At 44.3% G+C, this 144,179-nt stretch overlaps 1 protein-coding gene and 1 pseudogene across 1 annotated transcript; one reads left to right on the forward strand and one right to left on the reverse strand.

Annotated features, from left to right (window-relative positions):
• Positions 1–10,568: 10,568 nt before the first annotated feature.
• LOC126273430 (glutamate receptor ionotropic, delta-1-like) lies at positions 10,569–115,133 on the reverse strand. The gene is made up of 8 exons (XM_049976983.1): positions 114,807–115,133; positions 86,293–86,417; positions 86,044–86,214; positions 62,397–62,623; positions 57,518–57,729; positions 50,318–50,592; positions 31,691–31,885; positions 10,569–10,746 (listed from the first exon to the last, which is right to left on the reverse strand). The coding sequence occupies exons 1-8, from the start codon at positions 115,131–115,133 to the stop codon at positions 10,569–10,571; spliced, it is 1,710 nt and encodes a 569-aa protein (XP_049832940.1).
• Positions 115,134–131,813: 16,680 nt separating this feature from the next.
• LOC126274432 (5S ribosomal RNA) lies at positions 131,814–131,931 on the forward strand (annotated as a pseudogene).
• The last annotated feature ends 12,248 nt before the right edge of the window (positions 131,932–144,179 follow it).

Consider the following 144,179-nt stretch of genomic DNA (forward strand, 5'->3'; position numbering starts at 1 on the left):
TGTTCAAAGTTTTGAAGCACATTAATAGAACACTAAGTATATCAAGAAACCATCGCATACAGTAAACATACAGACTAGGCATACTACACTGATATGTAGATGTTGATAAGTCTGATCACTCTGAAGTCCCTAACCCAACCACCCTGCTACTTTTCATCCCTTTAAAAACAGCTACTCCCCATTTTAAGGGGAGACTCTACCCCAAACTTCAATTTTTTCGAAAAATATTTCATAGCTATTTCAAATCTTTGGAGTGTGTACACTTAGATGCCAAAATGGTTTGACTGTATTTGAATTACAAGTATGTCTAGGAAATATTTTAAATACTGGCCGAGTAAGGGGCTGTGGCACAAGATAATTTTTGATTTCCATCATCATTAAACAGAATGATCTTTACTCCGATCTTGGTATACCTCAAACAGAGAAAACCAAGTTGCAGGATTACCAGGAAAATTGAAGCTGTTTTCTTGTTTGAAAAACTTTACTGTTGACTGTTCCTGTTGACTGTATAAATATAAATTTAGGGAAGACACTGAAGTCCTTTTCAGTACAGTCAACAAGCACCAAGGAAACAGACATTGGCTTATAATCATTTATCCCTGCCATTGAACATCCGCAAGAAGACTATGAGTAGATTTTTTATTGAGAAAATTCAAGAAAAGGCTACATTTATCTTGAAATTACAAGAAGCCTCATATAAGCAGGAAGAGAAAACGCTATGGTGCTGATGAATTTTAGTGGATATGTGCCTTGTACCAATATTCATTTTTTGAAAAAATGCTAAAATCCATTTTACCATAAGGTTATTTATCTAAGCTGAGTGCCAACTCTTTATCATAAATATTAAACAACCTGAATGACATTTTTGCAGGAAGGTGTCTTGATGTGATTACGCACTTCTATGCATTAATAATATCACAAATGTAATTTATTTATAATATAATCACATTTATGTATCGAGAATTAAAGAAAATTTAAGGCTGAAATTTGACATAAACACTGAAAACAAATTATTAAAATTTTTCATAAAATGAATGCACTGAACCGTTGGATTATGTCTTGGGAACATGCCTAAAAAATTTGGGATGTGACAATTGTGGTGTGAGTACCAAAAGAATACCATGAAAAAAAGATTAAAAATCCAAAACCTGATAACCAGTGAAGATACTGGCTTCCAAACTTGGGAATTGCTACATCTTTACTTAACACGCGCAATTGTAAAATTTGATTGCTACCGGCAAAGTAGAAGGAAAGTTAAATTTCTGGCTGGAGTCTGCTCTTCAGCACCGAGACGCATAAACTGTATGTTCGTTTCTAACGCTACGCCAAATGACGTCATTCCTCTGGAGGCAGCACATTGTTTGCACTTCTCCTGCGCCACCAGTCGCCATGAGTTGCTAGAAATTAGTTTTAACGTATGTTGAAAGGCTGCAAAACTGCGACCAGTCACTTTTATATGATAATTCGTCTTTACCAATTTTATGCTGGTCTGTGCGTCGTCTAAAGAAGGGTGGAAATATGGATTTAATTGCTTGTCATTTGTCTGCGTTTCCGCTTCAAAGATTTTGTATTCGGTGCCCACCCACACAAATTTTGATTCTAAGAACCTCTCAAGGCGAATGCTGCGATTAATCCCTAGAAAAGGCTTGGCGTTTGAGATAGTCTTGTCAGTCTTTATCAGAAAATATTTTACAAATTTCCAAAGGCATATGGCCCACTTCGCGTCGTTTCCATGGAGCACCATGAGAAGGTAATCGCTTTTTGACTCGCATTAAATTAATTTACGATGATTAAATTGAACTAATTTTCAATATTTACAATATTTTCGGTGATTCTGACGTTTTAGTAGTCATTGTTTCTTCTGTGCGTAGGCAAAACAAGTCAGAAATGATTTTAAGATCCCATCGGTTCGAAGTTTCCTTAAAGCCTTTTCAGTCATTCATCAGTCCTAATCGCTGACTTTTTTTCTTCTTTTCCTATCAAAGTTTAAAATTAGTCGGTCAAACTTGTATCCATGGTACTCTGCATCTTCTTGAAGATTTTTCACTAATGAGCAATTCGGATGATCTTCCGATATTAATGTATTTATTATTCGGTTCCATCCTTCTGAGAGATTATTAGCGCGATGGCGACTTCCACTGCAGTTGCACATCTCTCTGGCCACATTTTCGGTATCAAGCCACTAAACAGTCATAAACGTCCTGAAGCTTTTGCTTTTCATGCATTCTCTCCTGAACGCACAGCCAACCATCATCTAACACTCCAGGGGAAGATGTACTAGAGCAGAACACATTCTAATGTGACAGCATATTTCCTCGTTTTTTTTCCATGGACTGGAGTGAGGCCGTAACATTGCACTTGTTTCCACAAGTAGCGATTAAAATGATTTCTGCAACCCGTAGCTTCTGTTCCAGGAAACAAACTGTTAGATGCTTGGATGATGATAATTTCGAAGTCCATCATCAGAGTTTAAGGGTTCCTCCCAGGCACATTAGTTTTAATAGCTTAAAAGAAAAAGTTCGTGTTTCTCACTTTTTATTTGGCAGCAAAGCGTAAACAAGAGCAATACTTTTTGTTTCATCCTAAGAACTATTAAGGTCGGCGTGGAATACAAATAACTGTCCAAACTGCTTGCCCAAATTCTTGAACGACCCATCCACAAAGAAGGATTCGCAGTTTGGTAAACACCAGTATTCTGTGATTAGGTCCCCTGTTATCATCTATAAATAAAAATTCGTCAGTAAATTATTTTCTCGGAAGAAAAAATGTGCTACCCCAGAATAGGTAGGATCTTGTATAGTTCCCATACATTTCTGCCTAATACGATGTAACGATAGTTTCGCACCACTGTGTGATGGTAATGATGTTACTATGTCGTAGCCTCGGTTGAAGAGCTACCCTACTGATTCAACTTAAACAGGTGAAACTGAAGATCTGTTTCATTAGCCCGCTTCTTTGCGCTGACAAAATGTTTTCACACTTCATTTGTTGCTTCATCTGGAATAAAAACATGTCTAACTTTCCCTAGAACAGTTTTATTTTTTGTGGTTAGTCTCCGTTTGCTTTTATTCTTTTTAAGGTTTACTCAATGCCAGTAAGTCACTTCTTGTTTGTATGTACAGCCCACTGTGTACAGACGCCCCTTGTAAATCAGTAAAGGTTTCCCTTTGGTGGTCTCGTTGACCTCCATTATCTGAGCACTAAAATACGGAACACTACTTGCCAGTCAGAGATGAGCTGCAGTATTGAACTGTGGGAGAAAGCCGCACACGCTACGAACTGTACAGGGGCGGGCAGGGAACTTTGTGCATGAAGTGGGCTTTGGGCTTCTCCAGAATACGTCGCAGGTAGTGACGGACAGGCCGGTGTATCCTACTTCTGGAACACCCTGTCTACCTACAGTGTCCTCGGCTCCGTGCAAACGTCAACACATTCCATTTCCACACAAGTGCCACTCCGTGCAAGAGTCACAAACTCAGCAAAGTGTACTTCATGTTCCAATGTCTCTTTCTACTTTCCAGTTGCAATTACACAGGCCAACGACGTAAAAACTTTTTTGCTGAAAATACCTTATTCTTATGTTTTTTAGGGTGGGAAATCCAAATACGATACTTAAAAAACTGTATCACACACTATTTCTTCACATTTTACAATTAAATTTATTAAATTAAGCAATTTTTAAAAGAATTTAACAGCTTTTATATAGTTAAAATAATTTAAAAAGGAGGTGTAATGAATGTAGATGACGTTGGTAGCACTGCTGAAAAACATTTGCTGGCAAAAAAGATCAATTACATTTTTGTGTTAACAGTTGGTGTTTTGTCAACTTAACCTCACTCTCCCATTTCCTGTTCATGTGCTCAGTACAATGTCTAATCGTGGTTGTAAGAACTCTGCTGACAGTTTTTGTTATATTTGTGGTGAATCTGTGATTAAAAAACACCAAAGAAACATTCTAGACTTTGTGAAAAAAGTTTATCTATCATACTTTGGATCTAAACTTGGCGATCAAGATAAATCTTGGGCGCCGCATAAGGTATGTTATGTGTGTGTTGAAGATCTGAGAAAATGGTCCAAAAAGGAGAAAAAAGCCTTTAGATTTGCAGTTTCGATCATATGGAGGGAGCCAAGAAATCATTCTGATGATTGCTACTTTTTCAGTGTTGATATAGAGGCCTACAGTAAAGAAACGAAATTGTGTTGACTCTCTCCTGTCGGTGCCCCAACGAAGCGGATTATTGTTTTACAGTATGTTGTTTCCTACAACAGTCATAAGATTTCTATCTGCTTTATATACACACATCAAAAAAAGCTTTGCATCACCCCGGTTCCCAGAACTCCTAAAGATATACGATGACTGTGGATACTGTATCACAGACACAGTCCCTTTGACTGTTCAGAGGTGTCACTAAACCCGCCCAAAGATGTAAACAACCGTGCTTGAGCAGCGCCTATTTGACGGAGTTCCAGTCATTCCTCCAGGAAGGAGGTACACGGCTCGTGTTGTCTGTAGTTCAACCATGCCTAGACGGTCAATACCGCTGTTCGATCGCGTCCGCATTGTTACTTTGTGCCAGGAAGGCCTCTCAACAAGGGCAGTGTCCAGGCGTCACGGAGTGAACCAAAGCGATGTTGTTCGGACATGCAGTTGATACAGACAGGAACTGTCTATGACACGCCTCGCTCAGGCCGCCCAAGGGCTACTACTGTAGTGGATGACCGCTACCTACGCGTTATGGCCCGGAGGAACCCTGGCATCAACGCCACCGTGTTGAATAATGCTTTCGTGCAGCCACACGATGTCGTGTTACGACTCAAACTGTGCGCAATAGGCTGCATGATGCGCAGCTTCACTCCCGACGTCCATGGCGAGGTCCACCTTTGCAACCACGACACCATGCAGCGCGGTACAGGTGAGCCCAACAACATGCCGAATGGACCTCTCAGGATTGGCATCACGTTCTCTTCACTGACGAGTGCCGCATGTGCCTTCAACCAGTCAATTGTCGGAGAAGTGTTTGGAGGCAACCCGGTCAGGCTGAACGCCTTGCTCATGCAGCAAGGTGGAGGTTCCCTGCTGTTTTGGCGTGCATTATGTGGGTCCGAAGTACGCAGCTGGTGGTCATGGAAGGCGCCGTAAGGGCTGTACGATACGTGAATGCCATCCTCCGACCGATGTGCAACCATAACGGCAGCATATTGGCGAGGCATTCGTCTTCATGGACGACAATTCGCGCCCCCATGGAGCACATCTTGTAAATGACTTCCTTCAGGGTAACTACATCGCTCGACTAGAGTGGCTAGCATGTTCTCCAGACATGAATTCTATCGAACATGCCTGGAGCAGATTGAAAATGGCTGTTTTTGGACGACGTGACCCACCAACCACTATGAGGGATCTACGCCGGATCGCCGTTGAGGAATGGCACAATGTGGACCAACAGTGTCTCGGTGAACTTGTGGATAGTATGCCACGACGAATACATGCATGCATCAAGGCAAGAGGACGTGCTACTGGATATTACAGGTACCGGTGTGTACAGCAATCTGGACCACCAAGGTCTCGCTGTATGGTGGTACAACATGCAATGTGCGGTTCTCATGAGCAATGAAAATTGCTGAAATGATGTTTATGTTGATATCTATTCCAGTTTCCTGTACAGGTTCCGGAACTCTCGGGACGGAGGTGATGCAAAACTTTTTTTGATGTGTGTACACGAGGGGCAGCTACAGGTAGTTTTGGGACGAGAAAGTTGCAGTCTCACAGTTCAAGGATGCTCTCACCGCGCCTGCCGTCTTGTACCGAGAACATAGAGGCATAAATATCGTAGCTTTCACTGGTATATTGCTCTCCTATCGGCAGACTGGGGCCGTCTTCTCTGCATCCCCCGGGCAAGTGTGTCATTGTTGCCTGCCTTCCGAGACATTCACTGTACTTCTCAACAAAGTCATCGGAGAAAAGCGCTTTAAGAACGCGGGAGCGGCGGCCATCTCGTGCAGAATTCCAACAACTGCTCTGCGCCCGTCCGGATGGCCACGGTATTACACGCCGATGGCTCACGATGGTGTTCCCCTTGTGCTGTCCAGTACGCACAACGGTCTTCAGCGAACGCTGTCGTGCCTGGCGTCGGCGTCATCTTTTACAACATGCGTTAAGTTAAAAGTGCCCTTTGGACTGCTTTGATCTGCTGTCTGTGAAACTGCCAGCCCAGCCAAACATAATTCTCAAGAAATTAAAGGCCTACAAGTACTTCATGTATTGGTAGTCACTACTGGATAATCTTTTAAGAAAATAAAGGAATACGCTATTTTCAAATCAAATTTAATTCGATCTACATATCACTCTATGTAATTTAATATATCTCAGATATCGATAACGTGAAAGTAGACGAAATCGCCTGTTCCACCGTCTTTCAAGGGAAGTGTGTTGGGACGCTTGTCATTTATAATCTGTATTAATTACCCGGTGGACAACATTAATGGTACTGTCCAACTTACTACAGATGATGCTACTATCTATAATGAAATACTTTCGAGAAAAGAGCTGCACAAATATCCAGTCAGCTCTTGATATGATTTCAGAGTGGTACAAAGATTTGCCAACTTGGTTTAAATGTTTTGAAACGTAAAACTGCACAGTTCACGAGTCGCAAAAACGTAGGAACTACTGTTGTTTAACAGCAGTACCAGTGAGTCACACTTCGCATCAATAAATTCATAGAAATATCTGGTGTAACAATTTGTAGGGATATGAAATAGAATGATCACATAGGTACAGATGCAGGCAAAGCAGCTGACAGACAATGTTTCATTGATAGGATACTTGGGAAATACAATTAGTGTACAAAGGAAACTATCTACAAAACACACGTTCGTCCCATCTTAGAATATTGCTCAGTTGTGTGAATCTATAACAAACGTAACTACCAGGGAACATTAAACGTATTCAAAGAAAGGTAGCAAGAACGGCACAGGTTTTATTGGTTTTTCTCGCTCTCACGGGAGAGCGTCACGTAATGTTCAACAATCTCAACTGTTAGATACTTGAACATAGACGCCAATTATCGCGCGAAAAGCTTGCATGCGAATTTTCAAGAACAAGAGTCAAGCGAAGAATGTGGGAACAATCTGCAGCAGCCTACATATCATACTGCCGAAACAAGATTAAACAATTACAGCAATCATTCTCTCTGCTCTCAGTGCCCTAGTAGAATGAGAAGAAACGCTAGCGTTTGGACCAATGATAAATATCCTCCATTGTAGTCTTGACAATCTTTTGCCGAGTATACACAAAGATTGGACAAAAACATGGCAACACGTGCATAATACGGTGTAGGAAACCCGATGGCATTCAAAACAGCTGCTAGTCATCTCGGAATGCATAAATACGGTTCCTGTCTCGTTTTCAAGGAAATCTTGGACCATTCTTCCTACTAAATAATCGCAAGTACAGGCAATAGTGATGATGTGAATAGAGGTCTCCAAAGCAGACCAAAAATGGTCAATAACATTGAGATCTGGCTGCTGTGCAGGCTAGGGGAGATACGTCAATTCATCTTCATGTCACAAAATCAGTCCTGCACGGTGCGAGCTGTCTGAACAGGGCCCTTGTAGTCTTTGAACACAGTATCAGCATTGGGATGAACCTGATCAGCCATAATGGTCACATAATCATTGGCAGCAATGAGTAACCATGGCGCCCACAAAATATCAATATATGTCCGCAAAAATCGTCACCTAACTTACTTCATGTTGCACTGTTACGATATGATCTCGGCCAGAAGATGGAAACAGTGTGAAACAAGACCCATCCGACCAAATGATCCTCTATTGTTCCACAGGCCAGGTTTTATGGCTTCGGTAGAACGTTTTCACGGTCCGGGCATTTGTACCACTGATGAGTGGTAACGGAATTACAAATCGCCCTGCAATTTCCACCGTATGGAGGTCCCTTCACATTATTTTACATCTGACAGGATTCGCGAATGCGGAATTGAGTTCTGCAATGACTTTTGCAGCTGTCGTTCTTTTATTTTTCTTCGCAATCCTCTTCAATGACCGTCTGTCACGATCAATCAACACAACCACGTTGTGACTTAGAGCATGATGTTTTTCCTTTTTCGCCGTATGCTGTATAAATCTTCGATGCGGTACGTCTTGAAACATCTAACAATTCGGTTTCCATATGAGAAGAATGTTCTCATGTTCAAACTCACATAGCTCCGACATAACGCACTCACAACTACACACTGACCACGACTCACAATAGCAACGTATTGATGACGTTGCTCAGGCGCCGTTCGTGGTCAAATACAACAGGTTAACGTGCAGCCGTGGCCGGTAGCTGCAGTTATGTTTAAGCATGTACACTACTGGCCATTAAAATTACTAAGCCACGAAGATGACGTGCTACACACGCGAAATTTAACCGACAGGAAGAAGATGCTCTGATATGCAAATGATTAGCTTTTCAGAGCATTCACACAACGTTGGCGCCGGTGGCGACACCTACAACGTGCTGACATGACCAAAGTTTCCAACCGATTTCCCATACACAAAGAGCTGTTGACCGGCGTTGCCTGGTGAAACGTTGTTGTGATGCCTCCTGTAAGGAAGAGAAATTCGTACCGTCACGTTTCCGACTTTGATAAAGGTCGGATTCTAGCCGATCGCGATTGCGGTTTATCGTATCGCGACATTGCTGCTCGCGTTGGTGGAGATCCAATGACCGTTAGAAGAATATGGAATCGGTAGGTTCAGGAGGGTAATACGGACCGCCATGCTGGGTCCCAACGGCGTCATATCACTAGCAGTCGAGATGACAGGCATCTTATCCGCATGGCTGTAACGGATCGTGCGGCCACGTCTCGGTCCATGAGTCAACAGATGGGGACGTTTGCAAGACAACAACCATCTGCACGAACAGTTCGACGACTTTTGCAGCAGCATGGACTATCAGCTCGTAGACCATAGCTGCGGTTTCCCTTGACGCTGCATCACAGACAGGAGCGCCTGCGATGGTGTACTCGACGACGAACCTGGGTGCACGAATGGCAAAATGTCAATTTTTCGGATGAATCCAGGTTCTGTTTACGGCATCATGATGGTCGCATCCGTGTTTGGCGACATCGCGGTGAACGCACATTGAAAGTGTGTATTCGTCATCGCCATACTTGCGTATCACCCAGCGTGATGGTATGGGGTGCCATTGGTTACACGTCTCGGTCACCTCTTGTTCGCACTGACGGCATTTTGAACAGTGGATGTTACATTTCAGACGTGTTACGACCCGTGGCTCTAACCTTCATTCGATCCCTGCGAAACCCTGCATTTCAGCAGGATAATGCACGACCGCATGTTCCAGGTCCTTTACAGGCCTTTCGGATACAGAAAACGTTCGACTGCTGCCCTGGCCAGCACATTCTCCAGATCTCTCACCAATTGAAAATGTCTGGTCAATGGTGGCCGAGCAACTGGCTCGTCACAATACGCCAGTCACTACTCTTGATGAACTGTGGTATCGTGTTGAAGGTGCAAGGGCAGCTCTACCTGTACATGCCATCCAAGCTCTGTTTGACTTAATGCCCAGGCGTATCAAGGCCGTTATTACGGCCAATGGTGGTTGTTCTGGGTACTGATTTCTCAGTATCTATGCACCCAAACTGCGTGAAAATATAATCACATGTCAGTTCTAGTATAATATATTTGTCCAATGAATACCCGTTTATCATCCGCATTTCTTCTTGGTGTAGCAATGTTAATGGCCAGGAGTGAATTTCTCGTGGTGTTTCCATATTTTTGTCCATCCCCTGTATGTACAAGTAAAAGTTGATTTCGTAAAACAGTTCTTGAATTATGAAATACAGCATTCGTAAATTGAAAGTCTAATTATTGGAATTTTCTGCTACCATATTTAAACTGTGTATTTATTTAATTCTTTATTGTAATGCGAATTTTTTATCACAATGAGTACTCTCTCTCTATTTCTGACCGTTAATTTTTCCTATATCCATTGTGCTACTAAAAGATGTAGTGGACCAAAGTGTATCAATAACTGCTGTTGGAGATTCATTTTCATTAAAATTGTTGTACTGGTATTTAACTAACAGAAATTCAATAATGTGATGCAATAATCTTTATTATTGTTGCGAATATTCATTTTTAAGACTCAATAACACGGAGTATGGTTGTTTACACACACAAAGCCTAATGAGTTACCGAAGATACTGTATTACATAAAAATGCAAATAAAAAGTAAAATACAGCACTGATTACTACTTTGCACAATAAAACTATTACGTTTATGAAATACTCTCTTTTATTCCTACCTTTTATTCCTACCTTTTATTCCTACCTTTCTTTCATGGTGATGTAATAACGTGACGAAAGCAAAATTCGTATCAAATGGTTCCCTATGTGGAGATATGGTTCACCTACTCACTTGTGCAGAGATTCTAGAACTATATTCATTGCAGAGCTGTGATAGAAGAGACGTTTTCCTACAGCGGCGAGAGGATGTAGCGAAGTTGGCCAGCGTGCAGATTTTGAGATTCTCAGCTGTCATGAATTTATTGTGAAGGCTCGACCTGGTCCCAATATATGTTCTTGTCGAGAGATGGCAGCAATTTGACGAGTGTCGCTGAACTGAAACGTACTTTCTGCCGCCCTGTTTGTGAGTTTCCAAGTTTCTTCTTCAGATTCTGACCGGAGTGGTTTGGCGCCACAGGGATGACTTCTGTCTGCGACCTGAAAGAGAAAAGAACAAATGAAAAGCAACATTGGGCCATTAACGCCTCAGAAGTGTGCAGGGCCGGTTCGAGAATGATTTTCCACGCAAGAGACACATCATTTGGTACCTCCCCCTCCGCCCCCTCTACCCCCCTCCCCTGCCCCACCACACAGACATTAATTACCTTTCCACAACACATAGATTACTCTATAACAGGACAAAATTTTTGAATTGTATTGTAGTACTGCGTACAAAAAGAACAAATCATTCATTTGCATTTCAGATAATACATAAGATCGTTAAAACATTCATGAAAGCTGGAAGAACTAGACCTTGTAAGCTCCTCTTCTCTCTGCGCATTATCTTGGCATTCGTCTGGATGTCCAGGCTGCTAGGGAGCCAGCTCACAAACTTTGTTGTTAGGAACCTGTACTACCAGGTTCAGCAAATGTCTGTGATGGTCACAGGTTAACACATAAGTCATCAGATACGAATGAAAGCCTGCGTTTATTTTATTGATTCCAAAAATCTTAAATCGAAACAGTTATTAATTTCCTTAATGACCATGCGCCACTAGCAGACCGTCCTACACGTAATACAAGGTGTCCCACTCGAACCACTCTGATTTCAAAGACCCAGGAAAGGAAACCACAGTAGATACGACAATGAAGAATGCACCACACCGTAGAGCATCTCAAAGAATTCATTTATTGATCATCAATACACCTCTACATGTGAACCATTTGTAACACGAATAATATCCAGTCTATGTTCAATTTCTTGCAAAGTTCTTTGTAACATTTTCCCTGTTATTGTTGCAAACGCATTAGTGATACGATGTCGCAACGTAGGAATGTCGTCCACTTTGGTCGCATACACGCGGTCCTTTACGAATCCCCACATGAAGAAATCAAGCGGCGTAATGTCGGGAGAACTTGGTGCCCAGGCAATGGGTGCTCCGCGTCCGATCCAACGATTGGGAAATTTCCTATCCAGGAACTTGCGAACAGCGGTTGACCAATGCGGTGGAGCTCAATCTTGCTGAAAAATGATGTCGGGTTGCAAGTCTTGTATGTGAGGCTACACAAACTGTTCCAACATGTTCAGATACACTGACCCATCCACTGTTTGTTCCGCAAATAAGAACGGTCCAACAATCCTGTCGTGCATTAGCCCGTACCACACGTTTAGTTTAGGGGTGTCACGAACATGACCAATGACAATGTGCGAATTTTGCGAACCCCAAATCCGAACATTATGCCTATTAACCCTTCCTGATAGGTGAAAGATTGCCTCATCTGACAATAAACATCTTTCCAGGAAGCTGGAATCAATATCAGTACGCTGCAGCATATCCACAGCAAATTGCTGTCGGCGTGGTTTGTCGTTTGGCGTCAGAGGTTGCAAAATTTGCACTTTGTAAGCACACATACGAAGTCGCTGGTGAACTGTATCATGCATTGTTGACCGAGGTACATCACGTAGCCGAGATGCTTGACGAATTGACTTATGTGGGCGTCTGAGAAACGTTTGTCTGCTGTCCTACACTGTCTCTTCTGAAACTTCGTAACATGCACCGCCAGAATGTTGCACAACACTTCTTGTTGCCAGAAACTTCCTATACCATTCATTAATTGTTTTCACGTCAGGTAGATCAAATTCATACACACGACGATAATTTCTTTTCACAGTAAACGGCGATTTTGTTTCTGCAAACCATACAACTGCTTGCGCGCGCTGCTGTGGAGTCGCCATTTTCACTTCATGTGACCAAGTTGCGCTCTGGCGACGATTCTTGGCACTTCTGATGTGGGAATATAAATTATTTGAGATGCTCCACAACTTGGTGCATTTTTCATTGTCATATCTACTATGGTCTTTCTTTCCTGGGTCCTTGAAATCAGGGAGGTTTGAGTGGGACACCATGTACAAATCACGCTACTCAATATAGGTGCCAGGCCGATGCAGTCCGCTAGACAAGCGTTCACTTTCATGCACCCTATGCATTGCATTGAGCCCACCTGATCTGCACTTCTTTTTGTCTCTGTTAGGTATTGCGAAAATTTTATGCCGTCTTTTTGTTCTGCTGGCTGACTACTACAAATTAAAAATGAACTTAAAAACCATCTTGAAGTCCCATTCTGTCTCATTCTTCTCCTTGGCTGGTGATCAAAACAAGGTATATCGACTCCTCAAAATAGTTTTTCACCTTGTGAGGAAGAATATTTGGCACTAATAAAATGCTAGCGTGATGCCTCTAAGTTCCTTGTCTGGTAGTTCTGGTAACTGAGATTGTATGCGCTCATATTTTTAAGGCACAAGTTCGAACTTGCATGTCTGGGTAATATTCATCATCATCATCATCATCATTTAAGACTGATTATGCCTTTCAGCGTTCAGTCTGGAGCATAGCCCCCTTATAAAATTCCTCCATGATCCCCTATTCAGTGCTTACATTGGTGCCTCTTCTGATGTTAAACCTATTACTTCAAAATCATTCTTAACCGAATCCAGGTACCTTCTCCTTGGACTGCCCCGACTCCTCCTACACTCTACTGCTGAACCCATGAGTTTCTTGGGTAACCTTGCTTCTCCCATGCGTGTAACATGACCCCACCATCTAAGCCTGTTCATCCTGACTGCTACATCTACAGAGTTCATTCCCAGTTTTTCTTTGATTTCCTCATTGTGGACACCCTCCTACCATTGTTCCCATCTACTAGTAACTGCAATCATCCTAGCTACTTTCATATCCGTAACCTCAACCTTGTTGATAAGGTAACCTGAATCCACCCAGCTTTCGCTCCCATACAACAAAGTTGGTCGAAAGATTGAACGGTGCACAGATAACTTTGTCTCTGTGCTGACTTCCTTCTTGCAGAAGAGATTAGATCGTAGCTGAGCGCTCAATGCATTAGCTTTGCTACACCTCGCTTCCAGTTCTTTCACTATGTTTCCATCCTGTGAGAATTTGCATCCTAAGTACTTGAAACTCTCCACCTGTTCTAACTTTGTTCCTCCTATTTGGCACTCAATCCGTTTATATTACTTTCCCACTGACATTACTTTCGTTTTGGAGATGCTAATCTTCATACCATAGTCCTTACATTTCTGATCTATCTCTGAAATATTACTTTGCAAACTTTCAATCGAATCTGCCATCACAACTAAGTCATCTGCATATGCAAGACTGCTTATTTTGTGTTCACATATCTTAATCTCACCCAGCCAGTCTATTGTTTTCAACATATGATCCATAAATAATATGAACAACAGTGGAGACAGGTTGCAGCCTTGTCTTACCCCTGAAACTACTCTGAACCATGATCTCAATTTACCGTCAACTCTAACTGCTGCCTGACTATCCATGTAAAGACCTTTAATTTCTTGCAAGAGTTTGCCTCCTATTCCATAATAATAACAGACAATAACTTCCTTCTAGGAACCCGGTCATATGCCTCTTCTAGATATATAAAGCATAGATACAATTCCCTGTTCCATTCATAACACTTCTCCATTATTTGCCATAAGATAAAGATCTGGTCCTGACAACCTCTAACAAGCCTAAACCCACACTGATTTTCATCCAATTGGTCCTCAACTAATACTCGCACTTTCCTTTCAACAATACCTGAGAGGATTTTACCCACAACGCTGATTAAAGAAATACCTCTGTAGTTGTTGCAATCTTTTCTGTTTCCATGTTTAAAGATTGGTATGATTACTTGTTTTTTCCCAGTCTGATGGAACCTGTCCCGACTCCCAGGCCATTTCAATTATCCTGTGTAGCCATTTAAGACCTGACGTTCCACTGTATTTGATGAGTTCCGACTGAATTTCATCCACCCCAGCTGCTTTATTGCCTTTATTGCACTGCAATTTATTGACCATTTTCTCCACTTCCTCAAATGTGATCCTATTTCCGTCATCATTCCTATCCTATTCTACCTCGAAATCTGAAACATTGCTGATCGTATTTTCAGCTACATTGAGCAACTCTTCAAAATATTCCCTCCATCTGCCCAAGGCATCCACAGGATTCACCAGCAGTTTTCCTGACCTGTCCAAAATACTTGTCATTTCCTTCTTACATCCCTTTCGAAGACTGCTAATTACACTCCAGAATGGTTTTCCAGCAGCTTGACCCATAGTCTCCAACCTCTTTCCTTAGTCTTCCCAAGATGTCTTCTTGGATGCTGCAATTATCTGTTTGGCTTTGTTTCTTTCTTCAACATAACTTTCTCTGTCTACCTGAGTTCCAGCATGTAGCCATTTTTGATACGCCTTCTTTTTCCTTTTACATGCTGCCTTGACTCTGTCATTCCACTAAGCTGTTTGCTTCATCCTACTTTTACACACTACTGTTCCAAGACATTCTTTAGCCACTTCTAGTACTGTGTCCCTGTACCTTGTCCATTCCTTTACCAATGACTGTAATTGACTACATTCAACTAACTGGTACCTTTCTGAGATTGCTGTTATGTACTTGTGCCTGATTTCCTTATCCTGAAGTTTCTCCACTCTTGTCCTCCTACATATGGACCCGACCTCCTGCACTTTCGGCCTCACAATCCCAATTTCACTGCAGATTAAATAATGATCAGTGTCATCAAAGAATCCCCTGAATACACGTGTGTCCCTCACATCCTTCCTGAATTCCTGATCTGTTATTATATAGTCAATGACAGATCTGGTTCCCCTGCCTTCCCAAGTACACCATGAATGTTCTTATGTTTAAAAAAGTAGTTTCTTATTACTAAGCTCATACTGGCACAGAAATCCAAGAGTTGTTTCCGTTCCTGTTGGCCTCCATATCCTCTCCAAATTTACCCATAACCTTTTCATACCCTTCTATTCGATTTCCAATCCTGGCATTAAAATCACCCATGAGCAGAACACTGTCCTTGTCCTTTACTCCAACAACTACATCACTGAGTGCCTCATAAAAACTATCCATCTTATCTTCATCTGTCCCTTCACAATGCGAATATACTGACACAAGCCTAATTTTCTTGCTAGACACTGTCAAATCTATCCACATCAGTCGTTCGTTTACATACCTTACTGCAACAACACTGGGTTCCATTTCTTTCCTGATGTAAAGCCCTACACCCCATTGTGCTATTCCTGCTTGGACTCCTGACAGGTAGACCTTGTATTCTCCCACTTCCTCTTCTTTCTCACCCCTTACCCGAATGTCACTAACAGCTGAAACGTCCAGCCCTATCTTACTTGCAGTATCTGCCAGCTCTACCTTCTTCCCAGAGTAGCCCTCATTGATATTAATAGCTCCCCATCTCATTACCATTTGTTTGCCAAGTCGTATCTTAGGAGTCCCTGGTTTGTCAGTTAGAGGTGGGACTCCGTCACCTCCAAAGGTCCGAGGCATTTTGCTCTGATTGTTGCCAGCATCATATTTAAAGTATCGGGGAAGCAGGTTGCTAGCCTTACTTGCCCCGAGTCCGATTGAGTTTTACCCTAACGGTTGAGGGACTAACCGGTGGATTTGGTAGTCTTTGCCGTATGAGCACAAAGGTGGCCACGACTCAGAATATGTCCGAGATGCTCAGCCTTCTTCCAAAGTAACTGGTATCCCGACTGTCGGGACCACTTACTTGGCCACTCATACGTTGCCCGTGGTTCATGAACTAGGACATGACTGCAGGAACCCACACCATGCGTAATATTTCAACACTAAATTCATTATCGGTGCTGTGATGCGAGTCGGCAGCCGCTGTATTCCGAGGAGCCAAATGTTATGTCCTCGTTGCTAATGATAAATGGGTGGAAAGTGGCCAAAGGGATCTGTCGGCGTAGGAATCTACACAGGCAACCATAAGATTAGCTCACACAAGTGGACTTTAAATAAATGTATTGTTCTCAAACTGTGGGTGAAGAAATGCTACACTGTTGACAACCTGTGGCAGCCGTAGCTAACTATAGGCAGACACCCGAGATGCACGCGTCTATGTTTGCCGGGAGAGCTAGCTGTCATCAAGTCTGAGTAGCGTTCAGCACCAACTAGCGACATGGGAATAACATTGAATTAGAAGACTAGTGTCCAGCTGCCTGCCGCTTTTAACACCGTCCTGGTGGTCTTCATTGGTTGTCGGCCTGGAAGTTCTTCATTGGTGGCGAAGTTCAAAGCGCTGCTAAAGGCGCCCGCAGGAAACTTCGAGGCATCGGCTTCGGCAGTATCGATAAAATACGACTCTACATGTGGCATACAGTAAAATGAATTTGCTTTACGCCTTGAGCCACCAGACAGAGCAAGCAAATATGACGTCATTTATTTTGATTTCAAATGCGTTACACATTATACCTATTGCGTCAAATATACTTACCATTCTTCCAGGAAGCTTAAGCCGGGCACGTTCCTTCTCCAAGGCTAGATATATGTGATCCGCTCGTGCGAGAAACTCCTAGCTACCACAAGATTGTAGCAGATCCCAACGACTGACGGCCAATCGTTTGGTGATGTGGCATCGGATATTTTTTTCTAATTTCGCTCATAACATAACATTTTTTATGTTCACACTCAAATGCCAATCTTTGCATCATCAGCAAGTCTCTTAGCATTTAGCGTAAAGATGTCACTTGCTTGTAAATAACTATATCTTTTGAGAACAACCTTCTAGATCTACGGATGTTATGTGCCGGAATATTTGTACTGTAGCGACCTACCGCGGTTTTGGACGGATAGGCTTCAGATAGGTACTACCGATTCGGCTTACATTTAGCAGGTCGGCTGTGTATAACCTATATTGAAAGGCTCTAAGATATTTTGCTTCAACGCCACTCCATTTTTGAGAAAACCATCCCCAAAATTCCTGATATGCAATCGATTCAAAACTGACGGGATACATATATAAATTATGGAAAATTTCACATTTTCGTCGTCATACATGGTATCCGCAAACGCACATTTTAGTGGACATGGAGGAAACAAACTGTTACGAGTGTCCCTTACGTACCCACAAGGTAGACTCTGGTGAACGGAAGCGACACTGGCGTACCGATCAACGCATTTCGCTGCGAAATTCAGAACCTGTGTTCCGTTCGCACCAGAATTCTGCAGTTTTTTTTATTTGTACTTTCTGTGCAAAAAAAGGAGAAATTGGTAAGAACACCAGCATTGATAAGGCAAGTATATCAATAAGGAATAACAACAAGGTAGTGAAGAGTTACTTGAAGAATGTTATTTCTTTCTATGTACAAATTATTTCAAAGTAATTTTCTTGAGCGAATGTGCGATTTTTTACTAAGAGAATATTGTAAATTGCCTAAGAAAAATGTAATAAATCGTGTATGAACCGTAAATTACAAGTATGCGCTGCAACTGTTCGTTGAAAATTTTTGACGTGGTTTTCATATCTTCGGAAATACCAGTTTTGACTGTGTTACGATGATTTGAAAATGAGTGTCGGCCTGAAACTTGTCGTCGGGTGAATAGAACAAGGTAAAATTTGCAGCCCTGGACAGGTTTTTCGTTGTATTAACTAGAACTAGGACATTTCTGATGATACCCTAGTCTCTGATGAACACTCGCTGACGAGGGCAACATATTCGGTTCTCAGTCATCAACATATCTGTTAACCTACTCCATATGCTCGTACCTCCGTTAACAGTCTGCAGAGGGGCACCATGTCAAATGATTTTCGGGAACCTAGAAATATGGAATCTGCCTGTTGCCCTTCATCCATAGTTCGCAGTACAACATGTGAGAAAAGGGGAAGCTGAGTTTCGCACGAGAGATGCTTCCTAAAACAATGCTGATTCGATCTCTAGGAAATCTGTTACATTCGAACTGAGAATATGTTCAAGGATTTAGCAGCAAACCGATGTTAGGGATATTTGGCTGTAATTGTGAGGCTCCTTTCTATCAACTTTCTTACGTACAGGACTTACCTGCGGATTTTTCCCAGTCACTTGGGACTTTGCAGTGGGCGAGAGATTCGCGATAAATGAAAGGTAAGTAAGTGGCCAGTGCCGTAGAGTACTCCTTGTAACCTAATTGGGGTTCCATCCGGACCTGGCAGCTTATTTGTTTTTAACTCTTTCAGTTGTTTCTCTACGCCAAGGTTGCCTGTTTCTATTTCCTCCATAAGCGAGTCTGCGCGATGGTCAAACGACAGTATGTTTGTACGATTCTCCTGCGTGAACGATTTATTAAACGCGAAATTTAAAACTTCGGCTTTCCTTTTGCTATCTTCAACTGCCACACCAGGCTGGTCAACGACCTAAATTTACTGGCAGCAGCAATTCCTCTAGGGCAGGTCTGTACAGACTTCAGACTTCCTGGTACCACGGTCCGCGAACCCCTCACGGCGAGTGAATAAGGGCCTGTAACGCCGGAAATGCATATCCTCCTATTTCCATCTATTGGCCTGCAATTTTTTCCTTATTTTGTTACCAGAAGATATGCCGTTTCTGTGTCTTTGTATATTGTAATTGTTTTACTATTTGTGTATACATATGCATTTATGTCGATGTATAATTGGTTTGTTTTGTGAATATTATTTGTGTTTATACGCAGGGTGTGGCCTAGGAAAAACTATGCTATCGAGCGAATACATCGATAGGTCGTGTGGAGAACCAAAGTGTTTAGGATCTTTGGTAGTGTTTACTCTGCCGCGTGGAGCGCGGGCAGAGGGGAGTCTGGCTGGAGGAGGGCAGTGGAGCAAGTGTGTTGTGTGACGCTCCAGCGAGTTGCCGCGCTTTCGGAGTTTGGCAGCATGTTATTGCGCTCGACTTGCTATGTTAGTTTCTGACACGGTGTCGCGGACGGGAAGCATTAGCTGGCGCAAATCAAGAGCCCGTTTCGCCTGATGACCGTGTCGAGAAGAAGGCGCGCCAACCTCCAGCTTCTGCAACAGCGACGGCCGACAATGAGTGACTGTCGCCAACTGAGCAATCGACAGCTTCAAACCTTCAATCAACCAACAAGGAAGACTGGAAGCAGGTAAAGTTTTAGAACTGTATGGCAGACCTCAGCTTTTCAAACTGTTCCATTTTCGCAACTATAATTACAGCAACTTAGCATGAACATTTGTTGCTCATTGTCCCAATTGCATTACCAAGCAGGGTCCCTTCCTTTTCCGGAATGAACCCGAGTGTTGTTGAAATTCAAACGCCAGCATTAAAGTAATATCATTCCATTTCTCTGTGTTAATTTCAAAGTTCAGTTAAAGTATTCATAGCTGGCTACAATATTTAGATTCCACAAGCACAAATTAAGAGTGCGAGTTTTGTTACCATATTCTAACTTACCTGCGACTGCAGCTCAGCTTAGTACGTACTATATTTTACTATTGTTAACGGTCCAGAATCATTTAATTCAAGTTCAAAGTTAAATCTCTTATTTCTAAATTGCGTAGATTCAAGTAGATTTTGAAATGATTGTTGAGGTATCCCAAGACTAACCTTATTTTACTGAATTTCGTAGTGCTTCAGAAACAAATCTCACTATTAATTTCAGTCACTAAATTAACTTTCAGTTTTCCGGTTTTATTAATTCTTTTGCTAAATTAAGTCAGAGTGTAGCGAAATTTATTACTTCTGAGAAACATTCAGTTTTCACACAACACGTGTCAACCTTCAGATTCCACGCTTCTAGTGCTAATTATATGTGTAATAACGTTTCTTTTTCAGTTACTATAGTAATTGTCCATAGGACTGGCGACCGTAATTTCCCCTAGATCTCAAATATCTAATTACCGCTAGTTAATTGTTAACGTAACGGCCGCACATTTACTTTCTTTATTAACTTTACCCCTTTTCAAAATTAATTTCAACCAGTTTCATTTGCATTTTTCCTTTCAGTTAGATGTAACCCTTTCCTCCCTCTTTACCGACAAATTAACTTCGGTGACGATTGCTCTTCCCAAATTTCCATTAGGTACACTCGGTTTAATTTTTCACTGTCATTAAGGTCGATAAGTGAGGGGGAGGTTACAGGCCGCATAATTATTTCACATCATTTGGTTCAGAAATATTTACAAAACATGAAAAGTATTCGCAGTTGCAAATTTGGACAACCGTCAACTTTAAATGGAATGTAGCAGATGTAGTTAGAACAATGTATTCTCAAAACAACTAAGTTGTGCAAGGGTCCACCCTCCCCTTTTCGGCAGGGAATGAAAGATGAGTGGAACGAAAATCTTAGAAGAACGAATGGACAGGGACAGGTCGTCATCAGATCGACAGTCCGGTGCGGCAGTTGAAGATTGGAAAACGAAAGCCGAAGTTGAAGTTTTGAATTGTCATGGTGCCCACGGTCCGCGCTCTGTGCATCCCTGCAAATCGACTGCCTTTGCAAGGCGTGATACTCGCCCCCGTCGGTCAGGATGTTTACGCCGTGTTTCGTGGCCGCGAGTGGGACAGCATTCCTTGCAGACAGGATGGAGACTTCGCGTTGATTCATCTACAAACAGGACTCTTTCATTCAGATGATAACTCCTTTTCGACACTGTGTCACGTCTCCACGTCGGCCATCTTACCGCACTGACTACATACAACCTATTGTGACGTACACACCCCTTCACCGCGATAACTTGCGTCAGTGGTCGAGGCTCGGTCACGTGACTGTCTGGTACCAGTTCTACATCCAGCAGCAACAGAGCTCCAATGCAGTTCTTTCATTGGAGGAGGAGACTAATATTTTCTCCTATGAGCTTTTTACACTGGGTGATTTTTCTGAATGGTGACAAACAGCAGGAGACTATCCCTGACAGGATAGGCAGCAATGGAAGTCTTATGGGGTTACGGCTGGAATATATGGTGCCCATGCCGTAGAGTATTTATTAATTCATCATGCCTTTACAGTAGAATGCAGTGCACGATATGATGTGGTGAGACCAGAAACAGAGAAAACATAAAACGCATTCGCAATTGCGAATATAGAAAGCCATCATCTCTATAATGAAATGATGACAGTGAACATTTGTGCGGTACCGGGACTTGGAGCCGGATTTCCCACGTATCGCGAGCCGTCGCCTTACCAAGAGGCTATCCGAGCACGCTTCATGGCCAGATCCAAACTTCCATGTGCTGACAACCACGTGTTTACAACTTGCACTCCATCCATTATGTGTATTGCCGTACAGGGGAGACATAGTAATTGAAAGTCGCTTGCCCGGTGTCGGCGGATAAATACGATTTTGCAGTGCCTGTGTTGTTAAGTAGGCGCGCGGTTTGAGGCACTATGTAACGGATTGCGCGGCCCCTCCCGCGAAGTTCCAGTTCTCCCTCGGGCGGGGGTGTGTGTGCTGTTCTTCGTATAAGTTAGTTTAATTTAGTTTAAGTAGTGCGTAAGTCTAGGGACCGATGACTTCAGCAGTTTGGTCTCTTAGGAATTCACACATACATACAAATATTGTTCAGAAGTACTTTGCAATGTTCCTTCAGTTGACAACGTATGGAAGTTTGTGTCTGGTCGTGAAGGGTGCTAAGATAGCGTAATGGAAAAGCGACCGCTCGTGATGAGCGAGAAACCCAGGTTCGAATGCAAGTCTGGCACAAGTTGTCATTATTGTCATTTCATTATCTAGCTAATTGTTATCCATATTCGCAACTGAGAATACATTTCATAACGGCCACTGTAATATCGTACAGTAGACAAGGTGTTGCAAGCAGCTACAATAGGCCTCTAGGCCTGTGCGACCACGTTGCAGCAGCAACTGATGCAGATGTTCAAATGTGCTATCCTGCAACCAAATGGGGTCACTTGCAGCGTGAATACGTTGTTCCAGTCTTTGCACCTCCGTGATAGGAACCAGTTACACGACTTCTCTCGGGCACGTCCTCAGTGTGGTTCAATGCAACTGGACTACATCATCCAATCCATTGGCCACAGAAGATAGCGTCGAGATGTCTCTGCACGAAAATGCGAGTGAGCTGGAGCACCATCATGTGGCAATCACATTACCCTTCGTACCACCAAAGGGACGTCTTTCCAGCAGGGGAAGCAGGGTCGCTCCCAGGAAGTGCAGATGTGCCTCATCTGTGAAGCATTGTGGAAGGGTGAATAGTCTGACGAGGCGGACGCGAATAATCCCCGCCCACACTTGGTGGCTGAACTGGTGCTGGTGCTTAGCTGCCACGATATTATGGTAATTCTCGCTAGTCCACAGGTAGGCGTTGTGGAGGTTGACGATAACGCCCCTCGTAAAGGTAGTCTCGTCTGTGAATAGGGAGTATGACAGAAATCCCAGCAGCTTCGTGGTCTGTACGATAAACCAGCGTAAAATCGTGGCTGCAGAGGCAAGTCCATAGATAATAAAATGTAAATTAAAGCTGGACAGGGGAGAAAGGGAAGGAAAGTGGATGGACTATTGATGTCAGCTACATCGCGACTTCACGCGCGACCAGTAGCGACGAGTGAAAATGTGTGCTGGACTGGGATTCGAACACAGGATCACCTGCCTCCTAGGCAGATACGTTAACCACTGCGCCAACCGGACACAGCGTGTATCGCAACTGATCAGACTATCTCTACATGCCTCTCATCCGACCCACATTCCCCCCTAGCACCACTTATATGTAGCCTCTGCCCATGTTCTCTGTGCTCGCTACTCTGAGATTCCAACAGATCAGATGTAACTGTGCATCTGCGCTGAAGAAGATGGATTCGTTACCCATCGAGGCAAATATATGAAAGCGTGGTGTCTGTCCTTTTGGACATGTCCGTAACAACAGACACCACGCTTTCATTAATTTGCCTCGATGGGTAACGAATCCATCTTCTTCAGCGCAGATGCACAGTTACGTCTGGTATGTGGGAATCTCAGAGTAGCGAGCATAGAGGACGTGGGCAGGGACGAAGGATATGTGATGCTAGGTGGAAGTGTGGGTTGGCTGAGAGGCATGTAGAGATAGTCTGATCAGTTGCGATACACGCTGTGTCCGGTTGGCGCAGTGGTTAACGTATCTGCCTAGGAGGCAGGTGATCCTGTGTTCGAATCCCAGTTCGGCACACATTTTCAATCGTCGCTGCTGGTCCTGCATAAAGTCGCAGTGCAGCTGACATCAGTAGTTCATTCCCTCTACTTTCCTTTCTCCCCCTCCACTTCCAATTTACATATAATGTATCACAGCTGCGAATTCCGTGTGGTGTCTTTTCTTTTGGACATGTCCAAATGAACAGACACCACACGTTCCCAAAGGTAGTGAGGCGTGAACACCTCGTGATACGGACAGTGGCAGTTGTTGTGGAGAATGTTACATATTTTCGACTGGCTTACCCCATCCTGGTTGTCGCCTGCCTGGTGCTGATTGTGGCGTCCTAGTCCTGTGTATGTGCCGGTTGCCCATGCCTTCCATATCACCCATTCTTATAAACGAGCGAGTCTCTCACAAACGGAGGTACATTGTTTGTTGCAAACAGTTCACAGGGCAGCCGCTGTCAGTGGGGCTACTTTTTCCCACACAGTTATACTGCTCCCCCCACCCCCCACCCCCACCCCCCCCTCCCCCGAATTATCACTCGCCTGTCCATAAGTAAAGACGACATCAGCTTGTTCTTGGTTGGCATAGTGGGATATATTCAAGTTCTAAGGCCTCCGATTTTTTTCTCCGGACTGGAAAGATATAGAAACATGCGGACTGTTTTAAAATGAGGCCGCGTTCATTGTCAATACGTCCCAGACATGGCAGCACCGTACGGCAGATGGAATTTTACCGCCAGCGGCGAGAATGAGAACTATTTTAAATACTTAAAATGGCTACGTTTTCCTTACTTGAACAGTGTGCAATCATTCGTTTTCTGAATTTGCGTGGTGTGAAACCAATTGAAATTCATCGACAGTTTAAGGAGACATGTGGTGATGGAGTTATAGATGTGTCGAAAGTGCGTTCGTGGGTGCCACAGTTTAATGAAGGCAGAACATCATGTGACAACAAACCGAAACAACCTCGGGCTCACACAAGCCGGTCTGACGACATGATCGAGAAAGTGGAGAGAATTGTTTTGGGGGACAGCTGAAAGACTGTTGAACAGATCGCCTCCAGAGTTGGCATTTCTGTGGGTTCTGTGCACACAATCCTGCATGACGACCTGAAAATGCGAAAAGTGCCATCCAGGTGGGTGCCACGAATGCTGACGGACGACCACATGGCTGCCCGTGTGGCATGTTGCCAAGCAATGTTGACGCGCAACGACAGCATGAATGGGACTTTCTTTTCGTCGGTTGTGACAATGGATGAGACGTGGGTGCCATTTTTCAATCCAGAAACAAAGCGCCAGTCAGCTCAATGGAAGCACACAGGTTCACCGCCACCAAAAAAATTTAGGGTAACCGCCAGTGCTGAAAAAATGATGGTGTCCATGTTCTGGGACAGCGAGGGCGTAATCCTTACCCATTGCGTTCCAAAGGGCACTACGGTAACAAATGCATGTGTGATATTGAATCTGGAGTGTGTACCTTTGTTGTTAACTTGTTAAGGAGTAAAGTGAAGGCGGTGTTCACAATGCATCAGCTTTGGAGACGACAGAGGACAGACAAACCGTGGTTTGATCGGACAAATGACCTGACTGAATGGGATGACAAAAAAGACAATGAGTATGAAGACCTACGTCCTGACAAAGACGAAATCGATGCTAAAGCCAAGGAATCGACTGAACTCAGGGAGGAGCAGAAAGATGAGTTGTTCCCTTTATTACTAAGTTACAAGAAAATCTTTTCAAAGAAACCAGGAGTAATAAAAGGGTTCGAGCACAAAATGGAAGTGCTTCCCCACTCAACGTTCTGCAAAGCAAGCTATTCAGTACCCTACGCCCGACGAGAAGCTGTAAAGCACGAGATTAGGAAAATGCTGTGTTGGGATGTTATCGAGTTATCGAATTCGCCGTACTCAAGTCCCTTGTTGCCCGTGCTTAAACAGGACGGTAGTGCCAGACTGGTACTGGACGCCAGATCAATAAACAAAATAATTGTACCGATAAGGACTCGGCCTGAAGCACTTGAGGAGCACTTGAAAAAATTTCATGGCATTAGATTTTTGAGCACACTTGATTTAAGAAGTAGCTATTGGCAGGTGAAATTGGCCAAGGAATCCAGAAAATATACTGCTTTTAAATTTGCCGGCCGCTTATATAAGTTTAAGGTCATGTCTTTTGGTTTAAATGTAAGCTCGGGAATATTTATTTCTGCTCTCGATTTTGTGTTAGGACCTGAACTTCTGGATGAGGTAACTGTTTATGTAGATGACGTGTTGATAGCCACTAAGAACTGGGAAGATCATTTAGCTATTCTACGAAAGGTGTTTCAGAGATTTCAAGAACATGGTGTTACAGCAAATCTGAAAAAGTCTAAATTTGGAAAAGGTGAGGTAAAGTTTTTAGGTTATGTGATTACACCTGAAGGGATTAAACCCGACCCGGAAAAGTTGTCTGCGATTAAGAATTTCCCTACATCGGTAACTAAGAGGCAACTAAGAGGATTTCTCGGTCTTTCGTCTTTCTTTCGACGATTTCTGTCTGGTCAAGTAATGAACAATCACGCTTTGCACAATCTTCTGAAGAAAAGTACGCATTAAATTTGGACACAAGAGTGTCAGAAAGCTTTTGAGGCAATTAAAGATGGTCTTTTAAACAGTAACATTCTCTGTCATCCATAAATGGTCAAAGAATTTTGTATCACCCAGACGCTTCGTTTGTTGGAATTGGATCTTGTTTGTTTCAGATTGAATTAGTAGACGAAACAGAGCAAATCAGAGTGATTAGTTTTGCGAGTAGGGTCTTAACAGAATGTGAAAAGTCCTATTCAGTTACTGAGCTGGAGGCACTTGCAGTTATTTGGGCCTTCAAGAGGTTTAATTATTACATTTTTGGCAGAAAGATAAAAGTATTTACGGACCATCAAGCACTTTCGTATTTTCTGAACTGTAAATTACAACATCCCCGCCTGACCAGGTGGTGTTCATTTTTGCAAGAATACGACTTTGATATTGTGTATATAAAGAGCAAGGATAACATTATTGCAGACGCACTTTCTCGTTCACCAGAAGGTCTGCCTGAAACAAGTGAGTTGGTAGAACAGATGTCGAATTACAAAGTTCTTCTTATGCAGGATCCCATTTATAGGAAATATTTCTTGGAACTGTGCAAGCAAATCCAGACACTACAGAGCACAGATCCTAAGTGGGGAAAAGTAATCAGACTTCTTCAAGAAAATCCAAACCATAAGTTGTCCAAATTCTTCAAGATTCATAATCAGGTATTATTTCATCGTACCTCTGTGTCATCAGACAACTGGCTTGTTTGTATACCTAGCAGTTTTGTTGAACATCTTTTGTGGTATACCCACATTTCTTGGGGCCACTATGGTCCAGAGAAGTGTAAAAAGAAGATTGCTACTTACTGTTATGTGCCCAACCTACATCGTCGGATACACAAGTTGCTAAAATTCTGAGTCATCTGCCAAAAGGCGAAAGCTCTGAATATTCCTATTTTAATTCCACTGTATCCCATCATCGCAGAAAGACCTAATCAGCTCATTAGCATTGACCTGGCTGGCCCTCTACCGATGGGTAGGGGAGGTGTCAAATACCTCGTTGCTGTTCTCGACAACTTCACAAAATATGTTCGAATGTATGTTATGAAGACATCTTGTGCTCCGCCTATTATACGCTGTCTTGAAAATGACTATTTCCCTAGATTCGGAGTCCCCGAATCTATACTTTCAGATAATGCATCCAACTTTACTTGCCGCAAATGGCGTGAGTTTTTGGCCCATCACAATGTCAAGCACATCTTAATACCACGTTTTAGGCCTCAGTCGAATTTGACTGAGCGGATCTTCAAGGAGTTTAACAGATTTGTTCGGACGTACATTCCAGACAAGCAAACTCGTTGGGTTGATTTTGTGACACCTTTTGAGGAGATAGTCAATAATTTGCCACACAATTCTACAGGTTTTACTCCACACGAGTTGATGTCTCCAAAGAAGGAACAGAATGAGTGGGTTGATCCTCTTCCCAAGATACCTAGCCCTGAAGTAGATCTAGATGTCAAAATTTGAGAAGCTTTAAGTTCCATTACCACCAATGCTCAATTAAGGAAGAAAGGCTATGATAAAAAAGTAAACAAAGTTGTAAATTACCATGTAGGTGAAAAGGTATTACTTAAGACTCATTTCAAGCCATCCTTAATATGTAAGAAAAATCGCAAGTGGCAACATATGTATCAAGGTCCTTACCTTATTTTAAGGAAACCGCACATAGGAAGTTATTTATTAACTGACCCGGCTACGGGGAGAGTGAAAGGCTTATTTCACCACCAAGACTTAAAGAAATTTTATAATGGTAGTGGTTAAGTACTGTCGTGGAAATGAATTCTTGTGTACTGGAAATTTCCTTGCGTGAACTGTTAATGATAAGTATTGTGTTGAACAGCGCCCGGACTACATGGTAACGGTTGCTACATGGAAACTTTAACTATTAAATGTTAAGTGTGGAAAAATTGTTTATAGTGATGGACATTGAACTGATATTTCTTCAACAAGCTGAAGCAGGAAATTGAGGTTGCAGCAAGAATTTCAATTTAATTTTAAGTTAGTATAAAAAAAAAGTGCTTGCGAGGCGATTGCCCGGAGCTATATAAATATGTAAAGGTGAGAAATGGAGGAGATTGCGTAAAAAAGCACTTCTCCCAAGGTACAAGAAGATTTATAGGTTTATTTTTAGTAATGTAAGTACTTGAAGTTCTGTTGTAAAAGCCCAAATTACCGGCTGAAAAAAATATATATTCAAAACGTCCAGACAGTGAACAGGAGTGGAGAAAATATCTTAGCTTAAAGTTCAGTTAAAGCGTACTGTTAAATGAGAAAACAAGTGGTAACCCACATGTGTTCACTCAAGGAGACAATAAGCTGTAATAAACTAAGTTAGGTGAAATACAGTCCAAATAGAGGCAAACCATGAAGCATCAATAATGTAGCGTAAGTACTCCACGAGGCCACTAATTGCTATGAAAGTAAACTATTTCCCTGCGATCTGAGCCCAATATAAAGAGTATATGAGGAATGTTAGCTGACGAAATGATTTCAGTAGAATCAAGGTACTAAAAAACCACACAGTAAGCCCCCTGTATCATAAATAAGTCCAAGTAAAGATCTTCAGAAGATTTGTAGTGTAATCTAGCGACCATTCAATACCCTAATTGTAGGCTAAACTAAAGAACAAGCAATGCAGTGATATTTAAACTTAATACTGACTATAACCAGGGTAAAACGTAGAAGTAGCAAAGCACGCTGTAATGAAAGAGGTTGAAGTATATATATGTGCCTTTGTTTATTATGATAATTTTATTTACATGCAGATTTTATTGCAAAAATATCTCCTAAGACACTCCTCTCATGAAATCCATTTTCCTTGTGCCCGTTCCTTTTGCCCCAGTGGAAAGGACAGATAAACTGATATACTGCATGATGAACGCCGTAGCCAGCTAACACAGAAAGTGAAAGCGTCACGAAGTGTAGTGCTACGCTATTAAACTGTCATTGAACCACAATGAGTCAACAGATGCTCGAACATTGTCCACTCTAGCACGCTAGCTGTGACTGCTTCAAGCCACGCGAAACTGCAAGTAAAAACTATTCACATTTCATAATGCAATATTTTATGACAATGGTCAAGCCATGATTCTTACGCCAATTGTGATTGAGAAAACAGTAAGCGAAATCTCAAATTCCAAATTTTCCATTGAATAACAACCTCACTTTTATTTTGTAACATCACACATGCTACGAAAATGTTTTGAAGAATAAAATTCCTTCCTGCACTGCAACAAAGACGTCCGGGAAGGGCTGCGCGTGTGCTGTTTCTCCAAGACAATGCACCCGCACATCGAGCTAACGTTACGCAACAGTTTCTTCGTGGTGATAACTTTGAAGTGATTCCTCATGCTCCCTACTCGCCTGACCTAGCTCCTAGTGACTTTTGGCTTTTTCCAACAATGAAACACTCTCTGTGGCCGCACTTTCACCAGCCGTGCTTCTATTGCCTCAGCGATTTTCCAGTGGTCAAAACAGACTCCTAAAGAAGCCTTCGCCGCTGCCATGGAATCATGGCGTCAGCGTTGTGAAAAATGTGTACGTCTGCAGGACGATTACGTCGAGAAGTAATGCCAGTTTCATCGATTTCGGGTGAGTAGTTAATTAGAATAAAAAATCGGAGGCCTTAGAACTTGAATGCACCTCGTATAAGCCCACTGGTGTCTCCGAGTTTCTCAGGAAATAATGCTTGTCTAAAAACTATCTGCCGAAGTGTTGGAGCTGGCCGTAGTGGCCGAGCGGTTCTAGGCGCTACAGTCTGGAACCGTGAGACTACTACGGTCGCAGGTTCGAATCCTGGCTCGGGAATGGATGTGTGTGATGTCCTTAGGTTAGTTAGGTTTAAGTAGTCCTGTTCTAGAGGACTGATGACCTCGGAAGTTAAGTCCCATAGTGCTCAGAGCCATTTGAACCATTGAAAGTGTTGGACCATGGAGTTTGTGAGGTGACAAAAGTCGTGGGATACCTTCTAATATCGTGTCGGACCTCTTTTAGGCCTGCCTGGCGTTTTGCAGCAGCTCAACGTGGCATGGACCCAACAAGTCGTTGGAAATCCCCTACAGGAATATTGAGCCGCGCTGTCTCTACAGCCGTCCATAACTGCGAAAGTGTTGGCAGTGCAGGATTTTGTGCGTGAACTGACCTTTCGGTTATGTCTTATAAATGTTCGATGGGGTGCATGTCGGTCATCTAGACGGCCAAATCATTCGCTCGAATCGTCCACTCCGTTCTTCAAACCAATTGCGAACATTATGTCTATTAATTGCTACAAATGATCTCTAAGTAGCTGAACATAACCATTTCCAGTCAATGATCGGTTCAGTCGGGCGAGAGGGCCAATTCCATTGCACGTAAACACAGCCCACACCATTGTGGCGCCGCCAGCAGCTTGCACAGTGTCTAGTTGACAACTTGGGTTCATGGCTTTGTGGGGTCTGCGCCACATTCAATCCCTACCATCAGCTCTTACCAAGTGAAATCAGGACTCATCTGACCACGCCACAATTTTCCAGTCTTCTAGGGTCCAACAGATAGCGTCACGAGACGAGAAGAGGCGCTGCAAGTGGTGTGTTGCTAACAAAGGCGCTCGCTTCGGTCTTCTGCTGCCATAGCCCTTTAACGCCAAATTTCGCTGCACTGTCCCAACAGAAAAGTTCATTGTACTTCCCACGTTGATGCCTGCGGTTATTTCAGTGTTGCTTGTCTCTGCCACTGACAGCTCTGCGCAGAAAGCCGCTGCTGCCGGTCGTTAAGCGAAGGCCGTCTGCCACTGCGTTATCCGTGTTGGGAGGTGATGCGTAAGTTTGGTGTTCTCGCCATACTCCTGACGCTGTGGATCTCTCAATATTTAGTTCCCTAACGGTTCCCGAAATGGAATGTCCCATACGTCTAGCTCCAACTAGGATTCCGCGTTCGAAGTCTGTTAATTTTAGTGGTTTCAATGATGATGTGTGGTTTGAGGAGCGCTCAACTACGCGGTCATGAGCGCCCCTACAAAGTCCCAATTTTTACATAATCCAATCTAGCTACTGTCACGAATGATGATCATGATGATGATGATATGATGAGGACAGCACAAAAACACAGGCCCCGACAGAGAAAATCCCCGGCCCGTCCGGGAATCGAACCCGCGACCCCGTAATCCAGAGGCAGCAACGCTAGCCACTCGACCACGAGCTCCGGACTATTCCGGGGTGCGGTCCTAGTGACGTCGGACACCTTTTCACATGAATCACCTGAGTATAGTTCCGTCAGTGCACTGCCCTTTTGTACCTTGTGCACGCAATATCACAGCCATTGGTATATGTGCACATCGCTATCCCACGTCTTTTGTGATAAATGAGTAGAAAATACACAGCTGCAACTGGCACATCGAAACTCCTCGCAATATGAGGCAGCGGTGCTGGCTTACCGGCGGTACTGGCGGGCCTCGAGCACCAGCAGCAGGCCGGACAGGAAGATGGCGCAGCCGAGCAGCATGAAGGCGGGCGACATGGGCACCAGGTCGACGCTGGCGTACTCCGTCTCAGAGAGGCAGCGCACGCGCGTGAAGTACCACGCCTTGCGCAGGTAGCTGACGTGGCCGCGCTCCCACATCATGCGCAGCCTGCGGGCACACCGGCTCTTCCTCACCAACCTCGTCTTATTACACTACTGGCCATTAAAATGGCTACACCGCGAAGACGACGTGCTACAGACGCGAAATTTAACCGACAGGGAGAAGGTGCTGTGATATCCAAATGATTAGCTTTTCAGAGCATTTGCGCAAGGTTGGCGCCGGTGGCGACACCTACAGCGTGCTGACATGAGGAAGGTATCCAACGGATTTCTCATACACAAACAGCAGTTGACCGGCGTTGCCTGGTGAAACGTTGTTGTGATGCCTCCTGTAAGGAGGAGAAATGCGTACCATCACGTTTCCGACTTTGATAAAGGTCGGATAGTAGCCGATCGCGATTGCGGTTTATCGTATCGCGACATTGCTGCTCGCGTTGGTCGAGATCCAATGACTGTTAGCAGAATATGGAATCGCTGGGTTCAGGAGGGTAATACGGAACGCCGTGCTGGATCCCAAAGGCCTCGTATCACTAGCAGTGGAGATGAAAGGCATCTTATTCGCATAGCTCTAACGGATCCTGCAGCCACGTCTCGATCCCTGAGTCAACAGATGGGGACGTTTGCAGGACAAGAACCATCTGCACGATCAGTTCGACGACGTTTGCAGCAGCATGGACTATCAGCTCGGAAACCGTGGCTGCGGTTACCCTTTACGCTGCATCGCAGACAGGAGCACCTGCGATGGTGTACTCGACGACGAACCTGGGTGCACGAATGGCAAAACTTCATTTTTTCGGATGAATCCAGATTCTGTTTACAGCATCACGATGGTGGCATCCGTGTTTGGCGATATCGCGGTGAACGCACATTGGAAGCGTGTATTCGTCATCGCCATACTGGCGTATCGCCCGGCGTGATACTATGGGGTGCCATTGGTTACACGTCTCGGTCACCTCTTGTTCGCACTGACGGCACTTTGAACAGTGGACGCTACATTTCAGATGTGTTACGACCCGTGGCTCTACTCCTCATTCGATCCCTGCGAAACCCTACATTTCAGCAGGATAATGCACGACCACATGTTGCAGGTCCTGTACAGGCCTTTCTGGATACAGAAAATTTTCGACTGCTGCCCTGGCCAGCACATTCTCCAGATCTCCCACCAATTGAAAACGTCTGGTCAATGGTGGCCGAGCAACTAGCTCGTCAAAATACGTCAGACACTACTCTTGATGAACTGTGGTATCGTGTAGAAGCTACATGGGCAACTGTACCTGTACACGCCACCCAAGCTCTGTTTGACTCAATGCCCAGGCGTATCAAGGCTGTTATTACGGCCATAAGTGGTTGTTCTGGGTACTGATTTCTCAGAATCTAAGCACCCAAATTGCGTGAAAATGTAATCACATGTCAGTTCTAGAATAATATATTGGTCCAATGAATACCCGTTTATCATCTGCATTTCTTCTTTGTGTAGCAATTTTAATGACCAGTAGTGTATACAAATTGAAGGTGGATGGGGTAGAAAGGAAAGGGAAAGAATAATTGATGTCCGCTGCATCGCGACTTTATGGTGACAAGTGAAAATGTGTGGTGCACTGGGATACGAATCCGGGATCTCCTGCTTACAAGGCAGTTGTGTTAGCAAGTGTAACATCTGGAACTATCTTGGCACACTTTCCAGTTGACACACATTACCATATGGTGCTAGCTATCCACGGTCCCCATCGACATCCTCCGTGCTCGCTAGTTTGAGATTCCCACAGGAGGTCGAACTTAACTGTGCACGTCCGAAAGAACAGACATCGCGCATTCATATAACTGACTCGCCTCGATGGGCAATGAATCCACCACCTTCAGCGCAGATGCCCAGCTACTATCGACCTTCTGTCGGTATCCCAAAGTAGCGAGCATGGAGGACATGGCCGGAGACTGAGCATAGCTGACGCCACGTGGGAATGTGTGGCGGCCGGGAGGCGTGCTGAGATAGTCTGGGCAGTTCTGACAAACACAGTGTCCGGATAGCGCAGTGGTTAACGCAACTGCCTCTTAAGCTGGAGACCCAGTCAGCACACGTTTTCAGTCGTAGCTGCTGATTCCACATAGAGTCCCGATGCAGCTGACATCAATAGCTCCTTTCCTTTTCTTTTTGCCCCCTCCACCTTCAATTTACATCATTGTATCACAGCTGTGGATTCTATGTGGTGCCTGTTCTTTCAGACATGTCTGACAGAACACGTGTCTGTCCTTTCGGACATGCCGGAAAGAACAAACTCCGCACACTCATATAAACTAGCATTAGATACCGCCAGTAAATCACACACCCCTCTCCGTAATAGTACACGAAGGAAAGATCTGTGAACGAAAATGATACTCGGGAGGCATCAGTCGTGTCGCTGAAGTCATCTCTCCATCTTCAAGCGAAAACGTTGACTCCTAGGGTGTCAAAAATAATCTATTACTGGGCTGAGGATTCCTTGGCAGGCGGTATGCAGCATATTATCGCTGACGGAGAGTGATCAACAGGTGAATGAGAAGGTGAAACATAGAAAAAGTAAGTAAAATGTTTACTATTTTAAAAGTAATTGCTATAACTGTTAATACATTTAATCACAAGTTTGTTTGTGTGGCCATCCTCCGCAGCAAGAATATAAATACTTGTTTTGTAAAGAAAACTGCCTTTTCCTGCTTCTAGTTACTTTATTTATCCCATACGCGTTTCGCCTTCTCCTGTTCTAAGGCGCCATCAGTGAGATCTGTAACGATATAGTTTTGTTAGCTTTAGATTATTAAACAGTTCACTTCGCGATTTTTTTGTAAAAAAAAAGTAATTGCTTACGATTTGCTGATGTGCGTTTCCTGACATCTGGTCTGGAGGTCGCACTTCCACTTTTATCACTGCCATATAATCACATTTTCGTGTTTCGCCTTTCACACACTGTTCACCATGTTTCTCACTCTTTTTTGTGGTGGAATATTGTTCTTTTGTCACTCGATACAACTATTACAATGACAAAAGAACAATAGTCCACCACAAAAAAGAGTGAAAAACATGGTGAACAGTGTGTGGAAAGCGAGAATACAAAGATGTGATTATATGGCAGTGATAAAAGTGGAAGTGCGACCTCCAGACCAGCTGTGAGGAAACGCACATCAGCAAATTGTAAGCAATTACTTTTTTACAAAAAAAAAAAATCGCGAACTGTTTGATAATCTAAACCTAACAAAACTGTAACGTTATAGATCCCACTGATGGTGCCTTACAACAGGAGAAGGCGGAACGTGTATGGGATAAATAAAGTAACTAGCAGCAGGAAAAGGCATTCTTATTTACAAAACAAGTATATACATTTAATCTACTGTGACATACGATCAGTGCCTCCAGGTAAATATGTTTGCGGTTGCCTACGTAACCATGATTGTATCCAGGCGTCGAACTCTTCCTCCGAAGCAAATCGACAGCCACGAATGGGAGATATAGGACAGTATGGAGGAAGTTTAAGGGCTTCCCTGCGAAACATGTGGGCGCGCATTATCCTGCAGCAGACTGATGCCGTCGATTAAGATTCCCGGGCGTTTTGAATTTATGGCGCGCTTCAGTTTTTGCAAAGTGTCCACGTAGCACTGTATGTTAATTGCGGCGCCGCGTTCCAGAAAGTCGACGAGCAGCGGGTCCTTCCAGATAAAGAAACAAGTCATCAAGACTTTCCCGGAGATGTCGCGTCTGTTATTTCGACTACGCTGCTGAAATTTCACTGGGAAGCTCTTTAAACATCCCCTAAGCAGTTCAGATCTCTCTCCCTGCGATTTCCATACTTTTGAAGGACGATACTGTTGATTTGCTTCGGACGAAGAGATCCACGCCTAGGTACGACCATGATTCTGTAGGTGAAGGCAAACATTTTCCCATGAAGGCATTTCCCCCACCATCTTGGATTATGTCACAGGATGGATGACGGCACCCTCTGGTGGCAGTATTGTGCACTAGGATATCCACGCCTAGGTACGACCATGATTCCGTAAATGACCGCAAACATTTTCCCATGAAGGCATTTCCCCCCCCCCCCCCCCATCTTGGATTATGTCACAGGATGGATGACGGCAGCCTCTAGTGGCAGTATTGTGCACTAGGTGAGTTGGAATCTAGATCTCGTGGTGAAGACACTGCCTGCAAAATAAAAAGTTGCGTCCAGAGTTGTTTTCCCGCCATTTCATCCCACCATCTTGGATTACTGCGTCATCACCTGACGTCAGGGTACCATCCTCTGGACCCAGAGCTGTACACACCTCCGTGAAATTGGTTAAATAATAAAGACAAGTCCTTTTTTCCAACGAATCCTTAGGAGGAGGTGGCATCGGGCGACTTAGGTTAGTGGAGGTAGCCCAAGTAAACTATCTTCCCGCGATTTTCTTTGCATAATATAAATAACCGCCATCTTGGATAACGGTACTTTTGGGTGTTACAGGCCCTCTATGGTTCCTGATCTACACTCCTGGAAATTGAAATAAGAACACCGTGAATTCATTGTCCCAGGAAGGGGAAACTTTATTGACACATTCCTGGGGTCAGATACATCACATGATCACACTGACAGAACCACAGGCACATAGACACAGGCAACAGGGCATGCACAATGTCGGCACTAGTACAGTGTATATCCACCTTTCGCAGCAATGCAGGCTGCTATTCATCCATGGAGACGATCGTAGAGATGCTGGATGTAGTCCTGTGGAACGGCTTGCCATGCCATTTCCACCTGACGCCTCAGTTGGACCAGCGTTCGTGCTGGACGTGCAGACCGCGTGAGACGACGCTTCATCCAGTCCCAAACATGCTCAATGGGGGACAGATCCGGAGATCTTGCTGGCCAGGGTAGTTGACTTACACCTTCTAGAGCACGTTGGGTGGCACGGGATACATGCGGACGTGCATTGTCCTGTTGGAACAGCAAGTTCCCTTGCCGGTCTAGGAATGGTTCGATGACGGTTTGGATGTACCGTGCACTATTCAGTGTCCCCTCGACGATCACCAGAGGTGTACGGCCAGTGTAGGAGATCGCTCCCCACACCATGATGCTGGGTGTTGGCGCTGTGTGCCTCGGTCGTATGCAGTCCTGATTGTGGCGCTCACCTGCACGGCGCCAAACTCGCATACGACCATCATTGGCACCAAGGCAGAAGCGACTCTCATCGCTGAAGACGACACGTCTCCATTCGTCCCTCCAGTCACGCCTGTCGCGACACCACTGGAGGCGGGCTGCACGATGTTGGGGCGTGAGCGGAAGACGGCCTAACGGTGTGCGGGACCGTAGCCCAGCTTCATGGAGACGGTTGCGAATGGTCCTCGCCGATACCCCAGGAGCAACAGTGTCCTTAATTTGCTGGGAAGTGGCGGTGCGGTCCCCTACGGAACTGCGTAGGATCCTACGGTCTTGGCGTACATCCGTGCGTCGCTGCGGTCCGGTCCCAGGTCGACGGGCACGTGCACCTTCCGCCGACCACTGGCGACAACATCGATGTACTGTGGAGACCTCACGCCCCACGTGTTGAGCAATTCGGCGGTACGTCCACCCGGCCTCCCGCATGCGCACTATACGCCCTCGCTCAAAGTCCGTCAACTGCACATACGGTTCACGTCCACGCTGTCGCGGCATGCTACCAGTGTTAAAGACTGCGATGGAGCTCCGTATGCCACGGCAAACTGGCTGACACTGACGGCGGCGGTGCACAAATGCTGCGCAGCTAGCACCATTCGACGGCCAACACCGCGGTTCCTGGTGTGTCCGCTGTGCCGTGCGTGTGATCATTGCTTGTACAGCCCTCTCGCAGTGTCCGGAGCAAGTATGGTGGGTCTGACACACCGGTGTCAATGTGTTCTTTTTTCCTTTTCCAGGAGTTCATATTGCCGACATAGGAGACTATCTGAGTACTCGTCTTAGATTATTTGCAGATGATGCTGTCATTTACCGTCCTGTAAAGTCATCAGATGACCTCAATGAATTGCAAAATGCTGTATATAAGGTATCTGTGTGGTGCGAAAAGTGGTAACTGACTCAACGCAGAAACGTGTGAAGTTATTCACATGAGTACTAAAAGGAATCCGCTAAATTTCAATTAGGCGATAAGTCACACAAACTAAATACTTAGGGATTACAATTACAAATAACCTAAGTTGGAACGATCACATAGATAATAATGTAGGTAGGGCAAACCAAAGACTGCGGTTCATTGGCAGCACACTTAGGAGGTGCAACAGATCTACCAGAGAGACTGCTTACACTACACTTGTCCGCCCTATTCTGGAGTATTGCTCTGCGGTGTGGGATCCGTATGAGGTGGGACTGACGGACGATATTAAAAAAGTTCAAAGAAGGGCAGCTCGTTTTGTATTATCGCGAAATAGTGGAGATAGTACCATAGACATTATACGTGAATTGGAGAGCATCAAACAAAGGCGTTTTTTGTCGAGACGGGATCTTCTCATGAAATTTCAATCACCAGTTTTCTCCTCCTATTGCGAAAATATTCTGATGGCACCCACCTACGTAGGGAGAAATGATCATGACGATAAAATAAGAGAAATCAGGGCTCGCACGAAAAAATTTAAGTGCTCGTTTTTCCCGCCTGCCGTTCGAGAGTGGAACAGTAGAGAGACAGCATGAAGGTGGTTCATTGAACCCTCTGCCAGGCACTTTATTGTGAATAGCAGAGTAATCACGTAGATGTAGATGTAGGGTGGTAGCGCTGTTGTCCCAATACTCTGAGGTTGTGGCTCTGTCAACAGAGTCAAACATTCTACAGTGACGGTATCAACCAACTGGGAAATGTGTGTCGTCGCCAGGGTGGCTTTGCTGGGAAGACATAAAGGATAAAGTTGTAGAATGTTAACAATGTTTGTTTTATTTTAAAAGCCTTTAAGAGTTTTCACATAAGAAATTCCGAGGCGTTTCCTTTGAGCAACCCCTCGTAAAGGAAAACTTCATTATAACATTTTGTAACGTAAAAAGGAAAGTTCCAGGTGCAGTCATTAAGGAAATCAGCTGTTAGTTCAGAGTCGACTATATTCTCCCTTGAGAGAGAGCCCAGTTCTATTTATATAGTATAAATATTGCAGAAAGTATTTCTGTTAAATTAGTAAGGATGTCCCACAAAATTTTAAAAAATGGAAAGGCGAATAAAAAATTGTGGATGCAGCGAGACGCAAGCCCGCTCTACATTCCTTCATAACTTTCCTATCCACTACGCTACACTGAACTCATGTGACATTCGGCCGTGTACCTCATATTACGGCCTTCTGAAGGCTTTAATCGCCAATACGTTATTAACTATTAGTTAATTATAACAAATCGAACCACGAACGAAGTGTTTTTGACGAATATTCATTGTGCCATAGCCTTTCCTAACACACAAGGTATAATATGAAAATTCTTTAAGCACCAATACCAGTAGGACGTTTCATGTCATTTTGCTATGCCCAGTCCTACCAGTAGGGACGCGTTTTCGAGAGATCCTAAATGGATGGTGCTTTGAAACAGCATCTGTTGGTAGAACGTAACTTACCCACCTAATTTGGGGTCAACAGTGGAGTAAATGTATTGTTACGGCGATAATTTTTGAAAAAATAAACAGTTTACTTACTTTTTCCCATCTCTCTCGTTTTTATTTGACTGTCCCTTATGGAAGTAACTTTAAGCCACCACGAAAGTGTATTGAGATTCCTGTCGTTGTTAACGAACTTGCGGACAATATGAACCTCAGGCTTTACACAGGTAATATACTTATCTACAAGGTGTTTCAAACGCTATGCAGCAAACGTCTACGCATGATAGATCACGTCATGGTGAAAGCTTTTATTGCAGACAAACGTTCATTGACGCTTCTCGGTGACAGTAGGCGTCTTTTTGTTCAGTTCGCCGGCCCTAGGACGACGAGGTTACACCGAACTAGCAGGGTTTACTAACCAGGTGTGCCGCGTCTGCCTACTTTCTACCCCAGCAAAGTGACAGAGTAATTTTTAAAAGAAAACCTTACGAATGAGTGTTTCTAAGTGGAGACAGAATCAGGAACTTGACCTTTTGCCTCTGATGTGAGGCGGATAACTGGTTTGTAGGCAACACACATTGCACCCGCACGCTGCAGAGTGTCTATGCTCTGCCGCCTCAAGGGGACGCTTAGCGTTGTCATGAAGTGTCTCCGGGAAGCGTCACCAAACATTTTGTCTGTAATAAAAGTTTTTGACGATAACATGATCTACCACCCCTATGTGTTTGATACGAAGACTTGCTGACTTAGATAGTGAAGTACTAGATGAAAAATCTGCAGAAATAAGCAGTTAGATCTTGATAACATATGTATGTGTTATGTTCTTTCTGACGGGAGGCGTGCTACGGTAGTCATTGCAGTGCGGTCAGTACTGTGTGGTGATGGCTTAGTGGTCAGTGTAGCTGCCTAGTGAGCTGGAGAACCGGTTCGAATCCCGGTCAGGCACAAATTTTCAACTTTCCGCATTGATGTACATCCAAAGTGCTGGAAAAACTGGCAACTTGTTTTAAACGTACAGAAATGTTAAATATTAATTTCACAAAACGAAAAAGGCATAGTACCCTATGCCTGCAACGTCAGTGATTCGCAGTTACGAGGGCTATTCGGAAAATAAGGTCCGATCGGTCGCTAAATGGAAACCAAAGTAAAAATCAGAAATGTTTTATTTGCAACAGTTAGCTATGCTTTCCAGCTATTTGTCGACATAGCTGCCGCTCGGCTTGATACATTTGTCCTAGCATCCTATCAACTTTCCGATACCCTCCTCATAGAAGGCAGCCGGCTCCGCTTTCTCACAAATCTCTACGCTGATCTGCAGCATGTTGTCAGTGACGAAATGTTGTCTCCATAGCTACGGTTCATGTGAGCAGTGATGAAAATCTGAGGAAGCCATGTCCAGGCTGTATGGTGGGTGTGCATATTTCAGCGCTCACTGTGCGCTCAGAACTTGAAAGAGTGACGTGGCGCGATCGATGGGCGTTTTAGAGACACTGTCCAACACATCTATGCAAAACTTCGTCGGATTTTCACTGTGGTTTCCGTTTCGCGAGCGATCGGACCTTACTCCCCGAATAGTCCTCGTAGCATCAGCCAACCCATACGAATACCTAGGTGTAACACTTTGTAGGCATATTAATTGGAATGATTACATATGGTCGGTTGTAGGTAACGCAGGTGGCAGACCTCCGTCTATTGTTAGAATGCTAGGGAAGTGCAACCGCTCTACCTAGGTGATTGCTTACAAGACACTTCTGCATCTCATCTTAGAATATTCCTCAAGTTTGTGGGAACCATAATAAATAGGATTGACAGGAAGTATCTGAGTACATAGAAAAGAGAAGAGACACGAATGGTGAAAGGTTGCTTGACACAAGAGAGAGTCACTGAAATGTTGAAAAGCTAGAGTTGGCAGTCTCTTGAAGATAGACGTAAAGTATCCAATAAAAGATTACTTACAATTTTAAGAACCAGTATTAAGTGAAGTATCTAGACATATTCCTTAGCCCCAAAGTATCGCTCCCGTAAGGATTGTGAAGACAAAATTTGACTAATTACAGCACACACGGAGAAATGCATTTAAACTGTCGTTCTTCATGCATTCGAAACGGGTCTGTACATTTAGTACAATGCTGAGTACTCTCCACCACGCAATTCACAGTAGTTTGTAGGGTAGGTTTGTAGGTGTAGAAGATCCACGCCCTACATTCGTTGCTTGACACTCTTAATTCGGTTGGTGCTGCACACACTGTGTTTCTGCACCACCCAAATGGGATTCACCACCGCCTGAGGAAGACGACCAAGTGCTGTTTCCAAAGGATGCAGAGTCTTACTGACACAATCAGACTGTGGGATCCTGCCCACTTGTCTAATATAGAGTGCTTAGGAAGCTGTTTTCTCGGATAGGTAGACAACAGTTCAAGCAAATCTTATAAATGGAGTTTTTGACAATAAGTTAAATTGACAATACTTAACTTTGCGCTCCTACAAAGATGGGTCTCAAGCAAATGACGACATACACATAATCAATGTCTTTACATGTATACAATTTCCATGCAAGCAAATTACACGTGTTCGTAAATCACTGCTATAGAGTTTCTATCACAACTCGTCTTCTAGTGCTGCTCTTCTCGAGCGGCCGAGTGCTTATTTTCTCTTCGTATCTGTTGTGGTGCCGTCCTAGTCTCACAGCCCTCTCTGCTGTTACGTTCCAGGCCGATGTGCCGGCGCTTGATGTTACGCCGGAAGACAGACACGTTACTCAGTGGTCTCAACTGTACTCCTTAAGCCTGAAAGGTGTAAACATTTACTAATAAACAAATAAGAGTCATGTCCTCTGCTTCGCTTTTCATATCCGATTAGCCTCTCCCACTCATATCTTGTTTCAAGATCCGGTAAAACACGCAGAATATTTACGCCAATCCTCCACTATAAAGCATTCGGACACCGGAATGTAATGCGGACTAGATGTCATGTGAGTCGCAGCTAGCCTAGGTACTACTTTGCTGCGCCAGGCACCTGATCGCAAATAGTTCCGGCAGATACATCCACCAACGGGCTTTATAAGGCACCGCTCGGTAGGATACAGAAATGCCGTCCCGGCTTTATTCGAACGAAGTAATGGCCGCTATCGACAGGGGATCTCAAGTTGATTCCGTATTTCTAGATTTCCGGAAAGCTTTTGACACCGTTCCTCACAAGCGACTTCTAATCAAGCTGCGGAGCTATGGCGTATCGTCTCAGTTGTGCGACTGGATTCGTGATTTCCTATCAGGAAGGTCGCAGTTCGTAGTAATAGACGGCAAATCATCGAGTAAAACTGAAGTGATATCAGGTGTTCCCCAGGGAAGCGTCCTGGGACCTCTACTGTTCCTGATCTATATAAATGACCTGGGTGACAATCTGAGCAGTTCTCTTAGACTGTTCGCAGATGATGCTGTAATTTACCGTCTAGTAAGGTCATCCGAAGACCAGTATCAGCTGCAAAGCGATTTAGAAAAGATTGCTGTATGGTGTGTCAGGTGGCAGTTGACGCTAAATAACGAAAAGTGTGAGATGATCCACATGAGTTCCAAAAGAAATCCGTTGGAATTCGATTACTCGATAAATAGTACAATTCTCAAGGCTGTCAATTCAACTAAGTACCTGGGTGTTAAAATTACGAACAACTTCAGTTGGAAGGACCACATAAATAATATTGTCGGGAAGGCGAGCCAAAGGTTGCGTTTCATTGGCAGGACACTTAGCAGATGCAACAAGTCCACTAAAGAGACAGCTTACACTACACTCGTTCGTCCTGCGCGGTGTGGGATCCTTACCAGGTGGGATTGACGGAGGACATCGAAAGGGTGCAAAAAAGGGCAGCTCGTTTTGTATCATCGCGTTATAGGAGAGAGAGTGTGGCAGATATGATACACGAGTTGGGATGGAAGTCATTAAAGCAAAGACGTTTTTCGTCGCGGCGAGACCTTTTTACGAAATTTCAGTCACCAACTTTCTCTTCCGAATGCGAAAATATTTTGTTGAGCCCAACCTACATAGGTAGGAATGATCATCAAAATAAAATAAGAGAAATCAGAGCTCGAACAGAAAGGTTTAGGTGTTCGTTTTTCCCGCTCGCTGTTCGGGAGTGGAATAGTAGAGAGATAGTATGATTGTGGTTCGATGAACCCTCTGCCAAGCACTTAAATGTGAATTGCAGAGTAGTGATGTAGATGTAGATGTCAGACGCCTCTTCTAGCTGGCCGATCTCTTGTGTCGATCGGCAGCTGGGATCGAGTCTGTTGTTCTTTTGGATATTGTATTAATGTTTCATTTTGGTGAGTTCAATAAATTGTTTTCGGACTTATTTTTCCGAATTTCTATTCTGCTAGCGCAGATACTTCAGCGGTGACGAGTTGGTTTACGAGATTCCCGCGTTTGCTCGGTTGTTGTCCGCTATGGCAGCCGGTATTCCAGGTCTTGATGAACCCACAGCGCGAGTCATAGCACTGTTGGATCGTATGCAACAAACGAACGAGCTCATTACTCAGCATTTACAGGCGTTGCCCACTCCTCCAGTTGGAGGTGCCTGTGCAGCGGTCCCTCCCTGCTTCCGGGGCTCCGTGCATTTCCCAAGTTCGACAAATCCATTGAGCCTTGGGGCAACTACATGGCCCACCTGGAGCAACACTTTATTGCTCATGATGTCACTGGCGACGTTCAACGTCGGGCATTTTTCCTCGCCTATGTGGGCCCGGAGGTTTATCACCTTGTGCAACAGTTGCATCCTTATACGGAACCTCATGCTCTCTCCTACGAGGCATTGACTTCTAGCCTATTGGATTATTTTCACCCTCAGGTCCACGTGGCGGCGGCTCGTCACAAGTTCTTCTGTTGTCAGAAGCTTCCCACACAGTCATACAAGAAATGGATTGCTATGCTGCAAGGTCTCTCCCGTGACTGTCGTTTTCTCTGTGGCAACCCCCTTTGCAAGCAGTATTATGGTTCGACACTCATTTATGATATGATTCTTGTCCATGTCCCAGATGATACCTTATGAACTCATCTTCTGAAGCTGAAAGATTCCTCTTTAGACACCTGTTTATGCACATCCGCACTGGTGAGCAGTCCTTTCGCTCTGCTTCCATGCTGCAGTCCCTGCCGCAGGTCTTCGCCGCCCTCCCCCTGCATCGCCAGTTCCCATCACTGCAGCCGCCACAGTCAGATTGCCACTTCCAGAGGGTGACCTGTTCCGTCCGCGGAAAGCAGGGTCGCGGAGCCAAGGTCTGTCGGTTGTCTTCGTTGATGGCCATGGACCATATGCGTTAGATGAGTATGTGCCAAGCAGGATCGTAAGAGATGGGAAAGAGCCACCGTGGTACAACAACCGAGTTAGAAAACTGCTGCGGAAGCAAAGGGAACTTCACAGCAAACATAAACGTAGCCAAAGCCTTGCAGACAAACAAAAATTACGCGAAGCGAAATGCAGTGTGAGGAGGCCTATGCGAGAGGCTTTCAATGAATTCGAAAGTAAAGTTCTATGTACTGACTTTGCAGAAAAACCTAAGAAATTTTGGTCCTATGTCAAAGCGGTAGGTGGATCAAAACAAAATGTCCAGACACTCTGTGACCAAAATGGTACTGAAACAGAGGATGACAGACTAAAGGCCGAATTACTAAATGTCTTCTTCCAAAGCTGTTTCACAGAGGAAGACTGCACTGTAGTTCCTTCTCTAGATTGTCGCACAGTTGACAAAATGGTAGATATCGAAGTAGACGACAGAGGGATAGAGAAACAATTAAAATCGCTCAAAAGAGAAAAGGCCGCTGGTCCTGATGGAATACCAGTTCGATTTTACACAGAGTACGCGAAGGAACTCGCCCCCCTTTTTGCAGCGGTGTACCGTAGGTCTCTAGAAGAGCGAAGCGTTCCAAAGGATTGGAAAAGGGCACAGGTCATCCCCGTTTTCAAGAAGGGACGTCGAAAAGATGTGCAGAACTATAGACCTATATCTCTAACGTCGATCAGTTGTAGAATTTTGGAACACGTATTATGTTCGAGTATAATGTCTTTTCTGGAGACTAGAAATCTACTCTGTAGGAATCAGCATGGGTTTCGAAAAAGACGGTCGTGTGAAACCCAGCTCGCGCTATTCGTCCACGAGACTCAGAGGGCCTTAGACACGGGTTCACAGGTAGATGCCGTGTTTCTTGACTTCCGCAAGGCGTTTGACACAGTTCCCCACAGTCGTTTAATGAACAAAGTAAGAGCATACGGGCTATCAGATCAATTGTGTGATTGGATTGAGGAGTTCCTAGATAACAGAACGCAGCATGTCATTCTCAATGGAGAGAAGTCTTCCGAAGTAAGAGTGATTTCAGGTGAGCCGCAGGGGAGTGTCATAGGACCGTTGCTATTCACAATATACATAAATGACCTGGTGGATGACATCGGAAGTTCACTGAGGCTTTTTGCAGATGATGCTGTGGTGTATCGAGAGGTTGCAACAATGGAAAATTGTTCTGAAATGCAGGAGGATCTGCAGCGAATTGACGCATGGTGCACGGAATGGCAATTGAATCTCAATGTAGACAAGTGTAATGTGATGCGAATACATAGAAAGATAGGTCCCTTATCATTTAGCTACAAAATAGCAGGTCAGCAACTGGAAGCAGTTAATTCCATAAATTATCTGGGAGTTCTCATTAGGAGTGATTTAAAATGGAATGATCATATAAAGTTGATCGTCGGTAAAGCAGATGCCAGACTGAGATTCATTGGAAGAATCCTAAGGGAATGCAATCCGACAACAAAGGAAGTAGGTTACAGTACGCTTGTTCGCCCAATGCTTGAATACTGCTCAGCAGTGTGGGATCCGCACCAGGTAGGGTTGATAGAGGAGATAGAGAAGATCCAACGGAGAGCAGCGCGCTTCGTTACAGGATCATTTAGTAATTGCGAAAGCGTTACGGAGATGATAGATAAACTCCAGTGGAAGACTCTGCAGGAGAGACGCTCAGTAGCTCGGTACGGGCTTTTGTTAAAGTTTCGAGAACATACCTTCACCGAAGAGTCAAGCAGTATATTGCTCCCTCCTACGTATATCTCGCGAAGAGACCATGAGGATAAAATCAGAGAGATTAGAGCCCATACAGAAGCATACCGACAATCCTTCTTGCCACGTACAATACGAGACTGGAATAGAAGGGAGAACCGATAGAGGTACTCAGGGTACCCTCCGCCACACACCGTCAGGTGGCTTGCGGAGTATGAATGTAGATGTAGATGTAGACCACACTGCCGTCGACACCTCCGACTCCGTGGTGGATGAGACGGACCCGCTGCCACCAATTTACTTTGTGCATTTGTTTTCTCTGCACACGATGGTGGCGATCACTCTGACTGTGTGGCTGAATGGCACTTCTCTCCCTTTTCAAGTGAATATGTCCTCCGCAACAATCATCCATGGGGATTCCCGCTGTCAGTTGTGTTCACCACCGGTTCATCCGTTCCATTCTTCTCTGAAGAGCTACAGCAACGATGATATCTGACTACAGGGGTGGTTCTTGGTTCGAGTCCAGTACCCCACTGACGATGCCACAGCCTGGGTTTCGGTCCTCGCCACCCCCACGGCCACCAATTTATTAGGAATGCATCTTTTTCCCATACTGAGCCTTGAGATACATGACTCGGTGCCGACCGTCCAGTCATTGTCGGTAGACAATCAGTTGCAGCAGCTGCTGGATGATTTCCCAGACGTTTTCTCTGCCACTTCGCCGGGGTCTCTGGGTTCAAAGCCCATATTGAACTCCTCCCCTCAGCTATCCCAAAGTTTCACAAGACACGCTCGGTACCTTCTGCTCTCTGTGACAATCTACAGGTGGAGCATCATCGCCTGGAGGCTGAGGGCACCCTGACCCCTGTCCACCATAGTCGTTGGGCTACGCCCATCGTGGTCCTTGAGAAGCCAAACGGACCTCTTCACATTTGTGGTGATTTTAAGGCCAGTGTCAACGCTCAGTCTGTTATTGATTTGTATCCCAAGATTGATGACATCCTGTCCCAGTTGGCTGGTGGCAAGGTGTTTGCCAAAATTGACCTGCAGGATGCCTACCTCCAGTTGCCTTTGGATGAGTCATCGAAAACTATATTGCTAATCAATACCCCCTTTGGGCTCCTCTGTTACAATTGATTCCCGTTTGGGGTCGCCAGTGCCCCAGCCATCTTCCAGCAATATTTGGAAACATTGAACAGGGGAATTTCTGGGGACGGCTAACTACCTTGATGAGATCTTAGGCGCTGGCATCTCCACGCCGGACTTGGCCTGGAACCTTCGACACCTCTTCCAGATTCTTCAGAGTGCTGGCTTATGATGCAACAAGGAGAAATGTCTTTTTTTGTTCCTCAGGTGACCTACCTCAGCCATGTTTTGAGCCCTAATGGCATTCGTCCGATGCCCCAGTACGTCGAGGCTATTCAGCAGCTGCCACCCCAGGACATCTCCCAGTTCCAGTCAGTCCTGGATCAACTCAATTAGTACCGCCATTTCATCCCACATGCCACGGCTCTGGCACAACCACTTCACTGCCTCCTCTGTAAGAATGTTCCCTGGGACTGGTCGCCGGCTTGTGATAGGGCGTTCCACCATCTGAAACTTCTTTCCCGATGCCAGGTTGCCTTGTCCCTTATGACCCCACCAAGTCTCTCACCTTGGCTTCCAATGCATCAGACTATGGTGTGGGGACCGTCTTTCTCACAACATTGGCACTGTCAGTGAGCGAACACCTCGATTTCCTGCAGCTAATAAGGCGAGTACACCGTTTGTTTACATGGGGGAGTTGGGAAATAAGTTTCTCCTATCAACTTTGGTCAGAGTTGTGTGTGAAAGGAAAAAAAAAGATAATGAGACCTTAAAGACATATCTTTATTTTTCTACATAATTTCCAAATACACTCCTGGAAATTGAAATAAGAACACCGTGAATTCATTGTCCCAGGAAGGGGAAACTTTATTGACACATTCCTGGGGTCAGATACATCACATGATCACACTGACAGAACCACAGGCACATAGACACAGGAAACAGAGCATGCACAATGTCGGCACTAGTTCAGTGTATATCCACCTTTCGCAGCAATGCAGGCTGCTATTCTCCCATGGAGACGATCGTAGAGATGCTGGATGTAGTCCTGTGGAACGGCTTGCCATGCGATTTCCACCTGGCGCCTCAGTTGGGCCAGCGTTCGTGCTGGACGTGCAGACCGCGTGAGACGACGCTTCATCCAGTCCCAAACATGCTCAATGGGGGACAGATCCGGAGATCTTGCTGGCCAGAGTAGTTGACTTACACCTTCTAGAGCACGTTGGGTGGCACGGGATACATGCGGACGTGCATTGTCCTGTTGGAACAGCAAGTTCCCTTGCCGGTCTAGGAATAGTAGAACGATGGGTTCGATGACGGTTTGGATGTACCGTGCACTATTCAGTGTCCTCTCGACGATCACCGGAGGTGTACGGCCAGTGTAGGAGATCGCTCCCCACACCATGATGCCGGGTGTTGGCCCTGTGTGCCTCGGTCGTATGCAGTCCTGATTGTGGCGCTCACCTGCACGGCGCCAAACACGCATATGACCATCATTGGCACCAAGGCAGAAGCGACTCTCATCGCTGAAGACGACACGTCTCCATTCGTCCCTCCATTCACGCCTGTCGCGACACCACTGGAGGCGGGCTGCACGATGTTGGGGCGTGAGCGGAAGACGGCCTAACGGTGTGCGGGACCGTAGCCCAGCTTCATGGAGACGGTTGCGAATGGTCCTCGCCGATACCCCAGGAGCAACAGTGTCCCTAATTTGCTGGGAAGTGGCGGTGCGGTCCCCTACGGCACTGCGTAGGATCCTACGGTCTTGGCGTGCATCCGTGCGTCGCTGCGGTCCGGTCCCAGGTCGACGGGCACGTGCACCTTCCGCCGACCACTGGCGACAACATCGATGTACTGTGGAGACCTCACGCGCCACGTGTTGAGCAATTCGGCGGTACGTCCACCCGGCCTCCCGCATGCCCACTATACGCCCTCGCTCAAAGTCCGTCAACTGCACATACGGTTCACGTCCACGCTGTCGCGGCATGCTACCAGTGTTAAAGACTGCGATGGAGCTCCGTATGCCACGGCAAACTGGCTGACACTGACGGCGGCGGTGCACAAATGCTGCGCAGCTAGCGCCATTCGACGGCCAACTCCGCGGTTCCTGGTGTGTCCGCTGTGCCGTGCGTGTGATCATTACTTGTACAGCCCTCTCGCAGTGTCCGGAGCAAGTATGGTGGGTCTGACACACCGGTGTCAATGTGTTCTTTTTTCCATTTCCAGGAGTGTAGTTGTAGGTACAGAGAGCTGGCTAAAGCCGGAAATAAGTTCAGCCGAAATGATTTCAAACGCTCTAACAGTGTTCAGAAAGGATACATTAAATACAGTTGGTGTATCAGCACCATCACTTATTAATTTATGTGGTATATATCTCTCAATTGCTGTCGATACTATCTCTTTGAAATCACTCCACAACGTTTCTACGCTTACATGATAAAGCAAATGGAATGAAATGATCGAATGGCATTTAATAGCCGGGATATCCCCTTCGGGGTTCGGTCGCCGTATTGCAAGTCTTTTTACTTGACGACATTTCGGCGACTTGTGTGTCAATGATAATGAATATGATGAAGGGCTCACAATACCCAGTCCCCTGCGGCAATCGAACCCGGGGCCCCTTGCGTGTTTGGCGGTAACGGTACCGCGGTGCTACCGAGCAAGCAAAGCCTTCACTGTTATGGGTGTGAATGTGCCTCTCCGGGTCCCACAGCCGTACACTGGTTTTTCTCTAGCCCTTTCTATGTCGGGAAATCAGCTAGTGCCAGCTTACAACAGGTGGATAATCAGGTGTTTAGCGGAGGAGGTGAGCACGGTACCCGAAGTTGAAGAGCTCCTTGACGGGCGAGTTCCTGCGGACGGCGGTGTAGGTGGCGACGGGCGTGAGCAGCGGTATGAACACCAGCGCGCACTTGTCGTCGTCGGAGAAGAAGCGGTCGATCAGTGGCCCGACGCGCACGTCCTCGGCGTGGAAGGCGAACAGCTCGGTGGCCATCTTGCGCACGCCCACCTCGGCGGGGAAGAAGTTGGGCCGGCCGCCGGGCGGGTACAGCTTGCGGCTGCACAGCGCGCGGTCCACCGGGTCGTCGCTCTTCTGCGGGCACGGCGTGTCAATGACCGACCGGGGTAGCTCACTCACATTTATTTAGTTTATTTACATCTACAAATGGTTCAAATGGCTCTGAGCACTGTGGCACCTAACATCGGAGGTCGTCAGTCCCCTATAACTTAGAACTACTTAAACCTAACTAACCTAACGACGTCACACACATCCGTGCCGGGGCAGGATTTCAACCTGCGACCGTAGCGCTCACGCGGTTCCACACTGAAGCGCCTAGAACCGCTCGGCCACCCCGACCGGCCTTTATCTACAAGGGACGTTTGAAAAGTCCGTGCAAAAACAAAAACTACTTACGTGTTTGGGGTAAACCTTTTTTATTTTTCGAGAATCCCCTTTTAGACTTATACACTTCGTCCAACGCTGTTCTAATCTGTTCTAATCTGTTGATCCCTTCCGAATAATAGGAATTGTCAAATCTGCAAAATAGCTATTAACTGCTGCAATCACCTCCACGTTTGAGTAAAATGTGTGTCCCGCCAGTTTTTTATTCCAATTGGGGAACGGATAGTAGTCTGCGGGAGCCAAGTCGGGAGAATAGGGGGATGTGAAACGAGTTGGAATCCTATTTCCAATAATTTTGCGACCATAACTGCTGAGGTATGTGCAGGTGCATTGTCGTGATGGAAAAGGACTTTTTTGCGGTCCAATCGTCGACGTTTTTCGTCCAGCTCGATTTTCAAACGGTCCAATAACGATGAATAACATTCACCTGTAATAGTTTCACTCTTTTCCAGACAGTCGATGGGGATTATCCGTTGCGAATCACAAAAGACAGTCGCCATAACCTTTCCGGCCGAAGGAATGGTCTTCGCCTTTTTTGGTGCGGATTCTCCTTTGATAACCTATTGTTTAGATTGTTGTTTGATCTCAGAAGTAGAGTAATGTATCCATGTTTGATTCACAGTGATGAAACGACGCTTAAAGTCCTGCGGATTCTTCCTGAACAACTGCAAACCATCCTTGCAACACTTCACACGATTCCGTTTTTTGTGAGCAGTCGCGGAACCCATCTTGTGATAGCTTTCTCATGTCCAAATGTTTATGCAAAATACTATGTACCCGTTCATTCGAGATGCCCACGGCACTAGCAATCTCCCACACCTTAACGTTTGTCACCCACCACCCTATCATGGATTATATCAATGATTTCCGTAGTTTTAACTTCCACAGGGCGTACAGAACGTTCAACATCACTTGTGCCCACATGGCCACTCCGAAAATTTTGAAACCACTTATAAAACGTTCTAATCGAAGGTGCACAGCTACCGTAATGTTTATCAAGGTTCTCTTTAGTCTCCTGAGGCGTTTTGTTTTTCATAAAATAATGTTTAAACACCACAAGAAATTCTTTTTCATCCATTTCTTGACAATCACTCGAATTCCTTGCTTCACACGAATGCCAAACACAAAGAAATACACCAATATGGTGTGCGTTCTTTCCAAAGATGCTACTAACTAAACATTACCTCGATATGTGCCTGTGGTCCCACCTGTCGGACTTTGCACGGACTTTTCAAACGTCCCTCGTACATTTCCTTGTGCTAACAAACTATGGTATCATACACAAGACTCGATTCCGACATCTGAATTTATTAATTTAGTTTCATGAAAATTACACTGAAGTGACAGAAGTTAGTGATATGCACACGTACAGATGGCAGCAGCATCGATGTCAAGAGATGTAAAAGGGCAGTGCATTGGAGGAGCTGTCATTGGTACTCAGGTGATTCATCTGAAATGGTTTCCGACAGGATTGTGGCCGCACGACGTGAGTTAAAAGACTTTGAACGCGGAATTGCAATTGGAACTAGACACATGGATCGTTCACTTTAGGAAACCGTTGAGAATACCAAATTTCAGGTATTATCGCTTACCACAGACAACGCAGTTGGAGACGGACTTCAATTAACGATCGAGAGCTGAGGCGTCTACGTAGACTTGCCTGTGCTAACAGACAAGCGACAGCGCATGAAATAGCCGCAGAAACCAATGAGGGACGTACGCAAAAGTATCCGTTACGACATCGTGACTAAATTCGGCCTTAATGGGCTACGGTAGCAGACAACCAGTGCGAGTGCCTCTGTTAAGAGCACGCCATTGCCTGCAGTGCCTTTCCTGGTCTCGTGATCACATTGGTTGGACCCTACACGATTGGAAAATCGTGGCCTGGTCAGAAGAGTCCCGATTTCAGTTGGTAACAGCTGTTTGGTAGGGTTAGAGTGTGGCGCAGATCCTACGAAGCCGTGGACCCAAGTTGTCAACAAGGCAGTGTGTAAGCTGGTGGTGGCTTTGCTCTGGTGTGGGCTGTGGTTACATGGATGGAATGGGTCATCTAGTTCGACTGAACAGATAATTAACGGGAAATGGTTATGTTCGGCTACTTGGACATCATTTGACAGCCATTCGTGGACTTCATGTTGCCAAACAAAGATGGAATTTTTATGGACGGCAGAGCACATGTCACCTGGCCATAGTTGTTCTCATTTTGTTTGAACAACGTTCTGGACAGTTCGCGCGAATGATCTAGTCAACCAGATCTCCCGACATGAATCTCCTAGAACATTTATGGGACATAATCTAGAGGTCAGTTCGTGAGCAATATCCTGCACCAGGAACACCTTTGCAATTATGGACGGCTGCAGAAGCTACATGGCTCAACATTTCTGCGGTGAGTTGCAACGACTTGTTGAGTCCGTGCCATGCCAAGTTGCCAAGTTACTGCACTACGTGGGGCAAAAGCAGGTCCGACATGATGTTTGGAGGTATCCTATGACTCCTGTCACTTCACTGTATGTGATGCTTGCCGGCCGGGCAATGCGTAAAGGGGTGCGCTTGTGACTCATATTGGCAACATTGGTAACTTCTGGTCTAAGCTGACATGGATAGAATGTTATGAACGAGCGGTAGTATAACAGCTCAATGTCAATCGACGTAAACAACATTATAACTTGAAAATGATGGGCTGAGGCGCAAAGAATGAAATGTTGAGTGGTAATACACCACAAAAAATAAACAAATATAAAAAGTATGTTTATGGGTTGTTAATACAAAATGCTGTAATGTAAAACGTTTCTCTCTCTCTCTCTCTCAAGGGCGAGTCAGAAAGAACGCCCTTTCCATTTGGCTATTGTGACTGCATGTGCATACCCAGATAGTCGATAACACGCTAGCAGCATTGCAAGGGAGTGGGAAATTCAATTACGATGGCGAAGTCAATAGTAGCGACCCAACGAGCATCCTGCAGATTAAGCCATCCCCGTCCAGTCACACGGTATCAACAGGATGGTGCAACTGCACACACTGCCTGACTGCCCATGGACGAACTGCGTGAACGGTTTCCTGGGCGTCTCATCTCCCGATTTGGTGTTATGGCTTCGCCGGCACGTTCTCCCGTTCTGACGGTTCCCGATTTCTTAAAGTTCAGAGTGATCGAAACTCGCCCTGCAAACTTCCAGGCGCTGGAGGCCAACATCCGTAGGGAAGTCGTCCGGTATTCCTGTTTCTGTACTGGGGAACACTTTGCGTTGCAACTTCATAGCTCGTCTACATCAGTGCTCCGATAGAGACAGTCCTCATCTGAGTGACGTGATCTTTAAAAAGCAGTGCTGTCTACTGCATGGAACACCAAAGTCTCAGTAACACTTCTGCATTTGTAAATCATGAAGGGCTGTGTTAATAAAGCTTTTGCAAACGATTCAAAATGGCCGTTCTTTCTGGCTTAGCCTGTATTATGGAGAAGGTACGTAATTATAATTAATAACCGAGTTTTAAGGAAAATTTAAAAGATGTAATTGGTTAGCGGTGTTTTAAATAAAACATACTTCAGCCTCATAATGTTTGTTACCCCTTTGAAGTGTACAGCGTAAGAAGTTATGTAGAAATGTGCTTCTGAAATTATTTACTCTCTTGCACTTGCAGGCGTTATTTCAAAAAAATTAATAGAGACCGGTCAGAGACATAAAATTAACAAATTTGTTTTTACTCAGTTGTGACTTGTAAGACACACTGGCCTCGTGCCGTACCACAATGGGAAGTCGCAGATTCTGGTCTCACAATCTCATTAAATGTTATTCACCCAGCGTAAGACAAGAGATGTATTCATTAGCATTATTTTTCTTTGTTTCTGTTGAGGCTGTCACTGCGAACGTTGCATGGCGACCATTTGTAGTTTCTATAGCATTCTGTTGCCATGTAAGCAGCGCATCAGTTTGCGAGTACCCTAACTGGAACTTGCAAGGGAATATGAGTCCCACAACTATCTACCAGAACGTTTAGTAGCCATCTACAAAAACATATTCCACTGAACGGTAGGTGTAGTTAACGAAGGTGGCACTACACATGCGGCACTCGGCGGTCAGCGGGCGAGTGTGAGTAGTGGAAATGAGCCGACAGCTGATCGCCGTGACCCCATGGTCAGTGCTGTACTTTCACTGAAGAGATGAAGGATCTGCGGTGGACGAAGAAACTGCGGGGACACTAAACGTTTGGATGAAGGGGGTTTAAATTTATAAGTCACTGGGAGATATCTGTAGGAAGACGGTAGGCGGTAAGGTGGGTATTGGAAAAGACGGAAAAGAAGGACGAATGTGGATGGTGGGCAGGACCATGGTATCATGAGAGAAAGGGAGGGAGTGAAAAAGGGAGGGAGGAGAGAGAGGAAGTCCCGTGGAGTGAAAATACAGTAGAGCGTCGATTATCCCAATGTCGGTTAACCGAACGACCGCTTAACCGAACTGTGTACTCGCTCGCACCTGTTACTCTCCCACCCTACCGTCCATCACCCCCCTCACTCCCAAACCAAGTTTCCCACAGTAGTAGCCGCACTGGGCCACCGCTGGCGGAACACTGCGTCTAATGGGGCCTTCACAAGGCGCTGCTGACCGGCCAAGCCGCCAGTCGCTGTGTTTCAATAATCAGCACACTTCTGTCTGCTTGGCACTGGCAGTAGAAGTAGCGGCAACGATATTACAGGAAAGAATTGTTGCGTAAGTTATTGTTAGAAAGAGAAGAGGATGGAGAATAAAGTCTCTTAAGAAATCAGAAGAATATTGAATTGAAAGACGCGTTCTACATGATCAGCGCAGCATGGAACAGTGTAAAGGAAGAGGATTTGAAGAAAGCCTGGAATAAAATTTTGGACACACAAGAAAATTCACAAGGTATGATTGAAAATGACGAACAGAATGATATTCCGAAATTCTCGGTATGCCAAAAGAAACAGATTGGCACGAATGTGACGAAGAAGACGTTCATGAATGGATGAATATCGATGATGCAGATCCAGGACACCAAATCATGCAGGACAGCGAGATTGCAAACGTCGTCAATAATAAAGATGACGCCGCCAGCATCTCATCAATCAGTGCTCCAGAAAGTGAAGATGAAAGTATTCCAACAGCTTCTGAGGCGTTCACTTGTTTAGATACTACCTTGCGGTGGTTTGAAGCCCAAGATGAAAGTGACCAGTTTCAGATATCTGTAATGAAAAAAGTACGTGACTTAACTGCGTGTAGGCTTGCTTAGACAGAGCAAAATAAAGGATTTTTTTAACGTTAATTTTGTATACTGTGTGTATTGTTCATGAAAAATGCGTATGTAATATGTATATATTTTTGTTTAATAAACTGTGCCACATACTATATATTCCTACTGAAGTTGCCTTTGCATGTTACTTTGTAATACTAAAATAGATGCCTGTTTTTATTAATAAATTCACTGTACAGTACTTCTTTTTGGCAAATAAACATGTAGAGTTCGATTATGCGAACAAACCAGTTTTCCAAACACCCATGTCGTCCAATCACTTTGGATAATCGATGCTCTACTGTAGTTGGAAAAAGCAGTAGCTGGTAGGACTGGTGAATGTCGGAGCAGATTGCACTGTCAAGGAGAGGGAGTTGGTTGAAATTTCGTTCAGGTAGGAAACGGAGTGTGTGTAGGTGTAGGGACGGTGCGACGTGTTTGTCAAGGCGCGGCAGCATACCAAGGTGCGTGAATTGTTGATTACTGTGCCATCTACCAGTTAAGTGGTAAAAATGTGAAGTGTATTGAACATATTTAGCTGTTTGACATTCTTGAAACTTTTATTGTTTTCAACCATTTCTGTTCCCAAATTACATTTATATATTGTATAATAGAAATGAATAAAATCCGATTTATTTAATAGTTATTTGTATTGTTGACAAGATATCACTGTGACAAAGTCACAATAAGTTTGCGTTCGATTTTCATTTTCTCTTTCATGCATCAACACTCATTCACTCACTTATACACGCAAAGGTGCTTCGAATAACAAGCAGACAAGCACCTAAAAAAAGAAAAGAATTGTGTATACATGTGAATGGGAGAGGAAACCAATCACTGTTACATATTCGAAATCAATTTATTAACTGGTCAACTAGTCACTTTGGGAATATTTAATAGAGAGAACCATGAAATGTCTTGAATGCAGTAGCATTTACCCATCCTATTAACTCCAGCCTACCGTACCTTCGCCATTCCAAATGAAGATCCCAGTACACTCTTTTTACCGCACAGCTGCACTCCTACCCACCTCCTACCGCGTACATCCCATCTTATGACGCTTCTCATTCCTAATACCATATCCTTTCTTGTATCGCTTCTCCTCCAGTCCCAATTACAACAAATTCTCTTACCTAGAATGTGTTCCATCATTCTTACAGGTCTTAAGACTGCACACAATGCCAAACTCTCATCAAGCTCCACGTCCGTGTTTCTGATTCCTGTCTTCTTGTCTATGTGTTTTATGTATTTTAACCGTTTCATTGAAAGGCTAAAGACAGGCAACTCGGCTGTAGGCAGTCGGTCCTTTATTAGAGGAGTTTGAAGCGGAGGGGATGTGAAAACCATACACAAAAAAGTGGGAAGTTAGGCGTACCACGAAGAACTGGTAGGTGTAGCTGACGTTCTCGAGCCCGAAGCCGAGCGGGCTGTCGGCGAGGTCCTTCTTGTTGTTGATGGTCCTGGGCGGCGGCATCAGCAGCGAGGACACGATGCCGGCCGCGTAGTGCGTGTCCAGCAGGTTGGTGCACAGGAAGCTGACGAACAGCAGCACGCGCCAGCTCAGCCACTCCGAGCTCCGCGACACACCTGCCGGCCACCATGCACACTCAGCGGAGGCTGCCGCCCGAGTTTCACTCCACACCACCTACTCACACGCTGTCGTCACCAGTGTGCGACACATGTTTTCCACTCTAACCTGGTGTAGTCGACACCGAGCCACATGTTACACAGGAGGTCAACACGCTCATACATTAAGGATAATCCTGATGCATGGTGAAACAACGCTCTGGTGGCCGGCTGATTTTAATCACCTCGGGGTATGACCATGCAGTGCATTTGACCTGCGGTCGTCGCACGGTCGCGATGGCAGCAGTCCACATACGTAGGGGTGTGTTGGAGCACATCAGAGTAAGGTGCAGCGAGTAAGTGTGCAGTCGTTCCCAGACATTCTAAAGGTGATTGTGTGCTGAAAATGGCCCAAAGAACATATATTGATATCGTTATCAGGGGTAGAATACTAGGACGACTGGAGGCTGGTCAAACACAGTAGGTCGTAGCACGGGCCCTCTGTGTGCCACAAAGTGTGATCTCAAGATTTTGGCAACAGTTCCAGCAGACAGGAAACGTGTCCAGGCGCTACAGTACGGGAAGTCCACAGTGCACAAAACCCAAGAAGACCGTTATCTCACCATCAGTGCCCGCACAAGGCCATGGTGTAATGCAGGTAGCCTTGCTTGGCGCCTTACCGCAGCCACTGGAATAGTTGTCTCCAGACACGCAGACCACAGACGACTGAAGAGATATGATTTATTCGCCCGGAGAACCGCAAGGTGCATTCCACTGACCCCTGGTCACAGGAGAGCCCGTAAAGCCTGGTGTCAAGAACACAGTACATGGTCATTGGAACAAGGGTCCCAGGTTATATTCATGGACGAGTACAGGTAGAGTCTGAACAGTGATTCTGGCCGCAGTTTTCATCTGGCATGAACCAGGAACCAGACACCAACCCCTTAAAGTCCTTGAAAGGGACCCGAATGGAGGACGTTGTTTGATGGTGTGGGGTGAGATTATGACTGGTGCACGTACGCTCCTGCATGTCTCTGGCAGAGGAACTGTAACAGGTCAGATGTATCGGGATGTCATTTTGCACCAGTATGTCTGCCTTTTTAGGGGTACCGTATGTCCCACCTTCCTCCTGATGGATGATAACGCACGGCCCCACCGAGCTTCCATCGTGGAGGAGTACCTTGAAAAAGTAGATATCAGGCGAATGGAGTGGCCTGCCTTTTCTCCAGACCTAAACCCCATCGAGCACGCCTGGGATGATCTCGGCCGACGTATCGCTGCACGTCTTCAAACCCCTACGACACTTCAGGAGCTCCGACAGGCACTGGTGCAAGAATGGGAGGCTATACCCTAGCAGCTGCTCGGCCACCTCATTCAGAGTGTGCCAACCCGTTGTGCGGCCTGTGTACGTGTGCCTGGTGACCATATCCCATATTGATGTCGGGGTACTTGCGCAGGAAACAGTGGCGCTTTGTAGCACATGTGTTTCGGAACGGTTTCTCAACTTATCACCAATATCGTGGACTTACAGATTTGTGTCGTGTGTGTTCCCTCTGTACCTATGCTATTAGCGCCAGTATCGTGTAGTGCCACGTTGTGTGACACCACATTCTGCAGTTATCCTTAATTTGTGAGCATGAGTGTAGTTCGCATCAGGCGTGCGCAGAGCCACTGTTCACCCTCTCTGACTGGTATATACCTCTCCCGCGCTGTCTCAAATGTGGTAGTGACAGTCGTAGCACTCGTAATATGTACGGAAATTTCTGCTCGTCGGTTGTGACTTCTCAAAGGGAAAATGGACAGTGGCTACCGATTCATTCAAAAATACTAACTGAACCATACATTATAAGTAAGTTGTAGGACTGTCGGGCCTCCCCAAACAACTTGAGACACAGTGAAAGTGGCTGCATTGCCCTCGCAAAAAAGTGGCGTGTGACACACTAATATTGAGAATTCAAGATTAACATTTTTCAGAGGAACCAAATTCAAGTATGCCTTAAGCCATTTAAGGAAGCAATGGGAAACCTTCAGCTTGATAATTGTATGGGAGTTTGAGCGGCTTTCCTCTCGAATGCGAGTCCGTTGTCTTGTCCCGTCTCGCTCGGTGTGCCAGAGATACTGCTATGGGTGTTGTATTTAGGCAGTTTCCCACATTCACACTGGTGAATATGGGACTGGTCCCCATGTAAAGCCTCATTGACACGATGCACAAAAATTTAGAAAGATGTTATCACACTTTCACATGTATAAATCTACACAACTAGACGTGGACAGATGGCAACGCGAATTCCTTTGGGAGGCTGTGGGGCGAGGAGGGGGGGGGGGGGATGGAAGATGAAGGACAGGAATGGCATCTGACCACCCTATACAACTAACACTGCCAAATACAGGTTAAGATGCCAACCCCACTTAAAGGCACATTTGCAGGATGGGCATGGACATATAGCAAAAACGTACATACAAGTTTAGAATATAAGTAAAGAATTATTTAAGATATTAATGAGTATAAGCGGTTGTATTGATTGTGGCGTGCAACCGCTGAAACATTTGAATAATTACGCATTTCAGTTGTCTTGCCGAGATGACGGCACCTTTTTTGTTCTACAAGCCGCCCTGATCGACCGCATATCTGCCATCGCTACAGAAAATTATTTGGCCCACCGCCATTATTCTCTGAGACGCAGTCTCACTAGGCGTTCTCATATTTGCACACAGCAACAGAAATAATGTACGTGTCTACGTAATTTAATTTAGTATAATATTTTCTGAATACAGTGATATTATTTAATTAATCTTGTGTTTCATTTATGTTGCAAGTTATTGTTCCAATTAAACGGCTTCTTGGCAAGGCTAAAGGTTCCGTGTTACAAATTATATCAAAGGTCCAGTACGAAACAAAGCTTTGGAATTGTTCAATAACGAAGTCAGATAAAGAAATATTTTCGGAAAAATCACTCAAGTTCAAACTTACAATGAACGGACCTTACGCAAAAATCCGTTGTCAAGCTCGCAAAATTTTTATAAACTGATCACATACTGTTATCATTACTTATTATTATTATTATTATTATTATTTGTTTGTTCTTCGACAGAAAAAGCCACTATAAATCAAATCGACGAAGATACAGGATAACGCCAAGAAAAAGAAGAAGAAGAACAGAATAAAATGGAGAAGTCTTGGAAGAGAAAAGCAGCAAGATATTAGGAAATACAACAATAGAAAACACATTAAAATTAAGAGGTAACAGAGAGGTATACAATCAAGTACCTAAAAAGTACAGGCGACAATATGACAAATCCAGTAACGTTCTGGGGGCATGTTCAAAGAATGAGTCTTAGCAGACTGAGAAGAAAAATTGTACAGCAATTTGAAAATTTAGAAGACAAACCCAACTGGCTTAGGAAAGTTCATGAAGACACAGAAGAAATTGACAGGAATGAGAAAGAAATAAAAGACAGAACAAAATGTAAGAATGAGATTGGGAGTGAAACGTTTTCCAAGACAAAGCAGCACCATAAGGACTGGGAGAGCAATGGGCAGCAGAGGGGCAAAAATAAAAAATAAAAGAAAAAACAGGACAGATGAAGTATTGGAGAAAGTGTAAAGCTTAATGGCTTAAACGTAATTCTTAACAGGCTTGTACTGAAATAGCAAAATAATTGCAGGATCTGCAATTAGTAAGAAATAGAAGTATTAAGTGTGTGAGCTGTAGCAATGCAATTAAAGTATGTTACAAATAGCTTTATGTCCACAAAACATTCTGTTTTGTAAAAAGGCGGTCACCTTTCACATAAGTCAATTACCTTCTTTCCATCACACACTGATATTAGAAAGCAAAGAATAAAATTATTGCATCAGTGTGTCACTTTTCCTCATTTTCAGTTATTTCGAAAAAAAAATTAGATGTTGGCATGTTGACTTTTACGGCAGACCTGTAGTGTATTTCAGTTATCAGAGGTTGTATGGTGGTAAGATGACATAGTAAGACTCATGGCTTCCTATGGTCATTGGCAATATTCCCAGATGGTGGCTTTTGTGTGCTTGTGACCCAGCTGGTATCAGACCTCCGGCACTGCCACTGATGGCTCTAACTGACAGTCACTACATTCAAAACCAAAGTGATGAGCCTGCACGCAGCAGGTGCTGAAGTGTTTTACATCACACTCAGCGGCAAAGTGTCTTACATAAAGCACAACATCGAACTGTCTCACACTGAGTGGATCGATCTCCTAGCGTTGAAAGATTTGCCTTGGGCTTGTCCATGCACTTGGCTGACGCACTCAGATTGTTTTGTCTTGCCTGTCGAATTATTTGTAATAATGCGCAGTCGCTAAGAATGTTACTCTCTAAAACCAACCCTACATAATCTTGAGTAACGCTTAGTTTTCGAAAATGTGAAAAATTCTTCTATGTTATGTCGAATTGCCAATTTGTCAGGTCCCTTCGTTAACGTCCAGTGCACTCAAGCTTAATTTACGGATCTAAATACATGCTAGGTTGCTATCCAGTCTGTTCGGCATACAATAGCTGATGATAGCTACGGAGTGTGTTTGTCTGGGTAGCTACATTGTCCAACGACTTTCTTTACCCACCAGACCGGGCGCTGGATGTCCCGTGAGACACACACACCACAACGCTGTGTGTAGACTCATGGTCCGTTGCTCTTTCGTGGACCGTGGTGGCTCACCTTGCTGCCCGATGGCAGAGGAGACGAGCAGGAAGGTGGAGTTCCACGAGTTGTCTATCTCGTCGACGGTGGCGGTGACGCGGTGCTCGACCCAGCAGAAGAGCCGCGACACGACCAGAATCAGCACGAACAGCGCGCCGCTGCTCACCCACAGCTCCGCCGTGTACGGCTTGAAGATCGTCGTGAGGACGCTCGCCGACTTGGGGTGCCGAAACATTATTTCCGGCCTGCACGATAAGAAAGTATATCAGTATCTGAGCCAAACCATCAGTAAGCACAAACGTAGTTCAGCAACTTGTTATTTGTCAATTATCTCAATTTATCTCTACATCAACATCTACATATATACTCCGCTAGCCACCCAGCGGTGTGTGGCGGAGGGCACAATTCGGGCCAAAGTCATATTTCCCCCGTCTATTCCACTCGCGGATAGCGCGAGGGAAAAACGACTGTCTCAACGCCTCAGTACGAGCTCTAATTTCCCTTATTTCTGAATGGTGATCATTGCGCGATTTGAAAGTTGGTGGTGATAAAATATGCTCTACATCCTCGGCGAATATCGAGTTTCGGAATTTAGTGAGCAGCCCCTTCCGTTTAGCGCGCCGTCTATCTGCAAGTGTGTCGCACTTCAAACTTTCTATGAGATTTGTAATGCTCTCGCGATGGCTAAGTGTACCAGTCACGAATCTTTCCGCTCTTCTTTGGACCTTCTCAATCTCTTGAATCAGACCGAACTGGTAAGGGTCCCATACAGACGAACAATACTCTAAGACTGGACGAACTAACGTGTTGTAAGCAATTTACTTTGTCGAAGGACTGCATCCCTTCAGGATTCTACCAATGAACCGCAATCTAGAGTTCGCCCGTTACTTGTGTAATCTGATCATTCCATTAAAGATCATTTCCAATAGTCACACCCAGATACTTGACAGGGCATTTATTTTGTACACGTACTTTAATGGGGATTTTCGTCTTGTGATACGCAGTAGGTCACACTTACTAATATTCAGAGATAACTGCCAGTCATTACACCATGCGTTTATTTTCTGCAAATCGTCATTGATTCGTTCACAACTTTCATGTGATACTACTTTCCTGTAGACTATAGCATCATCGGCAAACAGTGTAATGCCGCTGTCAATACCATCAACCAGATCGTTTATGTAAACCGTAAAAAGCAGCGGACCTATTACACTGCCCCGGGGCACACCTGAAGTTAAACTTGTTTCTGTTGAAGTCACCCAGTTCCGGACGACATACCGCTCCCTGTCTGTTAGAAACCTACCTATCCAACCGCATATGTCATCGGATAGGCCGTAAGAGTGCACTTTTTGGAGCAAGCAACAGTGCGTAAATGAGTCGAACGCCTTTCGAAAGCCGAAAAATATGTAGAGCCTGTTGTGTATATCATGCACAAAGAGGGCCAGCTGTGTCTCGAATGACCGCTGTTTCCTAAAACCGTGCTGGTTTTCTGCAGATGAGCTTCTCAGAGTCTAGTTGTCTGAACACAAAATATGACATATCTCTATGACAATCATTATTGACAGCGTGGAATTATCATATGCGCAACATTCCGTCGGTACTTGGAGGAACACACACATATTAAAAATTGAAATACACAGTATTAATATTCCACACTACTTATTTTATATTTAGTTGTATATCTGTTTTCGGTTTTCTAGGCCGTCCGCAGAAAACTTAAGTTATTCACATTGAAACAGAAAATAATTACAAAGTGTTAATACTGTCTATGTCAGTTTTTAATAGAGTGTGTTATTAATTAATTAGAGAAACAAAAAATATGTATTGTGAAAATATGAACTTGATAATATGTTTGAAGAGTCTACTGAAGCAAAAACAGACTAGAAATCAACATCAATAACATAAACGTCTTTAAATTTGGGAATCACGCTGATTGGAATAGTCACGTGATACCTCCTAATTTCGCATCAGGCCTCCTTTTGTCCGGCATAGTATGGCAGTTCGACGTGGCCTGGTCTCAACAAGTCGTTGCAAGTCGCCTCCAGAAACACTGAGCCATCCTGCTTTTATAGGCGTCCATAATTGCGAGAGTGTGGTGGTGCAGGAAATTGTGTACGAACTGAGCTCTCTATTATGTCCCATAAATGTTCGATGGAATTTCCGATCTGGATGGCCACATCATTCGCTGGAATTGTCCAGTATGTTCATCAAACCGATCGCGAACGATTGTAGGCCGGTGACAATTCCTTCCTTGTTTCGAAACATGAAACCCGTTAATGACTGCAAATGGTCTCCAGGTAAACGAACGTAACCAATTGCCGGTTAAGTTGGTACAGAGGGTCCAGTCTATTCCGTGTAAACACACCCTACGCCACAAGCTTGTACAGTGCCTTGTTGACGACTTCGCACCATGCTCCATGGGGTCTGCGTCACAGTTGAACCCTACCATCAGCTCTTACAAACTGAAATCGTGACTCATCTGACCAGGTCACGGTTTTCCAGTCATCTAGGGTCCGACTGACACGGTCACCAGCCCGGGAGAAACGCTACAGGCGAAGTGTTGTTAGCAAAGGCACTCGCAATCGTCTTCTGCTGCCACAACCAGTTAACGCTAAATTTCGCCGCACTGTCGAAACGGATACTTTCGTCGTACGTCCCACGTTGATCTCTGTGGTTATTTCAGGCAGTGTTGTCTGTTAGCAATGACAACTTGACGCAAACGCCGCTGCTCTCTCGGTCGTTAAATGAAGGCTGTCAGGAACTGCGTTTTCCATGGTAAGAGGTAATGCGAAACTTCGTATTCTCGGCACACTTTTGACACAAGGGATCTTCGAATATTGAATCCCCTAACGATTTCCGAAATGGAATGTCCCATGTGTCTATCTCCAACTATCATTCCTCGTTCAAAGTCTATTAATTCCGGTCGTGTCATGCTCACGTTGTAAACCTTTTCACATTCTAACATTCATGGTGGTGTCTGTTTGTACTATGGTTCAAATGGCTCTGAGCACTATGGGACTCAACTGCTGTGGTCATTAGTCCCCTAGAACTTAGAACTACTTAAACCTAACTAACCTAAGGACATCACACACATCCATGCCCGAGGCAGGATTCGAACCTGCGACCGTAGCAGTCGCACGGTTCCGGACTGCGCGCCTAGAACCGCGAGACCACCGCGGCCGGCGTTTGTACTATATCGTGTCTCCCTACCACTTTCGCGCAACGACGCTCTGAGCATGTTTTTTTTAGGGAATTGACTAGTTTGAACCTGGGACCTGTTGCTGGTAAGGAGACGCCAGACCACACATGACATGTAGAATTCAGAAGAGTTCAGTGAGACTAGCGATGATATAACCAAATACTTAATGATTTCAGCGTCAGCTCCACTGCACTCCCTGTAAAAGAATTTTAATACTAACTAAATTTAGTGGAAGGGGTTCAAGGCTTTCCTATTTTTAGTTAGCTGGTAAAAATAACGTCGAAAAAGAAGTTAAGTTCACCATTGGAAATTTTATTCTACTCACAAAACACTGTTTATAAATTGCACTATTGATAAAAGGAAATGTTTTAATACAGGATGGTAAAAACCAACTGCGTTCAACAAAAATGTGAATGAATATTCCCTTAGTGGATTGTCAAGTTCTACAATGGATCGAAGGATGACCTGTGCCATATCACATCTAAAATCTAGGTTTAAATTAAGTTTCACAAGAGAGAAAACTATCAAAATGGTCTACAGTGACCCTCAATTATCTTTAATTACTAATCTAACTTGTCGTAAATTACAGTGGCTGATGTGGCTTCTCAATAATTATATAACAGAGAAATCGTCGCGTTTCAGACCTTTACTTCAAGTGGCAAATGTGAACACCACGAGTTTTAATTAACGATCGACACTAGTATTACGCAAAAAGGGGGTGTAACAGATGAGACTTCTGCAGTTCTGAGTGAAGCTTTATGCGCTGTTATGCGGCATCGCGTGCGTTCATTACCTTGTTGGTGTTCGTCAGGGGCGGCGGCCGGCGCAGCTCCGCTCACCTCGCCGTCTCGGAAGCAACTCCTTCCTCACTTCTCCTTACTACAATTTACCGAAGTTGGTTAAAAAAAACTATCTGGCTGTGTTTTCATCTGACCAATCAGGGTCTCAATGTTAACCTTAAGCTCCGCCTACAAAAATTCTCTCTATCCAATGAGAAACGTTATACTTTTCGTGGTGGGGCAATGTTTTTAAAGTTTGCAACGTAACGGAGACGCGAAAAAGTCTCACGCTAAAACGTGCTGCTGGTGTGGTCCTTTTAGCGTTATCGTAAGATCTATACTGTTCTTCTGGAGGGCTCTAGCTTTTAACATGGGCTGGGGGTGGTCCTTGACGTAACAGAGACGCGAAAAAGTCTCACGCTAAAACTTGCGGGTGGTGTGGTCCTAATGGTTAGCTGGCGACGTGGGTGTCCAGTCCATCCCTTATCGTGGGGCCTTCTAGCTTAACACAGTTCTGCTCTCGGCTTCTGTTCTCGTTTCTCCCCTCGGAACTGCGTCTGTCTCACGGTGGGAAGGTTGTTTGTTGTTGTTGTTGTCTTCAGTCCTGAGACTGGTTTGATGCAGCTCTCCATGCTACTCTATCCTGTGCAAGCTGCTTCATCTCCCAGTACCTACTCCAACCTATATCCTTCTGAATCTGCTTAGTGTACTCATCTCTCGGTCTCCCTCTACGATTTTTACCCTCCACGCTGCCCTCCAATGCTACATTTGTGATCCCTTGATGCCTCAAAACATGTCCTACCAACCGATCCCTTCTTCTAGTCAAGTTGCCCCACAAACTTCTCTTCTCCCCAATCCTATTCAATACCTCCTCATTAGTTACGTGATCTATCCACCTTATCTTCAGTATTCTTCTGTAGCACCACGTTTCGAAAGCTTCTATTCTCTTCTTGTCCAAACTAGTTATCGTCCATGTTTCACTTCCATACATGGCTACACTCCAAACAAATACTTTCAGAAACGACTTCCTGATACATAAATCTATATTCGATGTTAACAAATTTCTCTTCTTCAGAAACGCTTTCCTTGCCATTACCAGTCTACATTTTATATCCTCTCTACTTCGACCATCATCAGTTATTTTACTTCCTAAATAGCAAAACTCCTTTACTACTTTAAGTGTCTCATTTCCTAATCTAATTCCCTCAGCATCACCCGATTTAATTTGACTACATTCCATTATCCTCGTTTTGCTTTTGTTAATGTTAATCTTATATCCTCCTTTCAAGACACTATCCATTCCGTTCAACTGCTCTTCCAAGTCCTTTGCCGTCTCTGACAGAATTACAATGTCATCGGCGAACCTCAAAGTTTTTACTTCGTCTCCATGAATTTTAATACCTACTCCAAATTTTTCTTTTGTTTCCTTTACTGCTTGCTCAATATACAGATTGAATAACATCGGGGAGAGGGTACAACCCTGTCTCACTCCTTTCCCAACCACTGCTTCCCTTTCATGCCCCTCGACTCTTATTACTGCCATCTGGTTTCTGTACAAATTATAAATAGCCTTTCGCTCCCTGTATTTTACCCCTGCCACCTTTAGAATTTGAAAAAGAGTATTCCAGTTAACATTGTCAAAAGCTTTCTCTAAGTCTACAAATGCTAGAAACGTAGGTTTGCCTTTTCTTAATCTTTCTTCTAAGATAAGTCGTAAGGTCAGTATTGCCTCACGTGTTCCAACATTTCGACGGAATCCAAACTGATCCTCCCCGAGGTCTGCATCTACCAGTTTTTCCATTCGTCTGTAAAGAATTCGCGTTAGTATTTTGCAGCCGTGGCTTATTAAACTGATAGTTCGGTAATTTTCACATCTGTCAGCACCTGCTTTCTTTGGGATTGGAATTATTATATTCTTCTTGAAGTCTGATGGTATTTCGCCTGTCTCATACATCTTGCTCACCAGCTGGTAGAGTTTTGTCATGACTGGCTCTCCCAAGGCCGTCAGTAGTTCTAATGGAATGTTGTCTACTCCGGGGGCCTTGTTTCGACTCAGGTCTTTCAGTGCTCTGTCAAACTCTTCACGCAGTATCGTATCTCCCATTTCATCTTCATCTACATCCTCTTCTATTTCCATAATATTGTCCTCAAGTACATCGCCCTTGTATAAACCTTCTATATACTCCTTCCACCTTTCTGCCTTCCCTTCTTTGCTTAGAACTGGGAAGGTATGACATGCATTTAGGCATTCTTGTGTTAGTCTGTGGTATTCCATTTGCTCACTCGTTACTCGTATTACTTTGGTTAATTTAATGTCACGATTTATTCGGAGCTATGTGACATACTACTGGATTTGCTTATGTCAGGGTTTTCATGGAAGGTGTTGGATTTGCCTGACACCTTTTCACATAAATCACCTAAGTGCAAATGACGGTTCCGCCAGTGCAGTGGCCTCTTAAAGCACCTTGTGACCGCGACTCTGTATATGTGCATGTCGCTATCCTATAGCTTTTGTCACCTCCGAGCATATTACTATCATTTTAGAGATCAGAAGCCCTTAAATTTACCTAGTGGCATGGCACTTCATCTGAAGCACAAGTTTGGAATCCTGGTGTTAGTGACCAAACTTCTCCTAGTTCCTCATGGAGTGATAGAAAATTGCACCGCCGTGCGATCTAGGGCGCCTTGCCACGGTTCACGCGGCTACCCCCGTCGGAGGTCCGAGTCCTCCCGTGGGCATGGGTGTGTGTCTTGTCCTTAGCGTAAGTTAGTTTAAGTTAGATTAAGTTCAGATGAGCTATACACTGAAGGAAAGAAAATCGAAAAGAAAAACACATTCTGTTATGTGGGATCCATTTTAGAAATCGAGGGAAAAATCAGAGTCGGAAAACAATAAAAGAATTATTAGCGAACGGAAGGTCATTGGGATGCTTAACTCAGTCTTATGGAGCAGGAATGTAATGAGCTGAACTAAAAAATTAATACACAAATCTATATTAGAGTGTGGTTCTGTATGGAATGGAGACCTAGACAGTTAACCTGAAGCACATTAAAAAATTACAAGCTCTAGAGATGGACTTCTGGAGAAGATCGGCATGAAAGAGAAGATAAGGAACACCGAAATAATAAGGAGAAAGGAAATAAAAAAGAATATATGGCGTAATGGATAGGAAGAAATTACAGTGGTACGGGCATGTACGATGAATGGAGGAAGCCAGAATACCAAAATTGATACTGGAGTGGGAACCGGAGGGGAGAAGAAGAAGAGGACGGACCACCTGGATCCAAAATGTACAGCACACAATGAGGAAGAGGACACACAAGATCGAAACACCTGGAGGAATATTTTGAAAATATAGTTTAAGAACGTTTATTCTTTTTCATAGTAATTTCCGAGTATATTATTATATCGGAGATAAGCCTCTGTAATGAGGAAAAGTTCAAAAATAACAAATAATAAATAAGTAGTGTGTAAGCCTAGCGACCATGACCTCAGCAGTCTGAACCAATAGGAACTTATCACAAATTTAAATTTAAAATTGCAGCGTTGACGGCGATCAGGGCGTTGGAGCGGGCCACTAAATTTGCAGACCCTCTTGACACTATTGAATAGGAGTGGCCTTTGGTGGTTTAGGGTAAGCACAGAACACCGATTATATGGTGACCTGGCCTGAATTCCAACCCCTATCCACACAAACGCGAGTCCAAAGTGCTAACCATTGTCTTGGCCACTTAGCTCAGTAGCCAACTACGACGCCAACACGTCTTCCAAAGAGAATCCGCTTTCGAGAGTAAGACCCCAATGTAGACATTTTACACGCTCACATTCTACAGCAAACTTTAAGATCAAATCTCTTTAGCTGGCATCATCAATTGGTCTCTTATTACTCCTCAGATTCCACAGCTTTTGAGTGAGAGATTCGGCACTGTCAAACACACTGGCACGATCTATTTTCCCGTAGAATTTTTTCCTTGATGGACTGAAGAGCACTGACTCTGTCGTACTCACATTTATCAAATTTATTTTATTATTTGCCGGTTTTGAGCGTGTCTACGGCTTCTACGGATTTTACACATTTAGTTTATTACATAAAATATCAGATATGATATTTGTTCTCAAGATTTTCGCAAGAATATTTACTGAGATATTAACATAGTGCCTTGTAACATAGTCCACAGATCGCTTGCACGTGTTGTTACAGCACTACAGCATGTATCTAACAGGAACATGAACAGTCAATCAATTTTTTACCCTACAGATTTGCGCAAAATGTATCGACAGATTGAGATCGTTTGTGTGCGGGATTATGTCTAAGGCATTCAATAACGTAGAATATTTACCTTATTTTAGAAAACATATAAACAATGTTTGACAACTCCCTTTCCAGGCTACTAGGGGAATTAAATGGGACATTGTAGAAAAAGTTCTGATAAGGAACCCATATCTTTAAATGTACCGTTTGGATATAAAATAAGTTTGATTAGATCTACCGCTCCACGGTATGCACCCAGCGAAGATACTGAGCTCTGACTTATGTTCTCTACAGGAGCTGCCCCACTTACCTGTTCGCTGCGCGAGGTGTAACTGTGGCGCATGCTGTTATACACACAGTCCACAAATCCTGGTGTACGTCCGTCGAGCACCAAATCCGACACTTGCAGTTGCGAACGTACCAGTTTATAGCAGACGTTGTTGTCCTCACGTCAGCCGAAAATTGAAAACGTTCGCGATACACGCACTGTGCAGCTAGGTCATTATGTACCGTACCGCGAAGTGGTAGATTTGAAAGTGAGACATTCTTCAAACTTATTTTATATTAAAGTGGTACATTTTCAGACATTAGTTTCTTATCAAATTTTTATCTACTAAGCCCCTAGAAGCCCATAATAGGAATAATTGCGAAACACCTTGTACACATTACACTCTTCTTTTAAAAAGGCTATGGTAAAGACTAAAAAAAAAAGATAATAAAATGAATTTGATAATCTGTATAGTGGCTTGCTGCTGCGATTTCTTTCTCAGTACTTTGACCATGTTTTCACACAGCTGTGGCGTGGGACTCGAAGGTCGTGTTAGCGGGCTGAGAGGCATGTAGCTGCTAGACCATAAAGTCGAGCCTTATAATAGGGCATAAGTCAAGTCGACGTTTCTGTCGAGTTATACGCTATGAACAGACACCAACAGTTGGACTGACATCATTGTTGTATCACAGGATATCTCTGACATGAACAATGTGTTCTCTTATTCGGACTCGTTCCGGATATTTTTCTAATTATCTCTTTGTTGTTTCGATGATGTAGTTTCCACAAAATACCGAACACAGTTTTCGGTCTGTTTTATACGGGTCACCCTTTTCTTTCCATGCCGTACTCCTGAATCTAACTGGAGGAGTGTAGGAAGTACCCTCTACCGCACATCGTAAGATGGCTCACCTAGCCCTCCCTCCTCCACCATCACATATTTCGTTGAAATTTTGTGTAAACATTCGGACATGTCCCTAACGAATATTGGTAAATTTTAACTTCCGTCGAAGCAATACTGTCCGAGATTTAGTCACTTGTTTGACTCCTTACGCGACTTTGCGTGGAGCGAGCGTAAATTTTTGGCGACTATGAGCTGTTGTATTTCGGCCAATATTTTGTTGACAGAAATGAAATTCTGCCATCATGTACAATTTTAAGCATTCTCTCCAGAATAGTAATGGAAAGAATTTTATGAGCCGTATTAGAAAAGAAAATGTTACACAAAATCGTCCAAAAAATCGGCGCCCTAAAAAATTTCAAGAATGTAAAACTTGGCATGCAGTAACATAGCAACACAAGGTTCTCAAATGTAAAGTTTCATTTTTGTACCATTTTCCAATACTGAATAAATGAAGTATAAAATTGATGAATTTGTAAAAAGCCCCTGACATATAAGCAGCCAAACTTCAAAATTTTGTAGGGCGCCAAGTATTTTGGACGATTTTATCTAAAATATTCTCGCTGAATATGGCTCATAAAATTCTTTTCATTATTATTCTGGAGAGACGGCATAAAATTGTACAAAATGACCACGTTTCATTTCTTTCAACAATATACTGGCCGAATTATAGTAGGTCGAATTCGCCAGAAATTCTTGCTCGCTCTGTGCAGTCACGCACGGGGTCAAACAAGTGACTATATCTCGGCCAGTATTGCTTCGACGAACGTTAAACTTTACTAATGTTCGTTGGGGATATGTGCGAATATTCACACAAAATTTCATCGAAAATCATGATGGTCGAGCAGGAAAATGTTCCGAAATTAGGCGATCTGACATGGAATGACCCATACCTGGTATACATGTGGATGCAGATGTGGCCGCTGTGTCGCCCCATAGTGTACTGGTTTCAATTTCGCCTTTGACCGCACATAAAACTATTACTGTTTACTCCTAAATACAACTAATGGCGTGCAGATCGGCAGCTGACAAATTTCCTCGATTGAATTTCGGACCGCTTACCGGATAATGGCCCAAGAACGCGCGAACTCACACAGGGGTGCACGTTGTCTCTCGCAATACGTCACCAATCCTGGTCTCACACCTCTTGCCTGATGATCTGTGGGCACCACAAGTTATGGAGGGCAAACTACTCCAACACAGGCTGGTTTTTTTTTCAGTAAGATTGTTATGAGTAAATCAATACCCATTCTGCAGCCGTTCTTAGCAGGAAAAAATTCTTTTCGTGTTGCAAGTAAATTATTGGCGGATTAATGAAATTTTGTGGGTGGGGGTGGTTACCTAGAAGAGAAAGAAGACCCAGGGGTCCACTCCTTGAAAGGAAAGGGAAAAAAATTCAAAAACTACTGTTTTAAGCTGTTTTGGTACTTAAAAATATCAAACAATTGCAAAAATGTGTTTTATTTTAGACAAAAAGCTTTTTAATTTCTTGAAATGTGTAGTTCAAATGGTTTAAATAGCTCTGAGCACTATGGGACTTAACATCTGAGATCATCAGTTCCCTAGAACTTAGAACTACTTAAACCTAACTAACCTAAGGACATCACACACCTCCATGCCCGAGGCAGGATTCGAACCTGCGACCGAAGCAGTCGCGCGGTTCCAGACTGAAGCGCCTAGAACCGCTCAGCTACACCGGGCGGCGAAATGTGTAGTATTCAAAACCTTTTTCTGACTAACCTCTTCTGCCGCGCGGGATTAGCGGAGCGGTCTGAGGCGCTGCAGTCATGGACTGTGCGGCTGGTCCCGGCGGAGGTTCGAGTCCTCCAGCGGGGATGGGTTTGTCCTTAGGATAATTTAGGTTAAGTAGTGTGTAAGCTTAGGGACTGATGAGCTTAGCAGTTACGTCCCATAACATTTCAGACACGCGCACTAACCTCTTTTATATAGTTATTAATACACAGATACAAGTTCATAAGCCTTTTGTTAACATGCAAATAAACTGGTTTGAGAATAAAATACTTTTAAAACTGCAGTTCTTGATTCGCTGACAGTTATATTTTTGCTAGTTTAGTTCATATATATCTACATTTCGAAAATTGTAGTTGTAAAGCGTGTTGCTGTTATACGTCGGGAAGCCCTGCTAATATTTGGTGTACACTATTCAAACACGAGGGGGAGCACAAGTCACTGGTACACACAAAGTAAGATGGCTTGGCGAATACTGAATTAAATGACTAAATCCACTGACCAACATTCTAAATTCGCTTGCTTAACATTGGCGCAAATTACAAAAATTTGCATTTGATTTTAATTTAGTTTAAACTCTCGGAGAGGGTGATCGCACCCTGCGCTCCCCCCCCCCCCCCCCCCCCCCCCCTCACGGCCTCCTACAATCCGTCCCTGATTATTAGTCAATGGGTCTATCTTGACCATCGTCAAGGGGCTAAAAATGTATATTGGAGTCAGATGTAAGGTATTCGAAACGCTGTTGCTCAAGGACAAATTCAAAGTCAGTTTTATTACATACTGTAATGTCAAGATAGTCGTGTGAGGACTGCTTTTGCCAAGGCGACCATATATCTTTCTCTCATAAACTCATCGATAAGGCAGTCATAAAACCGTCGTCTGACAAAGTCCCTCCCTGATATCTGCCGAATTTTACGACCTTCTGGAACTAAGGACAGGTCGTATATCAGCTCTCTTTCTTGTCCCCTTACAACAGCTTTTAGTGTGAGCAGATATCAGGGAACCAGAGGACAGGAGGTGCTCAGTCCATTACTATTTTGTAGGCTATACCGATTGCAGTATTGCTATCGTAAATGATGCTGGATGTAGTACATTTTCGCACAATCAGAAGATTTACATACGACGCCTGCGAAATGATAGCAGCCAGTAAACGCTCATCTGAAATCCAATGAACCGTGGGGCAGAAGGTAATTTCTGATGAACTGGGAACTGTACTTGAAAGGAAGCGGACCTTCTTTACTTCATTATTATGCCCTCAAGTACGGGAACAGAGCTTAAAATTCCATTATGATGGTTCTATAATTTAGGTGTGATTCAAAATTTGAGCAGCCTGACGACTGAATATAATTGAATTCGCTAGTGAGGAGATGCTACATTAGTTGATAATCTTGGAGTACTGTGGAGGTACGATTGTGCTAGTGAATAATGTGGCAGGCACCGTTGGCTGGAAGTCCCGAGGTGTAGGTTCAGCTACCTAATCGGTAAGTGTTTTTATCCTGCACACACAGTGACCTCTCCCCACGCAATGTCTGAGAGCTGTATCTCAAGTGTATCTGTTGAGAATTGGTCACGTAATCGGTGTGTGTATAGTGTGGTGTTGTTTCACAGAGCAAGACTGCACTGTAGTTCCTTCTCGAGATTGTCGCACAGATGACAAAATGGTAGATATCGAAATAGATGACAGAGGAATAAAAAAAAAAAACAACTAAAATCACTCAAAAGAGGAAAGGCCGCTGGACCTGACGGAATACCAGTTCGATTTTACACAGTGTAGCCGAAGGAACTTGCGCCCCTTCTTGCAGCGGTGTACCGTAGGCCTCTAGAAGAGCGTAGCGTTCCAAAAGATTGGAAAAAGACACAGGTCTTCCCCGTTTTCAAGAATGGACGTCGAACAGATGTGCATAACTATAGACCTATGTTTCTAACGTCGATCAGTTGTAGAATTTTGAACACGAATTATGTTCGAGTATAATAACTTTTCTGGAGACTAGAAATCTACTCTGTAGGAATCAGCATGGGTTTCGAAAAAGACGGTCGTGTGAAACCCAGCTCGCGCTATTCGTCCACGAGACTCAGAGGGCCATAGACACGGGTTCACAGGTAGATGCCGTGTTTCTTGACTTCCGCAAGGCATTTGATACAGTGCCCGGCAGTCGTTTAGTGAGCAAAGTAAGAGCATATGGAATATCAGACCAATAGTGTGATTGGATTGAAGAGTTCCTAGATAACAGAACGCAGTATGTCATTCTCAATGGAGAGAAGTCTTCCGAAGTAAGAGTGATTTCAGGTGCGTCTCAGGGAAGTGTCGTAGGACCGTTGCTACTCACAGTACACGTAAATGACCTTGTAGATAACATCAGAAGTTCACTGAGACTATTTGCAAATGATGCTGTAGTATATCGAGATGTTGTAACAATGGAAAATTGTACTGAAATGCAGGAGGATCTGCAACGAATTGACGCATGGTGCACGGAATGGCAATAGAATCTCAATGTAGACAAGTGTAATGTGCTGCGAATACACAGAAAAAAGATCCTTCATCATTTAGCTACAGTATAGCAGGTCAGCAACTGGAAGCAGTTAATTCCATAAATTATTTGAGAGTACACATTAGGAGTGGTTTAAAATGGAATGACCATATAAAATTAATCGTCGGTATAGCAGATACCAGACTGAGACTCATTGTAAGAATCCTAAGGAAATGCAGTCCGAAAGCAAAGGAAATTGGTTACAGTACACTTGTTCGGCCACTGCTTGAATACTGCTCAGCGGTGTCGGATCCGTACCAGATAGGGTTGATAGAAGAGAGAATGAGAAGATCCAACAGAGAGTGGCACGCTTCGTTACAGGATAATTTAGTAATCGCAAAAGCGATACGGAGATGATAGATAAACTCCAGTGGAAGACTCTGCAAGAGAGACGCTTAGTAGCTCGGTACGATCTTTTGTTGAAGTTTCGAGAACATAACTTCACCGAGGAGTCAAGCAGTATATTACTCCCGCCTACGTATATCTCGCGAAGAGAGCATGAGGATAAAATCAGAGAGATTAGGCCCACACAGAGACGTACGGATAATATTTCTTTCCACGAACATACGATACTGGAATAGAAGGGAGAACCGATAGAGGTACTCAAGGTACCCTCCACTACACACCGTCAGGTGGCTTGCGGAGTATGGAGATGGAGAAACAATTAAAATCGCTCAAAAGAGGAAAGGCCGCTGGTCCTGATAGGATACCAGTTCGATTTTACACAGAGTACGCGAAGGAACTTGCCCCCCTTCTTGCAGCGGTGTACCGTAGGTCTCTAGAAGAGCGAAGCGTTCCAAAGGATTGGAAAAGGGCACAGGTCATCCCCGTTCTCAAGAAGGGACGTCGAACAGATGTGCAGAACTATAGACCTATATCTCTAACGTCGATCAGTTGTAGAATTTTGGAACACGTATTATGTTCGAGTATAATGTCTTTTCTGGAGACTAGAAATCTACTCTGTAGGAATCAGCATGGGTTTCGAAAAAGACGATCGTGTGAAACCCAGCTCGCGCTATTCGTCCACGAGACTCAGAGGGCCTTAGACACGGGTTCACAGGTAGATGCCGTGTTTCTTGACTTCCGCAAGGCGTTTGACACAGTTCCCCACAGTCGTTTAATGAACAAAGTAAGAGCATACGGACTATCAGATCAATTGTGTGATTGGATTGAGGAGTTCCTAGATAACAGAACGCAGCACGTCATTCTCAATGGAGAGAAGTCTTCCGAAGTAAGAGTGATTTCAGGTGTGCCGCAGGGGAGTGTCATAGCACCGTTGCTATTCACAATATACATAAATGACCTGGTGGATGACATCGGAAGTTCACTGAGGCTTTTTGCAGATGATGCTGTGGTGTATCGAGAGGTTGCAACAATGGAAAATTGTACTGAAATGCAGGAGGATCTGCAGCGAATTGACGCATGGTGCACGGAATGGCAATTGAATCTCAATGTAGACAAGTGTAATGTGATGCGAATACATAGAAAGATAGGTCCCTTATCATTTAGCTACAAAATAGCAGGTCAGCAACTGGAAGCAGTTAATTCCATAAATTATCTGGGAGTACGCATTAGGAGTGATTTAAAATGGAATGATCATATAAAGTTGATCGTCGGTAAAGCAGATGCCAGACTGAGATTCATTGGAAGAATCCTAAGGAAATGCAATCCGACAACAAAGGAAGTAGGTTACAGTACGCTTGTTCGCCCAATGCTTGAATACTGCTCAGCAGTGTGGGATCCGCACCAGGTAGGGTTGATAGAAGAGATAGAGAAGATCCAACGGAGAGCAGCGCGCTTCGTTACAGGATCATTTAGTAATTGCGAAAGCGTTACGGAGATGATAGATAAACTCCAGTGGAAGACTCTGCAGGAGAGACGCTCAGTAGCTCGGTACGGGCTTTTGTTGAAGTTTCGAGAACATACCTTCACCGAAGAGTCAAGCAGTATATTGCTCCCTCCTACGTATATCTCGCGAAGAGACCATGAGGATAAAATCAGAGAGATTAGAGCCCACACAGAAGCATACCGACAATCCTTCTTTCCACGTACAATACGAGACTGGAATAGAAGGGAGAACCGATAGAGGTACTCAGGGTACCCTCCGCCACACACCGTCAGGTGGCTTGCGGAGTACGGATGTAGATGTAGATGTAGATGTAGACGTGTGATGATGAGAGAAGGGAGACGGTTGACAGCTGTGCCGGAACACAGCCTACCCCTCTTTGAATATCTCCGAGGGGACCAGCGAGCTTAGCGTCTGTATCCGGCGGACGGATCTCCATCGCCAGTGCTACATGGCCTCACTCCATGACGCGAGGCGGAGAGGTTTCGAATTTCCACTCGAAAATGGCTATAGTGATCAGAAACTTTACCCCATAAATTCTTCTCGCCTTGACATTCAAATACTGGTGGTGAAAACTGCTTCGACCGCCTAGATTGGAACTGGCTACGATCAAGTCCAGCAACACTGCATAGGCGTGCGTCAGCGAGATGGGTGTAAATGAACCATGTCTTGTGGACTACACTCCTGGAAATTGAAATAAGAACACCGTGAATTCATTGTCCCAGGAAGGGCAAACTTTATTGTCACATTCCTGGGGTCAGATACATCACACGATCACACTGACAGAACCACAGGCACATAGACACAGGCAACAGAGCATGCACAATGTCGGCACTAGTACAGTGTATATCCACCTTTCGCAGCAATGCAGGCTGCTATTCTCCCATGGAGTCGATCGTAGAGATGCTGGATGTAATCCTGTGGAACGGCTTGCCATGCCATTTCCACCTGGCGCCTCAGTTGGACCAGCGTTCGTGCTGGACGTGCAGACCGCGTGAGACGACGCTTCATCCAGTCCCAAACATGCTCAATGGGGGACAGATCCGGAGATCTTGCTGGCCAGGGTAGTTGATTTACACCTTCTAGAGCACGTTGGGTGGCACGGGATACATGCGGACGTGAATTGTCCTGTTGGAACAGCAAGTTCCCTTGCCGGTCTAGGAATGGTAGAACGATGGGTTCGATGACGGTTTTGATGTACCGTGCACTATTCAGTGTCCCCTCGATCCCCTCGACGATCACCAGAGGTGTACGGCCAGTGTAAGATCGCTCCCCACACCATGATGCCGGGTGTTGGCCCTGTGTGCCTCGGTCGTATGCAGTCCTGATTGTGGCGTTCACCTGCTCGGCGCCAAACACGCATACGACCATCATTGGCACCAAGGCAGAAGCGACTCTCATCGCTGAAGACGACACGTCTCCATTCGTCCCTCCATTCACGCCTGTCGCGACACCACTGGAGGCGGGCTGCACGATGTTGGGGCGTGAGCGGAAGACGGCCTAACGGTGTGCGGGACCGTAGCCCAGCTTCATGGAGACGGTTGCGAATGGTCCTCGCCGATACCCCAGGAGCAACAGTGTCTCTAATTTGCTGGGATGTGGCGCTGCGGTCCGCTACGGCACTGCGTAGGATCCTACGGTCTTGGCGTGCATCCGTGCGTCGCTGCGGTCCGGTCCCAGGTCGACGGTCACGTGCACCTTCCGCCGACCACTGGCGACAACATCGATGTACTGTGTAGACCTCACGCCCCACGTGTTGAGCAATTCGGCGGTACGTCCACCCGGCCTCCCTCATGCACACTATACGCCCTCGCTCGAAGTCCGTCAACTGCACATACGGTTCACGTCCACGCTGTCGCGGCATGCTACCAGTGTTAAAGACTGCGATGGAGCTCCGTATGTCACGGCAAACTGGCTGACACTGACGGCGGCGGTGCACAAATGCTGCGCAGCTAGCGCCATTCGACGGCCAACACCGCGGTCCCTGGTGTGTCCGCTGTGCCGTGCGTGTGATCATTGCTTGTACAGCCCTCCCGCAGTGTCCGGAGCAAGTATGGTGGGTCTGACACACCGGTGTCAATGTGTTCTTTTTTCCATTTCCAGGAGTGTATATACACTATCACCATCACAATTACTATAGAAGTCCCTTCTAGGAGGGGTACTGATGGTTCAAAACCCTGTACGGCCTCAAGGATGCGGTTTTCTGATTTCCCTAAATTGCTTAAGCAAAATTCCTAAATGATTTCTTTGAAAGGTACGGTCGATTTCATTCATCATTTTTTCTTCAACTCGAGCTTGCAGCTAATCTCTAATGACTTCGTCGTCGACGTAATGTTCAACACCAATCTTCGTTCCTCTGCTTTCGGGATGCCACATTACAGGACGTAACATGCACTGTTCTATCGCCGACCTATCGATAGCCGCTCCTCAGGCGAGGGTAGAGCGCATCGGTGAAGTCGTAGCTTGGCTACCGTAGGGCGCGCGCATTGTGCAGTGTTGATGCCGTAAACTGCAACATGCGTTTCTCAAGTTACTGTCATATAATTAAAAATGTTTGCCAGAAAAGTTGTACATTTCATGTCAGTGTTCACGGCTCAGAATAAGTGTTTATCTAATAGGTGACGATTTTTGATCTCATGTGTCGTTTCGAGAGGTCAGTCCTGAACCGCGTTGGGACTGTTACGGGAAGATAGCGTGGACTGGATTGACTCCAATTACTGTTTCCAAGTGAAAGAAAATTTTTGAAACATCCGCGTCGCGATTCGGTCACGCGCACGCTCGTGTAATGAACGTGGGCATTGGTTAGTAATGACTGGAACATCTGTGGCTCACAATAGCCATTAGCACATTCTGAACAATGAATTTCATGCGTTTTCTCTGTTGCACGTATTTCAATTGGAAAATATTACTTCAACAATAACTTTTAGTACTCTAACATTCTGCGTGGTGTCTGTTTGTTCTAAGTCGTGTCTCCCTACCACTTTCGCGCAACGACGCTCTGAGTGTGTTTTTTAGGGAATTAACTATTTTGAACCAGTTACGTTCGGTGAGACTAGCGATGATATAATCAAATATTTAATGATTTCGGCATCAGCCTAACTGCACTCTCTGTAAAAGAATCTTAATACTAACTAAATTTAGTGGAAGGGGTTCAAGGCTTAACTATTTTTAGTCAGCTGGTAAAATAACGTCGAAAAAGCAGTTAAGTTTGCCATTGGAAATTTTATTCTACTCACAAAACACTGTTTATAAATTGCACTATTGATAAAAGAAAATGTTTTAATACAGGATGGTAAAAACCAACTGCGTTCAACAAAAATGTGAATGAATATTCCCTTAGTGGATTGTCAAGTTCTACAATGGATCGAAGGATGACCTATGCCATATCACATCTATAATCTATATTTAAATTAAGTTTCATAAAAGAGAAAACTATCAAAAATGGTCTACAGTGACCCTCAATTATCTTTAATTACTTATTTATCTTGTCGTAAATTACAGTGGCTGATGTGGCTTCTCAATAATTATATAACAGAAAAATCATCGCGTTTCAGATTTTTAACTTCTAATAGCAAATGTGAATGCCACAAAGTTTAATTGACGATCGACACTAGTATCACGTAAAAAGGGGGTGTAACAGATGAGACTTCGGCAGTTCTGAGTGAAGCCTTGTGCGGCATCGCGTGCGTTCATTACCTTGTCGTTGGTTAGGCAGCGGCAGGGGGCGGTAGGTGGCGCTGCTCCACACACCTCGCCGTCTCGGAAGCAACTCTTTCTAACTTCTCCTTACTACAATTTACCGAAGTTGGTTTAAGAAAAGCTATCTGGCTGTGTTTTCAACTGACCAATCAGGGTTTCAATGTTAACCTTAGGCTCCGCCCACAAAAATTCTGTCTATCCACTAAGAAACATTATACTTTTTTCGTGGTGGGGCAATGTTTTTAATGTTTGCAACGTAACAGAGAGCGTATAGTCTCACGCTAAAACTTGCAGCTGGTGTAGCCCTTTTAGTGTTATCGTAAGGTCTATACTGTTCTTCTGGAGGGCTCTATCTTTTAACATGGGCCGGCCACGGTGGCCGAGCGGTTCTAGGCGCTACAGTCTGGAACCGTGTGACCGCTCCAGTCGCAGGTTCGAATCCTGCCTCAGGCATGGATGTGTGTGATGTCCGTAGGTTAGTTAGGTTTAATTAGTTTTAAGTTCTAGGGGACTGATGACCTTAACAATTAAGTCCCAAAGTGCTCAGAGCCATTTGAACCATTTTTAACATGGGCTGGGGGGTGGTCTTGGCGGTCGGCTGGCGACGTGGGTGTCCGTCCCTTATCGTAGGGGCTCCTAGCTTACACGACTCTGCTCTCGGCTTCTGTTCTCGTTTCTCCCCTCGGAACTGCGTCTGTTTCAGGGTGGGAAGGTATGACATGCATCGAGGCGTTCTTGTATTTGCTCACTCGCTGATCGTATTACTTTGGTTAATTTAATGTCAGGATTTATTCGGAGCTATGTGACATACTGCCGGATTTGCTATCATGTCAGGATTTTCATGGAAGGTGTTGGATTTGTCTGACACCTTACTACGTCAAAACGGATTACGCGGTTGGAATGCAAATACTGCTGATTACGTCAATTGTGAAATAATGTTAATTGCGAACAGTGCAGCTCAACACTGTGTGTGTTTAACAGAATATAATGAATTCTACCAGAGTAAGTTGGCATTGCTTGTATGAATGCTTCCACACCGTGTCAAATAATAATTATTACATGACACGTCGACGCGGGCAGTGCAAGGGACGAAGAGCAACCGCCGTAAGAAAACGAGTTGATTGGGGTTTAGGAACGCGGGCGTTAAATATCTGGTCTCCGTTGCTGTCTTTAGGGAGTATTTTTGCATAAATACTGATAAAACAAAACGTTATGACCACTGCCAACCGCGACATGTAAGCAGAGCAGGCACGAACGGGGAATCACCCCAGTGGAGATATGGTCTGCACACGGGGAAATCCTTTGAGAAAAGCGACTTTGACAAAGGGCAGATTATTATTACGCAGAGTCTGTGAACAAAACGGCGAAGCTGGCCGAATGTTCACGTGCCACTGTCGTCAGCATCTACAGAAAGACGTAGGACAGTAAAAGGCGCTGAATGGTTGGACATCCACAACTCTTCACAGAACGTGGGGTTCGGAGGATTGTGTGCTCTGTAGACTCGGACAGATGGTGATATTTGGCTTCTCTGCCGAAAGAGCACAGTCCTGGTCCACGCACAATTGTTTCGGGGTTCACCTTCCGTCGTTCATTGTTGAACGCCGGGCTCCGCAGCACGCTACCCATACGTGTTCACGTGTTGACCCAGCGCCATCGTTACTCGCGACTGCAGCGACCACGGGACTATCGGGATTCGACCGTCGATCAATGGAAACGTGTCGGCTCTTCGGGTGAATCACATTTTTCCTACACTACATTGATGGTCGTCTCCACAAACGCCATCATCGAGATGAACAGTGGCTCGAAACGTACAGCGCACCACGGACCCAGGTTGTTGGGCACAGTATTATGCTATGGGAGACATTCTCCTGCCCTTGTATGGGACCCGTGGTAGTAATCGAAGACACACTGACAGCTGCGAACCACCCGGTCGATGTCTTCCCCGACGGCCATGTCATCTTCCAGTAGTATAATTGTCCGTGTCTAGGAGTGGTTTGAGAAGCATTATAGTGAACACACTGTGGAACCCATCTGGGTCGCTATCGGGTGCCACCACCGCTGAAACTTCTTTATTAAATTTCTACGTAGTTAAAATGAAATAACTGGAGAGATGAAACTTCTTAATTTAATTCTGAAATTGCTGAGTGAAACTAAATGCAAGTGAACCTACTTAAACTGCTGAGTGAAGCTGAAAGTACTGTCACTTTGCTACTCTTTATCATTTCATATCTGACCTACAGAATTATTCCTGACAAATACAACTCAAACGCAATCTGACTGCTCAAATAATTAACAGAAAAGAATGGCTCTGAATTAGAAGAAATCCAAACAATAATCTATACATTTCATAAGACACCTCACAGGAAATCTTCATTACACGAACTACAGCGATAGAGCAAGCACCAATACAGCCAGCTAAATAAAAAAATTCTAGCTACTGTAGGCTCTAGCTACTAATGGGCATGTGGTTAGCAAAGGAAAGATTTTGTTGCAGAGCAAACAATGCATTTAGCAAATTTTACCTTAATCATGTGACATCCAGTTTTAAAAAGTTATATAATCGCCCTGACAACCAGTTCCAGAAAATTATATAATTAACAAACATCCGACATTTCCATGACGGGCATACGTCCAGACCGTCCGCTCGCGCTAACACTTCAAACCTCTAACTTCCATCACTGCTAACTATTAACTTCCAACCTCCATCATTGCTGACTATACACCTCCAGCTGCCATCACAGCTGGCTGTTCACTCCCAACTGCGAGTCCGACCAGACACAGAAAGTCTCTTGCAGAGGTCGCACGGCGCTGTCAGAGTTATTAACGCAGTCTATTGCGCTGCCAACGTACACACATATAAACAGGCTACTTACACCGCGTACGCAAATCAGCGGCCTGTTATATAAGCGAATTACGTGACCTGCTGGTAGACATCTAATACCGCATACCTCCACAAACCTCCCAATAAACTGTCGGGTCCCTGACACGCAGAATCACTGACATACAGGGTGTCCGAAAAGACTTTCCCTGATTACATAAATTGATAACTCTGGCTAGAAGTAAGATACAAATATGAAACTTGTGTCGAATTGTTTACAGCTATCAAAGCTTTTTTTCTGTTTTAGGTTCGCACTACGTAAGTAGTGGATGAGGTGCAGTGCCCAAGAAGCCATGTTAACCAATCAGGAGAAGGCACAGTGTGTCCTGTGGTACCATGAGACACGATCACCAACCACAGTGCAGAGACACTTCCAGACAACGTTTGGAAGGAATTCACCTGATGTCAAGAGCATTAAAGCCTGGTATGAGTAGTTCAACAACACAGGATCGGTTGCTGACCTTCCGAGGTCTGGTCGACCAAGAACCTCAGCAGACAGGGTGGAAGCTGTAAGGCAGTCTTTTCTGCGAAGTCCGAAGAAATCGGTGCGCAGGGCCTCACGTGAATTATAGATGCCAAAAAGCTCTCTCCATGACATTTTACACAAACGTTTATTGTTTCGTGCATACAAAGTGCAAATCGTTCAGGCCTCGTTGCCCAATGATAGTACACGTCGATATGACATAGCGGTCGAAATGCTATCACGTATTGAGGACGATGATGGTTATGTCAGACGAATTGCCTTTTCCGACGAAGCGACCTTTTTCGTCAGTGGAGTAGTGAATTGCCATAATGTGCGCATTTTGGGTTCACAACTCCCTGGCGAGGTCATGGAGTGCACCAGAGGCAGTCCAAAGGTGAATGTTTGGTGCGCGCTATTGCCCGATCGAATTGTCGGGCCATTCTTCTTCGCTGAGGCTACCATCACATCTGCAGTGTATCTGGACATGTTGCAACTGTATGCTGTTCCTCAGCTGCTTCAGTATCACCCCGATGTCTTGTTTCAGAAAGACGGTGCACCGCCTCATTGGGGTTTGGGCGTCAGTGCTTATCTCGATATGACCTTTCCTGGGCGATGGATTGGTCGCGATGGGCCAACGGTTTGGCCTCCACGCTTTCCTGACATAACCCCATTAGACTTCTTTTTATGGAGTTATGTCAAGGACGAGGTCTACCGAACACGTGTACCAAATCTTGAAACCCTGCGGCAACGGATAACCACAGTTGTTGAATCGATCCCTCCAGTGATGTTGGCTAATGTGTGGACGGAAACTGAATATCACCTAGGTGGTCCTTGTGCTGCCAAGGGTGCTCATGTGGAAGTTTACTGATGCGTGAAGAAAACTTTGATAGTTTGTAAACAATTAGACACCAGTTTCATATTTGTATCTTACTTCTAGCCTGGGTTATCAATTTATGTAATCAGGGAAAGACTTTTCGGACACCCTGTATTTCGTTTCAAAGGCGGGGAAACGAGCTATTAAGCAGGTGGTGATAGTGTTCCGGTTCATCAGTGTATAACTATCCCCTCGGTGCGTTACCGTCCCCACTTGATGCCTACTTACGCCCACAGCCGGCCAGGTCCCGTGTAGTCCATGAAGTCCATGCGCCTGGTGGTCATAATGAAGCCAGCCGCTCCAAACTCGACGGTTCCGTTATGAATGAGAGCGACTGCTCCGTCCATTTCGTTCTCACTCACCAGTGAGCCAAAGTTGCGCACGCGGTACAGTATGATCCTGCGGTAAAATGACGGACATGTTGGCACGAGTTGAAGAAAAGTAAGTGTAATGTAAAGCAGGTGGGATGGAGCTTACGAAAAGTTGAGCACCCTCGCCAGTGTGGTAGAGAGACCCCAGCCAAAGCGTGCCATCGTGTCCAGCTGGCGGTCGTTCACGTTCTTCAGGCGCTCGCCCAGGTTGTCCAGCGGCGTGTCCACGATCTGTAAAAGCAGTCTCAAGCTCTGTGTAATTACATTGACGGAAAAAATGGCAGCATCAAATGCAGTTAAGGGGGGACGTTGATGAAATTGACCAAAAATATCAATTTTCGATTTAATTTTTATTTGTCAGTACAACTCATGAACAATAAGTTCCCAAAGTTTCAATGTTGAAACCGCATCCGAAGTGCCTGAAAATTAATTAAAAGTATGACGGGGCCTCCTTGCCAAGCCCACTGAGGCGTAGCGCCTTCGCATCGCTCCTGTCACTTGTTAGGACGATATCGTTATAGGCATGAGTCATCGACAGATGTCACCAGCTGACATGGACCTGAGTTACAGAGCTGCACGTAGTTGTACTAGTAGGCGGCAGAGGTCAGCAGTTGGCGGACAGTGCTAGCAGTCATAGTGAAAACAATGTTGTAAAGCTACGTTTGATTAATATTTAATGCATTTGCATAATTATAATTGTTTTATATGTGTAGTAATTAGCAGTGTGAGTGTTATATGAGTAAAGAAGAGCAGAAGTAAATGAAAATTGTTTTGTTTATTCACAAAGTACCAGTTAAACTATACAGGGGATTTACTACAATTACATGTGCAGTCAGTTTATGGTACTAATAAATCGTGAGTAGAACACAAATTAATCGGTAATTTCAGAAGGAGTAATTTTATATTTGATACTTTTCAAAATTTCTTTATCTAGCAATTGCCACAGAAAGAAATGTTTTACTATGATTGGTCATTGAAGTAAAGCGCGGGTTAGCGCGGGATAATACTTCAACCTGATTTGCTGTTTGTGATATCAGCCAATCAGAGAAATGCAGGCTCGCGCCAATCTATGCTGGGTCAAAGCCTTTGGTGTGATCTAAGAGGTCGGGGTTGAGGGCTCGAACTAGTAACATCTCATTGAAAGCATCTCCGACGAAAGTACTGTAAAAACGCGGAAAAATGCTAATTACGAGCTCGCGAAGTAGTACAAAGCATATTTAAGTGAACGGTATAGTAGAAGTCGTGTGGAATTTCGGGCGGAATATCAAAATTATTGCTTTTGACTGTTAGTTAAAACCGCGTGGCGTGTTGTGCGAGCTAAGACCGGAACAGGTATTACGTGTAGAGCAGAGTGCACAACATCTGAGCGAGCATTTTCATAACTATACGATCCGGTGAACTCTATTAACTTCGGTAACAGGTGTAAATACCATAAACTGGCTGCGTGTGTGATTGTGATGTGCGTGTGAACTTTACATTGTGTTGCCACTTAGTACGGACTTGGCAGTATTAACTTATCGTAAAAATACACCTGAAAATTTACATTGCCAAGTTAAAACTTTTAGTTCAGTAGCCAGCCACATCCCGTTTACCGGACAATTCTATGTATGTTGCGACCTGCAATAGACAGTAGTGGTCTAGAATTTTCTACTACAGCTTTTAGCTAGACAAATGAACATTGCTGGACACTGGCAGGGCGGTAAAAAGTAACGTGCCGCGCCGAACCACCTTTTGAAGTAGCCCTTCGATACCAGCTCAGTGAACAACGATTCGGTGTATTACTTTCAAGCAAACGTGTGCGGGATACATCTAGGACAGGCTCGTCCAAACTGCGCCCCTGTGGTGCTAGCGTCCGCTATCGCGGCCAGCGCCCCGGGCGAATTCGTAAGTTGTCCCAGTGGCCGAGCCGAGTCGCTTAAGGTACTACTTCGCTGCCACTGCCAGCCGTAGCGGCGGGCAGTAACTGCCAGCCGTAACTGCCAACCGTCACTACCTGTGTACTTCGTTGAGACTGCTGACCGCAGCGGCCACGTCTCTCAGTGAGTTACCTCTGTGAAAGGAACACGCACGCGAGTTCGCAACATAGATGCTAATACCATTCTAGATTTTTTGGTGGATGAGGAAGAAGAAGAGGAAATTATTGCAATGCTTACAAGATCTTGTCCCCACAGCATTTTCCAAATACGGAAAAGTGAAGGAATTTATGCTTACTTAGTAACCGGTCACTTGCGAAACGATGAAGAGATGTTCAGAAATTTCTTTAGACTTAACCCATCTCAGTTCGATTTTGTCTGGTGAAAGAAGATATAGCCGGAACAGCTACCAGTGCAGTGCAAACTCCAATATAAGCCGAAGAAAAAATGGCAGTGGCTTTACGGTAAGTAGCTGTATAAAAGCATACGTATTCATCAACAATGGTTTAAAATGGATAATTTTGTATCTCTATGAAATAACATGAATTTCTATTAAAATAATAAGTTTATTCGGAAATGACTCAGAGCCTGTACAGTTTGTTGTTTATGTTTACATTATCTTTACACTGTGTTTACATTATGATTAGTAATTATTTTCAAAAGTAGTATCACCTGCGTGTGGTTCGACGTTTATTAATGGAGTGAAAGTGTACGCACCGTCTCCAACCGATGAAGTTCGTTCGAATGGGTATGAAAGGGAAGACGAGCCGGAAGGACTGATGATGACAGGTAGTAGCACAAGAGATGATTCTGAAGAACTGTCAAGTCCCGTAACATAGCTTAAAATGCCAATTTTCGCTTTAGTAATGAGGTGATGTGGTAGTTTCCTAACGGACGCTGCGATGCTTCTCATGAACAGCCCCACATCATCTTCCGGGTCCCGATTATTAGCCAAGCGCTGCAGCAATTCCAATCGTTGTTGACCCCTTTAGTTGATTGAATCCCAGTGTGTTTTCCTCGATCTGCGAGCTGAGATGGAAGAGTTGGCAGCAAGTGCGTCACCTGAGGACAAGGAAGCAATGGCTTGTGGAGTGTCAGGCCCTGTTTCATTGGCATTTTGTCTGTGCTCATCAGATAGCAGTCTTTCAACACTTGTTGGCTCCTTTAGCGGAACACTGCAAAAAGACGACCGCTCCCTTTCTACAGCTCTCAAAAAACCTAGTCTGTTGAACAACGCCCATTTTGTTGTTGAACTTGGAGCTGCAGAACCTGTTTGCAATTGTTCTTTTCGAACTGTTTTCCAGTAGTTATCTTTGATGTGTTTCCATCTCTTCTTACACTGGTTACCTAAAACGGAATGATATTTTTTTAGCAGTGTAATTAGGACAAGACATATAACTTATGTTTCGTGTATTAATAATAATTATGGTTTGTCTTACAGGTTTCTAGCTACAGGGGAGTGTTTCGTGTCCCTTGGATATGGTTTCCGGATATCACCAAGCTACGTGAGCATCATAGTTCGTGAAACAGTAGAAGCTATGACCCAACACTTGGCACCCATCTTCCTGCCTCCTCCATCTCGACAATCTTTCAGGAAAGGTGCGAAAGAATTCTACACTCTTTGGGGTTTCCCTAACTGCTGTGCTGCGATTGATGGGAAACATATAAGGATATGGTGTCCTGAAAAAAGTGGTTCCCTTTTCTGGAATTACAAAGGGTACTTCTTCATAGTACTTTGGGCATTGGTTGATGCGAACTGTAAATTCGTTGCGATAGACGTAGGTTCACATGGGAAGGAAGGAGACAGTGGCATATTTAATTATTCGGCAATGGGGAAAATGATCATGAAAGGAGAGCTGTTTCCAGCAGATGAAGAGCTTCCATTAACTGACATCAAGATGCCATTTGTTATAGCAGGAGACGAGGCATTCCGCTTGCGAAAGCATATTCTCAAGCCCTACACTCGCTCGTCTGCCCAGCAAGACAAATCAAAAGCGACCTTCAACTATAAATTATCACGAACGCGCCGAGTTTCTGAAAACGCTCTTGAACTTTTGTGTCAGGTATCTCGAGTGTCCTACACAAATATGAATCTGCAGCCTAACATATATGATAAACTCGTTACAGCTTGTTGCTGTCTACACAATCTCACCAGAAACGCCTATTTAGAAAAAGGAGGACGACCTTTTTATCAACTTGACCATGACGTGAGTTTACTACAGAACATTATTCCCCTGCCCCGAACAGGGGGATTCTGCCAAGCCGAAGGGTTCCAGGTACGAGATAAATTAAAGACTTACTTCTGTGAACCTACAAATCTATGATTACAACCTGGAAAAGAACTAAGGCTCAAATAAAGGAAATAAATTATTGTTACTACTTGCAACGACTATTGTAATCGTTTGGTGACAGCCTTCATATTGTACAATTTGTCACAGTAGGAAAAAAACACAAATAAATGAATGTGTATATGCAAAACACTTACCATCTATTTTCATTGCTTCTCCTATCTTCTTCCACACCTTATCCTTTGCCATCACATTTCTGAAATATGTATGCTTATGATCATGCAGCATAGAGTATCTGCTCACATACTCCACTAACTGTTAGTCGCCGTCATCGTGAAAACCTTTCTTCGACATAGCGCGTCGTTGATTTCTGCAGTCGTCACACACCTGGCAGTCGCGGCCCAACTGCTTGACTGCTTCTGCAGCGGCCGAGACGCTGCAGTCGCCATGACGTCACGACCGCTGACTGCCGAGCAGTTACGACAAATGTTCCGTTGCTTTGCGTAAGGGCAGTAGTTAACTGCCCGCAGTCACTGCCGGCCGCTGCGGCCAGCAGTTGCAGCGAAATAGTACCTTTAGCTGGCCGTGCGGACCGCCCGCCACGCCTCTCGACCTTATACCATTATAAGGCGCAACCACGGGTTTGGATATCTTTCTAGCCGTGGGGAACGTGTTCGAGTCAATGGGTTTAAAATGGGAACGCCTGACCAGTGTGACAACGGATGGAGTCCCTGCGCCACGGGGGATACGTACTGGATTCCTGGGTTACGTCAGGCCAAAAATGGCTGAAGTCGGCTGTTCCTTATTCGTAGCAGTCCATTGTCTGATATACCAGGAGGCACTTTGTGTGAAGATTGTCAACATAAAAAATGATAGGGACACAGTTCTTCGAACGTTTAACTATGTCTTCGAACGTTTAATTATCTTCGATCGCATGGAATCACACATCTCCAATTTAAAGAATTTCTGGCTGATATCGAAGCGGAATACCCCGACATCCCGTACCACACCGAAGTGAGACGGCTGAGCAGAGGAAAGGTGCTTCATCGGTTTTTCTCCTTGAGAGGTGAAATAAATACCTTTTTGAAATGAAAGGACATCCAGAAGAATTACTTTGTGATCCTAAGTGGGTGGCGAATTTGGCTTTTTTGCGTGACCTTACTGGTCATTTAAATACTTTGAACATTTCACTCCAAGGCGAAAATCACTCTGTTTCTGATTTAGTGCAGACCATTCAAGTATTTAAAAAAACTTATTTTGTGGGGAAAACAGTTGCGCGAGAAGAATTGTGGACATTTTCTTGCACTAGACAGTGTTAAGGAAGATGTGGATTTTTCAGATTATGTTCAAATCATTTGCGAATTACTAGAACAGTTTGAAAACAGATTTTTGGAGATAAGTGAACTTCAATCGGCCTTAGATATATATTTTGTTCGCCCGTTTTCCCTTCGGGCAGAGGACGCCTCACAAGTGCTTCAACTAGAGCTGATTGACCTACAATGCCATATCCGCCTGAACAACCGATTTCTTATGTGTTAAACTTTGGCTGACGTTTACAGATGTCTTCCACGAGAGAAATATCCTCTTTTGCACAAGCACGTGGCCAAATTTCTCTCAATGTTTGGTTCTACGTATATTTGTGAGCGCATTTTCTCTCTTTTAAAGCTTGCTAAAACTAAGAACTGTTCATTACTTGGCGATAAAAATTAGACTAATTCTTTGAGGTTAGCAGTCTCACGGAATATTGTACCAAACCTAGACAAAATCGTTTCCTCGAGAAACAGAAACGTGTAAAATGTTAATTGTCTTCTTTAACGATGTTGGCTGTAACAAATAACGAGCTTTATAGCCTAAATTCTATTTTAATAAGTTTTCAAACTTGGTCAGGTAAAATTATTACGTACAAAACAGCAAACTAAGGATCCGATTTCTAAATTCTGAAAAGGGATACAAAAAGCTGTAGCACGAAATATAACAAAAATATTTATTTGTAACTACTAACAGTAAGAATGAGACACTATATCCCTTACATAAAATTATTTCTAAAATAGAATAGCCGGCCGCGGTGGTCTCGCGGTTCTAGGCGCGCAGTCCGGAACCGTGCGACTGCTACGGTCGCAGGTTCGAATCTTGCCTCGGGCATGGATGTGTGTGATGTCCTTAGGTTAGTTAGGTTTAAGTAGTTCTAAGTTCTAGGGGACTAATGACCACAGCAGTTGAGTCCCATAGTGCTCAGAGCCATTTTTTTAAAAAATAGAATATTTTGTTTACGTTGGATCAGACCGCGGGACAGTCCAGCGCAGAGCAGTGCTGTGCGGCCTCACTCGCTCTGCAGCTCTCTCTCTCTCTCTCTCTCTCCCTCCTTGCTATGGCGACACTAGCGACACACGGTCGCGGACGGGGCGCTGAACTACACTACCCTTGCGGTCCGCGGGGCGCGGGCGCGCCCGCAGGGCGCAATTCTTGGATGAGCCTGGTCTAGGAGGTCATTATGCATATTCTTTGGTTTTATAGATCATCTTTGACTATGTTCAGTATGTTATAAACAACTACAAACTAGCTGAATCGTTTATGCCTTGTGATACTGACGGAGATTTATACAAGTGTTCGATTCTTTCTTCATTAAGTTATGCCACGATCACAAATAGTGTATGGGCTACATATTTCCACATGTTGTCAACAGACGAACACCCTATTCATAACCTGCGCCATATTAGCTGGTGTAAATATCTACAAGCTCAGAGGAATAACAACCCCTACATTCACAAGGAGAGGCTTCCAGATTGTATCCTGGATCTTGTCAAGCCGACTAACAGGTTTCTGGACGATCGATCCTGCACTTCTCAAAAAGTGTGTTCATGACAAAACCCAAAAGAGTCTCTAAATTCACTCATATGGAAACGATGCCCTAAAACACATTTGCATCTGATACAGTTGTCAGAATTACAACTTATGATGCAGTTATTTTATTTAATGATGGGAACGTCGGGAGGATGAAGGTGTTAGAAAGAATGGGCTTCAAGATAGGAAAATTACTCAAGACAACCTGAGAAAGATAGATTTACAGCTTGTCTCTGCAGCTGAAATGTCAGCTGAAGACCTGGAAAGGAAAGAAGACAGACAACAAGAAACCAGAAGAGAAGTCTTGATGGGAAAGACGACCCAGAGTACAAATGTGGTGCCTCCTCAAGAAGTGACATAAGGGAAAAACTTAGGTTGAACTTAAAATTGCGTTTCCTGAAAAGTTTGTTTTTTAAAGTTTATGTACCTTAGTTTATGTACCTTTTCCTCAGAGTCTATTAATGCTAGAATTATGAAATTTTGTACACATACTTCTGAGATATGGGGCAAAAGTGCTTGGAATTTTGCATGAATTTAAAATTGTACTTGTGGAATTATAATTAAAAATTTATGAAAATTATACTATTTGACCTATTCCAAAAACCTCATGAGAGAAGCTTAATACATATAAAGAGATGAAACAGAGAAATTTTTGTAGAAATCTCTTGAATACTTTCTGAGAAAAAGGAACATACATTATTTTCTGAAAATAAAACTTCAAATTTCATTAAAAAAAAGTGGAAGATACGTAATCAAAGGATTTTATATGTAAATATGTTACATTCATGTAAAGCGCGGTACAAAATTTCACTGCCTTATCTCCAAAACTGTGGATTTGGTGCATTTTTGTAATAGTGTGTGTTTTTCATCGACGTTCCGCCTTAATGTAGAGTAATGAAATTTCGGGAATACATGTGTCTAGATAATATATTTAAGCCATTAACTTTGCAAGATCACAGGTTAATGTAAATGTGAGGTAATCCATTGCAAATGTGAAACGCTGGTACATTAATAACCGGTGTAGCCGCAAGATTATGGAAGCGTGCAAAAGTGCATGCATTGTGTTATACAGGTGCCGCATGCCAGTTTGTGGAATGGAGTAGCACGCCTGTTGCACTTGGTCGCTCAGTACAAGGATGGTTAACTGGCTGTGGATAGCACTGGAGTTGTCGTCCGATGACATCACATATGTGCTCGATTGGAGACAGATCTAACGATCGAGCAAGCCAATGCAGCATGCAGACACCCTGTAGAACTTGCGATACAACAGCTGTATGTGGCCGAGCGTTAACCTACTGGAAAACACCCCCTGGAATGCTGCTCACGAATGGCAGCACAGCAGGCAAAATCACCAGACTGACGCACAAATCTGCTGCTAGGGTGCGTGGGATAACCACGAGAGTGTTCCTGCTGTCATACGAAATCGAACCCTAGACTTTAACTCCAGGTGTATGTGTGTAAGTAGGCTGTTTAGGTTTTTATGTTGATAACGCCACGTAGCGATCTATATGAAAATCACTGACTGTGCCGTGTGAAGTCTGTGGCTGGTTTGCATTGTTGGAATATTTGCTATTGTAGTGTTGGGCAGTTAGATCTGTACAGCGCGTAGCGTTGCGTAGTTGTAGGTGAGCCGCCAGCAGTGGTGAATGTGGGGAGAGAGGTGGTAGAATTTTGAGAACGGACGATCTGGACGTGTGTCAGCCAGAAACAGTAAATTTGTAATTTTGGATATCATGAACATTTATATAGGTGTGGGTTATTGTTAGTCAGGGCCATTATTTTGTAGGGATTATTGTAAGTCAGATTGCGTTGCGCTAAAAATGTTGTGTGTCAGTTTAGTGTGGATCAGAATATGTAAAGAGAGAAACGTCTGAGTACGTTCAGTTCTGCTCAGGTGTTTGAAAATCAAATGACGTGAGAGGTTTACCAGCAATGTCATTCATAAATTTTTCTAAGTGGACGTTTCAGGTGCAATGAGTCAGCATGGAGACAGTTTAGTTCCAGGCGGGACTACTCAACACATGGCCATCACTGGCACCGAGGCAGAACTAGGTTTCATCAGAAAACACAACAGACCTCCACGCTGCCCTCCTGTGAGCTCTCGCTAGACACCACTGAAGTTACAGTTGTCGGTGGTTTGGGGTCAATGAAATGGACGCATCAGTAGGATGGACGCAGCAGGGCGACTGGCTCGGGGCTGTCCTTGAAGTAACCGATTTTTAACGAGTCGTCGTTTCATTGTGGTGCCAACTGCTGATCAAATTGCTGCTGCAAATGTAGTACGATGCGCCACAGCCATACACCGAACGAGATGGATGGTCTTCCATCTCGATAGTGCTACGCGGCCGTTTGGAACCCGATCTTCTTGCGGCTGTACATTCTCATGACGACCGTACTAGCAATCCCTTCCAAGTCTTTGTGCAGTATAGCAGAAAGAACATCCAACTTCTCATAGCCCTGTTACACGACCTCGTTCAAATTCAGTGAGGTGTTGATATTGGTGTCTTTGTCACATTAAAAGCATTCTTGACTAACATAGATTCACCACGGCCGATATCAAAGATAACTAACGCTCACGACCGTTATTGCTTCTTTAAAATCGAACCTAATTTGCCTCCTATTTGTGGCACTGACAGCGTCTTTCTTATGTGACTGGCGTGAAATTTCTATAATCATCTTTCAGATGCAGGAAGACGCCTACCGCCTTTCGTTTATGTCGCACAACTCCTTCTAGGTATGCTGATTTTTTTCAGTCAGTGTATATACGCTGATGAATGACAATTTTGCATCCTGTAATACAATTGAAAAAAAAAACTAGAACATTTCGACGTCTGAAGCACTCGTTATCTACTGGTAGTTTCTTAACAATGGCACCCCAAGTCGCTACAGACAGGCAATCAGGAATAGTAAAATTTTTTTGTGGTTTTCACTGCAAGGTGGTACCTTTCACAATGACAAAGAAACAACAACGATTACGCACGTGCACTTAAATTGCAGGAAATTTCAAACCCACCTGTTTCAAATAGGATTGAAGCAATCTCCATTATGTGATATATGCAATGACGAAGGAGATGTGGACCATCTAGTATTTTTGATACCAGATACAAGTGAGAACTTTTTTTTTTTTTATCCGTGAGTTGGTTAATGTAGGAATTCCCATTCCAACATCGGCTGCATGTTGCTGCCAAGCCAGTAGCATGCGCTAGTATTAAATGTTCAACCACTTAAATATAAGTGATATAACTATCAATGGCTAATGTGCAATTTATGTCCAGAAATTTTGTATGATGGTATATTTTTTTCTAAATTTATAATATAATTTCTTCAAGGATATAAATGTAGACTTTCAATGGCAAGGAAAGTGTTTCTGAAGAAGAGAAATTTGTTAACATCGAGTATAGATTTAAGTGTTAGGAAGTCATTTCTGAAAGTATTTGTATGGAGAGTAGCCATGTATGGAAGTGAAACACGGACGATAAACAGTTTGCACAAGAAGAGAATAGAAGCTTTCGAAATGTGATGCTACAGAAGAATGCTGAAGATTAGATGGGTAAATCACATAACTAATGAGGAGGTATTGAATAGGATTGGAGAGAAGAGAAGTTTGTGGCACAACTTCACTAGAAGAAGGGATCGGTTGGTAGGACATGTTCTGAGGCATCAAGGGGTCACCAGTTTAGTACTGGACGGCAGCGTGGAGGGTAAAAATCGTAGAGGGAGACCAAGAGGTGAATACACTAAACAGATTCAGAAGGATGTAGATTGCAGTAGGTACTGGGAGATGAAGAAGCTTGCACAGGATAGAGTAGCATGGAGAGCTGCATCGAACCAGTCTCAGGACTGAAGACCACCACAACAACAATTTCTTCACGCGTAATTTATTCACACTTCCATTTTTTTTGTAAATAGAAATTAACGAAATTTGTCGTAGAGTAGCCAGTGAGGATAACATACACATGTATTTGTATCTACTTATTTATTTTCCCAGCGCAGTTTCCAGCTGGGCGCCAATGTTCTTTTTTTTTTTACATTTCTTTATTGGAATTTGGCGTTCACCACACCGCCATTCATCACATTTACATTATACAAGATGCTCTGCTTAACTCTGGCACCTCATACAATTCCGAAATGAAACAAAATCTGTGCCAGGGATGCACGTGTTTCAGGTTACTCTAGAGAAGAAACAAAATATTGGCTGTCATGAATGCCTTCATATGCTGTACGTTTTGTATTTGCTATGGTTCCATTTCTTATCATGAAATTCAAACTTTTAAGATTGTACATCATTCGTATTAGAGCTGAAACACGTTCGTTCAAAACAAATCTGCCCAGAAGCGCACTTCATGCTGTTGTATCTACCCAAAAGAAATAATACGAATGAAGCTAATGTCTTATGAGGGACTGTCTAATAACCAGAGAAAAATGTCACTTGTGGTAAAATTAGGTGACACGTCCAAGATGCAATATCCTCCACTCTTACTTTACAAAACCGATAAACCTGACTGTATGCCCGTGTTACGCAACGGAAGTTAAAGAATTTGATTAGACTATGTAGTTAGTGTGCGAGTGGATAAAATATTTATTTTACTAGGAACAATGATTGGAAATGTTAGGTGAAGCCTCTTAGTTTTATTTCGTCAGAAATACTGTATTATTCAGCATTTGATATGTAATGTGATTCAACTTAAAACTCAAGTCAATGAACTGAGTTGAAGATTATTCTGTGACGTGATCTTCTTTGTATTATCTTTTGAAGTCACTATGTTTAAGTTCTCATTCTTGAATTTCTTCACAATGCTGTGATTAAATGGATCAACAAACTCGTAAGTCCCATCCATAATTTACACTGTCCACTGAATTTCAACATTGACGCCCACATGTGGCCCTATTACTTGTAGTACTTCTTGAAGAGCTGGAAAAGCCTGATGTTCCTTCAAATCACAACAAGAAATTGGGGATTTCTGTTTTTTCCCTTCTTCACGACGATACACCTTTAGCATATGTACCTGTTCCGATGTGAGATCTTTTACAGGATCCTGAAGCATATCGTGTTGTTCCAAATACTTCACTTTTTTCATAGCTGGACAGATATGGTTAAAGTCACGATAGATTACTTGAACACTGTTTTGTTAACTGCCCATCACATACAACAAAATCAACTCCATGTAATACAGCACTCTTCAGTGATGCTACTGTATTTTCACAGATTTCACAACATGTCTGCATTTCTAATTTAAGCGATGTTCCAAGCTCTCAATGGTCACCGTGCAAGCCTAACCATGACTTCATCCAGAAGTGAGAGTATGAAACACTCATGCTACATTCATACTGCTTGACTGGTTCTAAAACGAGGGTGTCAACATTTAATTTAATGAAAGAGTGCCGTTTGGCAACTGTTAGTGGAACGACAGAACGCCCTTCGTTTCTCAGCTAAACTTTGTTGCTGATGAAACAAAACATTTTCAATGATTTTCCCTAGCAAAATAAAAATTTTTGCCCTTGGACAGTAATTACATTGCTCTTCAAATTATTTGTTGCTTCTTGCCGTTGCTTTCTTACGAGATCTTTTTTCTACTGTTCATTCACCATCTGTAAAGGTAAAGCATGAAGCTCTGCCTCGCTTAGAATTAGGGTGTTCTCAACCACATGCCGGGCGAGATGGTAGTGGGGCAGGACTTCCAAAAAGAAATACTTTGAATGGGATTTGCAGTTGCGACATTTGCCCAACAGCAAACCTCGGGCAGAACTGGTGGAAACTAGTTTTAAGTTAATTCTGAGCTAGGGTGATGTCGAAGACTTGCCCGGCACGTTTCGTCAGTCGCTGGCGATGTGATCGATGACGGGGACGATTTTATGGGAACTGGCTGCTGGAGTAGTATTGGATGGTGAGTCTTGAATAGACAGCAGTAAATGGAGTAAATATTCATGTAGAGTCATACACGAAGCGCAAGTGCAAAATTCGGACAGCCGTTTATCGAAAACCTTATCAGTTAAACCCTACACATTTCCTACTACTGTCTCTGTGTCTGACGGCTAAAATATACTAACTAGAATAGGAAATTCAGTAGAAAATGTGGTTACAAACTGGACAAAAACACATAAGATCATATAATTTAGTATATTGTTAAAGCTAAACTAAACTCCTCCGGAACAGGCCATGAAGGCACAAGGGCACTGACCGGCCGCTGTGTCACCCTCAGCTCATAGGCGTCACTGGATGCGGATATGGAGGGGCATGTGATCAGCACTCCGGTCTCCCGGCCGTATGTCAGTTTCCGAGACCGGAGCCACTACTTCTCAATCAAGCAGCTCCTCAGTTTGCATCGCAAGGGCTAAGTGCACCCCGCTTGCCAACAGCGCTCGGTAGACTGGATGGTCACCCATCCAAGCGCTACCCCAGTCCGACAGCGCTTAACTTCGGTGATCTGACGGGGAGCGGTGTTACCACTGCGGAAAGGCCGGCTTAATACGTTATTAGTATACATAAATTCGGACAGCCGTTCATCGAATAACTTATCAGTTAAACCCTATATATTTCCTACTACTGTCTCTGTGTGTGACGGCTAAAATATACTGACTACGAATAAGGAGATTCAGTAGAACATGTGGTTGCAAACTGAACAAAACAAACACACAAGATCATATATTTTATTACATTATTAGTATACATAAGTTTCATTTTGTCCGTCCAAATTTTTATAATATCCCTTCGTGAAGAACTGACTTTCTTCTTCCGTTACTACCTCTTGTTTACTGTCGTGCTGTGTATATTATTTTCTTCTAAGGGTGAACGATGCGCCCGCATTCTTATTTAGTTCATCGGGATGCTAGATGTGGAACGCAATTTTAAATACGCATCGTACCCATATTATTCCCTTGGGGTTGAATTTTGCAAGATCTTTTGTTAGTGAATGCCTACGTTACGTAACAACTGTTGGCCAGATTTTCAAGTTTCTATGAGAAATAGTTTATCATAGGTATTTATACTCGAACAAAAGTTTGAACCCCTGTTTATGGCATTTAGTGGCTGAATTTAGAAAAATCTTTTCCTAAATTTTCAATTTTCTGGAACCAGTGGTTTACGCTGAATTTCGATTCGACAAGGAAATATGAGCAACGGGGCCGTATGTCAGAATTTCCAAATTTCATCTATCTAGGAGCAGAGGCTTAAGGTTGCGCGTTGTTATGCCACACAATGTTTTTTTTTTCTTTTATGAACTGCCTGAGAAAAAAAGTGAAGTACACAGAAGGAGGGGAGGAAACGAAGTGAAACTTCACTGTTTGAGAGGGTATGATGTTATTGCAGTGATTACAAAACCGATTCAGATTTACAAAGGTATTGGAAGCATGAGCCCGCTTCTCAGTATGACTTTGCACACCCCCTATGGCGTGTAGCGGTTCGGGTGGCATAAGCCGCTGCATCCTCTCCCAAAGCAAGCTGGCCCACAAGTGTGCATACTAGATATCCTGCATACTGACACGGGGACGGAGTAGATGCCCCAGCTGACACACACATGTTCTATTGTGACAGATCTGCAGATCTTGCTGGGCATCTCCAACATTACACAGACAGTTCATAGAAACACTAGCCATGTGTGTACAAGCGTCCTCCTGTTCGAAAATGGCACCACGATGGTGACACAGGAGAGGTAACAAACGAGGTAGCAGGAGGTTTGTGGCGCACCGGTGTGCCGTCAAAGTTCCCTCAGTCATGACTAGCCGCGACCTGATGTCGTAACTGATGGCTTCCCATGTCAAAACGCCAGGAATGACACCGCTGCGCCTCCCCAGAACATTGGAAGAATAGGATTTCTCCCCAAGCTGCGTCATACTTGCTGACGATGGTAATCCGATTCATCGCTGAACACGATGCCACACCGTTCATGGACTGCCCATCCATCCTGGTCACGGCGCCACTGAAACGCAGTCATTTGTGTTTTGGAGTTAATGACAGCCCACGAATGGAACGATGATTCCGTAGTTCGGTAGCTGCCGGTCTCCGACCAGTGATGCGGGATGTCACACAACGCTGTAGGGAATCTATAACTTTTTCGTAGGTGTTCCCAAGAAGCAGGCGCAGATGTGAAGGGGTTACGATGTGCTTGGTGCGCGATAGGACGGTTCTCTTTTACGGTGATCAAGCCTAGGCGACCGGAACCTTGGGGACGAGTATGCCAGTCTTCATATCCCCATGCAGTCCAGCAAGCAACATCTGACGCTGTTCACGTGCCTTAATAGCCCACCAAGTCTGGTAACAATACCAAACACGAACAACCGTATTGCACTCTTGTGGCTGTTGCACCTGTCGCAATGAATTACAGTACTGAATATTCACATTCATTCGACGGTTTGTACGTGCCTTCTGGGTACATCACTTTTTTTGTCAGATGGTGTAGTAGTAGTAGCTTTATTCATCCGTAGATCTCTCTTTACAAGGATATAGGACATGTCAAAGTATTTACAAGTTTACACCAATTTAAAATAAGCTAATTCGTATACACATATATTACCAGACTTCTAGTTAGAGACAACCATTAGATTTTACTCCTGGTAAACAATACGTTTTTTTTACAAATAGCTTATTAAATAGTGTAATACCACACTGTTCACTAATATCTCACTATCAGTCACTGAACACGCTATACACACATTGTTTCACAAACACACACACAGACACACACACAAACACAAACACAAACAAACACACACACAAACACAAACACACACACTGGTGAACTCTGGGCCATTTTCTGTACCGCAACTTCCCATTTGCTATCCTGAAAAACTGAGTCAGCATCCCTCCATAACGAGTGAGATGTTGAGCTCAGAAAGAGGAAGACGTGTTAGTATTGTGCTATGCATAGCTTGAGGGGAGAGTGTTTCTAGAAAGAAAAAAAGGAGGAAAAAACATAAAATGAAGGTGTTATGTGGAATTTTGGATGTTTTATAATCATTATCCAGAATGAGATTTTCACTCTGCAGCGGAGTGTGCGCTGATACGAAACTTCCTGGCTGATTAAAACTGTGTGCCCGACCAAGACTCGAACTCAGGACCTTTGACTTTCGCGGGCAAGTGCTCTACCATCTGAGCTACCGAAGCACGACTCACGCCCGTTACTCACAGCTTTACTTCTGCCAGTACCTCGTCTCCTACCTTCCAAACTTTACAGAAGCTCTCCTGCGAACCTTGCAGAGTCGTTTTATAATCATTATTGTTATTTATTTGTACAACATTTTTTTATCAAACCTCTACTCTGTTTTATCTAAGTAATCCTCGAATGTATAAAATGTATTGTATAACAAGTACTTTTTAGCTGCCTTTTTAAATATGTGTATTTTTGCAATTTCTTTAATCTCTTTTGGTAATTTATTGAACAGTTTTATTCCTCAGTAAAAAATGTTGTTTTGAGTTTCATGTTTATTTTTTTTGGTAATTGTAAGTTGAGTCTAGCTCTTGTTGCACGGTCATGGACAGAGAGCTGTTTGTGCAGTAATTACCAATGTAATTTTAATGTGTACAACTGACTGGTAAATGTATTCACATGGAGTAGTTAAAATCCCCAGTGTTTGAACATACCTTTACAATGAGCTCCACTAGTATTTTTTGTTATTATTCTTATGGCTCTTTTCTGGAGTTTGAAAATTGTGTTCATACTTTGTGCATTTGTTCCCCAAAAAAGAATGCCATAGCTAAGAACTGAGTGTACATACGAATAATATGTAACTCAAAGACACTGCATGTTACACGCTGATGATAGGATTCTAAGGGCATAACATTCTGATGACATTCTGTTTGTAAGTACCTTTGTGTGTTCACTCCACTTCAACTGAGAATCAATATTCATTCCCAGAAATTTTCCATCTGTTACACAGTCTATAGAGGTTCCATCTACATTTAATTTAATATTGTTGTTTTTCCTCTTCAAACTGAAATCCATGACATAAGTTTTCTTTACGTCAATGTCACTTTATCTCTTATTGAGCAATCGTAAACTTCCTTGAGAGTCTCATGTGCTTTCTCGGCAAGGAGTTTTCTTGTTTCTCAGTGACTATAATATTGCTGTCATCAGCGAAGAGAATTTTTTCACCATGAGTAACACTACAGGGAAAGTCATTGATGTATATCAGGAATAGTATTGGTCCTAATATGCTACCTTGCGGCACCCCCCCACGACTAGTTCGCCCGTGCTTGGAAACGGAACTTAAAGAAGGGTTTTGTTATGGGACTTGAGTGGTGAAGTAATATTGGTACGTGTATAATGACCAGGAAGCTGGAAAATGAAATTAGTGTAAAAATGTTTTGCGAAACGTTAATGCAGAACTTAGAGAATTTTAGGCAGCCGTTACGGGGGCACTTACGTGAGCACTAACTGAAACAGTCCTGCATCAAGTCAACTCCTACAAATCTGAGTGTATGTCGCGAAGCACCTTCTGAGTGTTAGTTGCAAAGGATTGGGGTTTCTGTATCCGTCAGCGACTCCAGCTAGGTTTGACAGACCACAGTCTCGTCACCGGCGGCGCCCCATCCAAATGCTTGCGACGCTGTATGCAACAGACACATGCGTCACTCGTACTCTCTGGGCTGGGGCTGCATGCAAAGATCAGCACAGCGTAGCGGGTACCAGCAGTTGGCGTGTTCGCACGCTTAATGTCAATCACCTGTGATCCCGATACTACACCCCAGGATGACACGTCCCGGTTTGGTGCACTGTGTGCATTCTCGCTTGCTATGTACTAACGGCTACTCCTGGGCTTGCTTCTGTGAATCTGACGTGTACGAAGGGCAACACAAGTTTTTATTTATCACATCGAAACAAATAAAGATACACTCTAAAACAACAAACCGAATGGGACGGAAAACGGCAGATACGTTATACATGTTCACGCAAAGGAACATGTACAGTTTCGGAAAACCTAGATGATTTATTCAAGAGAAAGATCTCCACAAACTAACAAAGTCAAGAACGCGTTGGTGCACCTCTGACCCTTATGCAAGCAGTTATTCGGCTTGGCATTGATTGATAAAGTTCTTTGATGTCCTACTGAACGATACCGTGCCAAATTCTGTCCCATTGGCATGTTAAATCGTTAAAATCCAGCGCTAGTTGGAGGACCCAGCCCATAATGCACCAAAAATTCTCCACTGGGGAGAGAACCGGCGACTCTGCTGGCAAGCACGAAGACAAGAATTAGAAACTGTGTAAGTGGGCTGCTTCTGCGTTGTCAGCACTGTGTAACGCTTTGCATTGGATCTCTGACTGCGCTTTCTTTGTAAGAGACTCTGTGGCTGGCCGGACTCGTTGTTAGAAGTTAATTGCCAATAGTGTTGGGCAGTTGGAAGTTAGTCGCCAGCAGTGATGGAAGTACTGTTGGGCAGTTGGAGGTGAACAGCCAGTAGTGATGGATGTTAAATGTGAGAAGTTGATGGAGGGTAGAGGTCTGAAGTGTTAGCGTGGGCTAACGATCTGGAAGTATCCGACTTGGAGATCGAAAATTATTCATGATTATATATCTTTGTACTGGATGTCACATTATTAAGGTAAAAAATACATTTGGTTTGTAACAAAATCTTTCTTTTGCTAACCACATGCCTGTTAGTAGTTAGTGGCTTAAGTAGTTAGAATCTTTTATTTAGCTGGCAGTACTGACGTTCGCTGTATTGCAATAGTTCGCGTAATGAAGACTTTTGTGAGGTAAGTGCTTAATGAAATGTATAGGTTATTGTTAAGATTTGATTTTAGTCAGGGCCATTCTTTTGAATTAATTATTTGAAGTAAGGTTCTAATATTTTGAGCAGTCAGATTGCGTTGCGCTAGAATATTGTGGGTCAGTGTTGTCATGATAAGAAAAAGTAAACAGAAAGCAGTCTCAGTAGGTTGAGTTTTCCTCAGCTGTTTCAGAATCAAATAACGTAGAAGTTCCATCTTTTCAGTCATTCAGCAATATAACTTTCAACTGTCACCGTGTGCGGGCGGGAATTATCTTGCTGAAATGAAGCCCATCTTCGCTAGCCATCAAGGGGAACAAAACGGGGTGTAGAATAGCGTCGACGTACCGCAGTGCTGCAAGGGTGCCACGGATGGCATGAAAACGATTCGTGCCATGAAAAGAAATGGCACCCCAGACCATCAATCCAGGGTGTCGGACCTTATGGTGAGCAAGAGTCAGGTTGGTATCTCGCCACTATTCGGAGCGTCTCCAAACAGATTTTAGCTGGTCATCAGGTTTAAATTCGAAGCGAGACTCATCACTGAAGAGAATTCAACTACAGTCGACTAGATTCCAGGCCGAAGAAGAACGTGAAGACGCCCCAGGCGCTGGTTGGGCACCAACCTGACCGTCGGCTGCCATACGGCCTGACAATGGGGTGCCATTTCTTTTCATAGCAGGACCCCTTCAATTGTCAGGAGGACGAGGGTTCAAACCCACATCCAGCCATCATGATTTAGGTTTTCCGTAATTTTCCTAAACCACTTCAGGCAAATGCCAGGATGGTTTCTTGAAAGGACACGCCGACTTCCTTCCCCATCCTTCCCTAATTCGCTCGGATTGATGACGTCGCTGTTTGGTCCCCTCCCCAAAATCAACCAGTCTTCGGTTCTCCTACGTGGCACCCTTGCAGAACAGCGGTACGTCGACGATATTCTACACCCCGTTTTGTTGCCATTCATGGCAAACCATCCCGCCCACATTTCAGCAAGAGAATGGCCGCCCACACACGGCGAGAGTTTCTACTGTTCGTCTTCGTGCTCGCCAGACCCTACCTGGGCCAGCAGGGTCACCGGTTTTCTCCTCAACTGACAACGTTTGGAACAATGTGGACAGGGCCCACCAACCATCTCAGAACTTTCACGATCTAACGCGCCAAATGGACGGAATTTGGCACAGTATCCCTCAGGAGGACATACAAGTACCCTATGAATGAATGCCACGTCGAATAACTGCAATCATAAGTGCCACAGGTGGTCAACGCGTTATTGACTTGCTCAGTTTGCGAAGCTCTTTCTACTGAATGACTCAACTAATTTGTAGTTGTGGTCTTCAGTCCAGAGACTGGTTTGATGCAGCTCTCCATGCTACTCTATCCTGTGCAAGCTTCTTCATCTCCCAGTACTTACTGCAACCTACATCCCTCTGAATCTGCTTAGTGTATTCATCTCTTGGTCACCCTCTATGATTTTTACCCTCCACGCTGCCCTCCAGTACTAAATTGGTGATCCCTTGATGCCTCAGAAAATGTCCTACCAACCGATCCCTTCTTCTGGTCAAGTTGTGCCACAAACTCCTCTTCTCCCCTATTCTATTCAATACCTCCTCATTAGTTATGTGATCTACCCACCTAATCTTCAGCATTCTTCTGTAGGACCACATTTCGAAAGCTTCTATTCTCTTCTTGTCCATCCGCAGCTCGTGGTCGTGCGGTAGCGTTCTCGCTTCCCGCGCCCGGGTTCCCGGGTTCGATTCCCGGCGGGGTTAGGGATTTTCTCTGCCTCGTGATGACTGGGTGTTGTGTGGTGTCCTTAGGTTAGTTAGGTTTAAGTAGTTCTAAGTTATAGTTGAAGATTAGGTGGGTAGATCACGTAACTAATGAGGAGGTATTGAATAAAATTGGCGAGAAGAGAAGTTCGTGGCACAACTTGACTAGAAGAAGGGATCGGTTGGTAGGACATGTCCTGAGGCATCAATGGATCACAAATTTAGCATTGGAGGGCAGCGTGGAGGGTAAAAATTGTAGAGGGAGACCAAGAGATGAATACACTAAACAGATTCAGAAGGATGTAGGTTGCAGTAGGTACTGGGAGATGAAGGAACTTGCACAGGATAGAGTAGCATGGAGAGCTGCATCAAACCAGTCTCAGGACTGAAGACCACAACAACAACGACAAGTTCTAGGGGACTGATGACCATAGACGTTGAGTACCATAGTGCTCAGAGCCATTTTTTCTTCTTGTCTAAACTATTTATCGTCCACGTTTCACTTCCATACATGGCTACACTTCATACAAATACTTTCAGAAACGGCTTCCTGATACTTAAATCTATACTCGATGTTAACAAATTTCTCTTCTTCAGAAACGCTTTCCTTGTCGTTGTCAGTCTACATCTTATATATTCTCTGCTCCGACCATCATCAGTTATTTTGCTCCCCAAATAGCAAAACTCATTTACTATTTTAAGCGTCTCATTTCCTAATATAACTAATTTGTATGAAATTTTAATCGTTTGTTTGTCTGTACATGTACATCACATCTACCGACTTTCGTCTCATTCCTATAATTCCTTCGTGGTTTGTTTCTTACAGTGAACATAATGATCTGTTTTAGTTCATTTGGAGGTACATGTCTGTAATCCTGTTACAAATTGAAAGCCTGACGACATTATGGGAACTGTCAAGACGAAGTTTTGCGGGAAGCAGACCAAGACGGACCGCTATTTTTGCACGGAACAGTTACACAAGCTGCTCCCTTTTTCCATTTAATTTTGAATCTAACCCCATGATCAAGTTTCATAGACTTTGCCGACGTAATATGACAACCTTGGGACCAGCCTCGTACTTTGTGCAAACTGCTCTTGTGTATAGTGTTAAATTAACGCGACGTGTGTCATGTCGCCACACGTGTCACGGGAGATTCCTGAACTGCGAGGCTTAAATGCTGTTTCTCTCTGAGCGGATCCAGTTAAAATTGTGGTCTTCTCTTTAGAGCTTTAACTTGCATCCTACTGTCATTACAGAATTTTTGGTAGTTTCAATTTTTTTACCATCGCTGATGTGCCCACACGAAGTATAGACCTATGGAACGGCATACTCGATGGTTTCAGAGTACTCAAAAACTCTACATGATGATGTACTACGTATCTGCGTCTATTACCGCGTCTATTAAAATAATAGTACACCACTTACTCAGTTTCGAATGATCTCACGAGAATATCATTGATGACAAACACTTGTTCCTTTTTTCCTTGTTTTTTGGTGGGGGAAGAGGGGGTGGGGGGGAAGGGAGGAAGCTAAGACTGGCTGTATCTTACAACCATTACAAAGGCTTGCTCTTAATTGGGGCAATGTCTGGATAAATTATTGCAAACATGTCCTCAATTGCAGTCACTACAGCGCACAACTCATTCAGCTTATACTGGTACATGAGAAAAAATGGTTCAAATGGCTCTGAGCACTATGGAACTCAACGTCTGAGGTCATTAGTCCCCTAGAACGTAGAACCAGTTAAACCTAACTAACCTAAGGACATCACACACATCCATGCCCGAGGCAGGATTCGAACCTGCGACCGTAGCGGTCTCGCGGTTCCAGACCGCAGCGCCTAGAACCGCACGGCCACTTCGGCCAGTGGTACATCAAACCGTTGTAACATCCGAAGGTGGCTATTTTCTACAAATAATAACTTTCATTCCGCGTATAATGAAGTAAGAAATAAATGGAGCAGCCTTCAGCTGCCACATTAATATTTTTCATTGACATGTAAGAACATCTCGCTTAGCTATTTAAAAAATGTATGTTCCTACCTGTCTAACACTCTCTGGCTTTCTGGTAGTTCTAGCAGACAGGTGCACCGGCGTATGTTCTAGGGCTAGGCGAAAACTAACATTGTAAAAACGCAATTATCTCCTTTCAAATAAACAAGTTGATTGTAGAACAGTTTTTATTTATTGATTTCGAATACGACGGATGAACTTCTCTAGTCCATAAGTTTCAGAACAAGCTGAGACCAGAGCTCGATCAGATATTTTCTGCAAAAAGAAAGCGACGACTGGGAGAAAAGGGGTAAAAGTTAAATTTCCATAAGTGTCTAACTGCCCCCCTGCAGATTAGGAATCCAGTGTCCCCAGCAACGAAGATTTTGACGTCGTCTGCTTCTGGTTAGTCATTGCTTCTCAGATGTACAAAAGATAAAATTACCGGCTGGCGTACCACCTCTCATATGCGCTCTCACATTTGTACAAGTTTGAGGACAATAATTGAGCATCACAGAGGATATCTGTTGAGACACAACGCATGTTCTTCTGATTTTACTGGTAAAGCTTGGCGAAAGCCTCTCGCTAGTAACCATGTAACATTACCCATTTACTATTCTAGTTATCAAAAAATTTTGCATGAAGCAAGACGCAAAAAATGGGCCAGCGTTAATGAAGTACCAGAACAGTTAGTGGCACTAGGATAAGGGTGGACAAGAACTATACAAACTATATACCATCGTGAATGAAATTTGTGTAATTGAGGAAGATTCATAAGATTGTGAAAAGAACCTAGTGAAACTTTCATAACAAATAGTCACAAGAGTATCTTCTCGAAGACTGGAAGGGAAAACAGACCTAGTTAACACTGGTGATGTCTTAAAATTGTTTTGATAAAGTTATTTTCATAATATAGACTACCTTTCTGTTAAGATAGCTCTATTGAGCTGCATTCAATTTGGCACCATTGACTAGGAAGGGAAACCGAGAAAAAACTAATCTGATGTTAATGAAGAACATAACTAATGACAGAATACGTCTACTTGCTGGCCTTAGTGGCCGAGCGGTTCTAGGCGCTTCAGTCTGGAAGCGCGCGACCGCTACTGTCGCAGGTTCGAATCCTGCCTCGGGCATGGGTGTGTGTGATGTCCTTAGGTTAGTTAGGTTTAAGTAGTTCTAAGTTCTAGGAGACTGATGACCTCAGATGTTAAGTCCCATAGTGCTCAGAGCCATTTGAACCATTTGAACGTCTGCTTAAAATGGAAACATGTTTTCGTAGCCATGAGTTCAGAAGAAAGGAAATCGACATTTATGTAATATATTCATTTTGAAACTATTTCTGGATAAAGCTCTCTTTGAGATTAGTACCTGACTTCGTGGTAAAATGTCTACAATCCTTGAGTCTGGCAGAGGTTGACGACAACCTTCTGAATACACTGTGTATTTCCCCTTGTGACGCTATTTTCGTCATGTGGTTACCATAATCCATCAAATAAAATCAGGACATCTGGAAAAACAAGTAAAACAAATCTTTATTCACTGATATCGGATTTGTGAGTTGGCAATGTTCAGTACCGCCGCGCTAGAGTTGCCCGTGATACGATTTAACAGTCGTTCAGGACTACTTGATGAGTACAGTCGCGAAGTGAATCTGCCCAAATTTCTGGCCTATTGTGATTTAGTACTTGCTTTAATTTGCGGCGCATCCGCACAGGAGTCGAGTAGACGCCATATGTTCAGTGTCGAATACTCCCTTTTCAAACAGTGGCAACCAGTATAGTTTTTTGTAATTAATGTTCAGTCTTGATAATTAATTCTCCTTCAGCTAACTCGATAATAAAAGCAGAAGTTCATTACAATGACGTTAAACAAGTTCGTCTCCGTCCATGTAATTGAATGTAGCAATTTGATTCCAACAAAGAATGTTTAGATAATTTTGAAACTAGAGCAGCAACAGCTTAAGTAATTATACATAATCGATTGACCATTCATACAGTATAGCAGGTATTTACATGCAGGTGGAAGTGAATGACATAGGCCCACTAAAGCATGTTTTAATCAGCCAAGAGATGACAGTCCCATTTTTTGTCAGCTGTTCCACGTTTTTATTTTAGCTACTGGCTTACTGTTTTCTGAGCAAGAGTCAGTTTCTGATTCCTAATTCCATTCCTTCGCTTTTACAGACGGGACATTTATGAACAACTAAAAATGGCTGAGAAAGTTGCCTAGCCACTCCAACTGTTACTTTGCGGCATTCTGTAATAGCTCCCTATACCATATGAGATAGCATTGTAAGTAACCATATACTAGTGTGAAATTACAGATCTTATTTATTATATACGAGTAGGCTCGTTCTTTGTGGGGCATATATGATACCCATCTAGTTTCCTAACCAGATCCATAATATTTTCTTCTTTATTTAAATTCATTCACTCAGAACTTTGAAAATATCTCACTTAATTTCATTTCCCTATTATGAAAGTATAATTCATAAAAATGTCTGTACAGGTATACACTAGAAGACTTAAAAGTTGTGAAACCCGTTGTAGGAATCTCTAACCGTCTTCAATAAATACAGCCATTGCGGACTACCTGCATTGTCACCCAGTCTTATATTTTAAAAGTTTTGACACCTGTATGTTTACACCTGTTATACCGTATGGACGGCCAATCATTTATGTAAAAGAACGTTCCCACTGGTCATCCGTGGTAAGATTAGTACGTTGAAGGAAATGGAAAGTGTTATCTTGACTACCTTGAACGAACACACCAAACTGATACTTCTGTATTTCCATTCCTGCGGGGTATGCTGATAAAAATTTCATCCTTATGCAAGCTAATTTTCAGTAGAGAAAAATGGCTTTTCCACGGACGAACAATGGTGTGAGTGCCCGCTGATAGCGTCTTACATTACTGGAAGTTTTCAGAAGGAGAAAACAATACAGGAAGTGCGCGTGCTGCTTTTAGAATGTCTAATCAGTGGCACGAAGGATATGCCACCATTATAGCGACATATCACACAGAGTTCCGCTATGGTTCCATGATCGCAGAATAAGCGGTGATAAGACGGAGGCAGGGCAACAGTGTGGCAAGAAGGGCACTGGTCGATCCAGACGGTCTACTGCACAAGAAGATCGTAGTATTATTAGACTGGCTGTGACGAACAGACGGGTGACAACAGCGAAAATCTGGGCACAGTTTGCAGGCATAGTTTCACCACGAACCGCCGGGAACATACTAGTGGATTGAGACGTCGAGTTGTCATGTGTCGCTTACGGCTGACATCGTGTCAGAGATAACAATGACTTGCATGGCGTCGAGCATGAGCCAACTGGGAGGCTGAGTGTCATTCTGTGGTGTTCAGCGATGAGTTTCGCTTCTGTCTGTGGCGGTGACAACGACACCAACGAGTCCACAGACGATCGTGTGGCGGTCAGAGGAAGTAGCGACTTCTTGAGACCCATACCTTTCTTGAAGCGTGCTGTGGAAACTACTGGATTTGACAACAGGGCCGATTTGGTAATCACTGAAGATAGACTGAATGCTTGGCAATGTTGTGATATCCCTCATGACCAGGGAATCAAATGGCATTTTCCAGCAGGATAAAGCAATATCCCACACTGCAGTTCAACACGAAAAACGCCTTGAGGACTGTGCAGATACTTGATTGACCTGTCCAGTCCTCTGATTTGTCACACACAGAGCATGTGTGGGATATCGTCGGTAAAGCAGATGACAGACAGAGATTCATTTGAGGAATCCTATGGAAATGCAGTCCGAAAACAAAGGAAGTAGGTTACAGTAGACTTGTTCGTCCACTGCTTGAATACTGCTCACCAGTGTGGGATCCGTGCCAGACAGGGTTGATAGAAGAGATAGAGAAGATCAAACAGAGAGCAGCGCGCTTCGTTACAGGATGATCATTTAGTAATCCCGAAAGCGTTACGGAGATGGTAGGTAGACTCCAGTGGAAGACTCTACAAGAGAGACGCTCAATAGCTCGGTACGGGCTTTTGTTGAAGTTTCGAGAACAAAGCTTCAGCGTGGAGTCAAGCAGTATATTGCTCCCTCCTACGTATATCTCTCGAAGAGACCATGAGGATAAAATGCGAGAGATTAGAGGCCACGCAGAGGCATACCGACAATCCTCCTTTCCACGTACAATACGAGACTGGAATACAAGGGAGAACCGAAAGAGGTACTCAAGGTACTCTCCGCCACACACCGTCAGCTGGTTTGCTGAGTATAGATGTAGATGTAGATGTTGTATACATAGACCTAAACCTTCATACCAGCTTCCAGCCAGCAATCTTCATGAACTGACACAGCATGTGTTTCAGGCATGCCAAAAAATTCCTAATATTGATGGTGGACATCGATTACGAACGGAATGATAGTTTAATGATTCAATATCTGTAACGCTTTCCACTTCCACCAGTGTTTAACTTTGGTAGAATGTGTCTTAACTGAAAGAAACCCATCGTGTTGAGGCTTTCAGTCACACACGAATCACTAACGCACGGGGCTCGATGAACCTGCTCCAGATGCAATCTTCTCCAAAGCTAACAGCTTAATTCACGTTTCTTACATGCCATTGGGTATCAGGCCAGATACCAATCGATCCCTGCCCATTTAGAATCCAAATCAGGTAACAGCTCCTCTTTACACTAGCACCTTCAGGTTACAACACTACTGGCCATTAAAATTGCTACACCAAGAAGAAATGCAGATGATAAACGGGTATCCATTAGACAAATATATTATACTAGAACTGACATGTGTTTCCATTTTCACGCAATTTGGGTGCATAGATCCTGAGAAATCAGTACCCGGAACAACCACCTCTGGCCGTAATAACAGCCTTGATACGCCTGGGCATTGAGTCAAACAGAGCTTGGATGGCATGTACAGGTACAGCTGTCCATGCAGCTTCAACACGATACCACAGTTGATCAAGAGTAGTGAGTGGCGTATTGTGACAAGCCAGTTGCTCGGCCTCCATTGACCAGACGTTTTTACTTTGGTGAGAGATCTGGAAAATGTGCTGGCCAGGGCAGCAGTCGAATATTTTCTGTATCCAGGACAGCCCGTACAGGACCTGCAACATGCGGTCGTGCATTATTCTGCTGAAATATAGGATTTCGCAGGGATCAATGGAGGGTAGAGCCACGGGTCGTAACACATCTGAAATTTAACGTCCATTGTTCAAAGTGCAGTCAATGCGAACGAGAGGTGACCGACATATGTAACCAATGGCACCCTATACCATCACGATACTCCAGTATGGCGATGACTAATACACACTTCCAATGTGCCTTCACCGCGATGTCGCCAAACACGGGTGTGACCGTCATGATGGTGTAAACAGAACGTGGATTCATTCGAAAAAATGACGTTTTGCCATTCGTGCACCCAGGTTCGTCGTTGAGTACACCATCACAGGCGCTCCTGTCTGTGATGCAGCGTGAAGGGTAACCGCAGCAATGGTCTACGAGTTGATAGTCCATGCTGCTGCAAACGCCGTCGAACTGTTAGTGCAGATGGTTGTTGTGTTGCAAACGTCACCATCTGTTGACTCAGGGATCGAGACGTGGCTGCAAGATCCATTACAGCCATGTGGAAAGGCTGCCTGTCATCTCGACTGCTAGTGATACGAGGCCACTGGGATCCAGCACGGCTTTCCGTATTACCCTCCTGAACCCAGCGATTCCATATTCTGCTAACAGTCATTTGATCTCGACCAACTCGAGCAGCAATGTCACGATACGATAAACCACAATCGTGATAGGCTACAATCCGACCTTTATCAAAGTCGGAAACGTGATGGTACGCATTTCTCCTCCTTACACGAGGCACCACAACAAAGTTTCACCAGGCAACGCCAGACAACTGCTGTTTGTGTATGAGAAATCGGTTGGAAACTTTCCTCGTGTCAGTACGTTGTAGGTGTCGCCACCGGCGCCAATCTTGTGTGAATGCTCTGAAAAGCTAATCATTTGCATATCACAGCATTTTCTTCCTGTCGGTTAAATTCCGCGTCTGTAGCACATCATCTTCGTTGTGTAGCAATTTTAATGGCCATCAGTGTAGATGATGGTTTGGAATCTGACCACAGCAGGTAGGAGTTTCACTGGGTGAGGTGGGGTACGCACCGGCAGCGCGGCGCCCAGCGCCAGGCCCTGGAGGTTCTTCTTGGCGACCCACTGGAGCCTCCGGTTGTCGTACTGGAGTCCGGCGGCGGGCGCCCATCGGCCCACGGGGCAGCGCGCCAGCGGCCAGCCGGGGTGGAGGCGGATCAGCCCCCACAGCGCGGCGCCGCCCCCGCCCCCGCCCATTCGCCACGTGGCCCACGTGACGTCACTGTCCACCCGCACCTGCAGCCGCTCGTCCGGCTCCTGCGTGCTCCACACCAGCCAGCGCGTCGACGTGTTCATCATCTCGGCCTTGGCGCACTGCAGCATAACAAGTCCACGTATGTGAATCGGAGATTGGAATGCAGTCTTAAGTGGAGCCGGAGGTGTCTATGCTGCCCATGTTAAAAAACTCAGTTTGAGGAACATTTATGAATAAACTACCAAATAGAAAAATTTGAATTTTTTTTTACATATAGAGTGGTTTAGTGTTGCAGTTATAACAGAGGGATTTTGGAGTATCTTTTCTAGTTTCCTTCCAATTATTTTTCTTATTAATGACCCAATTTTTTTTACAAATAATTGCTTTAAATTTAAACTGAAATGAAACTACTGAACATATTGCCAAATGGCTGTGTTACAATGTAATTTTGACCACTAGGAGTGCTGTGTAAAAATTTCATCTCTCTAGCTTGAGTGGATTTTCAGAAAATGTTCCTTATATTCGAAAAATTCTAATTTACGGGAAACGGCTATCAAAGTTTCTCAATACATTCCTGCACTATAGGATGGATTATCAGGGTCTTCTTCTTCATCCTCCAAAAGTTTCCTCTTCTGCCTTCTTTTCTGGCCTGTTGTTCCATCATACTTCATATGCCTTTTTCTTCTTTCTGCTCCTCTTATCCTTTCTCTGTCAATATTTCTTAGTGCTCGTACAGTCTTCTTCCCAGCTGTAAATCCTAATGCCTTCAGAACTTCACACTTCACACTGTTCCCTTGGTTGTAGGTTGCTATTGCATCATAAATGCCAAAGTGCAGTGTTTTAATGCTTACAAACACCCTTTTAGGAATCACTTTCCAAATCAAATTGCTTACACTCTCATTAGGATTCTACGTCTTTTCGCGTAGACATTTGCGTAACAATTCTGGCTGTGCTAAGTCATGAAAAATTGGTTTTATTTCATTTATCACAGCTGCTGGCAAACCATGTTTTTGATCATAGTCCTTTTTTGCATTATATTTGCACCAGGAATCTTTTGGGCACAGGCTGTGTTGAGGGTATTCATTGGAAGAGGCAGTATGAAGGAACAATGCCCACACTGCTTTTCGCATGTCACTAACATTACTACTATTTTGCCTGATAGCGTACCCATAGTATCTCTGTAGACGTTCACTCATCTCATCAGTAAGCCTGCCTCTCCCTCCTACTGTCTTTCCATCACTGAGCTTACTTGAACCCAAAGTTTGTTTGAGCCTTCGAAGCCTTGCACCCATACGCTTTTGCACATGCCCAATGCATTCCAACTTTTCAACTACAAATTCATTTCTATATGGTTTCAGTTCCTCTATAGTCTTGAAACCTTTGGAGTCACCATCCCCAAGGTAGTATTTATACCTAACGTTGTATCTGGGAACTGAACGTTCCAAAATTTGTTTCACTCCATCCACTTCCATTGCTCCACTTGATCCACTACAATTTGCCTCACAGGTTCCACTGTGCTCTCCTTTGATTTTATTTTTGCACCTACAATGTTTTGATAATATTGCAACATCTATCACTTTTGCACTATCGCCACAAGTAGCAGTTATAACCCCATTCAGGGATTTATGACCCCTCTTTTGCCAGGAACCATCTAATGCCACTACCAAATCGAACCACCGTTCATTTCTACAGATTTCGCCACTGCTTCCTTCATGCTTTTCAAAGCCACATCTTCAACAGAGGATCCTATCAGTTCACAGTAGTACCCAAATTTTCTTGGGGGCGATGGCAAGTACATAGTACCACAAAACAGTTTACCAGCAGCAGACCCGTTTCCAATGGATCGAATACCATACACAAGTCGAACATTCACATCAAACACTCTAGATCGTACATTTTCACCAAAGAGACTGGCATGTGATTTGTAGAAAGTCACTTGATACTTGCAACATGCACAGATTATCTTCATCTCACAAGCTAAACCAAAGTGCTTTATTATCTCTAGTCCCACTCCTACACTTGAACACATTTTGCACAGAACACTTTCTTTCAGCGCAGAAGATAATAATCCAATATTCAGTACTTCGTTAATATCATCACAGTCACTAACATATTCACGAAATCTGTCACTTCCACCAGTCAGCTTCTTGCTAGAAGATGTCACAGGGCTATGGCTGGCCATGTGTTGCTTAGCAGAAGAACACAGTGTTTCAGTAATTGTAGTATCGCAACTTCGTATTAGTGTTAATTTTATTTTCCCTACGTTCTTCCTCTTCTTATATACACGGTTACTAAAACGTTGCATCGTAACCAGAACAACGCTTTACACAAGAAGTATAATACTACCAACAACAGGCGCAACACTGAACTAATTCGAAACGGTAAACAGCAAAGAGACGATGTTCCGCGCTCTTAGCGCTTCATTTGTCACAGAAAACAATGTAGCCAACCCTTGCACACTCGCTGTATGCGTAACATAAGGCGCTGTATGCGTAACAGGCCGAGAAAATCCCAAGCAGTTCGCCAGGAAGTCACGAGAGGGTGTTAGATGCATTCAGCGGCCGCCCATTTCCTCTGCAGGCGTGGGGGAAAATGGTAATAACTCCACATCTAGGGCGAGTAGAACAATAATTCAAAGTTTACATTAAAGAGGAATGTTTCAATTAATTTTCGGTAGCAAAAAAAAATCGTAATTTTTTGGATTTGACCACCTCCGGCTTCCCTTAAGTGAAGACAGGAAACAGAGAATAACTAGAGACTTTGGTCATGACTAAGCGAAATCTAAAGGGAGAAAGATTAATGCATACAGTTCTATGCATGGCAAGAGTTAGCTGTTGCAAATAAACTTTCGTAGAGCCTTAGCGATTAAAATTCTTCTGGGTATTATGCCGCGTCATTGCTAAAAACTAACAACAATAATAAACTAAAACCGACGTTTCGGCCGAATTGCAACGGCTTTCCCCACGGGACGACTGGTATTGCATGCGGATAGATACTTCTATTTATTACAGACTGTCGATGTCTGACGTCACTGTTGTAAAACTTTTAATTGGCCCTCCCTTTGGTTTTAGCTACCTTTCTTATGTTGTCATCATAGCCGTTGGCACGAAAGGTGTGTTGTAGCTCCTTTAATTCTTCTTTGATGTTATTTTCATCGCTTATCCGGTAGGCTACGAACTCCCGGCGTCATGGCTGCCGGCCATGCCAAGTCCAACGGGCCGCGAGCGGTCGCGGGGCAGAAGCTGCACGGGACATGGACGTGTCTGCACAAACAGCTGTAGAGCATCTGTCATTCCACTTCGGCGCACACCAGGAGGAAAACTTGCCGACCAGAAGCCGAATGCTGATTGGCTGACAGCAACCAATCCTTGACGACATGGACATCCACGAATAGCCTCCTTCCTTCCATCTTCCCTTACGTCACGACTACCCAATCAAATTAGAGGGCCAATTAAAAGTTTTCCAACAGTGACGTCAGACATCGATAGTCTGTAATAAACAGAAGCACCTATCGCCATGCGAAACCAGTCGTGCCCTGAGGAAGGCCGAAACGTCGGTTTTAGTTTATTATTGTTGTTAGTTTTTAGCAGTGACGCGGCATAATACCCAGAAGAATTTTAGTCACTATGACACCGGCTGCGGAAGCCTACGATAATATTTCTTAGAGCCACTTGAATAGGCAGTACAGTGTAAGTTGCAAGCGAACAAGACAAAGGTCAGATCCATTACACAGCGTGATCTGAAGCTGTCTGAAAGGTTTGCAAGAGAACTTGTGTCGAGAAATAATGTTTACGATTTAATTGGCATTAAAGTTATGCGCGTGAAAATTCAAACAGCTTGCTAGACACAATGTTACCAAACACGATGTTTGTTTGGTTTCCTCAAACAAATAAAAGTAGCTTTTGCTCGCCTAGCTTAAATTTGTCACTTCCAAAAAAGGCACATTCTAATTGGCAGTTTGCGTTTGAGCAAGTGACCCACAGACGTCTCTGTATTGCCGAATTTAGGCGCCTGCACGTGTTTAAATGTGAGCACGCAATTGGCACTTGGCTAACATAAGTGCTAATTAAATCGGAAGCGTTACAACATATCGAATTTTTTTCTTAACAATTATTTCTCAGCACAACATATCCTGCGAGACCCTGACAAGCTTTGAGACCTTTTCTGACCACCCTGTGCTTTAGTAAAACAAAGATTCAGGAATGAAAGAATGCAGTTTATATATGTGTCCTCATTGATAGTGATCATAACCTTGTACTAATGAAATGCCAATTGAAATTCAAGAAGTTAAACACCTGTCTGCTGAAACGTTAGAATCTACATAACTTAAAGGAACTGCAAACTCAAACAGTATTAAAAAACATATGACAAGAAATAGCGACGCCTAGAGGAGTTGCAGCGATAAAAGCATGTGACGGAATGGTACAAGAGACCGAACCAGGAAAGATACGGGCCAGTGCTGCTCTCTGTCACAACTGATATTTAGTTTGAAAATGGATGAAATGGTTTAAATGGCTATGAGCACTATGGTACTTAACTCCTGAGGTCATCAGTCCCCTATAACTTAGAACTACTTAAACCTAATTAACCTAAGGATATCACACACATCCACGCTAGAGGCAGGATTCGAACCTGCGACCGTAGCGGTCTCGCGGTTCCAGACTGTAGCGCCTAGAACCACTCGACTACCCGGGCCGGCGCAAATGGAAGAGACAGCAAGTGAAGGGACTGTCTAGATGTGAGATTTGTTTGACACGGACAGAAAATCATTGTGGTACGTTTTGCCGGCGTCACAGCATTGGATACTGAGAGTGAACAGGAACTGAGAACGGTGCTTGATTAAACTGAACTTCTGCTAGCTGATGGCTATAGCACCTACAGAAACAAAACCAAAACAAAGGTAACGGTGTGCACAGCAGCTAGACTTCCTTCGGTACCTAAATAACAAGCTATTAAAGTGATGGATGAATTTCGCTACCTCGTTAGTATTATAGATAATATTGGTTGGAGTCGACTTTTATCTACCGTTTATAGATTAGGATGTCTATGGATTCATTGCAGGGGGTACAGACAGACAGTATTGCGAAGTATTTTTCCAACGCTTTTTCCGAAAACTATCTTGAGCTGCTAATTCGACAGTCCACACGCAATTGAAATATTTTAGATTTTGTAGCTAGAAGCAGGTGTGGCCTTATCGACGACGTCAGTACGAACACAGGGACTAGTATCTATGATATGAACATAGCGACTCTGGTTACCGAAGTTAATAGGTTAATCAAGAAATGGCTCTGAGCATTATGGGACTTAACTTCTGAGGTCATCAGTCCCCTAGAACTTAGAACTACTTAAACATAACCAACCTAAGGACAACACACACATCCATGCCCGAGGCAGGATTCAAACCTGCGACCGTAGCGGTCGCACGGTTAATCAAGAAAGCTAGGAAAATATTTCTGCTAGAAAGGTCAGATAAGCAGTTATAAGCAACTCACTTAGGCAATAAACTGACATTATTTAGTTCCAGTGTGATACACGAAGCGGCAATATGAACAAATTTTATATGGATTGTAAATCGTGTTCTGGAAAAGTATGTGCCGAGGAAGTGGAGAAGGGTTGGGTTGGGTTGTTTGGGGAAGGAGACCAGACAGCGAGGTCATCGGTCTCATCAGATTAGGTAAGGACGGGGAAGGAAGTTGACTGTGCCCTTTCAAAGGAACCATCCCGGCATTTGCCTGGAGCGATTTAGGGAAATCATGGGAAACCTAAATGAGGATGGTCGGACGCGTGATTGAACCGTCGTCCTCCCGAATGTGAGTCCACTGTCTAACCACTGCGGCACCTCGCTCGGTGAAGTGGATGAAGGATGGAAAAGACCCACAGTGGTTTAACAATGAAACTCGGAAAATGCTAAGGAAGCAAATGACGACAGACAAAACTAGTAGAAATTCGTGTGTCTGTAAAAAGATCGATGTACGAAGCGTACAACTACAACTGCCATACCTTAGCCGAAAACCCGCGAAAATTGTAATCCTATGTAAAAATTTTAAGCCGGTCACTCGTTGACCAATCTGGTGTGACAGTAGAAGATAGCTAAAGTAAAATCGAAATTTTAAATTTCGTGTTTAAGAAATCCTTCACGCAAGAGAATAGTACAAACATATCGCACAGACTCCCGATGGAGGACGTTGTGATAGGCATCCTTGGCATAGAGAAACAACTGAGAATTGAAAACAAGTAAGTCGCCAGGTCCGGATGGAATCCCAATTCGGTTTTATAAAGAGCGCTGTAAGGCATTAGCATCGTACTTACATGCATTTATCGCGAATCTCTCGCCCAGCGCGAAGTCCCAAAGAAAAAAGCGCGAGTGACTCCCTTAGGTCAGAAGTGTAAAAGACAGTCACCAGATTAGACAGTAGGATATTGATTTTCCACATCCTGCAACACCAAACAGATTCAGCGCACATGCAACACATCATTAAAGACGAGATCCCTTCACAAGCCTTACTTATATGGTGACAATTATTGAACTATATTAAAAAAGACCGTAAATTAGCTACAAACTACGGCGTGCACTCATTTTATTGAACATGTAAACGTCGCTGCAGATATTCGGATTTAGGTTACGAAATTTTCGACATGCCTGCCGTCATTGTCGATGATGTGGCGGAGACGAATAGCGAAAGTCTGCAAGACCCGCTGTAGTGTCGGAATATCGATGCTGTCAGTGACCTCCAGAATGGCTGTTTTCAGCTCAGCAATGGTTTTGGGATTATTACTGTACACCTTATCTTTAATATAGCCCACAAAAAGGAGTCGCATGTTTTCAGACACGGACAATATGGCGGCCAGTCGAAGCCCATGCCAGTGGCTTCTGGGTACCCCAGGACCAGATGCGGTCCCCAAAGTGCTCCTCCAGGACATCAATCATCTCCCGCTTCCATAGGATCGAGCTCCGTCTTGCATGAACCACATCTTGTCGAAATCAGTGTCACTTTGGATAATGGGGATGAAACCATCTTCCAAAACCTTCACGTACCGTTCGGTAGTCACCATTCCATCAAGGAATATCGCACCAATTATTCCGTGACTGCACAGTCACCCGTCGAGGGTGAAGAGAATTCTCGATCACGAAATGAGGATTCTCAGTCCCAAAATGTGCCAGTTTTGCTTATTGACGAACCCATCCAAATGAAAATGGTCTTCGTCGCTAAACCAAACCCACAGAGCATATCAATTCCCAACATGCCTCGCGTCCAGTCGTGAAGTTTCAACGTCCTAACGCAAACCGTTTAGAAGTTATGACGATTTTATTTCATGTAGTTCAGTAATTGTCATCCTGTATATGAAGGGCTTAGTTCAATAGTGGTACAAGCCCACTTTTGTTCATATTGAGATACAGAGTCCTAAAGTTAAATGAGCGCTGAAAAATCTGCAGCTGAGATACCAGAAATATTGAAGCATATGACTTCTTGCTAGGGATGAACCCTTTTTCTTTTTGTTTGGCTCATTAATTTCATAAGCATTATAGACAGAGAAGCGAGGGTAATGGACTTGTACCACTGTTGAAATAACCCCTTCATATAGACCATCTAGCGAGCGTTCGGCGCACTGAAATCGCTTTTGGGAAGGCTGCGATTCAAATCTCACTTCGGCCATGCATGTAAGATTTTATTTTGTTTCACTAAATCGCTTAAGGTGAGTATCTGGATGCGCTCTCTAAAAAAGGAAGAAAAAAACAAAACAAAAAGCACTGCCGATTTCCTTCCCTCTCCTAGCCAATCTGAGTCTTTCATCTCGTCGTCAACAGGAAATTAAGTTCTGAATTTCCTTCCTGACGAAAGTTAGCGATGAAATTTGTTTGTAGCTGTTGGTGTCTGGTGTTACATTGTGCACTGTCACTTAATTTGGAAGAGTTGCAAGGAGGTATAATTAATGCTGTCTTTGATATCGACCACGATGTAATGCGACGTGCATGTCAGGAGTTGGAATATGATTTTTGCGTTTGCTGAGTCACAAGCGGTCTTCACACCGAGCACCTGTAACATGAGTTAAGAACTTACGGAGATGCTCTATCTACTGATCAGTCTATTTTTTGTTTGTCTCTAAGATTCCAATGTAATTATGCATAACCCTGTATACCAGTTGACTATCATACATTGCCTGTAGATCTACACTTATTTTTCCAAGTCTCACATTAGGTCGGAAAAGGAAAGAAATTTGCCTATAGTGTAAAAATAAAGTTAATTTATGTACATACTTTTTAAAGTACAAATATTGCGAGGGTTCGAGATTTTCCAGATAGTTTGTAGCCAAAGATTGGAAATTAATTTCGTTCAATGGAAGTGAAATCTCATACTAATTTTGAATATAAATGAACAACCTTTATTAGTAGAATTATACGCATTTTTTGTTATCCAGAATAAGCGATCAGAATATAAAGTTTTAATTACTATGTAAGAAGATTTATTAGGGGACAAGCCCTGTTTTGCGTATTTTATTATTTGAATGAGGAGTTCCGCCTGGTCTCCGTGCAGTTTCAAGAGTGTTGAAGACACATTTGGAGTCTTGACAGGCAAAGTAGTCAAAAGCGGCGAAGAGTCCTCTGCACCAGGCATGCTGCCGAGGAATACCGACGACCAGAAGTTTAGATCAATAATGTATGTCCTGAAAAACACCGCTTGTTATTCGTTACCCTGAAGATCTCCTGTAACAAGGTACTTCTCATCTGACATGTGTTGTATTTGAAGGAACAATAAAAGCCTTAAAAGATCGCAGTTGCCAAGTAAAAATAAAGTTTCCCATAGATAAGAAGAATATTTAACAAGTCGCAGTCTATTCCGAGCTGAAGATCACAAAGTGGTAACTTAAAATATAAACAACCCTCGCAATACAATATGCAAATTGAAACTTCCTGGCAGATTAAAACTGTGTGCCCGACCGAGACAAGAACTCGGGACCTTTGCCTTTCACGGGCAAGTGCTCTACCATCTGAGCTACCGAAGCACGACTCACGCCCGGTCCTCACAGCTTTACTTCTACCAGTATCTCGTCTCCTACCTTCCAAACTTTACAGAAGCTCTCCTGCGAAACTTGCAGAACTAGCACTCCTGAAAGAAAGGATACTGCGGAGACATGGCTTAGCCACAGCCTGGGGGATGTTTCCAGAATGAGAAATCTCATTCTGGAAATATGCAAATTACTCCACAAGTTTCACTATTATTCTTCACATTCCATCTGTTCCTTGGCCGAAAAGTCATCGGAGTTGTCACTATCAGTCCTGCAGCTCTAAAACTATGCATTCGACAGTAACATAAGACAAATTCATTATAATATTAATTTCAAAAAACTTTATTAACTATTGATTTTTTAGTTTAGTTTTCAGGTACAAGAATAAATAACTTCTTGACTAAACCCAGTCTTGAACAAGCAACATAAAGTTGTGCGTGGGAGAAACATCGCAATCACAAATCCATTCCGGAGTTATTGAATGTTTTCGACCAAACACGGACTTAATTCCATCGGTACTATCATCAAGCACTAATTTCGGTCGTTTTCGATTATTTCCTCATGAAACAGTTTTCACAAACCTGTTTGTATTCGGTCCTAGCCATGTTTTACACTGCCAGGTACTCCATATCAGCGACCTCAGTAGTCTAATGAGTAGTCATGAGAGAGCAGAATGGGGCGCTCCGCGAAACTTACGGACTACGAACGTGGTCAGGTGACTGGGTGTCACTTGTGTCTACGTCTGTATGCGGGATATTCTCACTAATAAACATGCCTATTTCCACTGTTTCCGATGTGATAGTGAAGTGGAAACGTGAAGGGACACGTACAGCACAAAAGCGTACAGGCCGACCTCGTCTGTTGACTGACAGAGACCGCCGACAGTTGAAGAGGGTCGTAATGTATAATAGGCAGACATCTATCCAGACTATCACACAGGTATTCCAAATTGCATCAAGATCCACTGCAAGTACTATGACAGTGAGGCGGGAGGTGAGAAAACTTCGATTCCGTGGTCGAGCGGCTGCACACAAACCACACAACACGCCGGTAAATGACAAACGACGCCTCGCTTGGTGTAAGGAGCGCAACCATTTGACGATTGAACAATGGAAAAACATTGTTGGGAGTGACGAATCAGGGTACATAACGTGGCGATCTCACGGCAGGGTGTGGGTACGGCGAATGCCCGGTGAACGCCATCCGCCAGCGTGCGTAGTGCCAACAGTAAAGGCGGTGGTGTTATGGTGTGGTCGTGTTTTTCATGGAGGGGCTTGCACCTCTTAATATTTTGCGTGGTATTAGCACATCACAGGTCTACATTGACGTTTTAAGCGCCTTCTTCCTTCCCACTGTTGAAGAGCAATTCGGGGATGGCGATTGCATCTTTTAACACGATCGAGCACCTGTTTATAATGCACGGCCTGTGGCACATCCCTGCATAGAGTCCTGGCGTGAATCCTGTAGAAAACCTTTCAGATGTTTCGGAACGCCGACTTCGTGCCACGCCTCACCGACCTACATCAGTACTTCTCCTCAGTGCAGCACTCCGTGAAGAATGGGCTGGCATTCCCGAAGAAACCTTCCAGCACCTGACTGAACGTGTGCCTGCGAGTGTGGAAGCTGTCATCGGGGCTAATTGTGGGCCAACGCCACACTGAATTCCAGCATTACCGATGGAGGGCGCCACGAACTTGTAAGTCATTTTCAGCCAGGTGTCCGGACACTTTTGATCACGTAGTGTATTTCTTTCGGAATAACACGTCTGCTCATTTTGATTGAAAATTATCGTGGCACATTGGGTTAAAATAGCGTGGAAAAGATTAGCGCAAATTTTTCTGGATCGTTCCACGCTCGAATAACACCAGAACTGACAGCTGCTGGGTAAGTTTTCTAAGTGCTAAGACCCGTGTCCCGTGAACCGAAATTCGGCTCCGAGCAGTTTATCACTCAAAGCTGGAAGAAATTCAATAAAATAAACCCTCTCTTCAGTCACTATTTGTATATTCTGCAAATTTTAAGCGTGGAAAAACCGCATCTTATTACAACGAGAAGAGAGAGAGAGAAGCAGTACTACAAAAAAATAAAAAATGGTAAACTTCAACTGTTTTCACAGATAGACCTCCTTTTTATTCAGAGTTGTACAGGCAGATTAATTTGAATGATAGGATAAACATAATTCTGGATATTCGTCGTATGACCAAGAATTTTAAATCATTCCTTTCTTAATGTGGAAGATACAGTACAAAACGCACTTGGCATTCCAGAGATACGCATTACATGTGAACCGTTTCTACAACCACTCCCACTCGAAAGTGTTACATGGCATCGAAACTGTCACTAAGCAGCCTAGCAACCCCTAAAACTATGGCTTCAAAAAATGGTTCAAATGGCTCTGAGCACTATGGGACTTAACATCTATGGTCATCAGTCCCCTAGAACTTAGAACTACTTAAACCTAACTAACCTAAGGACATCACACAACACCCAGTCATCACTAGGCAGAGAAAATCCCTGACCCCGCCGGGAATCGAACCCGGAAACCCGAGCGCGGGAAGCGAGAACGCTACCGCACGACCACGAGATGCGGACAACTATGGCTTCATTAGTAATATAATTCGTTTTGATTACTTTTACATGCCACATTCTTCACAGTCTGTAGTATCCCTAAATTTGTTGGAGTGTCATACCTTAATAAAAAACAATTACCAAGATAGTATGTCGTACACGTACTCAGTTGAAATTACTTCAGGAGTTCCGGCGTTACCCTTGTATTAACTATTTCGTACCTTCATCCCAACCCCCACAAATATGGGTGCAAGGTACGTCTCACTCTTACAGTAATTGTATTCTGGCACTAAGTCATACGGGTGCAAAGTTCAGTTCAAATTGCTCCAGATATTCCAGAGCTACGCCAAAAACACACACACACCTCCTTTTCATATCCGTACATTATTGTATGCAAACACTGACCTGTGCAAGAAGGACTTGGTTCCGCTCACAACCGTAGTCCAGGAACACGGAGCTGCCGTACGGTATGTTCCGAGGGTCAGGTGACAGCATCAGCCACGTCCGGTGTCTCGCGAGCAGATGGTGCGACAGGCGCCTGCTGTCTGGAAAAGGACAGGGGAAACAAATGGCTGACGCCCGAGACAGCAGTTACGTTGAACGTTCCTGATAGGTTCACGCCTCAAGTCCGATCGGGATATGCACCTCGAGGTTGCAAGTGATGAGCAGAATTAGTGGTACGCTGGAGCTATGGCTCAGAGTGCAAGGTTCCCTCGGATGTGCCACAGTAAACAAACAGCAGTTTCCGCGGACGAGGCTGTCACAGGTTTGTGGTACGGCCCGGTAAACAGTTTCTGCATGTTGTGACCCAGAAGTACACCATCAGTAGATAACAGTTTAAGAAACGGTAAAAACAAGAGCAAAATGGTTCAAATGGCTCTGAGCACTATGGGACTTAACATCTGTGGTCATCAGTCCCCTTGAACTACTTACACCTAACTAACCTAAGGACATCAGATGCATCCATGCCTGAGGCAGGAGTCGAACCTGCGACCATAGCAGTCGCGCGGTTCAAAAAAACTGGAGCAATAACATATATTCACAATCAGACGAAGATGCTTTTCGTGATGAATAAATCTGCTCCAGTTGTACTTGATAAATCCTTTACTTTGATGAAATCGTACACACGACCTGGAATTCAGGATGTAAATACCATCCTCAGGCGAAAAAACTGAAAAAAAATGAAAAGCTAAGAGGGACTCTTCGTAAAATTAATTAAAATTAAAAGGGCCCGATCAAAAACATCAGGTTATACTTCCATTGCGTACGAGAAAGTCGCATTTGTCACGTAAACAATCCAGCAAATTTATCAAGTAGCGTGCGAGATCCCGCGCGGCTGTGGCATGAAAAGCTTCTCTGAAAAAAAAAAAAAAAAAAAAAAAAAATTGTTCAAATGGCTCTGAGCACTACGGGTCTTAACATCTGAGGTCATCAGTCCCCTAGACTTAGAGCTACTTAAGCCTGACTAACCTAAAGACATCACACACATCCATGCTCGAGGCAGGATTCGAACCTGCGACCGTAACAGCAGTGCGGTTCCGGACTGAAGCGCCTAGGACCGCTCGGTCACAGCGGCCGCCCTTCTCTGAATCAAGTAGTACCACACCGAATAAACAGGGCCTAACCGAAAAAAAACAGTTTACGTATATGTGTACACAGGAGTCTCATTGCGATTGGCGCGGTAGTCTGTTGACCTGCCTTGCTGGGGCTTCCACGATATGTGGCGTTCTGGGCTCTTCGTGGTAAGCCACTTTTGAGATTGTAAACTGGCATTCTAGGCCTTTTTTGCCTTCATTTGCATTTCTTAAGCCCATGCCACGTGTCTAACCGTTCGAAGTTGATTCATAGGTTACATAGAGCTAGTGATGGGTGCTTGTTTGCAGTTACATTCTTGTTAAAAAAAATAATAAAAATAAAAAATAAAAAAATGGGTCAAATGGCTCTCAGCACTATGGGACTTAACATCTGACGTCATCAATCCACAAGAACTTAGAACTAATTAAACCTAACTAACCTAAGGACATCACACACATCCATTCCCGAGGCAGGATTCGAACCTGCGACCGTAGCGGTCGCTCAGCTCCAGGTACATTCGTGTTATTCGGTGTCATAATGGTTAATCCAGAGAACCTTTTCATGCCTCTCCCGCTCGGGATCTCACATATTACTTGACTAATTTGCTGGATTTTTTACATGAATAGGTATCACCTGATGCTCACATGTGTATGGGATCTTTTAATGTTAATTATGTTTATGAAGTATCCCTCTTACCTTTCGTCGTTTCTTGTAGCGCCTGAAGATGGGATTTATATCGTGAAACCCGGGTCATACAGACGAAATTATCCAAATAAAGGGTTTGTCAAGAACAACTGGAGCGGATTTATTCATTATGAAAAATTTTTCATGACTGGGTGTTGTGTGATGTCCTTATGTTAGTTAGGTTTAAGTAGTTCTAAGTTCTAGGAGACTGATGACCATAGATGTTAAGTACCATAGTGCTCAGAGCCATTTTTTGAAAAATTTTAGCAACAGTTGTGGATGTCCCACAAAAATAACCATAAACTGCGGGATTCCAGACCACGATAGTCAACTGTTGACTCTTAAAATCAGCATGCACGGAATAATTAGAGTTGAAAGCTACAAGGGTAATAAATGAAAAAGGAATTAAAGAATTCAAGAGGAACCGTATTTGGGAAATACAAATTGCAAACATATCAATACAAGACCCCTTTGCTCAATGAAAAATATGACGAATATTGTAATACAGTTATAGGATACTTTGTAAGCTGTTTCTTTAATAAATTAACCGGTGAAAGCACGATAAATGCACGCTGGATTACAAATTGAATCAGCATAAGTGAAACTACGAAAAGACCGCTTGGCATTAAGGAATACAATTTATGACAGAATTAAGTTGCATAACAAACGGTGCTGAAAAATTCTTAGCAAAATCACCAAGAGGTGTAGCGCAGCGGTTAGCACACTGGACTCGTATTCGGGAGGACGGCGGTTCAAACCCGCGCCCGGCCATTCTGATCTAGGTTAAATTGCTTAAGGCAAATATCCGGGGGGTTTCTTCGAAATCGAACGGCCGCTTTCCTTCTCCTTCCGTCCCACATCCGAGCTTGTGCTCCGACTCTAATGACCTTCTTGTCGACGGGACGTTTAACACTAATGTCCTTCACCTCCTCCTCCTAGGAAAATCATGAGAACATCAAAATGTGTGTATATTCAAGAAAGTCCGCATTCCCAGCTGCTAATCTTTTCAGTTTGTTTGTATAAACGCAGTTTTTGGGGACCATAAACATTCCCGTTCACGAAAAACTCTTCAGTTTTCATGCTCTCCGCATATTCCACTACAGTATTTTTAAACACAATAAATGCTCACCATCTACGTCTACTTCTACATCTACATGATTACTCATCAATTCACATTTAAGTGCTTGTTAGAGGGTTCATCGAACCACAATCATACTATCTCTCTACCTTTTCACTCCCGAACAGCGCGCGGGAAAAACACCTAAACCTTTCTGTTCGAGATCTGATTTCTCTTATTTTATTCTGATGATCATTCCTATGTAGGTTGGGCTCAACAAAATATTTTCGTATTCGGAAGAGAAAGTTGGTGACTAAAATTTCGTAAATAGATCTCACTGCGACGAAAAACGTCTTTGCTTTAATGACTTCCATCCCAACTCGCGTATCATATCTGCCACACACTCTCCCCTATTACGTGATAATACAAAACGAGCTGCCCTTTTTTGCACCCTTTCGATGTCCTCCGTCAATCGCACTTGGTAAGGATCCCTCACCGCGCAGGAATATTCTAACAGAGGACGAACGAGTGTAGTGTAAGCTGTCTCTTTAGTGGACTTGTTGCATCTTCTAAGTGTCCTGCCAATGAAACACAACCTTTGGCTCGCCTTCCCGACAATATTATCTATGTGGTCCTTCCAACTGAAGTTGTTCGTAATTTTAACACCCAGGTACTTAGTTGAATTGACAGCCTTGAGAATTGTACTATTTATCGAGTAATCGAATTCCAACGGATTTCTTTTGGAACTCATGTGGATCATCTCACACTTTTTGTTATTTAGCGTCAACTGCCACCTGACACACCATACAGCAATCTTTTCTAAATCGCTTTGCAACTGATACTGGTCTTCGGATGGCCTTACTAGACGGTAAATTACGGCATCATCTGCGAACAACCTAAGAGAACTGCTCAGATTGTCACCCAGGTCATTCATATACATCAGGAACAGCAGAGGTCCCAGGACGCTTCCCTGCGGAACACCTGATATCACTTTAGTTTTACTCGATGATTTGCCGTCTATTACTACGAACTGCGACCTTCCTGACAGGAAATCACGAATCCAGTCGCACAACTGAGACGATATCCCGTAGGCCCGCAGCTTGATTAGAAGTCGCTTGTGAGGAACGGTGTCAAAAGCTTTCCGGAAATCTAGAAATACGGAATCAACTTGAGATCCCCTGTCGATAGCGGCCATCACTTCGTGCGGATAAAGAGGTAGCTGCGTTGCACAAGAACGATGTTTAAAACCATGTTGATTACGTATCAATATATCGTTCCCTTCGAGGTGGTTCATAATGTTTGAATACAGTATATGCTCCAAAACCCTATTGCAAACCTACGTCAATGATGTAGGTCTGTAGCTCGATGGATTACTCCTACTACCCTTCTTAAACACTGGTGCGACCTGCCCAATTTTCCAATCTGTAGGTACAGATCTATCGGTGAGCGAGCGGTTGTATATGATTGCTAAGTAGGGAGCTATTGTATCAGCGTAATCTGAAAGGAACCTAATCGGTATACAATCTGGACCTGAAGACTTGCCCGTATCAAGCGATTTGAGTTGCTTCGCAACCCCTAAGGTATCTACTTCTATGAAACTCATGCTAGCAGCTGTTCGTGTTTCAAATTCTGGAATATTCCATTCGTCTTCCCTGGTGAAGGAATTTCGGAAAACTGCGTTCAATAACTCCGCTTTAGCGGCACAGTCGTCGGTAACAGTACCATCGGCGCTGCGCATCGAAGGTATTGACCATTAGCGAGAGCAGGCATTGTCTGCAGGGGAAGCGTCGACTGTTGAAATTAAGTTTTTCAGGACTGCCACAACTCACATTCAGCACGCCTCACTGATTGTTTTCGCTCATTTTTATTTAACTGTCACGTACTGTACTTGAGGGCCAACGGCCTTGCCGCAGTGGTAACACCAGTTCCCGTCAGATCACAGAAGTTAAGCGCTGTCGGGCTGGGCTAGCACTTGGATGGATGACCATCCAGTCTACCGAGCGCTGTTGGCAAGCGGGATGCTCTCAGCCCTTGTGAGGCAAACTGAGGAGCTACTTGATTGAGAAGTAGTGGCTCCGGTCTCGGAAACTGACATACGGCCGGGAGACCGGAGTGCTGATCACATGCCCCTCCATATCCGCATCCAATGAGGCCTATGAGCTGAGGGTGAAATGGCGGCCGGTCAGTACCGTTGTGCCTTCATGGCCTGTTCGGGAGGAGTTACTGCACTTGAAACTGTAAATTGCAGAGTTTCTGATGATCCTCTCGTTAAATTAAAGTGCGAAACCCGCAAATAAGACGTAATAAGTGCGACTTGAGACTGCCCTAAAAAAGTTACACACCCGTTCTAGAGTCCCAGCAAATCGCTTATGAACCAACAAACATTCTAACCACCGTCCACATTAGGAAAGAGATCCCAACGCCAACCGACCGCCAACGATTTGATGTTACCGCCAGTAGATGGAACTGTAACCAAGACAAAGCGCTTCGCTGGCACCGTTTTGCCGCCCGTACACACTAAACACACTATTGGGCATTAAAATTGCTGCACCACGAAGATGACGTGCAACAGACGCGAAATTTAACCGAAAGGAAGAAGATGCTGTGATATGCAAATGATTAGCTTTTCAGAGCATTCACAGAAGTTTGGCGCCGGTGCTGACACCTACAACGTGCTCACATGAGGAAAGTTTCCAGCCGATTTCTCATACACAAACAGCAGTTGACCGACGTTTCCTGGTGAAACGTTGTTGTGATGCCTCGTCTAAGGAGGAGAAATGCGTACCATAACGTTTCCGACTTTGATAAAGGTCGGATTGTAGCTTATCGCGATTGCGGTTTATCGTATCGCGACATTGCTGCTCGCGTTGGTCGAGATCTGATGACTGTTAGCAGAATATGGAATCGGTGAGTTCAGTAGGGTAATGCGGAACGCCGTCATGGATTCCAACGGCCTCGTATCACTAACAGTCGAGATGACAGGCATCTTATCCGCATGGCTATAACGGATCGTGCAGCCACTTCTCGATCCCTGTGTCAACAGATAGGGACGTTTGCAACACAACAACCATCTGCACGAACGGTTCGACGACGTTTGCAGCAGCATAGACTATCAGCTCGGAGACCATGGTTGCGGTTACCCTTGACGCTCCATCACAGACAGGAGCGCCTGCGATGGTGTACTCGACGACGAACCTGGGTGGACGTATGGTAAAGCGTCATTTTTTCGGATAAATACAGGTTTCGTTTACAGCATCGTGCTGGCCGCATCCTTGTTTGGCGACATCGCGGTGAAGGCACATTGAAAGCGTGTATTCGTCATCGCCATACTGGCGTATCACCCTGCGTGATGGTATGGGGTGCCATTGGTTACACGTCTCGGACACCTCTTTTTCGCATTGGCGGGACTTTGAACAGTGGACGTTACATTTCAGATGGTGTTACGACCAGTGGCTCTACTCTTCATTCAATTCCTACAAAACCCCACATTTCAGCAGGATAATGCACTACCGCATGTTGCAGGTCCTGTACTGGCCTTTCTGGATACAGACAATGTTCGACTGCTGCCCTGGCCAGCATATTGTCCAGACCTCTCATCAATTGAAAACGTCTGGTCAACGTTGGCCGAGCAACTGGCTCGTCCCAATACGCCAGTCACTAATCTTGATAAACTGTGATATCGTGTTGAAGCTGCGTGGGCAGCTGTACCTGTACACACCATCCAACCTCTGTTTGACTCAATGCCCAGGCGTATCGAGGCCGTTATTACGGCCAGAGGTGGCTTGTTCTGGGTACTGATTTCTCAGAATCTATGCACCCAAATTGCGTGAAAATGTAGTCACATGTCAGATCTAGTATAAGATATTTGTCTAATGAATACCCGTTTATCATCTGCATTTCTACTTGGTGTAGCAATTTTAATGGCCAGTAGTGTAAATATCGGTCAACGAAGCCGTCGGCTGTCGTTCGTAGGCCTAGTGCATACGTGCCTTTCAGATGTATACCGCGACTATGTGCGACAACACGGTGGACGTATTCATATACACTCCTGGAAATGGAAAAAAGAACACATTGACACCAGTACGTCAGACCCACCATACTTGCTCCGGACACTGCGAGAGGGCTGTACAAGCAATGATCACACGCACGGCACAGCAGACACACCAGGAACCGCGGTGTTGGCCGTCGAATGGCGCTAGCTGCGCAGCATTTGTGCACCGCCGCCGTCAGTGTCAGCCAGTTTGCCGTGGCATACGGAGCTCCATCGCAGTCTTTAACACCGGTAGCATGCCGCGACAGCGTGGACGTGAACCGTATGTGCAGTTGACGGACTTTGAGCGAGGGCGTGTAGTGGGCATGCGGGAGGCCGGATGGACGTACCGCCGAATTGCTCAACGCGTGGGGCGTGAGGTCTCCACAGTACATCGATGTTGTCGCCAGTGGTCGGCGGAAGGTGCACGTGCCCGTCGACCTGGGACCGGACCGCAGCGACGCACGGATGCACGCCAAGACCGTAGGATCCTACGCAGTGCCGTAGGGGACCGCACCGCCACTTCCCAGCAAATTAGGGACACTGTTGCTCCTGGGGTATCGGCGAGGACCATTCGCAACCGTCTCCATGAAGCTGGGATACGGTCCCGCACACCGTTAGGCCGTCTTCCGCTCACGCCCCGACATCGTGCAGCCCGCCTCCAGTGGTGTCGCGACAGGCGTGAATGGAGGGACGAATGGAGACGTGTCGTCTTCAGCGATGAGAGTCGCTTCTGCCTTGGTGCCAATGATGGTCGTATGCGTGTTTGGCGCCGTGCAGGTGAGCGCCACAATCAGGACAGCATACGACCGAGGCACACAGGGCCAACACCCGGCATCATGGTGTGGGGAGCGATCTCCTACACTGGCCGTACACCTCTGGTGATCGTCGAGGGGACACTGAATAGTGCACAGTACATCCAAACCGTCATCGAACCCATCGTTCTACCATTCCTAGACCGGCAAGGGAACTTGCTGTTCCAACAGGACAATGCACGTCTGCATGTATCCCGTGCCACCCAACGTGTTCTAGAAGGTGTAAGTCAACTACCCTGGCCAGCTAGATCTCAGAATCTGTCCCGCATTGAGCATGTTTGGGACTGGATGAAGCGTCGTCTCACGCGGTCTACACGTCCAGCACGAACGCTGGTCCAACTGAGGCGCCAGGTGGAAATGGCATGGCAAGCCGTTCCACAGGACTACATCCAGCATCTCTACGATCGTCTCCATGGGAGAATAGCAGCCTGCATTGCTGCGAAAGGTGGATATACACTGTACTAGTGCCGACATTGTGCATGCTCTGTTGCCTGTGTCTATGTGCCTGTGGTTCTGTCAGTGTGATCATGTGATGTATCTGACCCCAGGAATGTGTCAATAAAGTTTCCCCTTCCTGGGACAATGAATTCACGGTGTTCTTATTTCAATTTCCAGGAGTGTATGATGGATCTGGGGAGAAGGAACGTTGCAACATTGCATTCGTCATGGTCATATGGGGTCAGCAGATGTTACGATCGTGACGTCCTATTAAGGCTGGTGGCTGTGTCTCACCTTCGAGGTGTCCGTGACGTAATCTTTCAACAAGCGGGACGGCATGTCTGTGCTGTCCCGCCCTAACCCAATACAGAGTGTGTTGGACTCTTGTCCTGGCCAGCATGTTCTCTACATCTCGCACGAATGGAAATATCTACTGACGGGTTGCCGCAAGACAGGAACGTCCCACTATTCATAATTGTTATGAAGCAATACCAAATCACGCACCCGTGTCTGTCATCCAAGTTCACGTTTGACTCGAGCGCTAGGTTTAAAATCGTTTAATCTTCGTTGATCCATTATGGACCATGGGACAACGGCTGGCATGTATTTCTTGATGCAATAATTCACCAACGGCCGTGTGTATTATAGAAATTTATTTTATGAACTTCTTACGTGCTACCAGTTTCGGCATTACATTGATGCCATCTTCAGGCCCCACACATCGTAGTCGTAAAATCGCTATACACGGAAGGAGCCATATAACTGGATACGTGAATCCAATCCTTATGCAGCAGCTCTTGGGTGTTGCATAACATTTGGATTCACGGATCCAGTTATATGGCTCCTTCCGTTCAAAAATGGTTCAAATGGCTCTGAGCACTATGGGACTTGACATCTGAGGTCATCAGTCCCCTAGAACTTAGAACTACTTAAACCTAACTAACCTAAGAACATCGCACATATCCATGTCCGAGGCAGGATTCGAACCTGCGACCGTAGCGGTCGCGCGGTGCCAGACTGAAGCGCCTAGAAGCGCTCGGCCACTTCGGTCGGCGCTCCTTCCGTGTATAGCAATTTTACGATTATGACGTGTGGAGCCTGAAGATGGCATCAGTGTAATGCCGGAACTGGTAGCACACGAGAAGTTCATAAAATAAATTTCTACAATACATACGGCTGTTGGTAAATTATTGCATCGAGAAATAAAATCGTTGATGTCGCCAGAGATGGCATGTCCATGTGCTGCGAGGGGCGTTCAGTATCTAATGCAAAGCAACTTTTCAGTTTCGCTTGAAAAGAATATGGAATTTGTTGTGGGACATCGTGGACTATTCGAGTTTCAGCCCCTATAGTTTCATGAAGTTCCGATAGGTGGTGGCGCTATGTGTAGTCCTCAAAATGGCATCTGTAATGGAGGTGCTTTCCAAGCAAAGAGCTGCATTGAGTTTGTTTCGGTGGAAAACCAGAACACAGCAGATATTCATAAGCTTTTAAAAATTTCTACGCAGCCCTGGCAGTGAACAAAAGCACGGTGAATCGTTTGGGCGAGGCATCTGTCATCATCGCAACGAGGTCGCGCAAATCCTTACCGACCGTGTACACACTGCTGCGACTTTTGCAATGATGGAACGTGCAGACACACTCATTCAAGGTGACTGGTGGATCGCTATGAAAGGAACACCTAGCTGTTCAACTTTAAGTCTCTATTGGTAGTGCTGACACACCCATCCACCACGTGGGGCACCCAAATGTATGTGCCTGATGAGTTCCTCGCCATGTAACACAAGATCATAAAGAACAACGAAGGACCATCAGGTGCTGAACTGCTTCGTGTTACGAGACTGACCATGATAATCTTTTGTCGAACATCGTCACAGGCAGAATGAGATTTTCACACTGCAGTGGAGTGTCCGCTGATGTGAAACATCCTGGCAGATTAAAACTATGTGCCTGACCGAGACTCCAACTCGTGACCTTTGCCTTTCGCGGGGAAGTGCTCTACCAACTGAGCTATCCAAGCACGACTCACGCCCCGTCCTCACAGCTTTACTTCCGCCAGTACCTTGCCTCCTACCTTCCAAACTTTACAGAAGCTCTCCTGCGATCCTTGCAGAACTAGCACTCCTGAAACAAAGGATACTGCGGAGATATGGCTTAGCCACAGCCTGGGGGACGTTTCCAGAATGAGATTTTCACTCTGCAGCGGAGTGTGCGCTGATATGGAACTCCCTGGCAGATTAAAACTGTGTGCTGGGCCATCATCGTCACAGCCGACGAATCGTGGGTTCATTTCTTCACCGGGAAAAATGGCAGTTCATTGAGTGACGTCACACTACCTCTTCTCGGAAGAAAAAGTTCACAGCCGGACCCTTAGCCGATGGAGTCGTGACGATGGTCTTATGGGAATCTGAAGGTGTTAATTCTGTTTGATGTCCTCCCTCATTGTGCAACGATTAACAATGAAATGTATTATGCTACCCTCAGGAAACTGAAGAAATGACTTCAGGGTGGCAGGCCGGGGTGGGCGAGCAGTTCTAGGCGCTACACTCTGGAACCGCGTGACCGCTACAGTCGCAGGTTCGAATCCTGCCTTGGGCATGGATGTGTATGTTGTCCTTAGGTTAGTTAGGTTTCAGTAGTTCTACGTTCTAGGGGACTGATGACCTCAGAAGTTAAGTCTCATAGTGCCCAGAACCATTTGAACCATTTGAACTTCAGGGTGTTCGTCGCCACAAAAATGCGAACGAACTTGTCCTCCATGACAACGCAAGGCCTCATACAAATCTGCACATCCGAGAGGACCTCACGAAGTTTCATTGGACTATTCTTCCTCACCTGCCCTACAGCCTGGATCTCGTACCTTCAGATTTCCATGTATTTGGCCGAGTAAAGGATGCACTCTTTAGGAAGCAGTACGTGGCTGACGGGGGTTGAAGATGCAGCCAAAAGTTGCCTCCGACACCAATCAATAGAATGGTATCACGCGGGCGTACAGACCCTACCAGTAAGTTGCTGTAAGGCCGTCGAACCGAACAGAGATTATGTTGAAAAGTAGGGTTTTGTAGCCAAAAGAGAGGGGAATAATATGGTGTATTGAAATCCTGAGCAAAACCAAACTACTTTCAGAAAAAGATTGTTGCATTACTTACTGAAGGCTTCTCGTAAATTTCGCATCCTTTATACGCCCAAATCACCTACAAATATAATCGTGTATTCTTCCTAGACTTAGAGAAAGCTTTTAACAATGTTGACTGGAATACTCTCTTTCAAATTCTAAAGGTGACAGGGGTAGAATACACGGAGCGAAAGGCTATTTACAATTTGTACAGAAACCAGATGGCAGTTACAAGAGGCAGTAAGACAGGGTTGTAGCCTCTCCCCGATGTTATTCAATCTGTATATTGAGCAAGGAGTAAACGAAACAAAAGAAAAATTCGGAGTGGGTATTACAATCCATGGAGAAGAAATAAAAACTTTGAGGTTCGCCGATGACACTGTAATTCTGTCAGAGACAGCAAAGGACCTGGAAGAGCAGTTGAACGGAATGGACAGTGTCTTGAAAGTAGGGTATAAGATGAACATCAACAAAACCAAAACGAGGATAATGGAATGTAGTCGAATTAAGTCGGGTGATGCTGAGGGAATTAAATTAGGAAATGAGACACTTAAAGTAGTAAAGGCGTTTTGCTATTTAGGGAGCAAAATAACCGATGATGGTCGAAGTAGAGAGGATATAAAATGTAGACTGGCAATGGCAAGGAAAGCGTTTCTGAAGAAGAGAAATTTGTTAACATCGAGTGTAGATTTAAGTGTCAGGAAGTCGTTTCTGAAAGTATTTGTATGGAGTGTAGCCATGTATGGAAGTGAAAATTGGACGATAAATAGTCTGGACAAGAAGAGAATAGGAGCATTCTAAATGTGGTGCTACAGAAGAATGCTGAAGATTAGATGGGTAGATCACGTAACTAATGAGGAGGTATCGAATAGAATTGGGGAGAAGAGGAGTTTGTGGCACAATTTGACAAGAAGAAGGGACCAGTTGATAGGACATGTTCTGAAGCATCAAGGGATCACAAATTTAGCATTGGAGGGCAGCGTGAAGGGTAAACATCGTAGAGGGAGACCAAGAGATGAATACACTAAGCAGATTCAGAAGGGTAGCGTAGCATGGAGAGCTGCATCAAACCAGTCTCTGGACTGAAGACCACAACAACAACAACAATCCTTCCTAGTATAGTACGCTGAGTGTTGCTACTGACCGTACTCGCTACAGGTGTAGGTGACAACAGTGTGTGCGTTCCTGTGCCTGAAGAAGTCGGACGCCATACTCGCAGCAAGAGGGTCCAGCCGCGCCGAACACGGCTGGGGTGCGAGCAGGCAGGCAGCGGCGAAAAGGCCGAGAGGTAGCGCTCGCATTGCGCCTTCTGGGTCTGCTACGCAGTGCAGTGCCGCAGGTCTGGCGAAACACACTGCGGCGCTGGCGGACGGGGCAGAAAGCTGAAAGGGAATGGCAAATGGCTCGCCTCCTTTGTCGCGTGAGAACGCTCTGCGCGCATTACTGCTGCATTTCTGCCTTTATTAAAGTCGCAGGTCACGAGAATTCGCCTCTGCACCGGAATTTCGGACGCAGCGCGGCCGTGGAGGCCGCGAAGGTGACCTGGTGACCTGAACGCTTTCGCAATCGCCGAGCCTCTAGCTTACGAGGGAAGCATACACCCACAGGGGTCCGCGATTTTGCTTATCTATTGCAACAACTGTAATGCATACTTACAAAGGACCGTGCTTTAGTCCTTGTTGTGTACATAGTTCCGCGTAGTCAGCGCGTACACAACTTTCACAATAGAGCGCGCCCCGCTAAGCAGAACAGCGCAGGCGCAGCGCTCGTCCGTCTCCGCACTACGAGATGGCGCTGTCTTAGAGACGGACCAAATTCTGCTTCCGCCGATCCGCGTATTAATATGTAATGAAGCCAATGAGATTGCCGCTAATGTAGAACCTTTTCTCCTTGCGGATCACACTCGCGCAGTGATACCTGAACACGCGAGGTATTATAACAAGTGTACAGACCTCCAATTAGTCAGTCTGCATTAGTCTGTACCAGTCTGCATTTATCTGCACCTGTCTGTACCAGTCTATAGTCAAGTTTCAGTCTGCGCCTAATAAGATTATCATATTCCTGTACACAGCCATGAAGATAAATGTATAGACACTTTGTCGAGTATCAGACATATGTGAGAATAAGATTAACGTACCAAGTCCAAAGGAACTTCAGATTGTCAATTGTAAATAGCATCCACAATCAAGTTGCGTGATGTCTATGATTTTTATTATTTTAATAAATGTGTGTGAAAATTGATCAAGTTCTGTTTAAAGTTGGTCACCGTCAATCTGCTACTCTAAGCGTGCAAGTGGAATTACTATCGTCTGACCTAACAGCAGAAGATAAACACGCCACAATAAGGCCACGAGACATATTGCTGACACTCGCCTACTTCGTTAGAGCGACAAGTCAAATAATCTGATGGTGTGTTTACCGAAGGTCTTACAATACACACACCACAGTCCTCATCGCCGATTTCGTGCAAGCAGGATAGATAGATAGATGGATATTCAGCCATCACAGGCCCTGCAAACCACGCGCTGCTTCCACAAACTGCCTCCATTCCTTCTTGTTTTGTGCCCGGTTCCTCCAGGTGTCTTCAATTCACAGCGCTGCTAGGTCTTGCGCCAGGTCGCCCATCCAGCGCTGCCCTTGGTCGTCCAATGGGGCGTTTGGTGTTTGGTTTCCCCGCTAGTGCCACCTTCGACTGTCTTCCATCTGGCATATGGGCTACATGGCCCATCCATTGTATTGTTTTGCTCTTTATCTTCTGTAGGATAATTGGTTGTCGCATCAGAAGGTAGATTTCACCATTTTTCCTCCTAAAACTGGTCCCCATATCTTCCTCATTACTCTTCTTTCAAATATTAATAGTTTTTCCTTTCTCACCTAGTCATGCCCCATGTTTCTGAACCGTACATTACTGCTGGGCATATCACTGTGCTGTAGATTTTCATCTTAGTGTTCGCTGAGATCGATTTAGAACCAAGCGTCTCTCTGAAGGAATGCTTGCATTTCGTTCCCACTGCTATTCTTTCCTCGATGACCATTTTTATGTTGTCCGTGGTAAACCAAGTCCCAAGTATTTGAACTGGTCTACTGTGGTGTGCGTACTGTAAGACCTTCGATGCACACGCCATCAGATTGTTTGACTTGTCACTTATACATTAACCTACGAGAGAGGCGGTGTTTGTGTAGAGTTCTCAGCGCTGACAGACAAGTAACACTGAAATAACCGCAGAAATCAATGTGGGACGTAGGACAAACGAATTCTTTAGGACAGTGCGGCGAAATTTGACGACTGATGAGAGTGCCTCTGTAGCAGCACGACATCGCCTACAGCGCCAGTCCTGGTCTCGTGGCCATATTGGCTGGAAGCTAGACGACTGGAAAACCGTGGCCTGATCAAATGGGTCCCTACTTCAGTCCGTAAGAGCTGATGGTAGGGTTCGAGTGTGGCGCAGACACCACGAAGCCATGGACCCAGGTTCTCAACAAGGCCCTGTGCAAGCTGGTGGCTCCATAATGGTGTCGACTGTGTTTACGTGGAACGGACTGGGTCCTCCGGTCCAACTGGACCGATCATTGACTGGAAAGGGTTATGTTCAGCTGTTTCGAGACCATTTGTAGCCACTCAACGATGGAATTTTTATGGATAACAGTGCGCCATGTCGCTGGCCCACAATTGGTCGATGTTGGTTTGAACAATATTCTGAAGAATAACGTAAAACATTAGAGCGAATGATTTGGCCACCCACATCACCAGGCATGAATCGATCCAAGCATTATGGGGCACAATCGAGAAGTCAGTTGGTGCACAAAACCTTGCATCTGCAACGCTTTCACAATTACGGAGGGCTACAGAGGCAGCCTGGATAAACAATTCTCCAGGGGCCTTCCACTGCCACACAGGGCAAATGGAGGTCCGACACGGTACTAGGAGGTATCTCATGACTTTGATCACCTCAGTAAATGTTTACGTAGTTTGCAGGCAGCGGTTAAAGCTGCGGAAAGAGTTTAGAGGAATAATCAGAGAGGCGTGAGGTCGAGCCACTGTGTGGAAACTATTGTTTTATTTTCAATGTTTACGTCACTTGCACTACAATGTCGTTGTTGTGGTCGACAAATTGTTGTTGTTGTTGTTGTGGTCTTCAGTCCTGAAGCTGGTTTGATGCAGCTTTCCATGCTACTCTATCCTGTGCAAGCTTCTTCATCTCCCAGTACCTACTGCAACCTACATCCTTCTGAATCTGCTTAGTGTATTCATCTCTTGGTCTCCCTCAACGATTTTTACCCTCCACGCTGCCCTCCAATATTAAATTGGTGATCCCTTGATGCCTCAGAACATGTCCTACCAACCGATCCCTTCTTCTAGTCAAGTTGTGCCAAAAGCTCCTCTTCTCCCCAATCCTATTCAATACTTGCTCATTAGTTATGTGATCTACCCATCTAATCTTCAGCATTCTTCTGTAGCACCACATTTCAAAAGCTTCTATTCTCTTATGGTCTAAACTATTTATCGTCCATATTTCACTTCCATACATGGCTACACTCCATATAAATACTTTCAGAAAAGACTTCCTGACACTTAAATCTATACTCGATGTTAACAAATTTCTCTTCTTCAGAAACGCTTTCCTTACCATTGCCAGTCTACATATAATATACTCTCTACTTCGACCATCATCAGTTATTTTGTTCCCCAAATAGCAAAACTCCTTTACTACTTTAAGTGTCCCATTTCCTAATCTAATTCCCTCAGCATCACCCGATTTAATTCCACTACATTCCATTACCTTCGTTTTGCTTTTGTTGATGTTCATCTTATATCCTCCTCTCAAGACACTGTCCATTCCATTCAACTGCTCTTCCTAGTCCTTTGCTGTCTCTGACAGAATTACAATGTCATCGGCGGACATTAAAGTTTTTATTTCTTCTTCGTGGATTTTAATACCTACTCCGAATTTTTCTTTTGTGTCCTTTACTGCTTGCTCAATATACAGATCGAAAAACATCGGGGAGAGGCTACAAGCCTGTCTTACTCCCTTCCCAACCACTGCTTCCCTTTCATGTCCCTCGACTCTTATAACTGCCATCTGGTTTCTGTACAAATTGTAAATAACCTTTCGCTCCCTGTATTTTACCCCTGCCACCCTTAGAATCTGAAAGAGAGTATTCCAGTCAACATTGTCAAAAGCTTTCTCTATGTCTAAAAATGCTAGAAACGTAGGTTTGCCTATCCTTAATCTTTTTTCTAAGAGAAGTCGTAAGGTCAGTATTGCCTCACGTGTTCCAGTATTTCTACGGAATCCAAACTGATCTTCCCCGAGGTCGGCTTCTACTAGTTTTTCCATTCGTCTGTAAAGAATTCGTGTTAGTATTTTCCAGCTGTGGCTTATTAAACTGATAGTTCGGTAATTTTCACATCTGTCAACACCTGCTTTTTTTGGAATTGGATTTATTATATTCTTCTTGAAGTCTGAGGGTATTTCGCCTGTTTCATACATCTTGCTCACCAGATGGTAGAGTTTTTTCAAGACTGGCTCTCCCAAGGCCATCAGTAGTTCCAATGAAATGTTTCTATTCCAGGGGCCTTGATTCGACTCAGGTCTCTCAGTGCTCCGTCAAACTCTTCACGCAGTATCGAATCTCTCATTTCATCTTCATCTACATCCTCTTCCATTTCCATAATATTGTCCTCAAGTACATCGGCCTTGTATAGACCCTCTATATACTCGTTCTACCTTTCTGCTTTCCCTTCTTTGCTTAGAACCGGGTTTCCAACTGAGCTCTTGATGTTCATACAAGTGGTTCTCTTATCTCCAAAGGTCTCTTTAATTTTCCTGTAGGCAGTATCTATCTTACCCCTAGTGAGAT

Source organism: Schistocerca gregaria, chromosome 5 (genome assembly GCF_023897955.1).
Source record: "Schistocerca gregaria isolate iqSchGreg1 chromosome 5, iqSchGreg1.2, whole genome shotgun sequence".
Lineage (NCBI taxonomy): Eukaryota > Metazoa > Arthropoda > Insecta > Orthoptera > Acrididae > Schistocerca > Schistocerca gregaria.

Bases quoted from the DNA above. Each gene is read 5' to 3' on its own strand.
- LOC126273430 (XM_049976983.1), bottom strand. From the start codon at position 115,133: ATGATGAACACGTCGACGCGCTGGCTGGTGTGGAGCACGCAGGAGCCG. The intron at 57,730-62,396 runs GTGAGCCACCAC...GGTGGCCGGCAG, and splicing joins CTCTGCCATCGGGCAGCAAG to GTGTGTCGCGGAGCTCGGAG. The intron at 10,747-31,690 runs GTAAGCCAGCAC...TTTCTCTTTCAG, and splicing joins GAGGCCCGCCAGTACCGCCG to GTCGCAGACAGAAGTCATCC.